Source organism: Osmerus eperlanus, chromosome 13, assembly GCF_963692335.1.
Source record: "Osmerus eperlanus chromosome 13, fOsmEpe2.1, whole genome shotgun sequence".
NCBI lineage: Eukaryota > Metazoa > Chordata > Actinopteri > Osmeriformes > Osmeridae > Osmerus > Osmerus eperlanus.
This window is the reverse complement of record NC_085030.1, coordinates 3,973,172-4,089,103: the sequence shown is the minus strand read 5'-3', so window position 1 is coordinate 4,089,103 and position 115,932 is coordinate 3,973,172. Positions and strand designations below refer to the sequence as shown.

The following is a 115,932-nucleotide window of genomic DNA, read 5'->3' as shown; positions in this document are numbered from 1 at the left end:
AAACACACCTAGACAAAAAAACAGGACCATCTATGTATGAATGATATAGGGAGAGTTGGTCATAAAACAATCAACAGGACTAGGTCATCCAAGTGGACACAGAACTAGATCGGTTTACAAAGAGGATCTCTGTCTACACACACACACACACAGCAGGAATAGGGTTACAGACACCACCACAGTCACACGCATACCCTGAAGACAGAATCTAAAAAGTTTTTTTTCACAGCAGAATATGGTGATCTTCTCCAGGTATTTTTTAAATATGGAGTTTGCTTCCAGAAAAGACAAGAGAAGGGTCATTTAAACAGGTTTTCCTGGGGAGACTGCAAACTACGATGAAAGCAAGAGGACTGCTTCTGACTTCTCGTCTCTCTACCTCTTCCTCCAAGCCAGGCTCCAGTCCCAGCCTCATGCCCAGTTCCAGCCTCAGGCCCAAGTCCCAGCCTCAGGCCCCAGTCCCAGTCCCAGCCTCAGGCCCCAGTCCCAGCCTCAGGCCTCGGTCCCAGCCTCAGGCCCAAGTCCCAGCCTCAGGCCTCGGTCCCAGCCTCAGGCCTCGGTCCCAGCCTCAGGCCCCAGTCCCAGCCTCATGCCCAGTCCCAGCCTCAGGCCCCAGTCCCAGTCTGAGCCTCAGGGATCAGAGCTCAGCGGGGGCAGCTGGAGGGGGAAGGGGAGAGGGGGTCGGGCCTATACGCAGGAACAGCCAACCAGGGATAATACCAGGGAGTTAGTTAGGCTAATACTGTCTTCCCAGCTCTGACGTAACTTCACTCTCCCTCATCCCCTGACCCCACGGGGCACAGAGGCCTCTCACTGTAGCACTGAAAGGGTCCGACTCTAGGCAGACAGCCACACACAGGTCACACATAGGCTAACAGTGTTGAATGTTCTCCACAGGCTGAAAATGAAGAATGATGTCTATATTCACAGTGTAGACTGTTATCTCTTCACAGGGTAGACAGTTATCTATAGTCACAGGGTAGACTGTTCTTTATAGTCTCACACATTAAAAGACTGTAATCAAGGCATATGGTTTAGACTGCGCTCTTCAGCTGCTTACAATTGGATTCATCAGATTAGGCAGCTCTCTGAGATTGACTACACTGCAGGTGGTTCATTAGGACCTGGGTAGAGGTACGGCGAGGAATGAGGTTAGTTCCCTAAAAGGTTGCTCTCAGTAAGCTCATATTGTTGATAGGGTGAAATCAGGTAATCTGGGACATTTTTTGCATGCATTTTCTCATCGGAGCTTCCTGATTAACTAGTGTCCTGACCCTTTCTGTGACACCACACCAATCACGTTTTGTGATTTCAGTCACATAACATCCATACTAAACCTAGAGTCAAAGTTCTGTGGACAAGACATTGTCATAGCAGAGAAGAAAACGCTCTGGAGTTTAGGTGTCCCACATTACCCAATGTCCCAGATTACCCGATTTCACTCGACCTAAAGGCTCAGCATAGGTGTGTTCCTACATGCTTAAGGCAGGCTGTTCCTTATATACTTGTGATGCTCTCTATTGACCTTTGCAGCCCAGTAATGAATGCTGCTCCCAGTGTGTAGGTCGTTCCCTGTAGGTTGGGACTCTCTAGTTTAGAGTCTCTGCCGTTTTCTGCTGCTCTCGGTTAAAATGCTGAGAGCAGCAGAAAACTGTGAGACTGTAACCTAAAGAGCTTCATCAGTATGCAAAACCTCATCACCGTCGGTCACTCAAAGCAGCACTGTTCACATGATTTCAGCACCTAGGCTAGAGCTGCACTCTTGTAGTTGCAACTTAGTGTTGCGCATGAAAAACAACATTGCTTTTTGTTTTACGTTAAAAAATACAACAACCATGAGCTGATCAGCCCCAGGACTAAACCCAGACGGAAGAGAATACGCAGCAGCGTGGATACATTGAACTGAAATTCTATTTTAAATAAACTTTTCTTGTCCCAAAAGCCACTGACAGAATCTCACACCATGTTGACAACCCACAACGTTAGGCTAAAGTATAGCCCAGCCACACAAACACAAACAGACTTATAGCCCTAATAAAGAGCAAGGTGTTAGAAAGTATGCCTGTTCCAAGTATTGACTTTGTCCACTCAGTTTGATAAAGGGGATAGATAGGGATAGATAAGGAAATAAACAGAAGAGGACTTCACACCATTAGGACAACTTAAGCTGTCGACAAAGGTGTCCGTTTGTTCATTATAAATCGTGGCCTTTGCTGCCTTTACCCTTCCTACATCCCTCTGTTTCTTTTTTACCTTCTTGGAGCACTGATAATAAAGAAAACACATGGTATTTATGTGAAGGAAGTTTTTCACCACAATGTAGAATAATTCAAATTGATACAAACAGACATAGACTGAAAGACCATACTATGTAAAAATGTAAAGTACTCGAAATAAATCTGTTTCATATCCCTGAAGTGGATCTTCATCTTTGCAAGGGAGGAATCATAACCTCCATCTTCCTTTCCTCTTCCCCTCGGCCTCAGTCCCTTCCTCAACTGTTCTGACCTCCATGACAGCTGAAGAATCGAATGACTCACTGGAAGAATCTACGACTTCCACCACTTGGTTCACCATAGCCTCGGTGAACCGGTTCACAGTTTCCCTAAACAACTGTGAGGAAGTGGAGGAAACCACTGAGACGCCACAGGAAGTAGAGCTAGAGCTCTCATGGCTGGACACATCCTGATGGGGGGCTTCTGGATCCGGAGCCTGGGACAAACCATGGATGTGGTGGATACCGCGCCCTGCAGCCTACTGCATGCTGAGGTTAGATCAAACCTGCAGCCTACTGCATGCTGAGGTTAGATCAAACCTGCAGCCTACTGCATGCTGAGGTTAGATCAAACCTGCAGCCTACTGCATGCTGAGGTTAGATCAAACCTGCAGCCTACTGCATGCTGAGGTTAGATCAAACCTGCAGCCTACTGCATGCTGAGGTTAGATCAAACCTGCAGCCTACTGCATGCTGAGGTTAGATCAAACCTATTAGAGCTTGCTGCAACACAGCAGGGTCTAGGTGATCGATAATGGTGCAAGTATTATCATCCCTTGATTCTGCTATGGCTATTGGAAAGTCTACTGGGACATCAGTATCAACATCAATAACTGTGCAGAGCACTAACGAGAGAACAGCACTTCATCTGGCAGAGGCAGGGGAGAGAGAACAGACTCAAACTCATTTTTGAGATGTTTGAGGGTGTGGACATTGAAGATGTTTTCCTCCAAGGCTCAAGGGCTCCAAAGTTCTTGGAGCTCTGAGGCACGTGCCCCAGTATAAATCTGCTGTGCCCCAGTAAAATCTCAAGTTTAAATTTACTTTATTAGTTAGTGCATTCGTTTAGATTGATAACGATCATCTTATTTTGAATCAAACATATTAACAACATGATTCCAACGTATTGTATTTCATGAAGCTCAAAAAACTATATTTCCGCTCAAATTATTGAGGAGAAAAAAATGTGCTCCCTCCCTGCCAACGCGGTTATCAAACTTAGGTCCATGAACCGTTCGTATTGTGGGTTAAGCAAGGGAAGTTTGTCATTATGTTGCACACTTCTTGTGCGCAGCAACCTTGGAAGAAAATAAAAGAGTTATGGGTAGGGGCCTGTGCCCCAGTGCCCCAGTATAGCTGTAACGACCGAGCACCACAAAGAAGGTCTCTACACTGGAGCGCAAGAACACCTAGCCTACAACTTTCAGTGTCGCGTGTATTGCTCATTTTGTAGGCCTAATAATAAACTGCGTTGCAACGTTTCATCACGGAGGAACTAAGCTAATAGCCTATCTAACGACTTTTTTCCTGGTCTGGTAGTCTAGGCCTACTTGTAAATGTAGACCTGCACAGTTAACAGATCCCTTTCATATTGCCCTACGACAGATGGCCGGTTGGACTAACCAGACTTTACACACAGTTATATTAATAAATTGGAGACCTTATTAGTGCTTTAAAACAGAGCACTGACTGAGCTACGTGGATTGGCAGTCGGGCTATATGGAATTAGTTGCTTTCACATTTAACCAGACACATATAGGCCTAATCCTGATATTAAAAAATGTAATACTAAAACCTAAGTGCATTTTAGAGTGACATCGATGCGATGCAGGCCAGGTTTGGCAATGTAAAAAAGTTTTGACTAGCAACAAGGTCTCATAGAAGGCCTCGAAGTCTTTCTAGAACCTTTGTTCTGACCAAAGGCATCAGCTGACGTAACGCAAATGATTATTTGCACACTATCAATCAGTTGCTTGGTCACAAACGCGTTTTATCAAGCAGCGTTCAGTGCGTCCCGATGAAGAGACGGGGTAAGGAAAATGAAAACATTGACAAATGTAGATTAATTTACATGTATTCATATTTTGATTATTATAGCATCGTTTTCGCTGGAGATTTTTTTCAGAACATTGTCTGTGGTGTTAAATTGAATATGAACAGCTATTAAGTTACTGTTGTTAGCTACATTCTAACATCCTTGGTTACGGTCACAAATCACTCTTAGGCCATTGAAAGATCTTTAGCTCCACCTAGCTATGAATGTGAGAACTTCACCTGTACACACAAGTACCGGTAACTGGCAGTCAACCTTTGGAATTTGATATGCTTCATAACTATGCTGTAATAGATTATTACAATTGTTCCCGCGTGGAGCTGCAAGGGTAAAAACAGGATGTGGCGATGTGTTTCAGACTGAAGTGCGGGGATGAAGTCTGCTTCCAAGACCACCTGTACACACAGACAGAAGTCCTCACAGGTGCATCACGCCATCAAGTCTCTGTACCCAAATGAGGGAGGGAGACCGACCGCACTTCCAGGTAGTCCACACCAGGGACCTCAGTTATTTATTTTTTATTTTTTTTCTTACTTCGATGACAGTTATGACGTCGGCATTACAGCTGCCAGAATGTGACCTGACCTCAATAACATAGTGTGCCTGTGTGCGTGCCTGCGCACGTAGCCTATATAATACATTTATAAATGTGTGTATGTGTGTGTGTGTGTAGACAGCCCTGCCACCCAGGTGGAGAAGGCTGCCAGTCTCCTAAGGAGGAGAGCAGATGAGGGAGACAGACAGGCCTTCTTCCTTCTGGGACAACTGTACTTTGAGGAGGTGACGCATGTACATCCACACACACACACATACACACAAACACACGCATACAGTACACACACATGCATATAAACTTAATCCAACACAGAAGCGCACACAGAATCTTTACCTTCCTGTGGTCCTGGAAGGGTCTCTATGAAGAGGCCAAGCGAGTGTTTGACAGCCTTAAGGAACACGATCCCAGAGCTATGTTTCAGATGGCCGTCATGAGCTACGATGGCCTGGGAGCCCAGTCCGACCAGGTGTGTTTGAGATCTGAACCCTGGGCCCTACACTAGACACCAGATGGTGTCCAATACTTGAACTACATACCACATTGTCCACTGGGACAAGACACTATGTTCTTTACTGGGGACTGCTCTGGGACCCTAATCTAACCTCAGTCTATGTATGTCCTGGACTAGATTCTATTAGACTTCTGAAAACATGTTTAAAAGATGTCAGGAATGTGTCTGCGATATGTGAACGTATAAATACCACCAGGCAGAGGCAGTGAGCTACATGCGGAGGGTGTGCCAGTGGGAGGGTCCAGAGACAGGCAGCATTAGACAACTGGCCCTCTATAACCTAGGCAGGGCCTACTTGGAGGGCTTTGGGGTTCCTTACTCCATCAGGGAGGCTGAGAGGTGGGTAAAACAGACACGTAAACACACCACCCCCAACCCTCAATTTACACAGCCATAATCCTTCAGGCTGCCTCACATTCACCACCCTGCTCCCCTCCAGGTTGTGGTTACAAGCAGCTGAGGAGGGGAGCCCTGGGGATGGGGCTTCTGCAACCGCCCAGACCAACCTGGCCATGCTGTACTGTCGCCCTGAGAACCTGGACCTCCAAAAGGTATTGTGGCACTGCCATCTTAATGCCAACCCTGACCTCTGACCCTGGCCATCAGAGGGGCAGGCTTCCACCGTCTCTCCCTCATTATCTGCATACAATGTGTCATTCTAGGCCTTCTTCTGGCACTCTGAGGCATGTGGTAACGGCAGCCTGGAGTCCCAGGGTGCTCTGGGAGTCATGTTCCTGTATGGGCGGGGCGTCCGTCAGGACCCCGAGGCAGCCCTGGACTGCCTGAAGGAGGCGTCGGAGCGAGGGAACGTTTACGCGCAGGCACATCTGGTGGCCTACTACTACCACAGGAAACTGTACACGCGTGCTGTCACGCTGGCCAAGAGGTGCCGCTCCTTCCAGCGTTCTGCTCTGATAGGGTCACGCCGTTTCCATGACAACCTTTCGGGTGTGGTCATTCCGCTTCGTTAATCCCTTTAAGCGTGGGCAGCTTGCCCAGGTGTTCACTATGTTCTCTGTTCTCATCTCCAGGATTTGTAGCTATGACAACATCCCTGCCATCGCTACGGCAACGGAATGTCTACCTGAGTATGTTGATAAGGGTGTGGCCATCGCCTTGTTCTACTATGCCCGCTGTCTGCAACTGGGGAGGGGCGTGGCCAAGGACACACAGCAGGCTCAACTCTACTTTATTAAGGTGGGCTGGCTCACACATGTTTACATACAAACACATTCACACACTCCCTGACCACAGTCTTGTCCGTTAAGGCTGCCCAGTTGAATTCTGAAGTTTGCAAGGACCTCCAGACTGACATCATCTTCAACAGGATGTAGCCTGGCCAATAGGACACGCCTCCCACCTGTATGGATGTTTATGTGCCATAGTAAAGCCTTGATTCTCAGTCTCTGAAATTGTGTGTTTGTGAGAAATTGTCTATAGTGTTGCAATTGTTGGTCATAAATGGGATTTTAATCACGCAGGACTGATGGTAACCTTAGAAATCAAACGAATACAGTTTTTTTCCGCAATTTATTGCTTATATAAATGCTCTAAACAATTTCTTGGTAAAAATAAAAATCTATCAATAATCACAAATAAAATTGTCACCATGACTTGACATGACATATTGCACAATGAAGCAGTTTTAGGATGAACAGCGAACAGCAGAGTTGTTCCGGAATGTCTCGGCCTGTGTGCGGCTCCCCCTCTTTTCCTCGTTACATAGAAACTAGTGGCCCCTCAACACGACCACAACCTGCAACACAGCTTGGCAGTTGATCTCATTGGTCGTTCTAACATAGCAACGGAAAGTTGGAGAAAAAGACCCCTGTACAGAGCGTCTCCCTAATTCAGCTCTAGAGCATCAAGTGCATCAGATAACGGTGCTCAGAAAATAAATACAGGAACAGCCAACACACACACACACACACACCTGGATCTATACCAGCTCTGCCGCATTTACATTTCCACCGAGTGTGGGATCATGTGTGTATGTTTGTAAGTGTGTGTGTGTGTGTGCCTGACTGTGTTGGTTAGGAAGTTTGAAGTAGAGTGTGTGTCTATTGGTGGTGTATGTTCAGATCTGTTCTATCTCCATCTCAGGACACATCTCCTTCAGCACCATCTCCATGAGGACCTGAGAGAGGGAGACGAGAGAAAAGAGGGGGAAAGAGGTGTTCAAGGGTTGGTGCAGCACATTGCCGAGAGAGGCATCTTTGAACATGCGATTTTCACTATCGACTTTTCTTTTCTGGATACAAGCTACCCTCACACATTTAAAAGAGATTTAAATATCTCTACCATGCCTGCTCCCAGTCCAAGCATTGTCATTCGCTTGCAACGGTATTTGCATTTAAGACGAGACAAATTGATACAAAGGCAGAGAATGCATAGACAAGAGAGAGGCTGGTATGATTGCACCACCTCTGTTCTGCCTGTATGTGTGTGAGCAGACTTACGTAGAGCAGATGTTTGTTGGCACTGGCCTCCTGGAGAGCGTTGAAGATCTTGATGATGCCGTACCGAGCGTTCTGCTGGCCAACCAGGTTTTGCAGAGCATCTGACATAACACATGACATCCCAAACATTAGACGTGTCCATGTGGCCATTCAGAATGGGGCCTGGAAGCTTGTCTAACCTATCAGAGTGAACCTGAGATGCTGTCAACTCTATTAGGATCTTGATCCTTCCAGTTCATTCTATCAGGATGTATTTAAGAGGTTGACTTGCCTATCAGGATGGACCTGGAATGACGCATAACCTATCAGGATGTACCTGGGATGTTGTCGAGCAACTTCTGTTGGGCCCGCTCCTTGGTCTCGCGACGCTCCGAGTCAGTACGGACTTTGTTGTGAGGCGCCAGCTTCCCATTGGGCCAGAATGTGTCCCGGAATATGTTGATGTAGCTCACCAGCATCTGCTCACTGAAGATCCAGTGTACCGTGTCCCGGATCTGCCTGAGGAGACAGTGCTAGGATGTTAGCATAGCTACTAGTCTGAGAGGAGAGGGCTAAAAGGTTAGCATGGCTACCAGCCTGAGAGGAAAGGGTTAGCATGTTAGCATGACTACAAGCCTGAGGAGAGGGGTAGCATGTTAGCATGACTACAAGCCTGAGAGGAAAGGGCTAGCATGTTAGCATGACTTGTAGTCAGATATGAGAAAAATGAGAGATGCTTACTTGTTAATGGTGCGTCCAAACGTGACTTGAACCAGTGCAATGAGAGTCTTCCTGACCCACTTGAACACTACAGTTTGAGTACAGTGATAAAGAAAGAGATTCCAAGGAATCTGTTCAACCAATACCAGCAGTTAAATCAAATAGACTAACTAAATTACTCAAGCAGTTCAAGGAGCGCGTGTCTCACACACACACACACACACACACACACACACACACACACACACACACACACACACACACACACACGTATAACTACACCCCATCCAGTTCAGTCTTGAAATTTCATGGCTATATTATCTGCCATTAAATCAACAGTAATGACATGCACACACAGACACACAGTATGAGAAGAACGGTTGCACCCACTGCCTCGGAGTTCGAAGATCTCTCCTATGAGCATGAAGCAGGGCTCGGCCAGGGCATCCTTTCTGCCGTCAGCCTCGTCTCCATAGTCAGACAGGTCGCTGTCGTCCTCTGCCTCCTCCTGAAACACACACACACACACACATTGGAGCAGAGGTTAGAGAAAGAGAGCGCTGATGTGTGTAGTGTGCTTCCTGTTGAATGTGGGTTGGGTTAGTTGTGTGTGTGTACCTCCTGGTGAATGTGGATTGGGCCAGGGTGACCTGGGGCAGTGTATCCTGAGTGGGGTGTGTGTGTATCTGTGCATGTGTATATATGTATTTGTGTGTGTGTGTGTGTATATACCTCCTGGTGAGAGAAGAAGTCACCAGGCAGTCTCTCCAGGAAGGAGGCGAGGGAAAAGGATGACTTCTTCTGGATGTCAATGACTTTAAGATGCTCGGGGGAGGGGCTTAGGAAGGCATACAGCGCCTCGCTCTGGCACATTCTCTCGTCCGTCAGCATCCTCTGAACACACACACACGGTTACGATGTTATCTCCTGTCAGCCTGGTGATGACTCACTCCGGGGGGGGGGGGGAGGGATGGGCTATGTGGAAAGGGTCTGGCGCATTACCGTGGGTACGGTGGCACGGAGTGTTGCTGTGGCAACAGCTGCATTACCTGGAGGAAGGTGTTGAGCTGGTTTTTGGACTTCTCCAGGAACTTCTGGTCGATGGATTTGAACGGCAGCTTGCTGAGGGAGGGGAGCTGGACCTTCTTCAACGAGGGGAAGCACTGCCAGAGGAAGGAGAAGAAGAGAGACACAAAGAAGGAAGGACACACGTCAAGCCCGTGTGCTTTCTCCAGGCAAATGCCACGTTTAAATACTAAAAGTTCAACGTGGTGAGTCATTCTGTTGCCCGAGACAAGCCAAACGGGGCGCCATCGTCACGGTACCTCGGTGAGCTTCCTGTGGAGGATCTGGAACTCTGTCAGCTTCCTGTTGACGCTCCAGCGGCTGTTGGGGGCCTCGTCTCCCTCCAGCAGGCTGACCGACACGCAGTAACACGCCAGCGTCTCCCCGCCCTCCTCCGCTGGCTGCAGCCGCATGGACAACACACGCTTAACACACGCTCCAAACACGCTTAACACACGCTCAAAACACGCTTAGCACACGCTCCACACTCACACGTGTGTTTTAATGCATTGGCAACACGCGCTCAGTAGACCCACACTCGGCATGTAGCATGATAATTATATCATGTCCCACTTGCAGACATGCTCGACAAAAACATGCTAAACACGCCCAACACGGTCCGACATACAGTAACATCTCGGTGATTCTCCTCTGGCTCTTGCTGCCTATGACAGGGACAGCACGGGGGTGAAGGCACGCTCGACATGTTACCAGCTGAACGTGTGCGTGCTTGTATACGTGTGTGTGTGTGCGCGTGTTACCTCGGCCCCGGTGATGACGGCTCTCCAGGACCCCAGGTTCTCACACCACCAGTCGGTCCTGGAGATGTGCATCTGCAGGTCGCTGTGCTCCTTCTCCATCGCTCCGATCTCCTCCTTCAGCTTAACCACAATCTGACACACACACACACGAGTAAGGCCGGGGTCCATGGGACCTAGTGTGGCTGCCCTTGCTCCACCAGGTGCATGTTTTTGTCTGTTGCAGATGGGCGGAGCTGAGGTTCAGGTTCATGGAAACACCTGTCCCAGACCATGCTGGATCTATCTGAGCCTATATAGACAGTCCTGGGTCTGTCCCAGGCTAGAGAGACCATCCCGCCTGCTCTCTTCCGCCGCTCTCTTTGGCTTTCGTTGATGGTTGATCCTTGTTTTTACACGTTGAAACACCCTGCATTCATGTAACCCCCTCATCCACTCACTACATCACTGATACCCTGGGGCCCGTTCTCCGTACGTCGCTAACTCAGTTAGCTGGATATGATTGTTGACGATTTGTCATTATCTTGGATTGTTCGGTTCTTCGAAGCTCATTCTGGACTTGCTGTCATAGCAACAAGTCCTTTAGCTTAAGCCTGCTCGGGAGCAGGCTTATTTTATTTAAACAAGATTTGATTGCGACTTTATAAGCAGAAGTGATAGAGGAAGTCTGTTACAGACATGTCTTGTACGTTTTTACGACAGCAACCCTGTTGCGGAAGGTGCAAGAATAATTAGCAGAATTTAACATGAAACCGAATTAATTGGTCATTGCGTGATAGATAGATCCTTAAGCACAGCGCGATATGCTACTCGCCTATACTTTTTGAGATACATTTTTTTTCGTGAGGGTGTCATTTACATCATAAATTTGTTGAAACCACATTATATGATAAACAAAGTATGAAAATACAAAAACATAGGCCTAGCCTACTGTAATAAGCGATAAAACATCTAACGTGGTCACTACTATACATTTAATTTGGTCTGTCAGCCCTCTTTCTTGGATTTTGCAGACTTTGAGGTGTTCCCTGGCGTTCTGATTAAATCTTCAAAATCGGAGTAACCTTCGAGCAAGCTGTTTCTCTGTTGCGGAAAAAACGGGGCGCTCTTTTTGGCCATGGTGAGCAGCCATAGCAGCGTTGCTGATCAAGGTTTCTACTATCGATACATTACCCCTTTTAGACCAACGCATAACTCAATCCAAATTCAAAACCGAATTAGCCAGATCATGATTAGCAAGATGATGTCATCGTGGATGTGTCATTTGATCTCGGATGTAATAAGCGACGTACGGAGAACGGGCCCCTGATCTCCACTCTTCATTCCTTAGTCGTGTTTATATGTTTTTTGTTACTCCGGACTCGAGTCATCTCCCTATTTTTTCCGTGTACATAAGCCTGTGTAGTGGCAAGTAGTCCCAAGAAACACATTGCAAATGCCACAACACACACACTTCCTAGCTACCTTCTTGTCAGGTTTGGGAGCATTCTGGATGGATCCCAGCGCCTGGCGTTTGTACTCCAGTTTGTCGTAGAGCTGCCGTAGTTTGGTGGCAGCGTAGCTGGCCTGCTCATTGATGCCCTTGCTGCCCTCATCTATCAGATCCTCAGCCCCATCCACCTCCTGGCACTGAGGGCAGGAGAGGAGAGAAGAAGAGAGAGAGGTAGAGGAAGAGGTGGGAGAAGGAGGGAGGCAGAGGAGGAGGTGGGAGACAGGATGAGAGGGAAAGGAGGTGACAGACGAGGGGAGAAGAAAGGGTAAGGACAGGAAGTGAGAGAAGGGACAGAAACACACCATTAGAAAAGAACAAAGCACTGGTGAGCTCCGAAACGACGGCCGATATTTGTCGGACGATATTTGGGGAAGACAATTGGAAGCAGATTCAAACCAATCAGTTAGCAAATTGGCGCGTCTTTAGCAAAAACAATCAACTAAATGGATGAGGTGCAACAGCTCTTCACACCGCGCGTGTGTGTGCGTGTGTGTGTGCGCCTCACCCCCTCCTCCTTGCCCTCGGTGCTGGACTGAGAGGAGCTGCGCTGCTCGTCGCGGCGGATCAGCCGGTCGTAGAGGTCGCTGACCAGGAAGGAGGGGTAGAAGCGCTCCTTCATGGTTTCGTACACGTCTCCCTGGAGACGCAGGAACACGTCGGTGCCCTTGTTGCCCACCAGGGTCTGCTGCACCTCCTTGTACAGGACCTTGTCCACGGGGATCTCACGGCTCTCCACAAAGAAGTTCTGGTAGATCTCTCCCACCAGCTGGGGCACCTCGCTCTGAGACAGCAGGGGAACACACACGGATGGAACACCTGGACCTGGGGCGGAGTGTCCTGAGTGGGGGTGTGGGGGAGGTTGTGTGTGTGTGTGTGTGTGTGGTTTCCTACCTTGTTGGCTGATTTGAGTGTCTCCACCAGTTCCCAGAAGCTGATGAGAGCTCTCTTGTCGACACGCTCCATGTATACCCGGAAGTGTTCCCTGTAAACTGGGTTAGACATGATGTCCTCGAACTGCAGAATCTACACACACACACACACACAATGACATAGAGAGTGTTACAGAGACATAAAGAGAGAAGCAAAGTAGGTCTGTCTGTGTGTGTGTGTGTGTGTGTATACAGTCAGGTCCATAAATATTTGGACATTGACACAATTTTCATCATTTTGGCTCTGTATACCACCACAATGGATTTGAAATGAAACAATCAAGATGTGCTTTAAGTGCAGACTTTCAGCTTTAATTTCAGGGTATTTACATCCAAATCAGGTGAACGGTGTAAGAATTACAACACATTTTATATTTGCCCCCCCCCCCCTTTTAAGGGACCAAAAATAATTGGACAAACTAACATAATCATAAATCTAATTGTCACTTTTAATACTTGGTTGCAAATCCTTTGCAGTCAATGACAGCCTGAAGTCTGGAACCCATAGACATCACCAGACGCTGGTTTTCGTCCCTGGTGATGCTCTGCCAGGCCTCTACTGCAACTGTCTTCAGTTCCTGCTTGTTCTTGGGGCATTTTCCCTTCAGTTTTGTCTTTAGCAAGTGAAATGCATGCTCAATTGGATTTAGGTCAGGTGATTGACTTGGCCATTGCAGAACATTCCACTTCTTTGCCTTAAAAAACTCTTTGGTTGCTTTCGCAGTATGCTTCGGGTCATTGTCCATCTGCACTGTGAAGCGCCGTCCTATGAGTTCTGAAGCATTTGGCTGAATCTGAGCAGATAATATTGCCAGAAACACTTCAGAATTCATCCTACTGCTTTTGTCAGCAGTCACATCATCGATAAATACAAGGGAACCAGTTCCATTGGCAGCCATACATGCCCACGCCATAACACTACCTCCACCATGCTTCACTGATGAGGTGGTATGCTTTGGATCATGAGCAGTTCCTTCCCTTCTCCATACTCTTCTCTTCCCATCATTCTGGTACAAGTTGATCTTGGTCTCATCTGTCCATAGGATGTTGTTCCAGAACTGTACAGGCTCTTTTAGATGTTTTTTGGCAAACTCCAATCTGGTCTTCCTGTTTTTGAGACTCACCAATGGTTTACATCTTGTGGTGAACCCTCTGTATTTACTCTGGTGAAGTCTTCTCTTAATTTTTGACTTTGACACAGATACGCCTACCTCCTGGAGAGTGTTCTTGATCTGGCCAACTGTTGTGAAGGGGTTTTTCTTCGCCAGGGAAAGAATTCTTCTGTCATCCACCACAGTTGTTTTCCGTGGTCTTTTGGTGTTGCTGAGCTCACCAGTGCGTTCTTTCTTTTTAAGAATGTACCAAACAGTTGATTTGGCCACACCTAATGTTTTTGCTATCTCTCTGATAGGTTTGTTTTGATTTTTCAGCCTAACGATGGCTTGCTTCACTGATGGTGACAGCTCTTTGGACTTCATATTGAGAGTTGACAGCAACAGATTCCAAACACAAATACCATACTTGAAATGAACTCTAGACCTTTTATCTGCTCCTTGTCAATGAAATAACAAACTCCCATGAGGGAATAACATACACCTGGCCATGGAACAGCTGAGCAGCCAATTGTCCAATTACTTTTGGTCCCTTAAAAAGGGGGGGGCCACATATAAAATGTATTGTAATTCCTACACCGTTCACCTGATTTGGATGTAAATACCCTGAAATTAAAGCTGAAAGTCTGCACTTAAAGCACATCTTGATTGTTTAATTTCAAATCCATTGTGGTGGTATACAGAGCCAAAATGATGAAAATTGTGTCAATGTCCAAATATTTATGGACCTAACTGTATGTGTGTGTGTGTATTTGTGTGTGTGTGTGTCACCTTCTGGCTCTGGGGCCCCTCCCCGTCCTCGGCGGCCCCCTCCTCCTGCTGCTCGTAGTTGGGCCCCCCCAGCAGGCGGATGCGTTTCTCACACTGCTTCTTAGCCACGGTCAGCTGGTTGATGTAGCGCTTCATGTCTCGGGCCCGCAGCAGGTCGGCCTTCATGGCTGCAGTCTCCTTGCCTTTCCTCTCTGCCCGCGCGCACCCACCCCCACACACGCACACACACAATAGGATTAATTAAGGTGATAGAGTCGCTGATGTCTACTGATAGATGGACGTGAGTGAGGCGGGTGAGAAGAAAAGCAGAGAAGAAAAGCGGGCGGAAATAATGGCGAGGTGTGGAGGGAGGGAGGTAATAAAAAGAGAAAGGAGAAGGGAACAAGGTGGACAGTTGAGGAAGGAGAGTCCCGGAGAGAAGGAGGGAGGGGAGACAGGAGAGAGAGAGGCTGAGAGATCTACTGGTTTCCACTTCACCTTTCTGCTTCTTCAGCTGAGGGAGGCTACTGATGGTGGTGGCATGGATTATCTCCACTACGATCTGGTACCTGGATTGAGGGAGGGGGGAGGAAGAGAGATAGAGGGGGAGAGAGAGGGGGAGAGTTAGAGATGGAGATTTTGCCCCTTGAGGTCAAGTGTTGGCTGCTTGCGTGCCTGGTTCAGGGGTCAGGGTAGAGGGGGTCAGGGTTGCTGACCTGAGTTGTTTGAGGAAGTCCACGTCGGAGGAGGAGCTGATGAGCTTGATGAAGTCCTCGTAGGAGGCGGCGTAGGTGTAGGCCTTCTTGTGGTGCTCCGCCTGCTGCTCCCGCTGCTCCAACTGGGACAGCAGCATCCGGTTGATGTAGTCTGGGTCGCTCAGCACCTCCACCAGGGGCTTGAGCACTGAAGAGGGCAAACACACGCGCGCGCACACGCACACACGCGGGCACAGACCCACAAAGCAGCTTTGTTGAAACACTCAGATCTATTCTCAAATTGAGTTACTATGTTTTTAGATCTAATAACAACCAATAAAGACCAGTTAGGCAAAAACCGGGGCCAAAGTCCTGCTGCCTGGTATCAGTTTATAGTTTATTGATGTTTAGCTTGTGCGTACATGTTTGTGCGTGGAGCGTACGTGTATGTCATGCTGACATGCAACAGTGGATTTTGCGTTACGAGTCTTGTGCCTGTGTGTCTGTTGCGGGGTGTGCGTACCTTTGGTAGTGATGACCTCGACCAGCACCACTCGGAGGCTGTGAGAGCGGGCGTCGCGGGCAGGCAGCAGGCACAGCAGCAGCAGACGGGCGCAGCAGCGCAGGAACCTCTGCTCCTCCTCGGGGCTCCGCAGGCAGGGGTGGAGCAGGAACGGCCTGGGCGGGTCCTCCAGTCTGGGGATGAAGAAGCAGGGGTGACGGGGTTTGGTTTGATGCACCGATCTACTGGTGGTGCAGCAGACAGGGACGGAGCAGCCCCCACCCACCCCTCACTCACCCAGGGTAGAGCATGCCTTCTCCTCTACCTCCACCCTACATTTCCCCCCACCCCCCTCGCTCACCCAGGGCAGAGCCTGCCTTCTCCTCTACCTCCACCCTACATACCCCCTTCCTCCCACACACATGTCCTCCCACTCTCTCTCCTTCCCTCCCTCCTCCAGTCCCACATACCTGGAGCTTGCGATCTTCAAGTCGCAGAAGTGCGTGTGGAGGGTTTTGACGGTGTCGTTGCAGACCAGGTTGACCAGGTCCATGTTGGCCAGCCGACCCCGGAGCTGACGGCTCATCTCCCAGAAGTCCTCGGTCAGCATCTGGAACAGCTGGCCCTCGTCTCGGCTCAGAGGGACGTACCACGACAGGATGTAGTCACGGTAACTGTAGTCAAACACTAACACGCACACACGCATAAGACAGGGCTTTAGTTAAGGTTAACCAGTGCTAGTGAACTAGTCAGGGTTAGCTAGTTGTGGTGGTCAAGTCAGGGATAACTTGTAATAGTGATTTGGTCAGGGTCATGGTTACCCAGAGGAATGACTAGTGTTGACCAGAAGACTAGTTCTAACTCAATTCTAAAGCAACACTCCACCCCTGACGCACACACACACAGAGCAAGACAGCACAAGAAGCTGCCAGGTCACAAATGGTAAGGGCAGGAGACTAATCCACCAACACACCAACATAAAATAATGCTGGAGACACAGCCCTTTTCATACACACACACACACACAACTCTGGCATCTCACTGGTTGACTTGTTCCTCCTTAAAGGACACTCACCGACCCTCTCATTCACTCAAGCAGCAGCAAACACGTACAGACACACCATAACCATCACCTGACGGTGTGTTGACATTGATTCATATTTGTTCTTGTTTTTTTATTAGAAGTGACTCTTGAAGCGGCAGAGCTGTGTGACAGGGTGTCTGTAGCAACACAACCTTCTCCCTCTCTCTGTGTATCACTCTACTTTCCATTTCCCTTGTACACTGTCAAAGCTCTTGCGATGAAATATGTACAATAAACGACGTGCATGTGATCGAGTGGTTCATTCCAGCTTTCATGCTGCTGCTGTGAGAGCTGCGTTGGGATGCCAGATAGGAGACTCACTCCCTCAGACAGACAGACAGACAGACAGACAGACAGACACAGACAGACAGACAGACAGGCAGACATGCAAGGAGACTCTGACATACACACAAACACTTAAACAATTATATCAGCGTAGATACAGACCGATAGACAGAGCGAGACCCATTATCAGGCAGACTAATGTGCTGTAGATACAAAAAACGGCCAAACGGATATTTTCAGGCTGAAACATTAAACAGACAGACAGCCCCCTCTGACAATGAGACACCTTAACCCTCGTGCTGTCTTCGGGTCACATGACCCAAAGGTTCATAACGAACCATCGTTGTGTTTACCCAATTTTACCCAATACAAAAACAAATAAAAATAATTTTCTTTTAACCTTCGCAATGTGGGGGGTCTGAGACAGCCCACCGGTTAAAAGAAAATGCTTCACTTTGTTTTTGTATGCGGTAAAGTTGTCGCAATACAACGGTGGGTCACAATGACTGATGGGTCAGAATGACCCGAAGATAACACAAGGGTTAAAAGACACATTTGAATAGATCGACTGGCATGGCACTCACCCTCCTTCAAGGCCTTGTCTACGTTGTGGGACACCACCACCCTCCTGGTTTGTGAGGACTCCATCAGAGGCACAGAGAAACGGCCCTGTCAACACCAACCACAACAACATCCATCAGGTCCATCTCTGCAACACCAAATACACTTCCAATTAATTTGCAGTTTCAAGCAAAGAAGACTACAGGCAGACGGTTTGAAGGGTGTACCATTAGCTTGTTGAACAGCTCCAACAGATAGGTGGACTGTCTCTTGGAGATGTCAAATCTGCTGATTTTGGGGGGGCTTTTTCTCATGAGCGAGACGATGCTCCCGAGCAGAAAGCAGAGCAAGGCGAAGGACACGTAGATGAACAGCTTCAGAAAAAATGAGGTGACGGTCAGCCCCCCATATCCAAATTGGAACAGCAGAGCGAAGATTCCTACGAAGAACGCAGTCAAGATGAGGACAGACGACCCGACAGACACCGCGCTCGACATGGGCGAACCGGTGCTGCTGCTCCTGCCAGCAAAAGGCATGCTGCTGTCAAGGACATGTCCTCAGCAGAGACAAGAGGACAGACTCGGTGTTCCTTGCATCTGAATCCTCATCCACACACCGAGCCTTTTCGAAGTGATAAGGCACTCGGACATGGACATAGGAGATTAGTCCTCAGAACTGCTCGGAAATACACAAGAAAAACATGTCCTAGACGCCGGCAGCCAATAGTCTGTTGTGCAGTGCTGTTGTTTGAACAGACTATGTCCACCGTGTTGTTTCAGGTAAACAAGCAAAAGCTACCTTGCTAGCTAGTCACCTCCGAGCCAATTAAACGGGTCTGAATTCCACAGAACAGGGGAATCAAAGTATAAAGCACAATAAATAACCGGTCTCACATAAAACAAACTATTACTATAGATGCCCTAGATTAATATTACACAGTACACAATATTACACACAAACATCGTTTTTTAGCCGTAGCAGTACTTGTTAGGTAGCCATCAGCTTAACACTCGATAGCAGGCTACAAGGTAGCTAGCTAGCTAATGCCGCTACGCTAGCTCCTTACTGTACAGTACTATCTTAGGATACAATAATAACGGTTCGCCCGCTACCCTTAGCAAAAGATACTACCTCAAGCTTACGCGTTTGTCCTACATTTAATCATTACTTAAATTGGACTCATACAGGAACATTCGAAAAAAAATGCCATCAAAAAAAAGGGAAATTCGTATTCCTAAATATCTATCCAATAGGGTCCACAGACTCAGCTGTGTGATGATGATGCCACACTAGGTCATTCGTTTGTCTACGCTCAACTACGTAAGCGGCGGCGGTGGAACACAGAGGGGCGGTGTTTGATTGGCGTAGGCTTACGTAGTTCATTTCAGTTTGAACAAATGCAATTTCTGACAATATCACAATTTGTTTATCGGTCCGCCCTTAAGCTTCCGCTGCCAAAAAAATCAGATTTGCTTGCGGCGTAAAACCACTTCCATCCAAATCTGTGATGTCGTCAGACAGAGGTCACAAGATCGCTTTGTTGCTCGCTTTTGTTCTCAAATTAAATCACGAAAAGTAGGCCTTTGAACACTTAATAATCATGTAATAATAATAATTTAAGACAGCTCAGGCGGCTTTCCAGTTCTTCAGGTACCGTATGTTACTGTTAAAACGTGGATACTTGTTTCGTTTGAAATGTTTTATTGCCTAAATTACCAGATTAGCCTACCATTAATTACTCACGCCTACATTTATAAAAGATGACACCCTTGCAGAAAAAAAGAACTACCTGCAACCCGTCTACTGGCCCCACGTGATCTTGTGTTCAGATTGCAGTTTTTATGTACTGCAGTAATTTTCTTTTGCCATTTTAGTGAATTACTGACACAGCATGGCAACCCTAAACTAATCTATGGCTCAGGAATAACCAGGATGTTGAGAGGCAATGTCGTGTCAAAATGTAAAAAAACGGTCGTTTATTTATTTATTCAGATTTGCATATCGATGATCCACAGGATTAAGAGTAGCCATGCCTGCTCAGCATAAAAACACACTTACCATGTTAACATGGATCTGGAAACATATAACAATAAAGACACACAGGCATCAAGCTAGTCACATGGTTACATTCAGTAGGTGCCACATAAACAATGACAATGCGAATCACAATGAATTAGCTACTTTAACAATAAAAAAAAACATAATTCATTTTTAGAAGAAACACTCTCCACCTTCAATTAAAATTTCCCTTTTATATAAAAATATATATATGATCGCTAAAAAGGCTTCAAGATAAATTACAAGTGCATTTATCGTTTTCCTCTTTCCTCCCATGGAGCGCCTTTACCCACACACGCACACACACGCACACACGTCAGTGCTCTCCATAAGGTGCAGAAGCAGTTTGACTTTACATATTACTATGTACATGATTACCCAGAGGCAGAGTAGAGTCAGGTTGTCTTGTTAGTCTGTCACTTTGCAAGACTGTCAGGTCTGTCTGTCTGTGGACCAGTCCATCCAATGAGGGGGGCACTCTGGAGAACAGGGTTCAGTGGGCGGGGTCAGCAGGTCTTGACGGAGGGCTGTGATATGTCGGACGTCTTCATGATGACACTGGCCCGTGTCTCTGAGGAGGAGGCCTGCGAGGACGAAGTCGCCGTCAGGGGGAGGGGCTGCGAGTTAGGGGAGGAGTCTGTCCAGGGGGAGGAATGATAGCTGATGAGGGGGGTGGGGTCTCTGGTGCTTGTCACTTTGAAGTTGGTCTTTCCGGCCGTAACAAAGGTGGCCATGCTGGGTAGGGAGCCGGATGGCACCCGGAGCACTGAGCTGTACCCTTTCCGGCTCCACAAGCCTCCAACACACTGTCCAACACATGTAAGCAACCGTTAGATTATCTGTACACCACACACACACGCGAAAGACACCACAAACACACACTAGTCTCACGTCTGGGAGCAGACAGGCTTGGGGTTGGAAGCCAAAGCAGTAGAACTGGCTGGGAGGAACTGACGGCTTCAAGTGAAGACTTGCTTATCATTTTATCGCACTTGGTTAATGATTCAGCTGTGTGAGTCTGTGGCTCTCAGGCAGGCCAAACCTTGCAGCTGAACTCTACTAGAACCTGCTTTTGTTAAGAATGTGTGAGTTTAGTGGAAGTTTGTAGTAGGTCGGTTTAGTCGTTTGTGAGTGAAGTGGGCAGTGCTTGATGAATATATGAACTTGTGGGGAGTCAGATGGCTGAGCGGTTAGGGAATCGGGCTATTAATCAGAAGGTTGCCGGATCAATTCCTGGCCGTGCCAAATGACATTGTGTCCTTGGGCAAGGCACTTCACCCTACTTGTCTCAGGGGGAATGTCCCTGTACTTACTGTAAGTCGCTCTGGATAAGAGTGTCTGCTATATGATTAAAATGTAAATGTAGGTATTTGGGATTCAAGTTTGGACTCAGAGTTTGTGTGTGTGAGAGAAAGAGAGAGAGCATTGGCAGAGGTTGTGTGGGGGCAGAGGAGTATTTTTCTCACCTTTAAGGAGTCATCTTCACTGTGGATGCTATCTGTGTCACTCTCTGCAGAGGATAGGAGAGGGGGAGAAAGGAGAGGAATCAGGGAGATCTGGATTAACAGGTTGGAGAGGAAGGAGGATATAAGGAGGTTGGCCCAAAAAACATGCCTGAAATGTCACTGACAGGTGAGCTGTACGGGAATGTAAACTACACTATGATATACTGCTTTTCTCATATCTAACAAACTCGCAAAGTTGATCTATCAACTGTCAAATCATTCTGTAGCGACAGTATCACGGCCAGAGGTCATAACAAAAGAAGTGCAAGCCATGTTAGCTCTGAAAGACTTTGATCCGTACATGAGTCATAAAGCCTCTCGGAGGTGTGTGGCTTTCCACTTTCTCTGCCTACATGTCTGTCTGTCTGTCTGTCTCTCTAACCTTCCCTGTCTGTCTCTCCCCCTTTCATCCAACATTTTGCTTTCTCTACATTGTCTCTCTAGCCCCGGGCCATACAGTCCAGTATCCTAGCCCAGAGTGCAGACCAGGTCCAAAGGTTGCTATGAGGTCTGTAAATGTAAGCTAGAGTAGAGAGATGGACACGGGAGCATGTGGCATTTAGAGTTTGGTGTGTAGGCTGTTGTCTAACCTCCGTATGAGGACACAGGGGAGATTTGAAGGGGGTAGGGGTGGCTGGAGCTGACAGCCTGCTCTTCGCTCTCCGTGGTAACCTCGATGGTCTGACAGACAAATGGCAGTTGATCGTGTATAATCAGGTGGTCGTCTATAGGACTCCGATCGGCCGGATGGTCATAGACTGTGAAGGAGCATTGAAAGGGGGGGGGGGGGGGGGGGGGGGAGAAGAGGATCGAGGAGACAAGATGCGGGGGGACAGTGAGAGAAATGTAAGGACAGGGAGAGGGAAAACATTTATTGAAAGGATGAAATGGAGACATGGAGAAAATGGATGAGAGCAGTATGGAGATAAGAGAGGAGAGTGGGGAGAGGAGAGGAAAGGCAGAACGCAGGAGGGGTGGTACATAGGGACAAGATAGGAGGGAAAGAGAGATTGAGAGTCGTTGGTTTACTTGACTTTCTCAGGACAAGTGTGGTTGCTATAGCAACATTGTCCGGAACCATCAGTTTACACCTCTGACATACTACAGTGCTGTGTGGTAACCATGGACACAAACGTGAAAGGTGCTACCTGTGAGGGTGGTGCTGTCTGTGACCACTTCCTCTTTCACTTCCTGTTTCACAACTAGCTGTCCGCTGCTATCGTCCGGAGATGAGGATCTAGGAACCTGATGCACACACAGGATGGATCATTCCAGAACCAAAATGGTTTTTAATAAGATAATTAGACACTAATTGCTTGCTGCTCGATTGCTTGATGTGATGTTTATCGACACAATTACCTTCTTCTTTCCCCCCTTTTCACATCTTTTCTTTCCTGGAATTTAAAAAAATAAACAAGACACAATTAGCTACGTCACAGTGATGTACACACACAACCAGTCTGCCTTTCATCATAGTACAATTGACACCACTACCAGGCAACAGACCATCTACACACAAGACTATCTCTGGGGATCAGAACACACAAATGGAACCTCTGCCCCGATTGGTCGACAGTGTGAACTTTGAAATCGTATTTCTCCAACTCTGGTTCTCACCTCTCTTGCCCTGGCGTTCGGAGAGTGACAGCATCTTGTAGACCCTGAAGGCGTTTGTCCCTTTCTTGATGCTCTTGTCCTTCACCTCCTCGATGTCTGGAAGAGAGTTCATGGCACAGCGGAAGTTGGCCTTCCAAGTCTTTGGATCAGGTTTGTCCACACCTGGCTGGTACTTCCCTGAAACATGAACACGCACACAGAGAGCACAAACACAATGCACACATAAAACCATTTAGTAGGTGTGGTCCAACAGTCCTAACCCTAAATTGCATTGAATTGTATTAATAGAATTTCTTTGATTAAACGCTGCAGCATTTATTACAGAATGTTCATTTTTGGTGCAGCGTTTATTGGAGGGCGGCATTTATTGGAGGGCAACGTTTGATTAGTAAGAGAGATTTAGTGAATTGTAGCTGCAGTGCGGCCATCGACAAACAAAGAATAGACAAGGAGGTCAAACACAAAGCCTCAAGTAAAATTGAAGCTGCGCATTTAGTCTAGGTGTGCGTGGGTAGTACTTTAACTGTCTAAAATACAAGTGTTCTACATTGTGTAGAAATCTGAAGCAGCATGGCAAAACATTCTTACACTTTAGCTTTCAAACAGAAAGCACTCACAGCAGCAACAGATTTGTAGCACGCGAACTTCGGGTTGATGAAAGGCAAATTCGCTAGTGGCGAATTCAATTTTATATTGTACACTTGTTATTTACTTGTGTAATAAATACTGTGTTTTAATTTAACCAATTAAATAAAGTTTTTCGGATTTTTTTGGTGCAGCGTTTAATCAGCGTTTATTACACAATGTTCATTTTTGGTGCAGCGTTTATTCGAGGGCCGCGTTTATTTGAGGGTGGCGTTTAATCGAAGAAATACGGTATTGTTTGTTAGAATAGGATAGGAATTAATTGGGTGTGCTCAAGCCTTCGGCGAGAGCACAACCTTTGTTCTCTCACATATATATTATTATTATTATTATTATTATTTTGATTTCTTTTTGCCCCCCTAAAACTCAGTCAATATTTGGCCTACCTAGACAACCTAGGTGTCAAAAGTTTAGTCTTGGTAGCGATTGAGTTGCTTCTATTGGGATTTACGTTCCGTTGCATGGTTTAGGCTGAAGTTAAGTTTTTGTGGCGAAAAGTGAAGCTAACGGTGGCTAATTTGCTAGCCACAGTCACTGACGTTACTAACGTCACTACGTCACGAAAACACGCGTGACTACCTTTGGCAGAACATTCGTTTCGTATCTGTTAACTTGGGGGATAGCTAGGCTAACTATAGCTTTACTGCAAGGCAGCTAATTTGCTAGCCACAGTCACTGACGTTACTAACGTCACGAAAACACGCGTGACTACCTTTGGCAGAACATTCGTTTCGCATCTGTTAAGGGATAGCTAGGCTAACTATAGCTTTACTGCAAGGCAGCTGCAGAAACGCCACAAGCAAAGAGGCCAGGGTGATAACTATTTACTCATTTTACTTTGTGATATGACACACAATTGTGATGTGTAATGTAACTACAATATAAGCTGATATTATTAAGGAAGTACATCTACTTTCGGAAACAGTAGTCTACTATTTCACTGAAGTATTAGCATCATGACATTATAGCCTGTGTTGCCCGGGCAACACATACTACAGTGGTCTATGATGTATCTGTTTTCAATCGTTAAAATACACATTCCTCACATATACATTTTCGTTGTAGGATTTATTCTGACATTAGTAAACGATTTGTTGATGAAATTACCATTACCTGTGGTTTCAAACCAGTGTAGCTAACTGCAACGCTGTAGCTTACGCGAGACACACTACAAAAACATCTACAGTACACAGCTGTTTAGGAAGTCAAACGGCGACAGAACATGTTCGGCACTCTCCTTACTTAAATCAAAAGTCTATCTAACTACTAACCTGAACTTCATTGCCACAGACTAAACGTTGTCAATCTGTTCATGAAAATAATTAATTTCAGCCTAAACCATACAACGGAACGTTAAATCCAATTCAACCAACGCAATCGCTACCAAGACGAACACAGCAGTAGTCTACTAGTACTGTACCGTAGTAGTACAATTTACCGGGGCAGCTTCTCCACACAGGGCTATATCGCATTTTGCGTTGTTACTGACAATGGTCGCTACCAGTGAGCTTTTTATGAATGAGCGATTTTCCACTAAATAAATGTCAAGCTTATTTACGTTTTGGGGGGCATATTTTCAGTTAGCAGATGGTACTGTTTGAATCGCGATTCCATCTTCTACTGCCGGGTAACGTCGTAGAATAATCTTCAAAGGGGGTTCTTTATTAATGAATTAATGCAATGAGTAGGCTACATGCCTGAAAATATCAGGAGAAGGGAAAAACTTAAAATGACATTTAAGTCATAGAGATTAGGTCAATTTTTACACCGGTCTGCCAAATGTATTCGTTTTGATTCAACGATGAGGCTGCCTCTTGCAGGGGAAATGAGAAGACATCTATTTCATTCTACACTTCACTCGTATTTTCAGTTGTAAATGAGCAGCATTTTTGTCTGTTTTTTTTTTATCTATTTAATCTTTATAAATAATAACTATGCATTTTCATATAAAATATACTGAAATCAGTTGTAAAAATGTCATTCAAAAACGGACCCCTGTGCAACCGACGCAAGCAAGCACACCCTACAATTTCCCCAGAAATTGTACCCTCTCTAGTTTATTTTGATTTAAGATTTAGAACTTAGGACATAGGACTTAGGTTTGACTGATTTTGTACCTGTTGCAAATATACTTCATCTTGAACTGGTTTGTATGCACCAGTATGGTTCTGTATGTCACTGTGACATTTGACATTTAGTCATTTAGTCATTTAGCAGACGCTCTTATCCAGAGCGACTTAAAGTAAGTACAGGGACATTCCCCCCGAGGCAAGTAGGGTGAAGTGCCTTGCCCAAAGACACAACGTCATTTTTCACAGCCGGAATCGAACCGGCAACCTTCTGATTACTAGCCCGATTCCCTAACTGCTCAGCCACATAACTCCCTATGTCAGCCACTGTGAGAGTGTCTACCTGTGTGAATGGCCCAGTTCATGAAGAGTGGGGCGTCTTTCTCTAGGTCCCATCCATGACGAGCAGCGTGCATCCAGGGAATCTGGAATATTCTCTTCTCCTGCAGGGAGAAAGCCAAACAGCATGTTTGCTTGTGCTGGTGCGTCTTTGCGTGTGTGTTTGTCTACAGTGCTGTGTTCTCTCACCCTGTTAACCCATTTCAGGCCAGGGATCAAACAGGAGTTGATCTGTTCCTCCAGCCAAGGCCGCATGCGCATCCTCTCCACCGGCATGGTGGCCTGCAGACATGGAAGGAAGGATGGACACAAGACACCACCATCAGTGACATGACCTGACAAGGATGAATACGCTGTCCCTGTCTGATGCTAACTTGTAAGTTACAACCGCAGTTGCCTCCAGAAGTTTCAAAACAGTAGTCTGTTATCGTACCTCTACCGGCGCAGTTTAAAGGCCTGGCCTGGAGATGAATAACCGGCAAGGCCCCCGCCTGTTACAGGTGTGCCGTGTCAGAACATAAAGATCAAAGTCCACCGCCAAATTCGAGCACTTATAAACTACACTTATCAGATACCGTTCAATACTAGCCTATATTACGAAATAATCTTAGTCGGCTACAAGTAATAGTCAAATTAGATAAGTAGGCTACACAATAAGTCATTAACGATATCATTTTGTATTCAACGGTGAAACAAACATGTTTTTGTGGACAGCAGTATACAACTTGATATAGTAGGCTACACTACGTTACACTTCTATGTAGTGAATAACATTGTCACACTTACACATTGCATCATGAATCGCCGCGACACGTTTGAAACGAACAATGTGCAATAACAGCCTGCAAATTCATGTTAGCTCGCTAAATCGTTACAGTAACAATGGTTTCTTGAGCGCCACGGTTGGCCAAAGTTACATTTAGCTCCGTCACTGCGCAGACAACCTGACAACAACAGGACAAAAGCTTGTTCAGCAGACATCTCTACATCAAAAGTGAAAATAAACTTCATTCTACGCTTGGCATTGCTACGATCAACATAATTTTACTTTCGATTACGTGTTGTTACTCTCTCGCTCTTTGCGACCATGTCAGCTTCAAGAACATGCGGAAACGTTACCTATGTGAATAAGTAGCCGAGTTGTATTTCAGCTTGATACAGTCGACCTTCTTGCCACAGTCGCAAAGTTAGAACAGTGTCGCCAATAGCTATGAAATACCTCAACGAAAACCTAACTTCATGTATTTCAGAGTCCAGATCGAAAGCAAAACAAGTAGAGGAAGCGCTGCGTGGAAATCCCCTCCCGATGTTTTCTTCGAGACTGTTGAACCTAGATGGCGTTGCACGGGCTTCTGAAAACCACGGGAAGCCTTCTCATTGGTGGGCGCATCTGCAACCGACCGCTCCATTTCATTTTCACTTCCTCAATCCTCGGTCGTTGAATTCCTCTCGCAGAGCCTTTCCTTTGAGCCTGATCGGTGTGTAGAAACGAAACTAGAATGTGCAGCTACTTGTGAACAACTCCGTGGCTGCAAGGACGAACTTCTCTGCAAACATCGCCAGTTGTATGATGTTACACAGCTAGACTCATACATAACTAGATCGTTTTAAGAGTGACTTTGAGCATCACACAGGTACAGGATGTAAGAACACTAACTTAATTAAGTGTAAAGACGCTTACGTTGTTTTTATTTTATTATAATCAATGTATGGCTGGTGTTCACGCCTTTATTTAAAATAATGCATTTGTAAATGCATTATTATGATGCATCTAAAAACAAACTTTGTAGTCCTTTCCAGACTAGAATAAGGGAGAGTGAGAGAGAAAGGGAGAGAGAGGAGGTGGTGAAATAAGAGGAGGAACAGGGGCAGAATAGTTGCCTAGCAAGGAAGAGACAAAAAAGTACAGAAGGATGGCAGTTGCCTATGGCTAGGGATGGGCGTGTAGTCACTAATCTTATCTAGCCATGACCCGAGGATGGGCTTGTGAAATAAATAGACAATGGCATTTTGATTGGCTGTACTGGCTGAAATGTTAATTTATATTATATATAAACCTAATATATTTTATTGTTATGAATATAAATCTAAATGTGCCACATAAACATGTCGCTTATATAGACATTTGAAAATAGACATATTTGGCACTCATATAATTGTTTAAAACCTGAGAGATCTTTTCATTCTGCTCATGAGGTAACATACCTTGCCAGATCAGTCATTTTAAATCCCTTCTTAATATCCATTTAAAGACTGCATTCCCATGTTAAGCAGGTCCTTTTTAATCCTGAGAAAATTGGAACTCTGCCTATAGTTTAAACAATTACATTTGGTCCAGAGTAATCCACCGACATGCAGATACAAAATCTCAATAAAAACCAGTCACCTTTGAACAATTTACCCCTAACCCAATAAGCCAGCTACTTCAGCTCTCCTGAAGACTGGCTGTCCAGGCCTGATGGTCACTGAGGAAAGTACAGGTCCTTGGTCAGCATAGACACAATGCAAGGAATCTGCTTCTTGGCACTGAAGCCTGGGGTGGAGGAAGCAGACTGGAAGTCCAGCGCCACCTTATGGTTGACTCTGGTCATGATCTGCATGATCTCCAGCACGTGTCCGTGGCGCTGAAGCATCTCACACAGAGACTGCATGAACCAGGAACCATTACTGGTGTTCCTCCATGAGTAGTAGCCTTGGGGGAACAAATACACTGTTACACAATGTCCAAAGGAGCAGGGGACAACAAACACAGTGTTCTGAGGATTCCTGACGTGTGTGTGGGTGTGCGTGTGTGTACCTGGGGCTGTGGAGTAGGCATACAGGAAGTCGGCCTCCACAGGTATCTTCTCAGGAGAATCGTCACTCACGGCGTCAGTCTCAATCCCCCCATCCAGTTCTGAACCGCGACAAGCCTGACACACGCCAGACATTAGGAACACAGAAGAGTCAGTGTCAAAGAGTGTGACTGTCTTTGTGTAGCACCAGTGCAGTACAGTATTGCTGTGTATTGGTGTGTATAGGTGTAGCACCAGTGCAGTATAGTATAGGTGTGTATAGGTGCATCACCAGTGCAGTATGGGTGTGAATAGGTGTATCATCAGTGCAGTATAGCTGTGTATGAGTGTGTATAGGTGTATCATCAGTGCAGTATAGTTGTGTATTGGTGTGTCACCAGTGCAGTATAGTTGTGTATTGGTATGTCACCAGTGCAGTATAGTTGTGTATTGGTATGTCACCAGTGCAGTATAGCTGTGTATACTGTAAGTGTAGCACTTGGGCAGGTGTATTACCTGGATGAAAAACAGTTTGGGCTTGCCAGCCAGGGTCCTGCAGCGGTCTCCTCTGAACATTCCGGTCAGAACCTTCAGCTCCACATGTTTGTCCGTCCCGTAAAACACACCCTCGTCACCGTGGCTGAGCAGCACACACACCAGGGAGGCTGACTGGCTGTGGTCCTCCTTGGAAACTACATTTTTGTGTTTATTAGATAAACGGATGAAACAGAAGACTGTACAGTTTACATTTGTAAAGTATTGAGATGGCCTTTCTTTTCCCCTGTTTTTTGTTATAGACTGTCGTAGGCGAATTACATTGTCATTATCCATATTATCCAATGTTACAAATATTCATACCCTTTATTCAGTACTTTGTAGAAGAACTTTTAGCAGCAATTACAACTTCTTGGGTATTCTTCTACCAGCTTTGCAGACCTGGATCTAGGCAGCTTCTCAAATGTTTTCCCCTTACTGAGTAATAACTAAGTTATGTTCAGAAAGCTCTGAGCATGCTGCTACCTGCCTCAACAGTGGCTTCCGGTGTCAATCCACTCTAACCTAAAGGCTGAAATCAGAGTGCTCCAGAGATGGGTGTCAATCTAGAAGGTTTTATATCTGAATAGGAACTCAGAGATTCTCTTAAGAGTGACCTCTGGATTCATGGATAACTTGACCAAGGTCCATCTTGCCCGGTTACTTATTTGAGCCAGACAGACAGCTCTCTAGAAAAAGATTATAGTAGTTTCAAAGGTCTATATTCCCTGAAGTTTTCAATGCATTAGCAATTATTTTTATTGTAGCAAACCAAGGGAAACGGACAAGCCAATCCGGCACAGGGGGCGGGTTCATAGGCTCAGATTGGGGGAGGTAATAGAGGGAGTCTATTTGCCTGTTCAAGTGCCGCAGCCACTTGGCACATGGCACTGGTCACACCTGCAGCCCATCAGGTGATCAGGGGAAGGTATTAAGGGAGCCAGCCCAGGGCCACAGAGGAGGAACAAAGGACTGGAGAGGCAACACTGCAGGAGGTGTGTTCCTTAACCCTTGTGCTGCCTTCGGGTCACATGACCCAAAGGTTCATAACGAACCATCGTTGTGTTTACCCAATTTTACCCAATACAAAAACAAATAAAAATAATTTTCTTTTAACCTTCGCAATGTGGGGGGTCTGACGCATGCTTACAAAAATACAAAATTGCTTTACTTTGTTTTTGTATGCGGTAAAGTTGTCGCAATACGACGGTGGGTCACAACGACTGATGGGTCAGAATGACCCGAAGATAACACAAGGGTTAAGGAGATTCTGGGGGAAAAATGACCTCTCCCTTTGCTCTCAACCCCCACAGGACAACACTGCCTGAAGGCTGGAGGACCCCGGACGGGAAGAATCTTAAGTTTGTCCCGCTACCCTTTTCCTGACCTACGTTTATTAAAGGACACTATGTTAAGCCTAACTGTCTCTTGAGTCTCATATTTCATTGTGAATCTGGCTTTCAAGTCCCCTGGGTTTCCACATTATGTTTTCTATATTCCATTTTAAATGAGGTCTATAACTAAACTAAATGTGCAGAAAGTGAAGGAGTTTAAATACTTTCCAAGGCACTGTAGAGGTGTAGTTGGGTTAAATCTCACCATTATAGAGAAGCTCCCGGATCTGTTGGACTGTCTGGTCGGTGAACACTTTGACCTTGTAACCCAGGCTGGAGAACACTTTCATAGCGTTGCCTGCATCCACGTCTGTTCCATTTCGGACGTTCATTCCTGCTCACACAGACGGACACACGGGGGGGGGGGGGGGGGGGCGCGGGGGGGCGGTGGTAACAAAGTCTCTCTGAGGCATGAAGGTCAGAGGACAGAATTTCTAGTAGAAAGGGAAAACAGAGATAACGTACAGCCAATAGGTGCTCGTTATTCAATCAGGCGGATACCACACCATAGACTCGTGAGAGTCATCAGAACATAATATAGGTTCAAATAAGAACACATATGAAATAAGACTTATAAGTCATCCACTGATTGTAATTAGCATAAGCGCATGACAAATCCCACATTTTTTTCAGAGAGACAAAGAAGTTCAAGTTGAAAATTGAATCTGGCTGGTACAAGGCAGGCTGAAGAGAGGAAGAGAGAGAGAGATAGAAGACAGGGAAGCTATGCTATGCGTCACCAACTCTGTAGCTACATAAGCAGGAACCCACCTGTGCTTCTGTCAAAATTCTTGTTGTTGATGATTATGCACTGTCCCAGGCTGGGGTAGTCCATCCTGTACCTGTATGTCATGTCCACATGAGGCCAAGAGTCAACCTCACTGGTCCCCTGCTTGGGGGCAATAGGTTTGCTGGGGACACTGTCATAGCAAATAGACGCACACACACAAACACAGACACAAACACACAAGGGAAAAGGGATGTCACTCATTGCACCATCAGCCCAAGTGTCATTCCTGAAGCACTAATGGGGAAGGGCGTCCATAGAAACCAGTTTATCAGGTTAGTACCATATAAAGGATAGCACCACCACACACAAAGACAAACGGCATAACAGGAAATATAATTCATTATTAAGTTTCAGGTCGGGTTAGGTTGTTGTTACCCCTGTCCTGCTATGGCCTTGGCATCCACACAGTCTCCATGACCGTCCACCTGGCTAGACATGGCAGAAACCTAGACAAGACAGACATGTAGCTATTGAAACGTCTCTCCAAATAAAATAAACACGTAGTACAACACGATTATCTAGTCGGACAGGCTGACTTGAGACGTTACTGTCTGCTAGATCCATGTTTGGATCTAGCAGTCTGTTTGTCTACAAAGTAGCCTACAGTTGGGCTCTGTAGCTATACACTGCAGGACCAAACAGGAAAGTATAAATACAAAAGGTGTTAACAATCAATTTGGTATGTGTGTCAATATTCTTCTGCTACTCTCAAGGGTAGGAAAGGTGGGTTAGTAAGTTAGCCACTTTGACTAGCATGTAGGCTATGTGTACTGTATTAGCTACCTTAAAGATCCTGTAAAGCAAATTCCATGATTTTCTTCTCAGTAGGCTACATTATATACGTGTTAAATGAGTTCCTGAAAGCATGTGCAAAGCGCGAAAAACTTTGTCACACTGAAATGTGGAGTTACCGTAGAACAGTTTATCCTCCGTTTTCAGATCAGGTTTTAATGGGCAGAGCCAAAAAATTACCTATCTACGTAATTTTGAACCATCTACGTCAGATCACTGAATGGTTCCTCCTGCTGTACTGTTATTGTAGCCTACATCAGATAGCTCGCTTCAGGATGTCTCCCTCCACCCGCAACTGCATCTTCCCTGGATGCAAAAACTTCAGCTGCGCTGCAAAGCTATTTGATTCCCTGAGGAAAGGAAAAATAGGTGGATTGATTTTGTGAAGGCCCACGCTGATAGAGAGCTTCGGATAAACTCCAACAGCTGCCCCTGCAGTGACCATTTCACGGCGGATAGTTTTAACATGGACCAGAGACAGACGGGGTTCAGGGACACACGGCTTCTCTTGCAGCGCGGAACCGAACCGAGCATCGCCCTCGACCGTTCCTCCTCCGGTCGCACCTGGACCATCCACCGCCGCCAGCAGTTCATCACTCAGTTCTGTTTGCTTGTTATAATTATACTACACAACTTTTCGAGGTATCTATGCTATGAGTTAGTGCAAACCCCTAACTTGATATTAGGCTACTCGGTTTAGAATGATGGTATTTTGGTGAAATGGTAGCTAATGTCCTAGTAGCCTAGTTGTAGAGCTCACTGTCTGCTGTCTCTGGTGTCATTTTTACTCTTGTGTTACAGCTCAGGGGAACATTTCATTTATATGCATCTGTATGTTTCACTCATTGAACAAATACATTCTAATTCTAGTTATACTGTTAAGTTCGGCTTGAAGTAGCGTCCATTATCTGGGTCGTAGGTAGGCAGCGCAGAGTGCTGACTTTCTCATGATTTCAAAGCCTAATTTAACATACTTGTTGGTGTTTTTTTTTCATTCGAATTTGGATGGGTAGTTAATAACACATTCTTTTGTGGTGTGGTGAACTTAAAACTCGTTTTCAATTCCACTTTACAGGATCTTTAATCATTTGTAGCCTCCGCCCTTCGCGACTAGTCAAGATGTCAATACACGCAACATGGTACAAAAAGTGTGTGTCTTGAGAAAGCTTATACAAACTCAGTTATAGCTCTAGCGTGTTAAGAAAACAGACTAAAACTTACCGTGTACTCGGTTCCGATAGGGAAGCGGATAAATAAGTGAAAAGTCAACCTTCCTGTTATCGTACTGTACAGAACATAATACTCCCAACTACTTTGAACCAATCGGACTCCTGGAAAAAATAATTCAGCAGATGTATGCAATGGTACTCGATTTATGAGCGGTGTGTGGCACACCTGCGAATAGCTCCCTCAGGAAAGACACGTAGCCTACCATAAAATGTCAAAAGTAAAAGTGAAACTGGACCACTTCTATCTAGTGGATCGTGCTCTTAACACACGAATAAACTCTACATGCGTTAATGCATTCAGAATACAATAACCCAGTAACATTTCAGATGCTCCAACATGACGTTTATTATGACACAATGAAAGATGTTTCATTCATAATTACAGTAATTTCTGATATTTAGTTCCTGCAGCACACAAAAAACTTCTGGACTGTATCGTGGATGTATTTTTTTCAATGTATGGTCTGTGCACATTGCTGCTTTAATTTGTATTTGTGTGGATGTATAGCTGTGTCAGACCACTTTCTCCAGGGCCTGCTCCAGCCTGCCATTGAGGGTTCTCAGCTGTTCTTCAGCTCCCAGAACCTGCTGTGCTTCCAGCAGTAGAGCAGGGAGGCTGGACACACCGTACTGGGCGGGGAGGTACACATATCAGTTAGCAGATATCAGTTAGTCAGCACTTACGTCAGCTTCAGCCAGAATAGAATGGAGCAATGGCCCAGCTAACACATGACGTTGCGGCAACGTTGCCAGTAAGTGCTCAGTTGGTAACCCGCGACGTTACCTTCTGGCAACGTCGTGGCAACGTCGTAGCTACGTTATAAAGGGAATGTTGCCAGTTGGTCCCATGGACAACGTTGCCACGACGTTGTACCTTGGTCGGCTGGTTACGTTATTTTTAGACCCGTGGGCAACGTTGCCGCGACGTCGTACCTTGGTCGGCTGGTTACGTTATTTGTTAGTCCCCTGGACAACGTTGCAGCGACGTCGTACCTTGGTCGGCTGGTTACGTTATTTTTTGGTCCCCTGGACAATGTTGCAGCGACGTCGTACCTTGGTCGGCTGGTTACGTTATTTTTTGGTCCCCTGGACAACGTTGCCGCGACGTTGTACCTTGGTCGGCTGGTTACGTTATTTTTTGGTCCCCTGGACAACGTTGCCGCGACGTTGTACCTTGGTCGGCTGGTTACGTTATTTTTAGACCCGTGGGCAACGTTGCCGCGACGTCGTACCTTGGTCGGCTGGTTACGTTATTTGTTGGTCCCCTGGACAACGTTGCCGCGACGTCGTACCTTGGTCGGCTGGTTACGTTATTTTTTGGTCCCCTGGACAACGTTGCCGCGACGTTGTACCTTGGTCGGCTGGTTACGTTATTTTTAGACCCGTGGGCAACGTTGCCGCGACGTGGTACCTTGGTCGGCTAATTACTTATTTTTTGGTCCCGTGGACAACGTTGCCGAGACGTTGTACCTTGGTCGGCTGGATACATTAATTTTGGTACCATGGGTTAAGTTGCGGCTAAGTCGCTCTTTGGTCGCAGGACAACGGATCTCGAGTGCATATAGTGGTTTATCCAGAGATGGAGAGATCACACTGGACTGCTCTCAGTTCTGACATTTTTGCAATGTACCCATAGTCTACATGAATTTCAATCACACACAATATTAAATGTTGCACCCAGCACGTATAAATGTAGACAATGCATGTAATTCATGTGCAGCTCAGCCCCAGCATGTCATTGGTCATCAATTTTCTCATATGCAGAAACATAGCTTTAATAAATAAGACTGAATCTGGAATATAATTTAGTCTTTCATTCTTTACTATAAACATGTACAAAAGCAATCAATGTGTGATGTGTAACATGATTAAGCAAACATTCTTTGTATAGCACACCAAAGCTGTATGACACACAATGCAAATTTGTGCTCCAATAATTTTTGTGATACAAAATTGTTAAATGTGACCAAAAGGTAAGCGACTATTAAGAGTTTCATTTCCAAAGACAAGTCATCACAGAATATTACAATTCTTCCTTAGCAAACCTGCCCCTCAGTCTGCCCCTGAGCAACAACTTTGCGCATGCCCATTTCAACGCATCGCTCAAATTGGGGTTTCAGAAGAGATTTTGCAGGGGTTCAACACCGTCTTGTACGCATTGGATTTCAACTGGAAATTAGCTACTTCAAAGGTGAGTTTCTTTACAGAAATATATAAACATATTTTAAGAAATTTAATGGGGCATACTTATACGTATATGTTTTAAATGTAGGCCATTTAGCCTGTTTATGTGCTATCAGATTCACATCGTTTACGTTAGGATTTCGATAGCTACAGTACAGTAGAGGTTAAACCCTCCAGAAAGTTATGTTGAAATACTGAAAATGCATAGGCCTACATGTTTTCAAAGTTTAGCTTCTCACAAATCACCCACAAAAGAATCAGTGAAAATAAACGTTCAGAACTGTTAAAAAACCTTGTCCCAAAATAGTTTATTTAGCCCGGAATTTTCAAAGACTGGAGCTAGCGTGGCTGATCACGTTTTAATCACAGCAATGGCGTCTATAAAAGTATCATGTCACTAATTTTTCAAATTTGTAGAAGACATCTTTTTTTGGATAAGTTTATTCGTTTTAACCTTTTAGATACGTGAGTTTTAAATATTTCCGACGCTTCCATCAGTTATTTTTCCAAAACGGCAGCTAGGTTGTTTTAATTAGCTTCCGTTACCTAGCAACCTAGCATAATACTCGTAGCAATGCTACTACCTGCTAGTGTTACTTGTTAGCCTACTAATTGTAAATTTTGAAGCCATACTATAGCGTTTGTCATATAGTTTTTGTCTATCGGAAAACAGTCGGTTGGAATGTTCAGAATCACACATGTGCGACGCTACGATGTGGGGCCCTGCTTTCGAACGATCACATATGTGCAATGCTACTCCTTTTATATCAATATGCTATAACTATGTACATAAACTACATTCCATTTTCATTTCTGTACAGATTATCCTACCACCGTCACACGGCCTAGCACTGTGTCCCTGGGAAATGATGGTAAAGTAATGAATGACCGTTTAAAACAGTGACAATAATTGTATGAGCCATGGCAACCTAAAGGCTATGTTTTGAAGCAAAAGCATGACTTAAAACTTTTGCATCACCAGATTCCATACCCCTAGATGTCAACTCTGGTCTGGTGGAGGTGAACCAATTGGGGGCCCAGGAAAACAGCTGGCAGCCAGGCAAGTGCAAATATAAGACACTCAAAAAAATATATGCTTTGTATACAACCATTCAAGGTAACATTTGTTATTTACATAAATGTTACAGCTAATCTAGAAGAACCACAGTGTATGCCAATCATGCTAACTCTTGTAAACTTGTTTTACTTGTCTTTAATGACAGACACATTACAGGTTATGCTCCGGAAGATGGAGACATTGGAGGAGAACCAGCGAGAGGCTCTCCTATTCAGGCGACTACAGGGCAGACACACTGCCAGTGCCAGTGATGGACCTACAGGTGGCCCAAACACAGGCTGAACTCCAAGACGCCTTAAGCGAGGAGCGCCTTAAGGTGCTGGAGTTGCGAAAGAGAGTGGTAAGTGTTTGGAGATGCCATGAACTATGGCTTACACGCAGCGTTCAACGTTCACATTGGTGCTGACAATAAGTTCATGACTTCTAATTCCAGACGCTGTGATGAAGTGGAAGACGGGACTGGGAGAGAAAGCTGTGGAGCTCCTCATAGAGGAGACACTCAAACACAACCCGGCAGCCCGTTCAAAACAAGCCAGGTGAATGAATCATGATTGCAGCTTCCATATCCAACCTTTCACATGGCTATGTGACACAAATCTAGAATCACATGTTTTTTTGATGATGTATATTATTTTAGATGTGATTTTTTTATGACTTGTATAGAGCCTTTTTACACGTGCAATTATGTTGATAGAACACTAACTTATTTTGTGCTTCATTGTCAGGGCCAACAGACAGGACCTGTAGCGGGGACTGGCAGAAGATTTTAATTCACTGTTTGGCACTTTGTTTGAAATAAAATGACAATACATGGAAATGCTGCCTTGTTTATGATTAGCTGGAGTTAGGCTAAACATCACACAAACCTCCTAAAGTTGGCTACCATGTAGCCTATTATACAAGAACAAGTAGCATTTTGGGCAAATGCGGTCTGCATATGAACCGCCCCAATATAAGCAGTAGAATTGAGAAATATAGGTTACTTAGTTAACGTTGCAGTCACGGACTGGCAACGTCACAAAATGACGTTGCTAGGAGGTCGCGGTTACGGACTGGCAACGTCGGAAAATGACGTTGCTAGGAGGTCGCGGTTACAGACTGGCAACGTCGGAAAATGACGTTGCTAGGAGGTCGCGGTTACGGACCGGCAACGTCGGAAAATGACGTTGCTAGGAGGTCGCGGTTACAGACTGGCAACGTCGGAAAATTACGTTGCTAGGAGGTCGCGGTTACAGACTGGCAACGTCGGAAAATTACGTTGCTAGGAGGTCGCGGTTACGGACTGGCAATGTCGGAAAATTACGTTGCTAGGAGGTCGCGGTTACAGACTGGCAACGTCGGAAAAATAACGTTGCCACGACGTCGCGGTTACGGACTGGCAACGTCACAAGATTACGTTGCGGTTACGTTCTGGCGTCCCACAGATGCACGGTCCCGCAACGTCGCCAAAGACGTTGCGGCAACGTATGTTTGGTCATCGAGTGACGTTGCGGCAACGTAACTGTGTTAGCTGGGGGACCACAGGTAGGTAAACTGGGTTGGGGTATTAAGGCAGAACAGTGGCGGAGCAGAGCTAACATCTAGATCCGTGTTTCTCAACTGGTGGGTCGCGAGCTGGTGTGGAGTGGGTCGAGGCTTTGGCTCCGTCAAAAAGTCAAACTTTTTTTATAAGTTATCGAACTTCCAATGGTACGCTTTATTTTGAAAGATGAATCCACCTTATTCCTAGCTCCCATGATCCATTTCCTGAATTATGGGCACGACTTCCGGAGCCGGCGATTGTCATGGTAACGCTCATAAACAGTCATTGCGGTAAGCTAATTCTGATGCGAAATAAAACGTGGGAACACAGCCTGTTACACCTGAAACGGGACAATTTGATCATACCTCTGCCTTCTACTATCGAGGGATGGGAGGACGACCTGAAAAAGTGGCCTCAAATAACGTACACTAGCATATTTAGCTACTTTATTAACTCTGTTGCTACGGACGGTGAAGCGATGAATAACCTGAAAAGCTCTGAGTCTTATCAGTACCTCCACAGTGAAAAAATGTGTCGCGTATTAATTAAGGAGGTGGGACACAACCTTGTCTACCTTAAAGCAGACCTAGTCGGAGCCTTAAAGTCCCACATAACCTGTCCTGGGTTTTAGTTTCATCGTCAGAGTGAAATACAAACGGCTGGGTGCTCATGTGTTGCTGGACCAGGGCACTACTAACCCACAAACATTTACTGGCAGTACTGCAACTAGCTAAATCTGTGGAGGTCTTTCGTAGCCCAAACACAAAGTAGGATGCGGATTTCCTCCGTCGGCTTTTTGTCCACAAAATGAAATGAGTACACATACGATACAGTGTTTTGGGTGGTCTCTTCCAGGCTAGGGTTTTCAGCTACATTATTTTGTATTCCTCATCTGTTGGCAGGCGATGGAAACTGTACCATTTGTCACAAGAACAATCCCTTTTTGTTGTGGGTGTGTGTTCAACACACTGTCGTTGAAGCCACAGATTTAGCCTGATTGTTAGTACAGCTGCGAACAGCGCAACAGGTAGCCTACCAGAGCCCCGCAATGACATTTTATAACAATAATAATAACAATATAAATGACAACATATGTTTAAAAACAAACCAGTTTTAGTTAAATTATAGTTTAAATTACTTTAGAAAGAATCACTGTTGACGGCTGGCTGTGACTAACGTATAGCAAACCGCAACTTCCGCTATTTCACCGGAAGTTGCACCCATAATCATTTCTACAGTAGACCATAGATATATATAAACACTAGATGTCTTACGGCGGAGTCTAGAACGTCCGCACATGGCGGCCATCTTGCATCTTGCGATTTTGAAACGGTTTGGTTTGTTATCAACGTCAGAGATGTCGGTATGCCACTGCATACTTATGAATAATTATGTTTTTTTTTTTTTATAGAATAGAAGTATGCAGTGGCATACCGACATCTCTGACGTTGATAACAAACCAAACCGTTTCAAAATCGGTTGAAAATTGACCAAGTTATGGCCATTTAAAAAGTACATGTAGCATCAACACAATGTTATGGGTGAGCGAGTTGACTGTAGCAAGATGGCCGCCATGTGCGGACGTTCGACTCCGTTGTCCGGCAACGCGGACGAGACATCTAGTGTTTATATATATCTATGCAGTAGACCCCCTGAGAATAAGATGGATAGGCTCACACCTTGCTGACCGCATTCTAGAACACACATGTCAAAGTGTCAATCAAAACTGCAGCGCTGTTTGTTTCCTGTTTTCAGGGGCGTTTCTTGCCAATCTCGCATCCTAGGCGAGATCACTAAAGGTAATGTGTTATCTGTAGTATTTTTACAATAATTAAAACCAGAGCAGCCAGTGTAGATCGGTTAAAGCCTGCAAATCGCTAGCTTTTCGTTGGTGTAGCTGGTAGTAGTCGCTTCCGAAATGCTAGAGGCGTTGGGTTCAATTCCTGATGTGCCAAGTGTACCTCCGATGGGGGCAAAACCACGTCTGGAACAACTACATACGCTACAGATTAAAAAAGAAAAGACGGTGCACCCAATCGGTGCCCCCCTGCAGTCTTGGGGGTTGTCTATGCCGGAAAACGCCCTTGCATGTTTTGAACAGTACATAGACATTGTGGATTGCTGTACAAATTGTTTTGTGAAATAAATTATAATGTTTGGAATGTAAATTATTTTTGGGTTATGACAAGGACAAATGTGGGTCCTGAGGTTAGACCAGTTGAGAACCACAACTCTAGATTACAGGGAACCTAGCTCACCTGCTGGGGCTGGTCCAGGTGGACATGCTGCCGGTAGTTTCTGTGCAGGTTTGCCAGCCCTGAGAGGAGGCCAGAGCCTTTTCGGAGGTCCTCCAGGCGCTGCTGCAGTCTGGCCTTTTCTCTCTGCAGCCCCCGAACTTCCTTCTCTTTCCTGTGGAGGGACGCCAACTATTTATTAACCTGGGATTGCCTAACCCCAACACGCCCCAATGAACCCCGATCATAATCCCTGGAGAAGCAACTGTACCAATTCCATCAACGTAGGCTATTGTATGAGACCAGTCACACAAAATCTCCCACCTGATGGCCTCGTTCTTGGCCTCCAGCAGCCTCTCTCTCTTCTTGTTGATGGCACTTGTCACCTAGGAAATCACAGATGCCATCAGTATGAACTCTGATTCCTATATTGAATTACCCTTTTATAACTGTCTATACACCCATCTCTGCTGCTAGTGCTACTATAATGTTATTATTGCTATTTGTGTCACCGCTATCGTATTTTCCTATTACCGGTAATGTTGCTGTTTTTGTACTTTTTTCTAATATTCTAATCAAATTTGCTTTTGTTGCTTTTTTTATGTTTATGCCTATTATGCGGCTGTTGCCTTGTAAGAAATGTATGAACCAGAATGTCATGTGTTATACTGTGCATGTCAAATAAATTATTTGACCTCTTTAGGACCTCAAGTGATTGACTGCCCCATAGGTCCGTAGACGGTCTTACCTTCCTTGTGTCTCTCCGTAGGCAGTCCAGCTCCTTAGCTGCAGCAATCTGGACGGACAAATGATCATGTCCATGCCATACACATTAGAGTAGGTAACACAACACACACAGCCAACCAGCTGTTGGCAAACATAAGCCCTCCCCCTGACTTGACCTACCTTTTCAGACAGCTGTTCCTGGACGGAGTGAGAGAGGGCGTCTATCGCCTGACACACTGCCTTTGACCCCACGGCCTCGCTGAGGAAATAGCGCCAGACATCACCAGGACAACATCAGATCCAGAGATCTCACTTCCTCTCGGTACAATCGGAATGTTCCTCTGATTGACTCAGAAACTGCGATTATTCAAACACGTGAGGACCTTTCCTAGATAGGTCAGATTAGACAGCTCTCCTCTCAGATCCACAGAGGTTGTACCTCTCCCAAGAACTCCTATTGCAGGAGGTACCGTACACCCTGGTTAACGTCACCCACCTGCACCACACCCACAGCCACAGAGGTGCTACTGAGACTGACCTGTAGAGGGAGGTGAACTCCAGGAAAGAGTCTAGGACCACATCAAGCTCACCAGGGTTCCTCACCCTCTGGAGCAGGTCCACTTTGCGTACGGCACCTGTCGTGTCTGGGAGGGGTGAGAGACGAGAGGACAGCCAATGAGGACAGGAGAGAGGCAAGGAAGTGGAACCCATAGTAGTGGCAGAGAGTAAGGATGTGCGTGAAGGTTACCGACTTACCAGTTTACCGAATTCTATCAGAACTGCTCCAACACTATATGTTTTTTTTATTATCTGTTGTTTCATGTCTTTTGGGATATAAGTATATTTACTGGAAAGTTTTATTGTATTTGAGGGTTCTGCAAACACATTGTACAGCACATTAGTCAACTGTTGTTGTTTTTAAATTGTGCTCTATAAATAAAATCGATTGATTGAAGGTCTGAATCTGAGCTCCAGGATTGGAGGGCTCTTGAAGTCTCTATAGGAGGGTCCGACCAATAGGATCCCAGTAGAAATTACCTGAAGTTCCTGATGATGACTTCCTCTTCTTGTCTTGGAGGCTCTTCCTTTCAGCAGACGATTTCCTGTTGTTCCGCCTGTTGCCAGGGGACTTCCTGTTGCTCACCTTCTCACTCGCGGACTTCCTGGACTTGGCCCTCTTCTGGCCATTGTTCTGGGGGTGAGACAAACCGGAAGGTCAGTCCAAATCTGTCTCCAAATGGTCACTCACAAAGGTGTTCCTCTTGGATGGTCCTTACCCAGTTGGGGTCCTCGTTGTCAGAAAGGTCCTCGGAGGACAGAGAAGGTCTCTGTCTCTTCTTGGTCGGGCTAGGAGAGCTGGGGGAGACTGTGGAGACGGCCTGGGGCTGAGACACCGTAGCCGGGTCTGCTGCTCTTTTCAGCCTCTTCTTCACAGGCCTGCCCAGCACAGAAGAGAACGGATTAACCACAACATTATAAAGCTGCCTGGTTGACCCTGCCAGTCTCCATCACATGACTGGTCACCAGCCAAGCACATCACTTAAGCCAGCCTACCTTTCCTTAAGTCCCTGGCTCTTCCTCTCTGTCCTCCCAGGAACAGAGGCCTTGGCTGGGGACGACTGGCCACTTCTGTCCTTGGTCTGGGCCTTTCCTCGGCCAGTCCGGGGGGCTTTTTTAGGGGCCACTACAGTGCTGCTCTGGTGTGGCTGTCGCTGTCCCTCCCTCGCTTGAGCCCCTTCTTTCTGCTCCACCACATGACTCAGATCCTCCTCCAAGGCAGTGCTGTGCATGGGGTTTCCTAGGTCAACAGGTGGAGGAGGGACTAGTTAGTCTAGTTGCTCACCAGCAAGTTAGCTAGCCACCACAGGTATTCAGTAGCCCTATAGCCTCACCATAGTTGTGGTACTCGTGCAATGAGCTGTCTTTCTCAATGGAAGACACGTTCAGGTAGGATGGTCTGCTTTCAGGCTGAGCCATCTTAAAGGGACAACAGGAAGAAAATGGTAAAAGGAAGACAATGATCAACTGGATCCATCCAGTAGTAATAGAAATGTCAAAAGAGTCACAATTCACAAACCTTGTCCTTTTGGGGGGCGACTTTTGGCATCTTCGCTCTTATCTTTCTAGAGCTGTGAGGAGAACATGTTAGGCATAATGCTATTCACTTTCATTTTACTTCCATAAGTTAAGTGGGATAGTATGTGGGTTATGCGTCTGCAAGTTCAGGTTTTTCGTTCTACCGACTATAGAGCTGATCGTGCTCTAGTAGCATGAACCTTTCTAACATGCAAAGCTCGAGGTTAGCTAACCAGCTAGTGCTAGCTATATCAAAACAAGACTAGAGCTACATTTGTCTACTTGAAATATGTGTCGTGATCGTGAGCAATTGAATGGTTTAGCTACCTCATGACACTGGCAGGTGATCACCACATTATTGTCGCAAATATTGTAATATTATCTGTATCCGACGAGGTGATAGATAGATATGCTGTCAGAACAAAATATAAACACACGCTAATCTCAGCTCTTTTCTCCCGCAAAAATATTCGAGCCCTCAACGGACCGCCCTATTATCCAAAAAAAAGGGGTAGGCGTACTGTAACTGGTAATGTCTACTTTATGAAAAACTGTGTATCTGGTGCATCACTGTGTGTTGACGCTTTAAATAATAAAGTATATATTTTTTTATTCTGACGTACGTTTAGCAACAAAGAGCACTAGTGTCCTATACAACACTGAAAACTGACCCCTTCAAATACTATTAGTACGACTAGTACGGAAAGCAAAACAATCCAATCCTCGCTCATTAACCCAAACTGTGTATTTGTAAAATAAGAACATTAAAAAGCCGTTACAGAGTTTGTATTTATTTTAAGCCCACATGTCCCCGATAGAGTAAGAGAATAATCGCAAGTTATAAAACAAATTCACATTACCACATTTTAGCATTTTATTTATTGCAAAACTGTGCTGAAATTGTTCATTGACATTTTGTAATGTCGATTTTCTGCACTACTATACTATATGATATTCAAACTTCAGCTATCCTTCATTAGAACCGTGACAAATAAATTAGGCTACCTAACATTAACATATAGGCTACCTATTGTTAAAATCTCCAATTACAAGTGATCAGGCTGGCATCTGTCTGTCCTTGGCCTGGTTCCCATTCTTTAAAACAGCACCTTTCCCTCCCTCCCTCCCTCCCTCCCTCCCTCCCTCCCTCCCTCCCTCCCTCCCTCCCTCCCACATGGATAACCCCATTAATTCTGTTGATGCCTCAACATGCATAAGTTCCAGAGATGATTATAATTCCAGTATGTGCCTACTGTAAGCTGCATCACATACTGTTTAGCCTCAAGCAGACTTCCCTGAACACATTGATTCACAGTTGGGTCGTGATACATGGCCTCCTGGCTAAGCTCAGTGTTAAGACCTAATAACTTTCTGGGTTTGGACCCCAGGACCACACCTTAACACACAACTCCAGCTGCTCTTCCCATCTAAACTTCCATTAAACCCGATGAGGGAGACACTGGCTAAGGTGTCACAGTAAGACTGAGTTATCATGGCTTAGGAATGTCGCAGTAAGACAAGCTTAAGACAACCCTAAGGGCAATGTGCATTTGGAGACGTTCCTGAGACCAGCGGCCATGTTTATAATTCAGTTTATAAATCATTGACCCCCATGTTGGTAGTTCTGTATTGGAGAACAAGGAAGGCATGGTATTGTCAAATGATCAGTCCTTAGTTACAGCACAATTCCACAGTTCATCTTCCCTTTATATATCCCTTTTGTTTTCTCCTCCTCCTTTTCTTCCTGCTTCCTTTCCCCCCCCTCTTTCTCCTCTACTTCCACTTCCTCCTCCTGCTCCTCTTCGCACACCTCCCCCAGGTCACATCTTGTTAGACGAATACAGCAGGTCGATCTGCTCTCGGAAGCAGTTCCTTAGCTCCGTTCTCTTGGACTTCAGGGTGGGGGTGAGGAGGCCGTTCTGGACGGAGAACATCTCTGTATGTATTGCAATGTCCTTCACCTGGAACACACACCCACAAAGACTCAAGCACACTTCGATAACGCATTGTATCAAACACACGTACAAGTAACATTGAACACATGTAGTGTTTATTACAGGGTGGTCAATGATCCCTGGCAGTGTTGTATGATCCTACCTGTTCAAACGACTTTAGACCTCCTTCTTTGCCCAGTTTCAACATGTCTTGCAAGATGGCCGCCTTCACTTCCTGTGGAAAACGGCGGCAGTGAGGAAGAGCAGAGCAGGAAGAAAGAAAGACAAACACTGTGATGTGAGGACGAAATACCCCATATGTTAGGGATTATGGTTTAGGGTTCCTGTAAGCAAGGTTCAAGGGTCAGAGGTCAGGTTTAGTACCTTGCGGCTGCAGAGACCCAGGTATCCCTCTCCCTCCAGGCCCTTCTTCTTGGCCCAGCCAGGCAGGAAGTCAGGATCGGGCACCACAATGGCGACCAAAAAGGCCTGCAGGCTGTCTCCATGGACAAACACCTGGGCGAGCGTGTCAGACTGGACATACACATTCTCTATTTTCTCCGGAGCAATGTATTCCCCCTGAGCAAGCTTAAAGATGTGCTTTTTTCTGTCCACTATCTTCAACGTGCCATTCTACACACACACACACACACACACACAGACACACACACGGATATGTCAGATTTGTGTTTAACAGTGTGGTGGTGTGTTTCTGATGGTGGTGTGTCAGAAAGCAGGACTGACCGGTTGCCATTTCCCAATGTCTCCAGTGTGGACCCAGCCGTCTGCGTCAATAGTCTCTTCAGTCTTCTCTGGGTCTTTAAGATAACCCAGGAACACATTGGGCCCTTTCACACACACCTGGACACACACACACACTCAACTGTTACAACATCACAGATAGGATGCTGACAATGTACTGTTGTATCAGCCAAGGAAAACTTTATTGCAGTATGCCAGACTGACAGTAAACCAGGCTGTCAGTGACCCAGGCTGCTACTAAACCAGCCTGCCAGTGAACCAACCTGTCAGTGAACAAGCATATCAGTGAACCAGACTGCCAGTGAACCAGCCTGCCAGTGAACCAGCTTGCCAGTGAACCAGCCTGCCAGTGAACCAGCCTGCCAACGTGTGCCTCACCTCTCCTTCCCCGTTAGCAGCCAGGTAGTTCATCTCTGCCACATCTACCAGCTTGATAGAGTTACAAGGAAGAGGAGCACCGACATGTCCTGGAGACACACACACATATTAGGCAACAGTGTGTATGTTTGTGTGTGTGTGTGCCTTTGTGTGTGTGTGTTACCTGCTGTCCAGTCTCCAGGCATGGTCAGTGTGCAGCCAGCAGTACACTCCGTCTGACCGTATCCTTCATAGAACTGTGGGGAGAGAACAGGGTGTCAGGATCAGTCAGAGCAGGCCAGATGTACGTATCCCAGCATGCTTAGTGTTGTCTGACCTGGCAGCCGAGCACAGCGCGGAGGAAGGTGAGGACGGTGGGGGAGACAGGGGCAGCACCAGTGATCATCATGCGCACGCGGCCACCAAGGGTCGCCTGCAGGGGGAGACAGATAGACAGCAGGCTGTAGAACTGGGAGAACACACCGGTTTTAGTAATACTGTCACTAGGGGAGTCGGAAGCTATTGGCGTTGACAGGAAGGGCTCACCTGGACCTTACTGAAGATGAGGCAATCCCATAGGCTGTCTTTTCGGACAATGCCCCGCTTTAGCTCCGCCTCCTTCCTCCGGTAGGCGAAACCCAACAGCCAGCGCTTCAGAGATGTGTTGGCTTGACCATATATCTATACACACACACACACACAACAGGCAGAGCAGATACTGTTGATAACCTGTGTCTACAAATCAAAAATAGCGTAGTCACCAATGTAGGGTCAGGCTTCAAGGGTCTGGGGTCAGGGTGAGGTCACCTTGTCAACCATCCGGTTGAGGAGCCGGGGCACCACAGGGAAGATGGTGGGCCGGAGGGTGGTCATGTCATCCATCAGACCCCGGATGTCGCCTTGGAAGAAGCCGATCCTCGCCCCGTGGACCAGCATTACGCCCTGAAGAGGGGAAGGAGGGGAGGGGGGGGGCAGTAGGATGAACAGCAGGGTGGTAAAAGCAGAGGGGGGTAACAGCAGGGAGGTATCAGCAGAGGGTAACCAGTGTAAGCAGAAGTAGGGTAGGAGCAGGTGGATCAGAAACGTACCTGGACTACTCTCTCAAACATGTGGGCCAGGGGCAGGTAGGAGATGTGAACATCAGTGTGGTCTATTATGCAGATAGCCTAGAGAAGCGGCAACAGAACAAACACACACAACACACAACACGAAACCCCACGGAACACATGACAGGAGACACACAGGGGAGAGGGGGGATAATGTTATTGTGTGTGTGTACTGTGGTGGAAATTTTGGAATACAGTTATAATGTGTGTGTTTTATATATGAGGAATGTGTTTAAAAGTTGGTTAAGAAGTTTGATACAGTGAATGTTGAATCAACATTTGGTAGAGATGCCATTTGCAGTTTATGACACCTGGGGAGGATGAGACAGCTGGTCTGGAGACAATGTGGATTCAACTGTATTGTTATTGTGATCTGAGGGAGCAGTTTAAGACAGATGAACTGATCAAGCTGCTCTGACCCTTCCTGTTGCATGGGTGGGGTTAATTAAATACTTGTTTGAAGTTGCCCACACAAAGGACAGTTGACCATTTGACTGGTGAACTCCTGTGGTTTTACTATCTACTGGTTTGGGGAGAGATGCCACATCAAAGAACTGTGGGACACTTGGTATGGAGTCAAACTGTCACTGAGCAGTGCTGACCAATCACAGAGTTCGTTCCATTGATGGATTGACCATCAGAAGAACCATTTGATCTAAAGTTTATATAAGGCAGGGTTTTAGGGTTGTTCTTCATCACTCTGGCGAACGACCTGTGGCTAGCACCTCCTTCGTTAGACTGATCACAAAGTACTTTGTTAATTGGGTGTGCTCAAGCCTTCGGCGAGAGCACAACCTTTGTTCTCTCACATATATATTTATTGTGAGAATGCTGTTAAGCATTCTCACTATTGTTTTTCAACTTCTTAGTTCTTCCGCCGTTTTTTGGCCTTTAACCTGTTTACGCTCCTGTTTCGCCCGCGAGACAAAAATGCTGCCTCCCCCTTCCTCAGTTACGACGCACTAAATTCTAAAAAATATATTTTTTAGACGCTACACATGTTATACATCGTTGGAAAGCTACGATTCTTGTGCTTCCATTGAAATAAACCAATTCAAGATCAAGTCGCAATAGCAAGCAAAGTCAACGTCTTTTTCCGGTGAACATTCCTTCAACAATGCCAAAGAAAAAAGTTGTACTCACCCTAAGTTGTTCAAATAGGTCCAGGTGTGCAAATCATGCCATCAAAACTTGATCTGCGTAAGTCCCAAGGGTTCAAAGTATCTAACCATGTAAAGTAATTCGTCCAAATACAATGTTTTACGTTCATGAATAGCCATTATCCTTTGTTTCATTATGCAAGTTAGCCGACGGAAGAAACAACTTGTTCACATAAAAGTGTTATTTTCTCCGATTTATCAACGGAGTATTTACAAAATGAAGGTCTCAAAATGTCCGTTGAACCCTCCCCTTTTGATTGACACCTTGTTCGACCCAATAGGAGCTTCCATGCCCCGTTGACAGCCCTCTAAAGCCAACTAGGTCTGTGCGTCCTGCCCCCCCCCGCCCCCCCCCCCCCACACTCGTTCTAAACAAATTTCTCGAACTGGCTTCGACTGGCTCTGAAATTAGCTCGTTAGCCTTGTAGCTGACAGCTAGCTGAAAATGCCAATACCTCATTTGTATGCGTCTGTGGAGCCTTCAAAATAACAGTCGATTGCGCAATATGGTTGACAGAATCAGTGTTCTTTGTGCGCCAATCCTTGGAATCAGATAAAGCACTCCAATGTGTTCATGCTTCAGTTTTTGTGTTTCAGTATTACTAATTAGGGATTTAGCTATTATATATGATATTTCTAAGTACCAGAGATGGGCCAGAGATAACAATTATGAAAAATAATACCTTTTTATTTGACCTTGACCTTGGTTACAAAGGGTCATTTTGGAGTCTCCAAAAGACCCTTTTAGAAAATTCCTGGATGTACTCTTATAAAAACATGTGTCAAATATGAATATATTGTGGTATTATGTTTGACTTTTGATTTGAATTGGGTAAGGCTTCAACCTGTGGTCCAATTTAGTCTTCCAGATAATACCTACCACCTCTAGGCCTCTTCAGGCCTCTGTTTTCAAAACAAAATCTAGGCGGAAATAGAAATTTTCACTTTCCTTGTGTTCAAGCTTCTATTACTCAACACTAGAAGGACTGACAGGGGTCCTGACAACAGGGGACATAACTTCAGAGTGTCAGCTTTCAAAAGAGATCATTTACATGCATGTACTCCAAATGGTTCAAGAACAGCTTCCAATTTACTTTGGGTATGCTGTTTAGGCGTTTTCAGGCAAATTTAACAGGAACATGAAAAGGTTAACTAGTTCTGCATACTTTAACCGATTCCTACAATTTATGTATCAAAACGTTCAGCTCCTTCAGGAGATGTTGGCTATGACTTCTGGTATTTCTCACTTTTATACTTTTTAAGACATTAAGGTTTTTGTGCAAATTATTCTCCCATTAAAAGTAATGGTAAATCCTTTCAAATCATTAAAAAGCTTCCTCCTCTTTCAAACGTAACTACTTCAGCTTACTTTCAGCTAGAGACACCATTCAACCTTTAAAATGTTCACAAGACATTCAGCTATTCCCAAATGATTCAGCTTTTTCAAATGTTCAGCCAATTTTGAATTATGACAGTTTGAAATACATTAAAATGTTTGCTCCTTCTTGATTTTTATGAATGAGCAGCAAGCAGAGTGTGCCACTCTGCTTGCTGCTCTTTTTCTGATATTCAACTAATTTGTCAAACAAATTCCTCTAACGTTCATATAGTTTAATTTACAGAAACAAGTTATACCTTAAAATGTAGGAAAAAGTGTCCTCTTTCAGCCAATGTAACTACTAAAGAGCTCACATTTACAGATTTTCAGCTATGAGCCTTGAAGCGAGAGCAGCCTTTCAAATTCTCTCACTAACTTCAATGGAGAGGTGAGTAAAATCAGTCAGAGAAAGCAAGAAGGAACAAGATTTTGAAACTGCCGATAGAGTCGTATTTCTGACCGCACAGACATATAAAGGACATCTCTGGTTTCGGCAGAGTCTTGGGTCTCGGAAAATATCCTTACATTTTGGATTGGACGTATAGTTTTGCGTCTAGGTCAACTTGTTTGAGGTGTGGATGCTAGGTAAATGTTAGTTTTTCTCTCTGCCTAGCTCGTTAGCCATCACAGCTGCGCCATCACCGTGGCAACCAAACAAACAAGCACCAGGAAAGCAAAAGGAACACGTTTTTGAAACTGCAGGTAGAGCCGTATTTCTGACTGCACAGACATATAAAGAATATCTCTGGTTTCGGCAGAGTCTTGGGTCTCGGAAAATATCCTTATATTTTGGATTGGACGTACAGTTTAGCGTCTAGGTTATCTTGTTTGAGGTGTGGATTCTAGCTACATTTCTCTTATTCTCTGCCCTCAGCGCGTTAGCAATCATAGCTGCACCATCACCGTAACTACAGACACGCACCACTCAGTCTCTCACACAGGTGATTGGTACGTTTACTTGACCATGAGAAACACGATTACTAGCAATTGTCGGTTTATGCCAATAATACGATTACTCCGTTTACATGTGTAATTAGTTATGCGATTACTCAATAAACGCGTCTACATGATTCTTTTTTATTAATCGTTGTATGCTCCACGGACAAAACTTGCACCATCATCCTTCTGCAACAAAGTGTCGCCGTGTCTTCCTGTATCGGCTCTACTGCTGTATGTTTCATTCCATCAACACATTGAATCCTACTAAGAAAGCCGAGTAAACGCACTCAATGGTAGGCTACATCTGCTACTGCTATTACTATCCCAACTATAATTTCAGCTGTTAAAACGATAATATTCTTGTTCCGACTAGCTAGCCTACTTCTTCTGTTTAACAGTTCAGCTTTCAGCTTCTCCCGCATTGTAGGCTATTTTAGCTCTTAGCTTTGTTAAGATGATGCAGATGATGCAGTTCAGCTTCCACACTGCCTCTTTTGTGTCACTCACACATTTTTGAAATTCATTTCAGCTTGCGGGTATTTTCTCATTTCTCACTTTTATACTTTTTAAAATATAAAGGTTTTTGTGCAAATTATTCTCCCTTTAAAAGTAATGGTAAATCCTTTCAAATCATTGTTGGAATGCTGCTCCAGCCCCTTTCAAAAATACCTTTCGGTTGCTTTGAAGCTTCAGCTTATAACTTTCTACTAAATTTTCACTATTTTCAGCTTTTTTAGCATGGTCAGCTATCCCCATTCAGGTTTTCAGCATTCTCACTGCTGTTTCGCAGGAACAGCCTTTTCTAGTTATTGTTTATTTTCGCCCCCCTAAAACTCAGTCAATATTTGGCCTACATAGACAATCTAGGTGTCAAAAGTTTCGTCTTGGTAGCGATTGAGTTGCTTCTATTGGAATTTACGTTCCGTTGCATGGTTTAGGCTGAAGTTAAGTTTTTGTGGCGAAAAGTGAAGCTAACAGTGGCTAATTTGCTAGCCACAGTCACTGACGTTACTAACGTCACTACGTCACTAACGTCACGAAAACACGCGTGACTACCTTTGGCAGAACATTCGTTTCGCATCTGTTAACTTGGGGGATAGCTAGGCCAACTATAGCTTTACTGCAAGGCAGCTGCAGAAACGCCACAAGCAAAGAGGCCAGGGTGATAACTATTTACTCCTTTTACTTTGTGATATGACACACAATTGTCATGTGTAATGTACAGTATAAGATGATATTATTAAGGAAGTACATCTACTTTCGGAAACAGTAGTCTACTATTTCACTGAAGTATTAGCATCATGGCATTAGCCTGTGTTGCCCGGGCAACACATACTACAGTGGTCTATGATGTAGCGTTATCTGTTTTCAATCGTTAAAATAAACATTCCTCACATATACATTTTCGTTGTAGGATTTATTCTGACATTAGTAAACGATTTGTTGGTGAAATTACCATTACCTGTGGTTTCAAACCAGTGTTGCTCACTGCAACGCTGTAGCCTACGCGAGACACTACAAAAACATCTACACAGCTGTAGGAAGTCAAACGGCGACAGAACATGTTCGGCACTCCCCTTACTTAAATCAAAAGTCTATCTAACTACTAACCTGAACTTCATTGCCACAGCCTAAACGTTGTCAATCTGTTCATGAAAATAATTAATTTCAGTTTAAACCGTACAACGGAACGTTAAATCCAATTCAACCAACGCAATCGCTACCAAGACGAACACAGCAGTAGTCTAGTACTGTGCCGTAGTAGTACAATTTACCGGGGCAGCTTCTCCACACAGGGCTATATCGCATTTTGCGTTGTTACTGACAATGATCGCTACCAGTGAGCTTTTTATGAATGAGCGATTTTCCACTAAATAAATGTCAAGCTTATTTACGTTTTGGGGGGCATATTTTCCGTTAGCAGATGGTACTGTTTGAATCGCGATTCCATCTTCTACTGCCGGGTAACGTCGTAGAATAATCTTCAAAGGGGGTTCTTTATTAATGAATGAATGCAATGAGTAGGCTAAATGCCTGAAAATATCATGAGAAGGGAAAAACTTAAAATGACGTTTAAGTCATAGAGATTAGGTCAAATTTTACACCGGTCTGCCCAATTTATTCGTTTTGTTTCAACGATGAGGCTGCCTCTTGCAGGGGAAATGAGAAGACATCTATTTCATTCTACACTTCACTCGTATTTTCAGTTGTAAATGAGCAGCAAAAAAAAAATGCTTTTAAATCTATGTCATCTTTATAAATAATAAGTATGCATTTTTATATAAAATATACAGAAATATCAGTTGTAAAAATGTCATTCAAAAACGGACCCCTGTGCAACCGACGCAAGCAAGCACACCCTACAATTTCCCCAGAAATTGTACCCTCTCTAGTTCTTAATTTGTACAAGCAAAATAAATTTATTGAAACCGCCATCTCTTGACTATTCAAATCTACACAGTGCCACTAGAATTCTTCCATTACAGTACCTCCACAACCCTCTCAAACATGTGGGCTAGAGGCAGGTAAGACAACAGCACATACTCATGGCTGGTTTGGAGGGTAGACTGGAGGAGAAGGAAAAGGAAAAGAAAGGGTGGGAAAAGAGAAGGATAGATAGTGTTAGGCAGTGGTGTTAGAGGAGAAATTGTGAGCAGAGAGAGAAAACCACAGCTTGGTGTTTCCTGATGAGAGTAGGAGCCAGCCAGCCAGCCAGCCGGCCAGAAATCCCTAGCAGCTGACATGGGTGTTGATACTGCCAACATCCTTATCTGCATATAAACACATACCTGAGTGATCTTGATGAAGGCCGAGCAGTTGGCAACAACATTTCCATGAGTCAGCATAGCTCCCTTTGGGTTTCCTAAAGAAGATACATAAACATATTGCAGGTCAGAAGTCTAGACACAGACACAGCTCTCTCTGACACACACATACACACACACACACACCTGTGGTTCCGCTGGTGAAACAGATTACTGCCATGTCCTCAGGTCTGGGGGGCTGGGGGTCAGAGACACAAGGAGCAGGGTTTAAACAAATCACAAGCCAACGTCATCCAATCAGGATTGAGGGGTTTGTTTACCGACCCGTGGCTGTTGGTGGTGGGCCCTGCCAATCACCTAGAAGAAAAAAACAGAGGAGGATGTAACAGATCACAGGAAGAACCAGCAACTGGTCCTGCCCATTGTGTACCCTCTACCACAGCCTTCTACCCCAGTCTCAGATACCTTCCCTGGCCCTGGCCCCAGCACCAGCACCACCCCCAGCCCCAGTCCCAGCCCCAGCTCCTCACCTCCATGTCTGCCAGGCTGAGGATCTGTATATCAGCCTCAAGGCCTCGGGCAACCAGCTCTGGGTCCAGTCTGTCCACCAGGACGATGGTTCTGATGCTGTGCTCTCTTCCTCTCATACACTCCAACACAAGAGAGACTTTCTCTGGCACGTCACACACAATAGTAGAGATGGAGGCTGCATGCACACACATACATTCACACACATACACCCCCCCCCCCCACACACACACACACACACACACACATGCACAGACATACACACACACACACATATGTCCAGTTGAATAGGAATTCACTAAATAATTAATTTACAGAAAGATGAGTTCAAAGCATGTGGTCGTGGTGATGGTGACCTACCCTTGTCGATGATGTAGGCGATGGCCTCAGTGCCCAGAGTGTCATAGAGAGGAACAGACACCAGAGAGTAGGTGTAGCAGGCCAGCTCTGAGATGGTCCACTGACAAAACACACAAACACGTAAGTTTACTAATCATACTGGCAACACTTGTTTCAGTATTCAATCTTCATATAAACACGTTTGTATGTGTGCCTTCTTGTTTATGAGGTGTTTTCTTTATTTATGTATGTATTTTTAGTCATGTCTGTATAGCACTTTGGTCAACGTGGGTTGTTTTTAAATGTGATTTATAACATTTGTTGTTGTTTGTTGTTGTTGTATCTGTATGTGTGTATTTGTGTGTGTGTGTGTGTGTTTGTGTGTGTGTGTGTATATATAAAATGACCTCCGGTCTGTTCTGGGAGAAGATGCCAATGTAATGGTCAGAGGAGGCAGAGTGACCCCTGTGGAGCAGCGCTGACCCCAACGCCTCGGCACGTGCCGCCACCTCGCCGTACGACAGCCAATCATACGGCTGCTTGTGCTTCCTGGAGCCCAGACACGGCCCGTTGTCTGGTAGACAAAAACACACAGAGACACAGTGAAAATAATACAACACGATACATACACACAGGGCCAATATACACAAAACCACAAAGATGTTCAAAGGTCTCCAAACGGTTCTAGCAAAGATAGTTTGGTTTTGATGATGGTTCTGATGGTTCTACAGGTTTGGATACTCACTAGATACCCGCGCTCCTCTTAGGAAGAACTCGTACATGGTCTTGGCGTCCTCGTAATAATAAGTCATGGGACTGTTCACCAACACTGACTGCCGGGCAAACTCTTCGCCCTGATTGGATAAAACCAATGTCACTCAGACTGCCTGCAGCCCAGCTTCCTGTCAGGTATCTTATGGTGTCTGTCAAGGCATTTGTTGGCCTTTTTCTTGCCTTTATTTGACAAAGACAGTTGAGACTGACAGAACATGTAGGGAAGAGAGAAAGGGGAAGACGTGCAGAAATGACCCCGAGCCGGATTTGAACCCAAGAACTGCCCCCCCCCCGCCCCTGACAGACATCCTCAGCAGAGAGAAACACACACAGGGTTAAAACATGACAAGCGCAACACACCTGGACCAGGGAAGACTGCATGTTGAGGTCGCATGGAGGTTTGAGTGGGCGGGGCCTGGTGGCCAGCCAATAGGTGGTGAGGGCTGCCACGCCAGCCACGCCCACCAGAGTCCTGGTGGAGAGGCTCTTCAGGAAGCTGTGAACCTCCTCCAGCTCTGGCACACGCATCTGGCGGCCCAGCTCTAGGCTCAGCATCCTGGCTCTGTGGAGTGGGGGGCGGGAGCAGGGGGGCTGGGGAACCGACTGGGTCACAGGTGTGTGTGTGTGTGTGTGTGTGGGGAGGCGCAGGACACAAGAGCTAAACACCGTCTCGGGAGAGGCTGTGGAGAAGGGAGAGAGGGTAAAAATTTGACATCAGCACTTGACACACTGCGTGCGGACAGGGTTAGTTAACCTTAAGTCTAACCCCGGACACACAAAAACACACCGCTGTCACTGTCATTTTGACAATATTTCTTTCTGAGAAAAAGAGAGAGAGAAAAAAGACAGAGAGGTAAGCAATCTGTGGTTGCCATGACTCCTGTACTGATAACGTACCGGCTAAGAGTAAAATAATCTCAGGGTCAGAGAGAGCTGATCCAGGGTCACAGTGATCCAGGCTATCTCTGCTGGAGAAACCAGCTTTCGTGTCCGGGCTGAATCACATTACACTGCATTTAACAGATTAACGCTAGACACAGCCACATAGCAAAACCTGTATTTCTGTCTCCGTTAATAACAGGGGTGACAAAGGAACAATTCTATACTCTGCATTCTCAGGTCCGTTAGAATTTCTTTGTGTTTGTTTATCTAGCAGGTGGCGTACACAGCTTTTACCGTTGTCATGTCAACTCAGATCCAGATGCTGCAACTTCTCTGGCCAGGATCCCTACTTGAAAGTCCTACCCACCCTGAGAGCCAGACAACAGGACATTTCTCCATCCTCAAACCTTGACCTGGAAACCAGAATTGTCTTCGCACCCTCACAGCACCCTTCTGTCCCTGACCTACCTGGTGCAGCTCACCTGGAGAGGGACTGGGGACAGGTTTCCTAGAAACTGAACCAGGAGACCGTTCTAGAACCCTATCACTGACTGTCGACTCATCATCTTGCTAAATCAATGGTCAGGGGACGTGATTGCATCAGAACCATTTCTTTATCTTGAAACCCCCCTCCACTCCTTTATTACACTTTTACAAATTTACCCCGAACCTCCATTCCTTTCCCTAACCACTCATCCAACCTCCCTTCTCACCCGCCTCAGAGCCCCAGCAGTGGGTTGCTTCCTTCTGCCTGCAGATCTGAGGAGGAAGACTGGATCACATGATGCTGGCCCAGAACACACTCACCCTAACCTACACACCAACTTGAACCACCTTCTGTGCACACCATAACACAAAGCCTGAACCAAGTCAAATCAGCTGAGAAGGAAGATTAGAGGAATGCTCTCCATCTCCTTAACCCTCGTGCTGCCTTCGGGTCACATGACCCAAAGGTTCATAACGAACCATCGTTGTGTTTACCCAATTTTACCCAATACAAAAACAAATAAAAATAATTTTCTTTTAACCTTCGCAATGTGGGGGGTCTGAGACAGCCCAACGGTTAAAAGAAAATGCTTCACTTTGTTTTTGTATGCGGTAAAGTTGTCGCAATACGACGGTGGGTCACAATGACTGATGGGTCAGAACGACCCGAAGATAACACAAGGGTTAATGACAGTTCACTGTCTAGGAGCCCAGAGAGAATAGACAGCTAACGTCTCTCTAATTCAACGTTACATTGTTGAACCAGTAAACATCTGACTCCCTTCAGTCTACAAACTACACACATGCAGTCCAACACAAAACATAAACGCACAACTGTGAAGTACCACAAATACAGTAGACGAAAACAAAAGTAGTTACCCAATCCAAACCACTGTGAGCCAGAAGTCCTCCTAGACATATGTGTGTTTGAGTGTTTGTATCAATGGTCACAGACAGAGAAGCAACAGGACATTTGGATCCAGCAGACCTGCCTGATGTGCAACCTCCGCATCCAATCAAAGGTCGCACGGAACCACCCATGCGGAGCACACGTCTGTCATTGGTCAGCAGGCTGCGGTGTAAATGTGCAGTCAACTGCTGAGTGGAAGATGTCAGTAGGCAGGTGGGGGGGGGGGGGGGGTATTGACAAATAGGCTGATCAATCAGCCTGAAGTTGCTTAACTTGGGAGGTGATTACATTAGTTTCTGCGATTCAATCACCGCTATGTACATTGGTAGGAGGAGAGCTATACTCCCACACTGCCATTACAGCCATGACATATCTTAGCTTGCACTGAAGTGTGTGCATGTGCATGTGTGTGTTATAACAGACAGGGAGACGGTTTAATCTACAACCTGTTTTCATGCTGATGTTTTTGACCACTCATTTACCTGCTCTGCATGACTGCGTGGCCCTCTACACCTCCTATCCTCCCAGCCCTCTCTCCGTCCACATCTACACCTTCCTCTCCCTCCCCCAGGACACAGGAGCCTGGTGTAGTGTGTGAGGTCACAAAACACCATGCAACAAGCGCTTTCATACACATGTGTGTTAATGTGTGCCTGCTTGTATACATGTGTGCTTCTCTGGGTAAGTGTGTTGAGTCTGTTGGTGTCACAGAAGACAGGATTAGAGGGAAGTTAAAGAGAAAGCTGGGTGGGGCCATGTTTCAGCATCCAATCAGAGAATTTCACCTTTCACCTCAAAACCTGCAGCCAGAAGGGGCAGAAGCCCCCTTCTGCTGGGGGCTTTAGAGATAATACCTCCAGGGTTGCAAGCGTCACTGACACACGATAAACTTTTACAATGTATTGACTGTGCATATTAGTATAGCCTAAAGATTGCAGGCTATAGCCTGGATATATCCATCTCTTACTGAAACTCTCGCAAATGAAAATTCACAACGCTGAGGTACAACTTGCCGCGACGTGGCTCAGTTGCTGGACGTTAAGCAATTTACAGGGATACACACAGTTACACAAACATAATGACGACACACAAACAAATATATAACTGTTATTCCGATAAGTAATAACTAATTATTAATGCAATACAGTTTTGCATGAAAGCTCGTGCCGTTTCATTCACACCAATCACACTAGTGACACCAGTGCAACATGGAGCAGTTCACTGAACATATTATTAGGATATATCTCCATAAAGTTAGAAGTAGTAAACATAACATATTCAATATAAACTGAAAGCAGAATATAAGCTACAATGTATACGGTTGGACATTTCCAAAATTCCCACCAACCTGTGCCGTGTGCAAGGGTTATAGACCATGCGTTATGCGTAGAACTGAGGGTAGACTCTACACCTGAGTTGTACACCCGACTTGTTGAATGAGGTTTTTGGACTAATCAGAAAGGGAGTTACGTGTAACTGGCTCAAACCCTTTTGTAAAGGCACTTCCTATTGGTAGACGTAACCAGAGTATTATTTCTGGTTGCATATTATACGATGTACATAGTGTACTGTCCGCACTGAACTTCGACCGACCAGGATCGCAATTATTATTTCCGAGGTCTGCTATTTAGGCCTATATCTCGGATTTGTTTATCATCGGGTTACACACCAACATTTTGTTACCTGTACTTGTAATACCTAGGCGATATAAAATGTATCTGTGAGTCTCGGGGAGGTATTCCACTTTCTTTTTTTTAAACCTTTGTAGCAATAGGAGAAACTTTTGAAAAAAGCTTCCATTCACTGCAGTTCAGAAACAGAAATCGTTTTATCTCAATTGAGTATGTCTATGAACCGTGAGGACCTGTACAAATGTTTATGGAGAGTATATATATTCCAAAACTATAAATTATAAGGTTAAAGCCCTGTGTGAGAGCAGGGCTTTAAACTAAACACTTGGCTAGGCAGGACAGCACACTTGTTAACACAAATGTATGTTGGTATTGGCTACAGTAGCCTACTGTAAACTGAGAACGCCAGAGTTGTAGACCATTGTAGACATTTATCTAACGATGACAGTTTTTTGTACACTCATTTGTGTCAATATCGCCAATGGAGTGTGTTCTTTTCTAATTCAAATGTATAACATGAAGCCTGGTCCATGCTGCCATATCAACAACAGTAAAATAAAACATTCTAATCAGTAATGTATTTGCTTATAAAACCATAGTTTCGGGTCAGGTTGAGTCGAGCCTGTAACTCCATTCTAGTCTCGCTCAAGGTGTTTGGCACAGAGAACTTTATTAAATAACATAACATAACCCCGCCCCCGGTCCACTGCGCCCGGGACCCATGCCTCCTACGTATCATTCATTACCGTTAGATGAGAGAAACCCAGAGGATCGCACCAGTCGTCATGTCCAGATCAAACCACCAGTGCACAGTTGCGGTCCTCGTTCTGTTCTTCTCGGGACCCTGTCTAGCAAGCCACAAACTCCTGGTGTTCCTGATAGACGGATTCCGTTATGACTACATGGACAACCTGCACAATTTGCCTGGATTCCGAGAGATAGTGGAGAACGGGGTGAAGGTGGATTACATGACCCCGGACTTTCCCAGTTTATCGTACCCCAACTACTATACTCTGATGACAGGTGCGTATTCCGCCGCGCATGTTGCCACATCAGTGAACAACGGCAATGTTGCCGCTTTACATCGATTAGGCAACACTCTGTAAACTTTCCAAACACATCTTTCAAAAAAACGTAGACTACAGTTGTTGTCGGAGGCATTGTGAAGTTGTCCAGGTGAGAGCAGTCATACAGACATTTACATTTAGTCATTTAGCAGACGCTCTTATCCAGAGCGACTTACAGTAAGTACAGGGACATTCCCCCGAAGCAAGTAGGGTGAAGTGCCTTGCCCAAGGACACAGAGTCATTTTACGCGGCCAGGAATCGAACCAACAACCTTCTGATTAATAGCCCGATTCCCTAACCGCTCAGCCATCTGACCCCCACAGACAAACGGTGCTTGATCTGTCGTGTAAACGGCAATGAGTCGTTTCTCTCAGATGGCAGTAAAAGCTTGCCTACTAACTGCCAGGTTGACAGGGTTGGTTGAGAGAAAAAGTGCAGAGTGAGAGAAAGGGAGAGAGAGAGAAAGAGAGAGACAGCCATGCAGAGACATGGATTTCAGAGGGAGAGGAAGGCAGAGAGACCTAGACATTTCAGAGGGAGAGGGATGCAGAGAGAGAGAGAGAGAGAGAGAGAGAGAGAGAGAGAGAGAGAGAGAGAGAGAGGGTGGGTGGGCAGGAAGATTTCAGGGAGATTGATGTAGAAAGAGGTACAGTATTGACTAAGGCTGAATAAGACCATTGACAGACAGGAGCCTGGCACTGAGCTTGCCAGAGAAAGGACTGCAGCAGATCCTCTTTACTGGCTCTGCACATTGTACTTTCCCTCCCCTCCCCGCCCCCCCCCCCCCCCCTCTCTCTCTCTTTCTCCTCTCTCTCTCACACACACACACAAACCATACACACATCAAAACGGATGGTGTTGGCACCCACACTGGCTTTATTGTTACTGAGACTGTTGTGTTGCCTCTGTCAACTGTCGCCCAATCAGAGCCCAAAAAGGGAGCATGACTGTGATGGAGGGGTCATCGACGGTTAGGGAAGCGGGCTAGTAATCTGAAGGTTGCCAGTTCGATTCCCGTCCGTGCCACATGACGTTGTGTCCTTGGGCAAGGCACTTCACCCTACTTGCCTCGGGGGAATGTCCCTGTACTTACTGTAAGTCGCTCTGGATAAGAGCGTCTGCTAAATGACTAAATGTAACAGGGAGAGGCCTGGGGGGATGACTAGGAAGCTTGGGAGTTGCTTGGTTTCTGGAGTGGGGTGGGGTGGGGTAGATTGGGTGACTGTTACAGATAGAGTGGTTGATGCAGGGGGTGTAGCAAGGGTAGGGAAGGTGGGGTAGGCAAGATATTTGGGTTTGCTGTAGTAGCGACCATGTGGGGCTATTGATGTAGGTCAGTAGCGGGGAACAGATGACATGAGGGTAGGATAGTTGAGCGTGGTGGGGTGGGGTAGTTGGCTGGGGTTGTCTAAGCTAGGTGGGATGTACTGAACACCTTGCCTTGACTCAGGGAGCAGGAGGGCGAGTGAGATAGGCAGGAGGGCAGGAGAGCGACCACATCATCATCCGTAAGCCCCAAACACAACAGCTCCAGTTGCACCCTGGGCCGGGCCGGGCGGCAAGCAACAGTACAGAGCTGATCTGCTGATGGAGGGTGTTTTTCTGGAACAATCTCCTCAACAAAGCCGGGCTCAGGCTACAACCCAAACAATGGCCCCCGTCACTCCCTGCTATGGCCGTGGCCAGATTGTAGTCATGCAGAAACTGACACATCGAGGCTGATCACAACTTCAGTGGGTGAATGAATGCTTGAGGACAGGAGAGATTAGGAGAGGTTGGATACCATGGTCTCATTTGTCCTTTATGGCGTGACTCCCTCTCTCAATCCTGTGTAAATCTCTTTTTTTCCCATAGAGAGCACACATAACCTGATCCAGCTGTGTGTGGGGGGGGTGACTCTTCCCCATGCCTGCCCCTGCCCTGCACACCGAAGGAATATAAATTTAGTGGACCACAGTAAAAACCAAGCCCTAGGTACTGCCCCCTGTAAGGGAACATTAGTTAAAGGACACCTGTTGTTTTAGAGTTGTAGATCCAAGACTCCGTGCTTTGTTCGAAGGTATTTTCTATGTACGCCAGCCAAAAATGGGATCTAGCCAGCTGTAATGAGCAAAATGAGTTTTGGGTGGTGTGTTGAAAAACGTATCCTATTTCAGGAAAACACAGTATGAAACATGGAGAGAAATGTGTCTCCTACAAAAACCTCCAGTCCCAGTGAACTTGCAGTTCACCCCTAGACTGCTGAGGTCACGTATACTGTTTATGTATATATTCTCTGTGAAATTCCAGGAGGATACAAATGGCTAATTGAAGCTTTAACAGACACCTGTGGGTATTGGTTTGGCAACCGGGCTGGCGGCTTCCTTGGGCAGCATTCCTGCTCTAACTAGCTGTGTTTTACAGCACATGCATAAACAACACACAATATAACTCATATAACTCCGAGCAACACAAAGCGCATTGTGTTGCCTTCTGGTATGAAATGCGCTATATAAATAAATACTGTTTAAGTTTAGTTTCATTTGTGAGACAGCAGGGTACTGTAGCTAAGGTCTATGTCTCTGAGACCACCTCAACAACTTGAGACCGATAGGCTGAGAAGTTCACAGTGATTTACAACCGCACCCCAGCAGTACACCATGTCTAACTGTCACCCCCCACCTTTCAGGAGGAATGGTGTTTAGTTTCAATGTGTACAGCTGTACATGATTGAAATGACAATAAAAGCCACTTGAACTTCCAGCCCCCACCTCCTTTCAACCAGGGTAGTCCACAGTCTACAGCCTTCACACGATTCCCCTCCAAACATAAACCAGGGCTGCCGTGTTCTTCTAAATCAAACTTAACTCTGTTTGTGTGTGTGTGTGTGTGTGGGGGGGGTTGTAGGGGGTTACATATTGGCCAAACAACCAAAACGAATTCCCCTATGGTTTAAAGGAAGATGGGAAACTGTGTATTAGCATGAACCAAATAATGCCAATACCAATAGAATTACAGTTATTTGACTCTATGGGTTAAATCTGAGCAAGAGTGGTCAAATAAGGTTAAAATGAAATACGCGTTTAATAACATAGCAAATTAATGAAATCAATTACAAGGCAAACATTTGACAAAATGAAGGTTAACTCCTACCCACGCTACCATGATTATTGTAAACCAGAGAGACAGCAAGATGTGAGGAAGGAGAAGGAGTACAAGGACAAGCCAGAGCTGAGGAGAAGCCCTCAGGAGATCAAGAATCCACAGAACAATGCTTCACCATTCCCTTTATACACAAGGACAACCAATCAGACCAAACCTCGGCCCTTACTTATCAACATATGACTAGCAATGCACAGTAAGTTACACAAAGAGGTGTGAGAGCCATCAAGAAGCGACCCCGTCCAGCAACTTTATGTGTGGGTGTGTTTATGTGTGTGTCTTTGTGTATGTTTGTATATGTGTGCATGTGTATCTGTGTGTGTGCGTGTGTGTGTGCACGCAGGGCGGTACTGTGAGGCACACCAGATGACCGGTAACTACATGTGGGACAAGGCGTCGCATAAGGAGTTCCTGATCGGCACCAACCCAGACAGCCGGCTGCCCCTGTGGTGGGACGGGTCCGAGCCCCTCTGGGTCACCATGCAGAAGCTACGCAAGAGGGCCTACATGTACTTTTGGCCTGGTAGGTCTCCAAGATAGCTGAGAAGGATGATTACTTTCATGAATTTGTAAATATATAGGGTGTCAGGTGGCTAAGCGGTTAGAGAATGGGGCTAGTAATCACAAGGTTGCTGGTTTGATTCTCGGCCGTGTCAAATGACGTTGTGCCCTTGGGCAAGGCACTTCACCCTACTTGCCTCGGGGGAATGTCCCTGTACTTACTTTAAGTCGCTCTGGATAAGAGCGTCTGTTAAATGACTAAATGTAAATATTAAAAGGGATCAAGTGAATAATCTTTCCTTTAGAAGTACTACTCCCATAGCCCGGCCCGGACCTTCTCAAGCCGGTAGCCTTTGGCTCTCGGTTGGGACAGTTGTCGTCTGGTTGTAAAAGCCTCATCTGTCATATGGCTGTATAACTGCAGTACTCTGTCTGTTGCCAGGTTTGAACTAACCGTGCCTGACTGAGGTCGGACTGTGGTACTGACTTCCCTCTGTTCTGCCTGGTTATCAGGTTGTGAGGTGGAGATTCTCGGGGTGCGGTCGTCACACTGTGAAGAGTATGTCTACAACCCTTCCGAGAAGAACCTGACGGACTCCATGGAGAACGCCCTTAATGCTCTACAGTAAGACCCTTTGAGTACTCCCTCAGTTCTCTAATAGAACCTATAAAATTCCCACACCGTTCTGTGGGATTATATTTTGTTTACAGAAGAGGGCAGGCAGACATGGCTGCCATTTACTATGAGAAGATTGACGTGGAGGGGCATCACTACGGGCCAACTTCGAACGAGGTGAAGACAGCTGTTGGGAGACTAGACTCAGCCTTCCAGATTCTCAACCAGAAGATAAAGGTAACGCATCAGACTTTCAACAAACCTCTACAACCCCTAACCTTCACCCCTCAACCTGAACTCTGAATTTGAAGCCTACCTGTAAGGAGAAAAAAGAAAGAAGGCTCCTGTTCACAGAAACGTTCATACAAGTCAACAAAGTAGGTCAGATTAAGGAGGGAAAGTAGGACTGTGAACTACCAGGCAGTAGCTGCATGTGTGTACTGGGGCGAACAAATAGCATGTGGTGACTGCAGTGTTCTGACGTGTTCCAGGAGAAGAACATGCGTGACCTCCTGAACGTGGTCATGTTCTCGGACCACGGTATGACAGACATCAAGTGGATGGAGAAGGTGATCGAGTTGGACAGCTACATCAACATGACAGATGTGGTCAAGATGATGGATCGTGGCCCTGTGGTCAGCCTATGGCCCAAACCCAGCCGCTTTGATATGGTGAGGCCAAGTGTCACTAGCCAGCCAGTCAGTTGTCATGTAGCTCAGCATGTCGTTTATTCCTAAATCTACTGACTGCTGTCAGATTTACCGTGCTTTGAGGGGAGTAGCCAACATGAAGGTGTACCAGAAGGAGGAGATTCCAGATCGGTTTCACTACCAGGGAGGAAAGTTTGTCTCCACTCTGACTCTGGTGGCTGATCCAGGCTGGTTCATCACTGAGGTGAGAAAGGACAGGTCAGCTTATTATTAACATAACTTTGTCAAGGAGACATTGGGTCAAATCCGGTTTGCGAATACTGTCCGATATTGCTATGTCATTGATCTTTGACTCAGGTGTGGTTCTAACCCATGTCTCCATGTTACTAGAATAAGGCCAAACTCCCTTTCTGGCAAAACAGCACTTCTGGGGAGGCAGAGGGATGGCAGCATGGTTGGCATGGTTACGACAATGAGTTTGTGGATATGAGGGGCTTCTTTCTGGCACAGGGGCCAGGTAATTACAAGTTTATCAAAAGTAGGAGTTTAACTAAATATAGTTAAACATTGACTTTGTTTATACCATTTTGTACATCAGTAACTGAACACGAGAAACTTTATAATCAGTCTGTGTAGTAAACCAATCTCAGTCCTGTCCTTCACTAATCCCCCCAGGATAGTAAACTGGAAGTTATTCATCTACAAACGATCATTTGAATGACTGCCCCATTGTGTGGGTATGTGTGTGTGTCCGTGTGTTCCATCAGATTTCAAACGGAACGTGAAAGCAGCTCCCATCAGAGCGGTGGATGTGTACCAGCTGCTGTGTCGGACCCTGGGCATCCCGCCTCAGCCCAACAACGGGTCCTGGTACCGGGTGGAGTACCTGCTGAGCGGGGCTGCCAGAACCACAACCCTCTGGAGGTGGGCGCTGCTCCTCCTGGGCCTTCTGCTGTCCACACAGCGCTAGAATCTAGAACGCCCTCACTTGGACCCGGGTTAAAACCACAGGCTTGGACTTGCTTTCTCTTCAAGCTCCATCGATTCCTTTATTTATTGTGTTGAATCCTCGCTCTCTGCACCAGCCCGATGAGGCCGTTCTCCTCTGTAGATAGAGTGCCTCACCTGGATGTTTGGATCAACATAATGACTTTCTAGTGATGATGATGTTGGCCTCTCGGTTTTGACCTCCTATTCTGCCTCTTCTTCTGTGATGATGCTGATACAATGAAATGTAAGTTTGTTTTGTACTCGATCATCGTGGCCTTTTGACTTGGATAAAGACATGCTGTCTGTTAAGTTTGTACTCATTTGATTTGTCAATAAAATGTTTTCAAATCTTAATTCTGGCCGAGAACAATGAATGTGTGAAGCTGATAGGAGCCAGCAGGCTGTTTCTCCTGATCTTTCAGGTTGGGTCACTTCCTCTTTCAGTTTCCCCCCAGGTCCCCATACCGCCCAGGTTACAATCACCACTCAACTCTAATAGAGGGTGATTTCTGGGATCCCATCAACAGTAGAGGGTGATCTCTGAGTCTGGGAAAACAAGCAGGCAGAGCTGTAGTTCTTGCCTTTAAGATAGGGAATCTACAAATGTCATTACAGAGTGAAGGACCTGATAGATCTGGTTTTTATCAAGGTTTACAACAGATCTTGGAGACACACTTCCCTCTAGTGGCAACTGATGAGTACAGCAACACAGGCACACAATACCACAATACCAGTGGATTCACTTTGTGCCCTAAAGGGACATTCTCTTGCTATTTTATTGATCTACTGTTAGTCCTATCAGAATCGATATTCCCTGGATCTAATGTCAGTGTTTCAGATAACAGAACTAGCGATCTAGACTAGCATTCTAGTACAACTAGTGGCGTTCGTAGGAGCTGCCATTAACCATGGCAGTACAGACAGACAGCAGACGTGTAACCAAACATGTTATTTTATTATCTTAAAAAGTACACCACCCATGGAGGGCATATCACATCCACTACAACAACAGGAAACACCAGTACTACACAAGTAGGGACCCTTAGATATTATGGACATAAAAAATCCCTCTTATTGTTTACATTATTTTACTAGGCATGACAGATAAACATCATTTACAGTATGACATACCGTCACAATTAGAAACAATGTTATTGAACTCCATTATAAATCCGCAGTGTTTAGGGAAGACATATCATGGACTGTCAGCATCTCATATGAAATATGTTCAATATAAACAGGCTCCTACTGCCACCAGAGACCAGGCTTCTGTCTGGGGGACGACCCCACACTCTAAGGGAAAAAGGGCCTCCCCAGAGCCATAAACTGTGGTCTCTGTGGGAGAACCCTCTGGAGAACACTTCAGGAACCCCTTTATGGTTCCGGGTAGAGCTTTTAATTATTATTATTTTTTATCTAACCGAGGTTCTAGCTAGAACTATTTCACCAAAAAGAGGGCTCTACTGGGAACCAAAAGTTGTTTCTCTCTCCAAGGGTTCTCCCTCAGACACAACAGAAGATGTATTTTTCCTAAGAGTGTTGAATGGCCCAGGAGAAGGCTTCTGTCTGTCAGTGCAAACGGGAGGAGAGGAGGGGAATGAGAGATCCACCTGGTGGAACACGGGGCCGGATTCTATAGTGGCTCTACCGGCCACGGCCCGGCTAGTGGTAGCAGTCCTACTGTAGTGGTTGTCGTGGTAACAGGAGTACACAAGAGAGAGAGAGAGAGAGAGCTGTGGGGCGCCGATGTATGATGTACCGTGAAAACATGCTGTGCTGTGATTGGTCGTCTACGGACCTGCAATATTAGTACCCATTAGAACGGAGGAGGAGGAGGAGAAGGAATAGACGGATTCAAGGCCTGGCTCTTAGAGACAGTGGTCAGCCACCTGCCACAGGCCTGATTCATCAGCATGGCCCCCCCGTCTTGAGCGAGCTTGGCCTGGGCTCAGACACCCCAGCCCTCTAACACTGACCTGGGACCTGTGTCTGAGAACCTGGTCGCTGCAGTAGCACACAAGTAACCTCCTCTGGACTCCAGCACTTTGACGTGGTGTGTGTGTGTGTGTAAGAGAGAGAGAGAGGGATAGATAGAAAAAAAGAGGCTTTTGAGCATTTAGTATGTGTGTGTGTTTGTGTGTGAGCGAGTGTGTTTACATTGACATTCACAGGAAAGAGGCTGATGACAGTGTACTAGTTAGAGGACATAGCTAGTGTTTTTGCTGCTGTGGAGGTAGTTTCGAAGAGACTATGAGACCACACAGGGTTAATATGGATATCCAGGCCAGGGGCTTGTCTTTCCCTGCCTGTCTGTCTGTGTGTGTGGGAGTTTGTGTGTTTCAGGTCAGGGGAAGAGAGGGGGGGGGGTGTAGTTCCAGGTCCAACCCTGCTCTGGATGACAGGAATGTAAGAGGTGGGATAGCACCAGGTCTGACTAACCCTAACCCTAACTCGGACTGCCTGCCTGCCTGCCCGCTCGCCTGCCTGTCTCACGGCTGAGCTACTATACACTCTTTATTTACAACCCAACAGCACCCCTCCCCCTCCCCTCTCGTGCTCACACCTGCCCCCAATGTAAACATCTGTCTTCCTTCAGGGCCCAGGTCTGCTGTGGTCAGTGGTCCATCCCCGGTCCTGTCAAAAGTCATCACCTGATCCCAGCAGTGGCGTGGCCTCCTGGCCGCCAGCTGCAGTGTGTCATGCCTGCTACACGCCAAGCTAGAGCGGCGTCACAGCGCCCAACCAGAAGAGGGCGCCGCAGGGACGCCGCCAGACCAAGGAGGAGGGGCAACGGAGCAGCGCGTGACCTGAGAGTATCACATGATCAATCTGACACGGATAAAACTACCAGCGGAGAGGACTTAGTAGGACGGTCCCAGGTGAGGCGGTGAAACCTGGGGAGGCTGGGGGCGGGAGGGGGCTGGAGGGGGGGGAGGCGTGGCTGACGGGCCAGGCAGGAACGGGGCTGGATGGAGTGGGGTCTCTGGAACACGTGGAGCCAGTCAGCTGGAACAGTCCTATCCCTCCCCTGACCCTGACCCTGGCCCCGCCCCGGGTCACACGCTGGTGATGGAGGCCAGGCAGTTGGGGGGCTTCTGGAGTTTCTCCGGCTGGGAGCTGGGGGGCTCCGGAATGGTCCGGAAGGTAAATGGGGGGCCGTTGCCCGTGGCGATGCCCAGGTGCCCAGGGCTCAGGGCTAGGTTCTGGCGGCGGTTGCTCTCCACAATGCTGGAAGTGTTGGACGCGAGACTCTCCCTTGTTCTGCACAGAGGAATAAAGGAGAGAAGGGAAAGAGAGAGGGACACAAAGTTTTAGACTGATGCAGAGATTACACATACATTCTCAAATCCAACACAGACCCACCAGACAGTCGGTGTCGGCGGTAAAAAGTACGGTTAAGTTAGACCGTCCTCAGTCGATTTGGTCTGACTTACGTTTTGGTCAATACAACACATAGACTTAGGCTGGCGGTCAAAATTAAAGTGGATTATACGTCAGTGAGCACAGGTCCTAACTAGTTGAAACGGTCATTTATTTTGTGCACCAAAATGGTTTATAGTACAAACTGCCCTAGTTTCCTCGGGAAATAACATGAGTAACTCCACATCTGGGGAGTGTTAATGTATCCAGTGGCAGCAGGCTAGACAGACATGTGATTTTAATAAAGGACTTCCAGTCCTACACAGATACACTCACTGCTCTATACCTGTGACACACATCCTACGCACAAACTTCCCCGTGAACAAAAAAACACCCACTACCCGACAACGAATATGGACACACACAGCGTTCACACAGTTAAACACACGCTCACCGCGGGGAGTTGAAACCGCTGTCCACCGTGACACTGCTGCTGTCCATGCTGTCCAGGCGGGCCGAGTGAGCCGACTGCTGGCTCTGCCCGGGGTCGTTCTCTTTGGGGCAGGGGAAGGTCAGGTTCCTCTCGAACCTCCTCTGGAGGTCTCGCTCCTTCTCTCTCTCCAGAAGCCACTGCATGGTGCCGCCTCCCCCGCCCCCTCCTCCGCCCCCGCCCCCGCCCCCCTCCGCCGCCTTCTCCTCGGGCCCCACCCTCTTGGCGGCGGCATCCTCCAGCTCGTCGTCGTCCGACACGTTGTAGTAGTCGAAGGAGGCCTCGGCGCCGCCGGGGGCCCCCGGCTCCAGGCCTGGGGGCCCGGAGGAAGGGGGACCGGACAGGGCCAGCAGGGGTCCTGGGGGGTCGAAGCCCTCCTGGCTGTCCAGCACCTCTGCGGAGGACAGGACCGGGGTGCTCCTCAGGGGGCCTGGCTTGGAGGAGTAGCTAGCCTCCCCGTAGCCCCCAGGAAGGGCGTTTGGGGGCGGCTTGAACAGCGTGTCTTTACTAAAGATCTCCTTCCTCTTGTCGATGCTCCCCGAGCCGGAGGCGTGGTGCGGGGGGCCACGCCCATTGGATAGAGGCTCCGCCCCCGGGCCGGCCAGCACCCCCAGCCCGCCGTTCTGACCCTTAACCTCCTCCTTGTACTCCGGGGGGTGTGGCGTCTGTCTGTCGGCCCCCCCCAGCTTCCCCCCTCCCAGGCTGTCGTGGCCGGGCTTTCCCAGGGTGCCTAGCGGGCTGGGCACAGTCAGCACGGCCTCGCTGGAGGCGGAGCAGTGGAAGTAATCGTCCTGTGAGGCGGCGGCGGAGGAGGAGGCGGGTGGGGGTTTGGGGGAGTACGCCTTCATCTCGCCGTACGCAGGGAGGCTGTCCCGGCTCTTGCTCTTCTCCAGGCTCCGCCCCCCCCCGTCCTCGCCGGCCAGCTTGGCGGCGGGGGGCGTGGCCCGGGCATAGTGGGCGGTCTGGGCGGAGGCTCGCAGCGTGCCGTCGTCCGTGTAGTAGCGGCTGCGTTCCTCCAGGCTGCGCTCGTAGTAATCCGGGGGCCCCATCAACCCCTGGCCCAGAGGCCCTTTGGAGTTGTCCATGGAGCGCGAGCGTTCCTTGGCCTTGCTGTCCGAGCGCTCGGTGCGAGACTTCCTCTCCTGGGTGTGGGAGTGGCTGCGGTGCACCTTGGAGTGGGAGGGCCCGTGCGAGGGCTCGGGGAAGGGCATCTCCGTCCGCCGCTTGGCCAGCTCCCCCGACACGTCCCACTCGGGCGTGACGGGCAGGTGTGCCGCGTCCAGGATATTGGGGTTGCTGTGCGCCAGGTGGTGGCGATGCCGGCTGCGCTCCATGGAGAAGGCGTGTTCGCGCGGCGAACGCGCCAGCGAGGAGCTGTAGTGGCGGTAGTCCCTCTCGGCCAGGTCCAGGTTGGAGCCCTCGGAGGGCTCGCCACGGGAGGCGCGGGTCTTGCTGTGGGAGCGCGACGGCTTGGCCTGGGGCTTCCGGTGGCCGCGGCTCCGCCGGCTGCGGGCGCTGTGCTGGGCCGAGCTGGCCTTGCTCCGCTGGACGCGCTCCTCCTCCAGGCGCTTCATGACGGCCGTGTGGCGAGCCACGTTCTCCACCGTCAGGTCCGGGTTGATGCGCCGGATGATCTCCATCTCCACGTCTCGCGGCACCGTGCTGGGGGTGTCCTCGTCGCGCAGTGGCCACTCTTCCGGGGGGAACTGGGCGGAGAAGGTGGCCAGCTGCTTGGTTTTGTCCTTCTTGAAGCTGAGGCGGAACAGCTTGAGGCCGAACTTCCGGGCCTGCTTGGCGTCGCCGCCTCCGCCGCCTCCGCCCTCGCGGTCCCGGTGCTTGGTGAGCGTGTCGCTCTTGAAGGGGAAGCTGAGGGTGCTCCGGCTCTTCTCCGTGGGGACGGCGGGGGCCGGGGGCTGGGTCGGGGGCGAGTGCGGGGAGTGGGGGGAGGGGTAGGCCTCGCGGTGGTCCTTGGGCGAACGGCGCTGCAGCGTGGTGTGGTGGCTGGGGGGGTCGTCGCGGTAACTGTTGTACGAGTCCCCGTGGGCTTTGGGGTGTGGCCTGTCTCGGACCCCGCCCGAAGTGGAGGGGGTGATGGTGCCGGATAGCGGCGACGTACACTGAGTCTGCTGCTGCTGGTGCTGCTGTTGTTGCTGTTGTTGTTGCGTCTGTCGTTCGGCGCCCCGCTCGTCCAAGTGGTACCACTTGCTGCTGGTCCTGATGAGCGAGGGCGTGATGAAGTAGGTCTGCGGCGTCACAATGAAGTATCCCTCCGCCGTCGGGTAGATCTTCCTCTCACGGACCAGCATGCTCAGCGTGTGGTGCAGCACCTCCGCCGTCGGCGTGGGAACGCCTGCAGGGGGACGGAAACAGACCGGGGAGTTAGAGACACGGACGACATCTGAGAGGCATCGCCAGGAGCTTGGAGAGACCACGACGCCTCCGGGAGAGACCAGACACCAGAACATCACACAAGGAGACCCTTAGTCATCACAAACCAGCCCAACAGGATCTTACTGCAAATCATTCAAAGTTACTTTTAGCGTTGGACGTCCATGATAGGACGTTTTTACTGCCTTTATTTCTAAATGAACCCCAGGTATTGGTGTCCTGATAATGTCAGATGAAGCCAGGGGTCTTCAGACCAGGATGAAGCAGGGCAGGTCAACCTCAGCAGCTCTCCTTGCCTGGAGCTCTCTCTGTAGGGACCACAGCCCAGTTCCAGCCCTGGTCTGAGGCCAGTGTGTCCTTATTATTAGGGAATACAAATATCACTGGTCTGGACATCATTCACCGTAATTCAACTCTATATGGCTTTTCAATACATCAAAAGAATCAAAGAACGGCTAAAACAGAATTCACCATTTGGTGATTCATTGTCACACCGATGAATATACACATTTTGCTCGATACTGGGAAAGGCCCCTGTTCGGTGCATCTACATGGCAATAAATGGGGGGAGGGGGACTTTTGGGTTAGTGACTAATACAGGAGCCATTCTCTCTCGTACCAAACCCAACCTGGCAGCTGGCCTCTGCTGATGCTTCCCAAGTCGGACAATATTACACAACACACACGACCCGCTGTGAGTCAGTACCTGCTGTGCTGCTCTTACACACACATGCTGCACAGAGCTAGTCCCCAAGCTAAATCACACTGTTTTGTTATCAACCAGTACAGAGTTATAGTCGTAATTCCAGTATCTGACAGACATGACAACGTCGTTTCCGTGCATCAATCTTGGCTAATAACTATACGGTGTCCTGGGTATCGTGTCATACTATAGTGGTTAGCTCTAACTGGTGAGCTTTGAGAAGAATGTGATCACCATGGTAGACAGGAAGATCAATGCCGAAACGTGTGCGCACATACACACACACAAGCAGAAACACACACACACGCAGAAACACACACAAGCGGACTCACACACAGACACTCAGAAACACACGCACACACACGCTCTCTAAACCCCCTCCCTGCCAGTCAGAGTGCTGGTGGTATTACTGAGCGTTACATCATGGTGCCCTCTCAGCCTGGCCGGCATGATGCAATTCTGCCAGACTAAAACACACACACACACACAAACACACACACACAGACACACCAGATGCTCATATGTTCCTCTTGTCCACACTATACACTTCATACTCCATGCAGCGTATTACACACTAAATAACCCAGGAGTCTCCCCTCCCCCTGTCACTGTGGCCCCAGCAGGACCCCCCCCCCCCCCCCGTCATCCCAGAGTGACTCTCAGGGAGGGGACAGCGCTGTCACAGAACAGGCCAGACAAACACAACCCACCGCTCAGTACGATCCCACCGACGGCCATTCAGATCGGCAGGCAGGCAGGCGAGACACAAGCCATTCCGGTGAGTGTCGAAGACAGTGAGGAAGCCTGACTGTCTGGGCTTGCCTGCCATTACATCATATGGTTCAGGGAGCCGCGCAGACATGATGCAAGTCACCTCGACGACGACTGAAGACCAGAGGAGAAGGGGGAAGCCCTGCCTCGGTAGCCCTGTCTGACGAAGAACCTGTCTCCGTCTGGGTGTCGTGACAACATCCACTCGGATCGTCCCTTCCCCCTGGCGCGGGGAGGAGAGGGTGACCTCTCTGAGGGCTGTGTCTGGGGGAAAAGCTGTCTACTCAGCACTGAGCCGGGGAGAGGACCTGATTGGACAGCCGGGAAGGGGAGAAATTGGATTGGACGATGGAGGAGGAGGCAGATGGGGTGCGTTTCTGTTTATCTAATAAAGGGGTAGGTCATCTGAAATACAAACACTGTTCTGTTTTTTCCCCCTCTCCTGACTAGCAAAAGACTAGGCTCTCTGGAACATGAAGACCTTACGCTGGGACCAAGGAATGGAAAAAAGATTGGAGGGGGGAGAGAGGAGGGAGTAAGGAGAGTCAAGGTGGGGAGGGAGGGAGTAAGGAGAGGGAGGGTGGGGAGGGAGGGATAGAGGTTGCAAGATGGAGAGGTGAAACAGACAGAGATAAAGAGAAGAGACGCACAGCGAAGGACACAAAGAGGGGAGAGAGGAGAGGTGGGGAGGAGACGGATGAGGAAAAATAGAGGGAAGAGGAGGAGGAGAGGGATGAGGAGGAGAAAAGGGATGAGGAGGAGAACAGGGGTGAAAGGGAGGAGAGGTATGGTGGGTAGGAGAGGCAGATAGGACAAAAAGAGAGGAAAGGGAGGGAGGAGTCGCAGTTTGGGGAGGCGAGGAGGGAAAGAAAAGAGGTGAGGTAAGCAAGAGACAGAGAAAATAGGAAGAAAAGGGGAAAGAGAGAGAGGGAGAGAAAGACAGAGAGGCTGGAAAACAGAGAAAAAGGGAGGAAAAGAAAGGAAGAAAGAGAGAGACAGAGAGAGAGAGAGAGAGAGGGGGGGGGGACAGAGATGAAGAGGAATATAGAGAGCGATGGAGGGAGCGATAGATTGAGGGAGAGTGGTTCGTTGCACAGTCAGGAACAACCAGGAAGAGAAGGCCCTCTGTCACTCCGAGACAAGCTGCCATGTGCAGAAACTTAACAAAGGAAATCTAATCAAGTGTTGCTGTGTTGTCACATGCTGACCACTAGCACACCGTCCAGAACAGACCCCCACTTTCAATGCCATAGCAACTCCTGCAGACCAGCTGACCTGTGTGATATTACTCCAGCTACTCTACTGGAACTTCCAGCCTCAGCACTTTCTACACAACGGACAGATAGGCAAACTACAGGGCACATGCGATCAATACTTAATACACTATACCAAAATAGATAGACAGATAGATAGATGGAGAGAGAGACAAAAGAGAAAGAGAGAAAAAGAGAGAACAATAAAAAGAAATGAGAGAGAGCCAGAGAGACACGCAGAGAGAGAGAGATATTCAGACTCAGCAGTGTCATGGTGAGTTTTGGTTACCTGGGAAACATGTTGCCAGGTGCTCTGTGAGGGCCTCCTGTGTGACAGGCTTGTGGGCGGAGTTCATGGCGGAGATGGCCAAACACAGGACCTCCCCCAGAGGGATGAACTGGGATTGGCTGATGGGCGACATGCTGATAGGAGACACATCACCTGGAGCAGGGAGACAAACACAGCAGGGTTAGACAGCAGGCTTTGTCGGGCTATGTAAACATTACACTGTATTGTATTGGAATAACAGAGCCAAGCCAGGCAAGACCAGATCAAATTGCTACTTTGTCCAAAACCAGTTTTTCACCATAGGCTCCCAACCTCAAATCTATCCAGCTATGAAGAAACAGCCAGCTCACAGTAAAACAACTGGGCTTGTTTGAAAAGATTTCTTCGAAAATTGTATCTAGCCACTAACTCCTAACTAGCTTCATGGAGCTTGAAGCTGTACTCTTGTCTTCAAAGTCAAAGATCTGCCCCTCGGTTGCCTCACGGGGCGCCACCAGAAGCAAGCTTCCTCAACGAAACCTCAAAGAGCACCTGCTGCACACGCCGAAAAAGCCGCCGGCCAGCTCAGTGATGTTCACGGCAGACCCTTGTGGTTCTGTGTCCGGCTAGCACATGGTGAGGTCTGGTTCTCATGCGCCCTGGACCCTACAGACTAAGACAGCACATTATCTGTGAGAGTGAACCCACTGTCCTGTCAGGGTGAGGATAAGCTGATTAACCTGACCAGAACCATGGCAAAGGTAAATACACACACACACGCGCACACACTACCCTGCCCTGTATCCATGGGGATAGAAGAACGCTAAACGAGCTAAGCCTGTATCCAGGTGCTGCAATAGTTAGGAGCAGGAGGGCAACTCCCCCATGACATCATCATCCTGATCATCACATGGCTGGTGGCCTGGTGGTGTTAGAGACACCTCTTCCTCCTTTCCCCCCAGCCTCCTCCTCTACCTCCTTCTCTCTCTCCTCCTCACCTCCTCCTTTCTCTGGGGATGCCCTCACAATTTTTTCCATTCTAGTATAATACAGGTTATATAGTATATCCTCTCTCCCTTCCTCCTCCTCCTCCTCCTCCAACACCTGCTAGGCTAACAGGTGTGCTCCCACATTGAGCTCCACACCACACATTCTCTGGCAGGACCAGCCTGCTGACCATCCGAAGACCACGGTCCAGACAGCTGCCGAGGGACACTGCTCCTGTCTCTCTCGCTCGCGTTCTCTCCCTACCTACCTCACACACACACACACACACAATCTACAAATACAGCACACCGCTACAAATATCCTTGACGTCATTTTTAGCTTCCACCGAATTATGGAGCACTGGCCGATTAAGACTCTTTAACCTCCTACAACCGACTGTTTTCATGTTAGTTTAACTTGTTCCATTTCCACACTTACACATTATTCACAATCCTATTGACTGACACCAGCACCACACACAAACACACAAAACACAATTCTGTAACACAATGGACCAAAAGTCTGGATACAGACTGGCAGACAGGGTTTGCAGACAGACCAACATCCAGACTGACTGGCTGCTGGACAGAAAGCAAGCTAGACCAGACCTGCTAGAAAACAGACCGACAGCATAGCAGACAGACGAGAGAGAGAGGATCTGAGCAGAGTTTGACTGCTGCTTCAGAGAACCCGGCCTCCATCTTCTCCATCTTGCTAAGCGGGAGGGGGAGGAGGAAGTGACCTCATTCCCATTTACCCAGATGAGCAAGCGAGTGAGCATGCAGGCGAAGGAAGAGGAGGAGGAGGAGGGAGAGTACGATGTGATGCTAGTGCGCTCAAGCTGAGCTGTAAAAACAGTGGTGTAGCTCCGGAGCTAGCAGACAGCAGACATGTTGAGATGAGTGGAGAAACGCGGAGAGGCCTCTGACACACACAAGGCCAGGACTGGTCAGGGAGAGAGAGATAGAGAGAAAGAGAAAGAGAGGGGGGGAGAGAGAAACGCGAACACAGCTGCAGGGGCCTTGTGGGAACAGTTGCAGCCAACCCCCCCCCCCCCCCCCCCCATTCGACACACACACACACACTCTCACACACCTCCACCGACAACTGTGCAGCACTCCCATGGAGAGGGTGACCATGGAGTGAACTTAATACCCCCCTAGCCCCCCTAACACACACAGTGCCAGGCAGCATGCCTTTATGAAAGAGAAGCCCTGGTAAAAATCAAGTGTGACTAAACCGAGAAAAGAGAAAGCTTTCAGACGTCAGCTCGGACACACGGAGAGAGAGAGAGAGAGAGAGAGAGAGAGAGAGAGAGAGAGAGAGAGAGAGAGAGAGAGAGAGAGAGAGAGAGAGAGAGAGAGAGAGAGAGAGAGAGAGAGAGAGAGAGAGAGAGAGAGAGAGAGAGAGAGAGAGAGAGAGAGAGAGACAGAGAGAGGGAGTTAGAGGGAGTTAGAAGGCAGTACACTGAAAGGCACTGTAAAGTCCTGACCTTTTGTTTATGCTGTTGATTCATAAATCCTTTTAACAACAAACTATTGGTCAGACATTTTACTGTTCAGCTTAAGAGACAGTCTGAGAGGATGTGATCTGTCTGGTGTGGAACAGTCTGGAAGTCCTGCTTCACTAGCCATACTACAGAGCACAGCAAAGACCAGAGCCATTTTGTAGTGCAGATGCTTTGAGCCTGCTAGCTAGGACTGCTATGAGACAGCTAGCTGAGGCAGTTAGCTGAGAAGGCAAAGAAGATGTTAGTTGAGGCAGTTAGCTGAGGCTACTACAAAGCAGTTAGCTGAGGCTACTATGAGGCAGTTAGCTGAAGCTACTATGAGGCAGCTAGCTGAAGCTTCTTTCCCTCCATTACTGTGCAGGCTGTCCATAGGGAGGGACAGAGACAGACAGGCAGAAAGAGACAGACAGGCAGAGAGAGAGGGAGGGGGAGAGAGAGAGGGAGAGTAGAGAATAAAGAGAGACGTGCTCCTGCCTGCCTGCCTGCTACTGCAGTGGTAGTAAACAATCTTGCTGCCACCGTCCTTTGTCCATGCACCTCCCGCTTAACCCCACCCCCTTCTTTTGTCATTCCCTCCGCAAAGCTACGCAGCTTCAGTCAGACCAGCCGCACTCGTCCTCCGAGCACGGAGAGAAAGGGAGAGGAGGAGAGCGGGAGCGACGGAGAAGAGATAGACGAGGAAGATTGGCAGTACCTTAGCTGATTTGGTCGGCTCCTAGGCTTAATCCAGGCAGATCCCGAGGCAGCTCTTTTAGCTGCAGCCGTGAGCCCTCCCTCCCTCCCTCTCACACACACACACAAACACGCGCGCGCTCCTCTCTTGCTCTCTCTCTCACACACAAATGAGCATTCACTCAAGGGCCTTCCCAGCATGCTCCACTCCACACAAAGACAAGGGGGTGTGACCAATCACGTCCTGCTTCACTATGCACTCGTTTTTTTCCCCCCCTCTCCCTCCCATTCTCTCTCTCCCTCTCTCTCTCTGTAATGCCCACTGACATACAAGCTTGTGGGCGGCCTGCCGAAAGCGTTGTTATGGCAACGCATCCCCAGTTGCACCTAACGCCTGTTCTGCAAGCTTTCTCTCCCTCCCCCCTCTTCAATGCTCTCTCTCCCCCCCCCTCTCTCTCTCTCTCTACCTACCCTACATGTCTGCTTGTCCTCTCCAGCAGTAGGTGTAGCAGCATCAGTGTACGAGGGATGGAAGGATTGAGGAGGGAGGGAAAGAGGGAGGGAGGTTGCAGCATAGCGTCCAGCTGGTCAGAGCCCGGTCTGTTCTGGTTCCGATGACCCACTTAGAGCTTGTCTAAAGCAGACAGAAATGACTGCTCCTCATATACAGACAGACAGAACTGTTCCTAATCAGACAGACAGACAGACAAACAGACAGAACTGTTCCTCAGCAGACTAACAGACAGAACTGAGATCCAGCTACTGACTGGGACACTAGATTGACTAGTTTTATGCTGCAAGGTATTAGCATGTCAAAGAGGAAGGACAATGTGTGTGTGTGTGTGTTCTCCTGTGTGTGTGTGTGTGTGTGTGTGTGTGTGTGAACTAGCTGTGTAGAAAAGGGGGACAGAGGCCTCATCAGACTGACAAAGGTGAAGGAGGCTGTGGAACAGAGCAGGGGGAGTTCTGATCATGTAACAAGTGGGTGCCAGGGGGGGAGGGGGCAGCTTGTGGTGGGGGAGGGGTGCTTCATCTCTACTGACAGCAGAACAAGTTGAGTGAGGAAACTTGGACCTGGGAGAATGCTGAAGAACAGGTCCGAGACCTGAAAGTCAAAGATGTTGGTGCGTGGTGGTCCTGGAGAAAAGGACAACAGTCGGCTCATCTACATAACGCTCGTAGAGACACACGCAGACAGGTGGGGCACTTGAATAAAGTTCAACTCAGCAAGTGTAAACATTCCAGACTCCACCTCTCCCAACCTCTCTCGCACCTGGCGAGGGCCATTCTGTTAGTGTGTGTTAATGTGTGTGTGTGTGTGTGAGTGGATGTGTGCGTTACTACGTGCTCTGACACTAGATGGAGCTAGAGAGTGGCTGCAGTTGAAGACTCGCACTGCAAATCAGGAAACGCACAGCTCTGTTTGGTATTGTTTGGTCTCTTTCACAGTGCCAACTGTTCTAACTAATCAAAAGACTTCTATGTACCTGTCTATCAGCTTCTCCTCTGGTGTGTTCTGACCTCATCAACAGCTACATGAGAGCTGAATGGACGAGGGGTTTGGTGGGGTTAATAAGACATGCTTCTATGGTTTACACTCTGCTCCTTCTCTCTGGCGTTTGGATTATCAATTCCTCTAATCCAGGCTGCTAATGCTTGCTGCTCTACATAGCCTATGCTCCGAGGGGCCTGTCAGGGAGCAGGAAGTCCAGGACATGGACAGCATTGCTGGTAGAGGACAAAGACAGACACAGCAGTGTTGGGTAGAGACAAAGACAGCACTGCTGGGTAGAGACGGAGACAGAGACAGCACTGCTGGGTTGAGACAGAGACAGCAGTGCTGGGTGGAGACAGAGACAGTGCTGCTGGGTAGAGGACAGACACAGAGACAGCAGTGCTGGGTGGAGACAGAGACAGTGCTGCTGGGTAGAGGACAGACACAGAGACAGCAGTGCTGGGTGGAGACAGAGACAGTGCTGCTGGGTAGAGGACAGACACAGAGACAGCAGTGCTGGGTAGAGACAGACAGTGCTGCTGGGTAGAGATGGAGACAAAGACAGAGACAGCAGTGCTGGGTAGAGGACAGAGACAGCAGTGCTGGGTAGAGGACAGAGACAGCAGTGCTGGGTAGAGACGGAGACAAAGACAGCAGTGCTGGGTAGAGACAGAGACAAAGCCAGAGACAGCAGTGCTGGGTTGAGACAAAGACAGAGACAGCACTGCTGGGTAGAGACAGAGACAAAGACAGCAGTGCTGGGTGGAGACAGAGACAGCACTGCTGGGTAGAGACAGAGACAGCAGTGCTGGGTGGAGACAGAGACAGCAGTGCTGGGTGGAGGACAGATACAGAGACAGCAGTGCTGGGTGGAGACAGAGACAGTGCTGCTGGGTAGAGGACAGACACAGAGACAGCAGTGCTGGGTAGAGACAGACAGTGCTGCTGGGTAGAGATGGAGACAAAGACAGAGACAGCAGTGCTGGGTAGAGACAGAGACAAAGATAGAGACAGCAGTGCTGGGTAGAGACAGAGACAGCGACAGCAGTGCTGGGTAGAGACAGAGACAGCAGTGCTGGGTAGAGACGGAGACAGAGACAGCAGTGCTGGGTAGAGACAGAGACAAAGCCAGAGACAGCAGTGCTGGGTTGAGACAAAGACAGAGACAGCACTGCTGGGTAAAACAGAGACAAAGACAGCAGTGCTGGGTGGAGACAGAGACAGCACTGCTTGGTAGAGACAGAGACAGCAGTGCTGGGTGGAGACAGAGACACCAGTGCTGGGTGGAGACAGAGACAGCAGTGCTGGGTTGAGACAAAGACAGAGACAGCAGTGCTGGGTAGAGACGGAGACAAAGACAAAGACAGCACTGCTGGGTAGAGACAGAGACAGAACTGCTGGGTAGACACAAAGACAGAGACAGCACTGCTGGGTAGAGACGGAGACAGCGACATCAGTGCTGGGTTGAGACAGAGACAGCAGTGTTGGGTAGAGACAGAGACATCAGTGCTGGGTAGAGACAAAGACAGAGACAGCCCTACTGGGTAGAGACGGAGACAAAGACAGCAGTGCTGGGTAGAGACAGAGACAAAGCCAGAGACAGCAGTGCTGGGTAGAGACAGAGACAGAAAAAGCAGTGCTGGGTAGAGACAGAGACAAAGACAGCAGCGCTGAGTAGAAACAGAGACAGCACTGCTTGGTTGAGACAGAGACAGCACTTCTTGGTTGAGACAGAGACAAAGACAGCAGTGCTGGGTAGAAACAGAGACAGCACTGCTTGGTTGAGACAGAGACAAAGATAGAGACAGCAGTGCTGGGTAGAAACAGAGACAGCACTGCTTGGTTGAGACGGACACAAAGACAGCACTGCTGGGTTGAGACAGAGACAGCAGTGCTGGGTAGAAACAGCGACAGCAGCACTGGGTAGAGGACAGAGACAGCACTGCTGGAATAGAAGATTGGGATGAATACTAAAGTTCTCCACGAAGATGATCCACTTTCTAACCAGAGAAACCAACGATTTGACTTTAATGTTACTAAGCTGCAGTAGTACTCTGTGTTCCTCACGTGTTATGCAGTACACACACAAACACACACGCATACAGTGTACACACATACACTGGCCAGCTGCTAAGGATTTTCCTGCATCATTAAGGGAGCGTGCCACAGTGTGTAGGGGAACAGAAATAGCCTGAGCTGCTGCAAGCAAAACGCCTGGGAGAGAAGGGGGAGGGGCCTTAGTAAACCAGGCCAGGGCTCCCAGAGGCTGATTGGTGGAGAGACTGTGAGAGGGGAGCGTGTGTGTGAGTGAGTGAGCATTGAGTGTTGTAGCTAGAGCAGCCATGAGGCTGCGGGAGGAGAGTGTGAGTGTACTGTGCATGCATGCATGCGTGCGTGCGATGTGCCGGCGAGTGAGCGTGTGTGTGTGGAGTAGAGAGGAACACGGGGCCGTGAGTGGGTGGGTATCCCAGGGCTCAGCACACAGAGAGGGGGGAGGAGCTTCAGTGACAGCTTTTGCAGGAAGGGGGCGGGGCGTTGCGTCAGCATCTGCAACGCCGTGAGAGGCACAGGGTTAACAAGTTCCACATCCCAGCATGCATCGCTGCTACACTGCTTTGGCTGCATCGGAGAAAAAGAAAGGGAGAGGACAAACAATGGGGAGGAGAGGAGAGGAAGAGAGGATGAAAGGAGAGGAAAGAAAGAAAGAAAGAAAGAAAGAGGGGAGAGAAGAGAGAGGGGAGAGGAGGGGAGAGGATAATTCAGCTTTTATAACAGTAACATCGACCAAGTCTGCAACCTCAACCAGAATCAGGTCAGATAAACCTGTCCACATTTAGACCTCCCCCCTTCTGCAGAAAAACACTGGAGGAGAGAGGAGGGTAATGACAGAGGGGGGGGGGGGGGGAGAGAGGAAAGGAGAGAGAACAACAGAGGTATGCCACCTCACCTCAGAGTCCCAGCCCCAGGCTCAGGCAGTTAGATACATCCTACTTACCAAGGTGTTTAGGCTAACATCATGCCAGGACTTGAATCAGTCACTCATTACTGCAGCTAATACGGCTTCTAAGCTCAACATATTCAATCACTCATTACTGCACTGTCACCTCTTAGCTTCATGCATGAACCAGTCAGGCGATGTGGGCTGGTCTAACTTTTTAAGGACCTCTGTTGAACCTGTAAGCTAGATGATATACTGGCCTTTTACTGTGTTGGGAGTTTGGGATAGTGAGCAGAGAGGAGGAGCAGAGAGAGGGTTAAAGATGGAATAGGAAATAAGAAAGAGGAAGAGAGAGCAGTGAAAGGTGAGACACAGAGCAGGTACAGAGGTTTCAAGGGAGATGACAGAGAGAAAGAAGAGGATGGAAGATGGAGACGAGGGAAGAGAGAGGGCCGCTAGTAGTCATCTGGGACTCTAGAAGTTGACATTCTATTTAAGGCTGCAGCTGAATCTGTGTTAATTGGACAAGATTAGATGTGCGTGTGGTGCTGAGAGCTGTGTGTGTGTGTGTGTGGTGGGGGAACATGTACAGACTATTCTTCATTCATCATCGCTCCCAAGGCAGACCAAATAACTTGGTAGTGTACACCTCCTCCACCTCCTGATACCTCCTCATCCACCCCCTCATCCATCTCCTGATACCTTCTCCTCAGTCTCCTCCACCTCCTGATACCTCCTCATCCACCCCCTCATCCATCTCCTGATACCTTCTCCTCAGTCTCCTCCACCTCCTGATACCTCCTCATCCACCCCCTCATCCATCTCCTGATACCTTCTCCTCCGTCTCCTCCACCTCCTGATACCTCCTCATCCACCCCCTCATCCATCTCCTGATACCTTCTCCTCCGTCTCCTCCACCTCCTGATACCTCCTCATCCACCTTCTGATACCTCCTCATCCATCGCCTCATCCACTTCCTGATACCTCTTTCTCCACCTCCTCCTCCTGATACCACCTCCTCCTCCACCTCCTCATCCTCCTCCTGATACCTCTTTATCCACCTCCTGATACCTCTTTATCCACCTCCACCACCTGATACCTTCTCATGTACCTCCTGTCATCTCCTCATCCACCACCTGATACCTTCTCATGTACCTCCTGTCATCTCCTCATCCACTTCCTCAACTATCATTACATTACATTTACATGTAGTCATTTAGCAGATGCTCTTATCCCAGGCATGCAAACAGGTCAGGGGTATAAATGGTGAGAACGAGACGGCGAACCCCCGACCCTCTAGGGGGGCCGGGGGCATGCTCCACCGGAAGAACATTTCTTAAATGTTAAAGTTAAACGCATCAATCTGGTGCACTTTGAGAGCAAAATTAAGAGGCTAGATCAATGTAGAAAACCTGTCCCCACTCTGCCCCTTATTGGCTGTGAGGTTTAAGAATTAGGAGTGACGATTGGTTCCATAGCCAGTTGTAAAGTTGCAAAGCACGGGTAAAATGCTGTGTTGGCCAAGGCCACGACCCCCCCCCTTTTCTCATCGGATCTGCACAAATCACATAGGTGACCAATTTTGGTTTCAGAAAGGTGAGTCTCACCTAAAGGTGAGGAGTTTGCATGCCTGTTATCCAGAGCGACTTACAGTAAGTACAGGGACATTCCCGCAAGTAGGGTTAGGTGCCTTGCCCAAGGACACAACGTCATTTTGCACGGCCAGGAATCGAACCGGCAACCTTCTGATTAACAGCCCGATTCCCTAACCGCTCAGCCATCTGACCGCCCGCCTTCATCTTTACTTAAATTTGATTAAGATTTACTTAGATTGTAAATCTAGCAAGTTCAAATGTTGTCAAGCCATAAAAGGTTCTCGGCTAAACTGGCTAATCGTATGGGACAACCTCCAACACTGTCCATGAAGTCGACTGATGTCGAGGTGCGCTTTCACTACTACACTTCTTCAAAATGCCACGCTGTTGTGCTGAGGCCTGTGAGAAACCTCCAGAGGAGAGCAGAGTAGGGCTATCAGAACAGAGATGGTGGCTGCCTTATCTGGAAGGGGAGAAAAAAAAGGGAGAGAAGAGCAGGCAAGACAGACAGAAGAGAGAGCAAGCCTACCAGGACTGCTCGAGAGGGTCTCTCTGAGAGGGCAGCTCACAGCAACAGTCCTGAGGAGAGAACAACCAGTCTTTTCCTCTGCTGGTTAAGTCTGCACACAGGGCCCAGCTTAGTGGTTTCAAGCTCTGCTCTGCACTTGCTAAAGCTGCCCTCTTTATCTCTTAACAATACAGCCAATTGTGAGACGGCCCCAAAGCAGAGAGGGTCCCCAGCATAACCAATATCCCTGTCAGCTGCCTCACTGCTAGGAGGGGTGTGTGACAGTGTTTCTGACTGAGAAACTATGGTAGTTATCTATCAACCCAACTTCTGTCTATCTCTCCCCCCCTCCCCCGCTCCCCCCCTCTCCCCCTCTCTCCCTCTCTCTCTCTCTCTCTCTCTCTCTCTGTCTCTCTCCTCATTCACACTTTTCTTGAACAATGGCCATGTCAGCTAGCCTCTGACCCGCTGTGTTGCTAGGAGACGTGAAGGAGCTTTGAGAGCATGTGGGCTTGTTGGACCTGGCTCCTCCTCCATTCACTCTCCTCATTCAGACCCTCTGTATGGGCTTCCTGTATGGTACACACACACACACACACACACACACACACACACTCTTTCTCTATATGCCTGCAGTCTTCTCTCTCTTCTTCCCTCCTCTCTCTCGGCCTTTCCAGACAGTTTGACCTCAGAATCTGACTAGCTCCAGGAGTTTGTCAGCAAAGACCTGTTAAATCACAACGATGCTCCACACACTTCTGTAGTGACGTCACCTAACACAACATCCTGGTTCTGAAGCCAGAGAGGCATTCTGGGATTTGCAGTTCATTCAGTTGTTGCTCGAGCCAGCACTCACTGTCATCAGCCACATACAGTAGGGTACAAAAGTCTGAGACTGAACTGAACTGTTCATATCAGCTTAACAATTTGAGGGAGATTTCATAATAACACATATGAATAAAGTAGCAAAGTAATGTAAAGAATTTCTTCCCCCAATGATAAAACTGTAGCCTAAGAAGGCGATGTCTCGCTATGAAAATAAAACACATCAGCGTGCCCTTCCGTTAGCGACGTTTTGGTTTTCCTCTTGGGATTTCAGCACTACCAACCTGAACACTGGATTTTTCCTATTAATGGGGTGTCATTTTAATTCCTTTTAATTCCTGTTCCTGTTCCTGTCTAGGTATTTTGGATCAGGTCAGTGTGTCCAAGCTTGTAATGTCCTAGTTCTACATTACATTCCCAAAACAGCCCAGACACTGCTATTATAGAGACAACAATAATTCCTAATTCCTGGACTTTGAAATTATAACTACATTATATCCTCACTTGCCAGTACGTAGTCTACCGACACATACACACACACACTCAAAGGCACAATCAGCATAGTATCTGTAGTCCACTTACACAAGCACACACAGAAACACACAGTAGTACAAGAATAGTACCTGCAGTCTACCTAGACACATACACACACTGCCAGCATAGTCTGTAGTCCACCTAGACACACACAACCACAGTAGTGAGAACATAGTATCTGTAGTCCACCTGCTACACACACACACACTGCCAGCATAATATCTAGTCCACCTAGACACACACAGCATAGTATATGTAGTATACCTAGACACAAACACACACTGCCAGAATAGTATCTGTAGTCCACCTTGACACACACACATACACGTACGCAGTAGTGCGAGTGTAGTATCTCCAGCGTGACAGTGTGACCCACCTGGAGTGATGTAGCCAGGCGGGGACTGGCACAGGTACTGGGGGGGGTAGTGTTTGTGTTTGTGGAGCCGGTAGTCCTTCTCGCTGCGGGAGCGCGTCCGCTCCGAGGCCCGGTCGGAGAAGTCAGAACTGGGCCAGGCGCGCCGCAGGGTGGTGCTGCGAGTCTTCTTCATGCTGGCTCCGTCCCGGGCAGCGGGCAGGGCTGGGTGGACCTGCGGGGGGTTACCTCCACCTCCACATCCAGGCTCTCTTCCAGATACACCTCCACCCGGTCACACCAGACACATGGCCCAGCGCCCCGCCACTGACGTCCCTTTAACGCTCGCTGTCTCTGCCTGCTACAAGCATACTCTCTCTGGAACACACTCGCTCTCGCTCTCACACACACATACACACGCGCGCGCACAGACGGGGCGGACGAGCAGAGCTCAGCTTGGTGCCGTCCGCTGGGGTTCCTTTCGTGATCCCGGGGGGTGGGAGATGTGTAGTCCGAGCCAGCGTCAGCCCACGCCTGCCATTAATCCAGGCTTAGCATCGGCAGCTTCACGTGTAAACCCAGCCAGCACTGGGCCCTGAACCAGGCAGCCAGGCAGCCGCGCGGGAAGGAGGCAGGCGATGGAGATGAGGGAGAAGGGGGGGGGGGCAGCGTGGTCTGGAGAAGGTTCGGGGGTTGGGTGGGCACTGTGAGAGAGCCCCCCGGATCCAGACAATAGCTGTGTTGAAGGCGGGCGGGAGAGAGGGGAGGGCTGGGCTAAGGGAGAGCCGTTAACACAAAAGACACCAGGCTGCAAGCGCAGGCAGCGGCCATGGAGGGAGGGAGGAGGGAGGGAGGAGGGAGGGAGGGAGAGCACACGGCTCTGGAGCCAGCGCTAACGGCTACCTCTCTTCTCTTTCGATCGGCATCCGATCGCCGTCGTCGATCCGTCCGTCCGCGGGCGACGGCGCTCCTCCGTCAGGCGTACACATCCACGGCCGCCGTTCCGCTGGAAAGGGTGGGTGTGTGTGCGTGTGTGTGTGAGCGTAAGAGACCGTCTCTACCGTGCCTGTGTGGAGGGATGATGGAGGATGGGAGCCCGATACACACAGCGAGATGAGGAGAAGAACCCGCACATAACCCCAAAATAAACAAGAACCCCCCCCAAAATATGAATCCGGAGCGTCAGGCAGAAAGGCGTGTTTCTCGCTGTCTTTGTGTTGTCGGCTATCCTCCGGTCGTGTCTCTCTTTTTTCTCTCTCTCTCGCAGTCTCTCTACCGCCTGCCTCTCTCTTCGCTCGCTCGCTCTCTTGTTGTCCTGATCCTCCTCTGCCGCTGCGCCGCGCTGGAGGAGGAGGGGAGGGGGAGAGAGGGAGGGAGGGGAGAGGGAGGAGGGGGGGCCAGGAAGCCCGTCAGTCAGCCAGGGGAGGGGGAGGAGCTCTGCTGAGCTGCGCTACTATGATCCTGTCACTCTGGACCACCTCATTCACTACTACGCTGCAACACAGAGAGAGAGAGAGAGAGAGAGAGAGAGAGAGAGAGAGAGAGAGAGAGAGAGAGAGAGAGAGAGAGAGAGAGAGAGAGAGAGAGAGAGAGAGACAGAGAGAGACAGAGAGAGACAGAGAGAGACAGAGAGAGACAGGGCTGCAATGTTGTCCTTCCACTTTGTCTAGAGGACAGGAAAAAGTCTGGCTGCAATGCTAGTCTGTAACCTCCGCTCCTTTCTTCTTCTCTTGCTCTCTGCTTTCTCTTTTCTTTGAGTTTCATTCGGCTCCCCATTTCTCTCCCCCCCTCCCCCCTCCCTCCCTCCCTCCCTCCCGCCCCCCCCTGCAGGGTCAGCAGCAGGATCCTCTGAGTTTCCTCTCTCTCCTCTCTGTTCTCACAGCTGCGGCGGCGGCCTCCCCTCAGGAATGCAGCCAGAGACCCCCGGCAGGAGAGAGACCGGAGGACAGACCGTGGAGCAAATCCAACCTGGGGGGAAGACCGGAGCGAAGAGACCGGCCAATCAAATGAGAGAGAAAGACGAGCAAATCAGGCTGAAAGAGGCAGATAAACTACAGGATATAGTTCGAGTTGCTTGTTGACAGCATCCGCTATAGTAGCAGAGCTGGCCAGAGTCGGACATCTGTGTACATGAAAGAGTTTAGACGTGAAGAATCCCCCCCCCCGAGCCAATCATTAATCATGGTGGGCGGGCCCAGGCGGTTTCTCCGGCTTCAGGAGGTGATGTCAGAGAGAAATGCAGCTCCTGTCAGGCCCGGATCAGGGGTCACCATTCTTCTCCACACACCTTCCTCCTCCTCATCCCTCTTGTCCCCCTCTCCTCTGCGGTGCCTTCATACAGCACAGGAGCAGATATTCCCCGGGATTTGAAGATTGTAAGGGATGTAGTTGGATTGTAAGGAATGTGGGGTAGCGTTAGGGAGTAGGGGCTTTTGGGTTGGAGAGGAAGGGAGAAAGTTAGGGGTTCAGGGTAGAGCTGGGGGTTAGGGGTATAATTGATGTCATCATGACTAGGTTGACCGAGACAGCAACATATTCAACCCTTTTTGACAAGACCTGCCATTTTGAACGTTTTTTGTTCATTTCTGGGCCATTTCAACATTAGGTCGACAACAAATACGCCATCACCACCCTTTTTGTCTGTCTATGGTAAAACAGACAATGCAAACAAGGACGCTAAGCTAAAGAACGGAACTAGCTAGCTGCACGTTACTTCCAACAATGTCAACCCCCATAGTGTTGAACTAGTACCAGCACAGCGCTGCGCCACATTGAAGAGGCATTGTGGAATCCATGCACTGCTGTAAATGCCCAGTGAGAAGGTACGTGTCTTTAAAAAAAACTACATTTGAAATTTGACTTTTGCACACTTATCGCCCAGTGTGCCAATGACTACACACATGCATGTCTCAGGGTGCTGACCCCTGGGTTAGAGTAGGGGGCAAAGTTAGGGGTGAAGGGTAAATCTCGAGGTGTATTCTTGGGGTAGAATTGTAGGTCAGACTGGGTAAATAAAGACAGCAACATATTTACCATCCTAATATGCTACACTACTGACATTTATGCAGCCTCCATTGTAGAAAGGTTGTAAAACTACTCAGGTAGCCATGTTGGTAGCTCCTCCAGCTCTGTGTGTGTATGCGTGCGTGTGGGTGTGTCTGTCAGGGCTGAGGCTAACCAGACCCCGTTTTGTATTACACCTCCCTGTAATCACACACTACGGAGGCCCTTAGGGACCAAACCTGGTGAAGGTCAATGTCACTCATCCTTCACTTCCTCGGCACAGCAAAACTCCCACCCAATCAGAAATCAGGATGGATTCTGGGACTTTGGCATTATCTCACAGCAGGAAAACAACTTAACAGTCAGACCCTGCAACAACAACAGGCTAGCAAACAACTATAAAAAAACACACACACACACACAGGGTGGGCTGGACTGAGATGGTGGCTTTGGGTCCAGAGATCTGATGGACCTCTGGTGTTCGTTATGGCTTGTGTTACAGCCCCTGTTATGTCAGGCCTCTTCGTGATGACAAGCATGCAGAGACACACGCCCACACAAACTTTCCCCCTCACAGACATTCTGCCATGTGACCTCACCAAGGACCATGTGACCCCCCACCACCACCACCACCAACCATTCTGCTGTAACACGCTCTGTTACCTAGCACCTCTCCTCAAAGCTCAGCCAAACATGGTCTGAATTATCAGAGCACCCCCCCACACTATAGCCCCCTCCTCCCTTCTATTCTCCCCCCCTCCCTCCCTCCCTCCCTCCCTCCCTCCCTCCCTCCCTCCCTCTCTCTCTCTCTCTCTCTCTCTCCCTCTCTCTCTCTTTCCCTCTCTCCCTCTTTCTCACACACGTATGTAAACATCCTAACCCTCCCCATCATCTGGAAGTCCCCCAGCGGCCCCTAAACCATCGCTCTGAAACACAAATATGTTCCCTCGCTGCTCATACACATCCTTGTCATATTTAAGACTCCCTGATTGGCTGTAGGTCTCCCAGACAGCAGGAAGCAAGCGTCTTACTGGCCAGAGCAGTCTGAGGTTTGGAGAGTTCTGGTCTCGGGCCTTCACCGAGCAGTCAGCCAGGATTTAAAACAACATGACACCGTTTTGTGGAAATGCCGTTTTGAAACATGTGCGAGAGATTAAAAATCCAGATTTATCCACTCGCTAACGAGGCCTGTGTCTGGCAATGAGGCATGATAAAAGAATCCATGGCTGATTAAGAAACTGGAGTGATGGAATGTTTGCTTCTCTCCTTAGAGCAGAACACCACGGCCGTATGAAGCTGTCCAACATGCACAGGGACCTGCTCCAAACATCCAATCCCCTGACGGCAAACCGGCACCACCAAGGCCCGACTCTGCAGAGCCGCAAAATCGCTCTCCAATCAGCAAGGAAAACACTCCTCCATCTACATGAGCCCCACACACATTACACACCTCAGAAAAAACACCATCACATTGACAAAAGACAGAGCCTGAAATAGGCTTAGAGGACACACAGGTCCTGCCAGAGTACATTAGGCATTAGAGAGAAGCTCATCTCTAAAACAGTGAGTCTTCAGTGACATACAGACAGTTACCCCGACAGAAGCTTCAAGGCTCAACGTTAACATTTTTTTTAAACTTACTGGCCCCAAAACAATTTTTACTGGCCCCCCCTCCAAAAGTTGAAATGTATCATTGTTACAACAAAACCAAAGACTTATAAATTATATTATTCTGTTAACATGTTTAACCATTTATTAAACACATCCTGGATATAAAAAGAACAAAAATGAAATCACATTTCTAGTGATAAAAAATAAAAAGGTAAGTCAGCGAAACAATTGACTTTTACCCTCAAACATGACGTGCTCTCTTCCCTGCTGACAGCCATCTCTCTGCACAACTCTTTCTGACTGAAACTGAAACCTCTCCCTCAATGCTAATATATAAAAGCTTCCATAGCATTTCATCAGTATGATACTAAGTACCCAAGTCGACACCATTCTTCTGCTGCAGTTCAATAGCCCGGGGGAACGAGGCGAACGCCTGTCCCGTCTTAATTACGTGATATGCCGTTGTTATAAGTCGTGCAATAACACGATGGGCATCTGCATTTAAATTCCTGACCAGCATGGTCAACGGCCTGGAAGATGGATTGTCAACCATCCGCTTAGCGGTCACGCAAACCAGGTGCTGTCTGCTAGCAGTGGCGGTTCTACATTGAATTACACCCAGGGCGAGACGCCCTTCGTGCATTTAGCAGATAGCAAAACATATGAAGGATGTTAACTTTTACAATGCGATTTTTTTTTTTTTAATCAATAATATGCAGTGGCCCGATCGGGCCAGTGAGTTGCTAGTTTAACTGTCCCGACGTTACTTTTTACTGGCCCCGGGCCATCGGGCCATCGTTATTGTCGTTATTGTCGATTCGGGCTGCACAACTTTCTCTGAAGTGTGTGTGTGTGTGTGTGTGTGTGTGTGTGTGTGTATGTTGGCATGTGTTTGTGTGTGTGTGGTTGACTGGTCAAGGGGTTCCTGTGTGTGTAGCCATTCACTATGCAGCTCCCATGGTTGTGTCCAGTGTGAGAGCCAAGACTCACGATGGGTCGGAAATTAAGGCCCAGCAAACACAGCAGATATCTGCGTGAGTGAGAGTGTGTGTGTCTTTTAGTGTCTGTCTGTGTGTGTGTGTGCCTTTTAGTGTTTATGTATTTGTCTTTTTGCATTTGTCTGTGTCTGTGTGTATACATATATACATATGTGTGTGCGTGTATGTGTGTATGTGTGCTGGGTCCGAGCAGTAGTAATGTGTGTGCCCCTGGCAGGCTGCAGGTTGACTCACTGGGACATGACCGGACCAGTCCTGGTCTGTGTGTTACATGTGAGTCAGACAGCAGATGAGCTTAGCTGGATAACCAGGCAGCGCGGGATAGGAAGGCAGCATGGCGTCTGTGGAACCATTTACTACTGACAGGAACTAGATCCCCTGGTCCCATTGTTCAGCTTATCATTTATTGTAACCTCTCACAATGTAATGAAAATACTGACAAGGACCCACACACATAGACAGACACACGAGGAATACGACTGCCTCACACAACACTCTCTGCAACAGCTACTCGTCCACCCCTGCTCTCTTTTCCAAAGTGGTTAGCTCCAAGTCACACACACAGACACACACTCAGCCCAGCCGAATGGTTCAGTCCAGGCTGGATACTACATTTTCCAGTGACAGTTTTTAGGAACTGGGTCACACTTGTGGATATAGATTCCTTTTAGCTTTGAACCAATACTGAGGATTACTGGACACTGAAGTGAAGATTAGAGAACAAATCTTTATCAGAGAGAGAAAGAGAGAGATAGAAAGCTGTCGTTGGAAGGCCAGATAATGCTCTTGCCTACACAACTACTGAAGACAATGTCAAAGATAGACAACTAGATTGTGGGTGTGTCATTTCAGCTGTGTGTGAAACTCAGAGTGACCAGACGACCACCTGGCAGACAGACAGACAGACAGACTGCCGTACAGACTGACTGACAGACATACACACACTGACAGACAGACAGACAGACAGACAGACAGGGAACAAAGGCAGGACGACGAGTCAGGCAGTCCAACCCAGTGCTGAACCAGCACTAGTCACATCTCCTGTCTCTTAACACTTTCTGCATCAGACTCCATTAATGAGCACCATGGATTGTCCCGAGCAGCCAAGAGGGCTGCAGGAGACACATGATGGAGGCACATGCAACTGGGACACCTAGTGGACACACGCAGACTAGCAGGTTCAATGTGACTTCCTCTAATACTGACACAACTCTCGAATACCGACTGGCTCTCCTTCCATACAATGGTCAATTGAAGATAGTTTGTAAGCAACTATTTTTCAATTAGTAGAAAGTAATGGGATGGAATGAGTAGAACGTGCACATTACGATTGTCCTCTCGGTCAGGATCATTTAAAATTCCAATACAGGAAACCCACGTTCAATATTGACACTGTGCTCGACAACATGAGATAACCTTGGAAGAACTCAGTATGACCTTCCGATGGATGATAGTGGAGCTAGGCGTAATGTTCCAGAAGAGGCGGGATTCACGAGTCAGGTGTAGTTTTGAGCCAAGTGCAGGTGTTAGACTGAGAGGGTTTCAACCACCAGCAGGGGGCTTCCACACAGCAGCAGGCCAGCCCTGAACAGCCTTAGTGGGGATGATCCTAAGTGGCTTTCAGCGTGTTCCCTCCTGGAAATACCTCCCATATCAGAGGCCAGCTACCTGGATGCCACCTGCCTGCCTCGACCGCCACTAGCTACACGTGAGACACACACACACACACAGGGCGTGCTCACACACGTCAGTCGTGTTCGGCTCCTCCGGGGACAGGCGTCATCCAGTGTCTAGACCCTATTCCATCCTGACTGTAGCCCCAAACCTCCTCACGTTCATACAGTAGCTTTACCGAGTCTGTGAATGCCCGCCCACTGGCTCTTTATTGTGGTTTTAAATAAGGAGTTCCTGACAGAATCCTACCTCTAGGAGGCAGCACTACACCAAGGGATAACCTACTTGGGCAATCAACAGCTCCTGACAATACCACAGAGTCTGAGAGAAGGGGGTGCACGGAGTCAGGTAGGGACATGAAGAGAGAAGGAGACTTACACAAGGAGAGAGAAGAGGGAGGGAGGGAGAGAGAGAGCTGTGTTGGAAGACCAGAAGGGTGAGACTTAGACAAGGAGGGGAGAGAGAGAGAGAGAGAGAGAGAGAGAGAGAGAGAGAGAGAGAGAGAGAGAGAGAGAGAGAGAGAGAGAGAGAGAGAGAGAGAGAGAGAGAGAGAGAGAGAGAGAGAGAGAATTGCCTGGAGGTAGGAAGCCAGCTGGCAGGTATACAGGCTGAGATGAGAGGAGGAGAGATTTATGAAGAGCTGGGACACGCAGGCCCCTCCTCCTGTCTGCAGAGAAAACACACACACACTCGCACACACATGCACACACCACAGCAGCAACCTCCTGTGTTAGGCTGGGGGGTGGGCTGTTTCTGATGAAAGACTACTTCTCTTCTATCTTTTACCAGTTGAACTGTAATTATGTAGAGAATAGGCGTGGGTATAAGTGTAGGTGTGTGTGTATGTATGTATGTATGTATGTGTGTGTGTGTGCGTGCGTTGAACTTTTGTGCACATCAGAAAGAGCAAGGAGGGGGTGAATAATATGATAGTTTATGTAATTTGATACTGTGACAAATTACAACTACAAAGGCTGCAGACATTCCACAGCTCCTCCAGTTACCATCAGACTGAGGAGAGGTTAAAGTCGGTTGTATCTGGAAGGAGGTGATCCAGACCCTAGTTGTTTACTGCCCTTTAGCCAACCAGGATTAGAGGAACAGAAAGATTTAGGGGTTCTTGAAATAATAAACTACAACAGACTACACAGCAGAGAAACAAACACATGACAAGCAGGAGACCTCGAGAACCAGATACTACTACTGCCTTGTTGCAGGCGGGGGCACTCTGTGTCTATATCCATGCCCTTAACCCTCCTGCAACATGGGAGTTTCTGTTACGCTCTGGGACACAAACACAATCCACAGCTTGTCAATGGGAACCAGCAGGACTACCTCTCCTCTTGGAACCCCTTATCTTTCCCCACTGTGCACACACACACACATGCACGTGCACACACACATGCACTCTTACCCCACAAATCCAAATTTCATCCTCTTATAACTTAGCTCACAGATGAACAGCGCACGGCGCATTACAGCAAACACACACTTCATTATGCGTTGGCTGCGGGGCAGCTGGGTGGAGGGGATGGAGGGCCTGGTTGGGACCAGTGCAGTGAGGCTTGGAGTGTGGACAGACAGGGACTAGGAGGAGACACAACTTGCCCTGTGGCCTGTGGGCTGTGGAATAAGACGGAGTGTGTTGCTTGTTTCTGCTCTGATTGAGGAGAAGAAAAGAGGAATGCTCAGAGAGAATAAAGCTCTTTTTTTTCGACCCGGCAGCACTGACAACACTAGTTTGTGACGTGAAAAGAAGACTTCTAAAACGACCAACAGTGCTGCTTCACGGTAGCTCGAATGTGTCAAAGACCAAATGACAATTATGAATGATAAAAGTGATCCACAACCGTTATAACAACTGAAACTTGAGAAACACCCATCTGAACACTTATAAAAAAAAAATGAAATACAAGTCGTCCACTTCCATGCGTGTGTATCTCTGTGTATTCAAGAGTGTGTTTATCTCTGACTTTTGGCAGAAGTATCAATTAACAGTTATAATGATCTAACATACAGTACTGACATTGAAGACAATAGGACATTACTGAATCTAAACACTGCTTAGGCACCAGCCAGGCCATGTATCCCAGACCTCTGTCTACAGTGTCTCCACAAACACTGGTTCAGGGGGTTGTGAGGCCAGGGTTACAGCTGACTGATCCTGGGACCACACAACAGGCCAACCCTTCTTGGTTCCATTCAACATCTCTCAACTGTTTCCTGGTGACTAGAAACGTTGTCAATAGACCTTACACTATGTCCTGACCCTACAGGACTTGTGTTTATATAATGAGGTAGTACATGAATTCCACTTTTCTTGTAGATACTGAGTGCACCCTGCCTTAAAATGGGCAAGTGGGTACTGTGTGCATGGGTGAATAACGTTAGATGCACAGCATCAATAAGCATATGATGGCACAACATTGCCATTGAGACGGTGTGTCGTGACATCATGGTGGCATACAGTGCTTCAGTCCAGCTTACCCAGGTATTTGATGTGAAACCCTCGAGGTGGGTTCAGGGACCTCCGCATCCATCCCTCTCGTAACACCTCCAGATGGTCCTCTTTCCCTTGAATCAACAGCACGTGTTCGTCTATCCAGCCCAGGAAAAACGTCTCTGACACCGCATCTGAGACCCGCTGGTTCCACAGGTGCTGCGTATTCTCGGCTTTAAAATCAGCAAAGATCTCGTAGCCGGTGTGATGCCGTGGGAGCTCATCGCTTTCCGACACTCCGGTAGTATTTGCCGTGCCCACCCGAGTCAGTACGATGGCCAATGAGTGGGGGGCTATCTGCAGGAAAGACTCCATTCTCGACTATCGTATTCACCCTCTCAAGTTGTGAACTTGGGAGTCATGAACTGTATCAAACATGGCAACACTCAGGCACATACAAATCCCCATGCATTCCATACATAGGTGACGGAAAGCTTGCAAGCTAGCTAGCTAGCTAGCCTGCTAAGCTACCTTGTTCCACAAGTACCGCATAGCTTTTCAGAAGCACTGTACGTTCCACAGCTAGCAGTCACATCCAGCTGTGCAGCGAAGCCAGCTCTGTCTGCAGTCAAATTTACCTGAGACAATATGCCACCTCGGCAAAGGTAATATTTCATAGAGGTTTCGTGTCCAACGTTATCCTGACGGACCTCGAAGTGCCATCTCTGTCGTGGTCATCACCGGTAAACCGTTCTAGGCTAGTCGGTTGGTAACTCATCAAATCACCCAGGCAACGGTTTTGAGGCTGCGGTAAGCTACCGAGTTACTGTTTCTCTGGGGACACCTGTTATTTTCACCTGTGTTTTCCCCTATTGGCGTTAAACCTGTCGCCTCTCGCCTTGAGAGCATAAGACGTTCGATCTCTCGGTACCGGTGGTATGTCTCCGACAGGTACGGTCAGACTAAAGCTGATCCTCCCGTGGTCTCTGTGCCAGGAAAGCTGTTGTTGTGTTACTGCACCACCTGCAGGCAGACGAGGTTATGTGTCTGATCCATCTGACCACCTATCTGACCATTCTACATTCAGTTAGCACAACACTGTCCTGTCCAGAATTGCTGTAACTTAGGATAATATGGACGAAAGGACCTGATTATCTTTATTCTTCTCATTCTTCTCTGAGGGCTTGTTGATGACAGGGTCTGCAGTTGTGGTTGAGATGCTACTGTACAACTTGTGTGTGCACACTGCACACGAGTGCCTGCATATGGTTGGTTGGAGGACTGGTATGAGAGAATAAGGGTGTTAGAATGGCGTTGTCTCAACTTGAGTCTTCCCCATTTTTAACTCAAGGGTATGGTGACTCACTCTAATAACTCACTCAACACACACAATGCACACATATCATGGCATCTTCACCCATAATTTATTATAACCATCTGGTCTTAATGAAGATCACATTATAACTAACCTGAATCTGACCTACTCTTGGTATGTGCTAAATGTCAGAGACAAGGACAGAAGCTCCATTGTGCTTACATACACCAATACATTAATGATGAGGGGAAATGTGTGGCCTTTGCACCACTAGAGGGAACTGTGGTACAGGTCATAGAAACCCAGCATGCAAGCTCACCGGTTATTTGAATGCCTTTATTGTACACAATTTAAAAACGTTTGGTTCACTCTAATACATTAGGAAACATATGTCATACACAACTGCAACATCACATACATTAAAGATCTCTCAATACATAGGGAGACTTCATAAGGTGTTTCAATCAAGACTGTACCAAACAAGGAGGTCTAAGCAGAAAACTATTCCTAGTAGATTTTATTTTAGCTTACGTCTCTGAATAAATCTGTGTATTTTTGTAGCAACCATAAGGACCGCTTCTTAACACTTTCAAATTGGCGGGAAGGAAAACAACACGTTGGTAAATTCCTTTTCTAATCCTGTAGGTTGTAGCTTAGTCAGTTGAAGGACTGCTTCTCACCAGACCACTTCAGAACCTCGTCAGAGCTCTGCGGTTTGAGGACCAGCTAAGAAATCCATTATTTACCAACCCTGTTCCTCCTGCTCACAGACTGGTCTTTTCACAGTAAAAGTCATCTGACATGACGTATAGTCATGGATCAGGGTTCGGAGTCTTCAGATCTCCACAGAGGTTGTCCCCTTCTTCCGGTCATGTGTACTCCCTCTACCCTGTTGCCATAAACACACCCTAGATACACAACACAAAGTCAGACCCAACTGTACATCCCAGAATACTCCACCACAACCCTAACCATGGTAACGTACCTTTGAAGCGGTTTCACCTGATGGATGAATTCTGGAAGTTCTTCACCTTTGGTTTCAGGTAGCCACAAGCTCAGCAACCCAATCATGACCGTGGCTCCACCCATCAAGATAAAAGGTAGGAACTTGTTGTATGTACCTGAAATCAGACAGCATTGACAAACAGATCTAGACAGACATATATGCTTACATACTCTTTAATGGAGACACACACAAACACTGACCCATGAAGGCGATGTATGGGGAGACGGTGCTGCCCACACGTGATGCCATGGAGGTGGCTCCCAGGGCCATGTTTCTCACCACGGTGGGGAAGAGCTCTGTCATGTACAGGTACAGGAAGCCAAACGCCCCCGTCACACCCGTCTTCCCCACCATCACCAGGGTTAGGGTCAGGCCGCTCAGTTCTACACACACACAAACACACACACACACACACACACACACAGTTTATGGTTTTCTAGATTTGGGTAGTCTGAGAGTACATATGCCGGTACGTCTGAGAGTACATATGCCGGTACGTGTGTTCCATGAGTTTGTACCCTCTTAGATGTGTGTACGTTTGTGTACATGGGAATCCTTATGAGTATGTGCCATTTTGTAAGTGTCTGTGGTGTGTGTGTGTGTGTGTGTAGCAGCAGTACTGCTCCGGTGGGCCTCGTACCATCAGGTATGAGCTTGATGAAGAGCAGCAGGCCTCCAGACAGCAGCAGGGTGAAGGGGAGGGTGAAGCGTCGGGGGGTGTAGCGGATCAAGAACCAGACGCTGCCGTAAGCCAGGAACTCTGTGGCCGCCGCAACCAAGCAGTTGAAGTAGGGGTCTCCGTCCATATTGGGCGTGTTCAGGGACATCCCATAATATGTCATGGAGATGATGATCCTGAGGTGGTGGACGGAGAAGTTGTGACGTACGCAAGTATGCACTAGCGTGTGGTCAACTGTGTGTAGTATGTAGTCATCATGCAGTGTGCAGTGTTTATTTATCCTACTGTGTAGGATATATTTTGCAGCAGTGTAGTGTAGTATGTAGTGTGTATTATAGTGTGAAGCAGCAGTATGCGGTTCTTATGTGTGTTGTGCACAGTGCATGCTATACTGTGTAGGGTATATTTTGCAACAGTGTGGTGTAGTGTGTATTAAAGTGTGTGGTGCGTAACAAGCATATAGTGTGTGGTGTCTAAATGTGGTGTGCACAGTGTGTTATACTGCGTAAGGTATACTTTTCAGCAGTGTATGGCTAGGACGTATCAGAGTACCAGATGAGGATGTTAATGATGGTGAGGTTGCGTATGTTTCTGGTTCTGACCAGGTCCAACCAGGTGTACAGGCGTGGGCTCTCCTTGGTTCTGTTTTCCTGCAGATAGTAAACATGTTGAAGTATATTGGGAATGTGTGTCCGTTAGTGTGTGTGTGAGTGTGTGTGTGTGTGTGGGCATTAAAACACCATGATTTCAGCAGTGACATCTTCGGTGAAGATGACATCAGGAGCCGTAAGACCATTCATCTTGGCAGCAGCTTTGATGATAGACTCCGCCTCCTTCAGTCTGCCCTCTGTCTCCCTACTGTTCCAAGTTCAAGCCACTCTACTGGTCCCAAAAGAGAAATAGAAACATTCATGTACTGCCAGGTGGCATTGGTACTCACCACCAGAGAGGGATGTAGAGGAAGCCAGGGATGGCGAGGACAACCAGGAGGAGCCTCCAGCTCCTGAAACAGTAGGCCGCCAGGGGCAGCACGGTGTAGCCCAAGGCATAGCTGAAACTTACCCCCAGGGCACCAAAGTTGACGCGGACTGATTTAGTTAGGAGCTCAGAGCCTAAGGTCAACAGAATCACACAGACAAGATCAGACCAGAGCTAGACAAATGAAGAAATGCAATGAAGATATTACTCTGTTATCTGATCTAGTTATCTCTTTGTCCAGACTGACCCAGTATGAAGGCAGCACAGTAGTTGGCTATCTGGCCCAGCCCCACAATGAAATAGAAAAAGCAGAACATTTCCCAGCTGGTAGAGGCTGCTTAGAGGAGGGTGAACACTGTCTGCATTGCCAAGGTGCCAAAGAGGACCAACCTGCGCCCAAACCTATGGAACATACAATTTCATCCTGGAAATGCATAAGGGTAAAAACTCCAAACATGGCCTTGAACTACACCTGAACAAAATACTGTTTATAGACTACAGGTGGTTCCCAACCTTTTTTTTGTCTGAGACCCCCTTTTTCCCAAGAAAATATTTTAGGGCACCCTTTACAAGTTATGATATTATCGCTCTCCTAAGCTTGTATGCTTTCAAACAATGTTTATTACTATAACTAGGTAGGTTTATGCACAAATAACCTCTAATATTTAAAATGCAATAACAAAAATGTCCGTATTTACACTGGTTTGTAGAAGAAAAAAAAATGAATAGCCTATTACAAAATGTACTAATAATTTGGTCAATGCGTGGAGGGCCAACAAGACATTTGCAGACAACTCATCCCCAATACCGCAACAAGCCCAGGGAAATATTTGAGCGCAAGGCCAGGGGCGCCGTATAGGGGGGAAAAGTTAGGACGATTCTAAGGGCCCCTGACTGACAGGGGCCCCAAAAAATAGGCAAAAAGTAATATAAAATGATATTATATAAACCATCATCGAGTATATAATACATTTAAAATATAATAATACAATGAATGATCTCTTTGTTTTTACTTGTGTTTGGCAATAAAGGTTAAATATCCCTATTGACCAAAAAGTAAACATCCATATTGACCGACCATCCCCCTATATCTGCATGAAATGGTTTGATCCTGCCTTAGCGCACTTATCGGTGACGGCGTTTAGTTGCAGTCAGTAGTGATGGGAAGTTTGGATCATTTTACTGATTCGGTTCTTTCTATCTGGTTCAGTAAAATGAACAAATCTTTTTTCGAGTCATTCGTTCATTTCAACGGGGAGGGCTATCCGTCCACTGCAAACACGTATCATATTCTCATGTAGGTTAGTGCATGACGTGCACCAGCAGATACTATTTTAAAAGAAATTCCTGCATTAAAATAATGTATCATGACAGTTTGTATGATTTGGTCATTTATTATCACACTAGCATTTAATTATCACGGCAAACAATTACACTGCACTAAACTGAAAGTGTAAATGTAAAGTGAAAATAAGAAAACCAGTCAGTATGATGACTTGAGCGAATATCATTCACGTCTTACTAAAACAGCGGCCACACGAAGGGGAATGAGGAAACTGTTTCCTCTACTAAAAAATACAATGCGGGTCACGTGAAAAAAGGATCTAAAGACTCGTAGAAAGACCGAGTCGGGAAATGAACGAATCATTTGTTTCTTCTAGCTACCAGTATAGAGCCTATGCAGGTCACGTGAAAATGATCCAAAGACTCGTAGAAAGACCGAGTCGGGAAATGAACGAATCGTTTGTTTCCTCTAGCTACCAGTACAGAGCCTATGCAGGTCACGTGAAAAAGGATCCAAAGACTCGTAGAAAGACCGAGTCGGGAAATGAACGAATCGTTTGTTTCCTCTAGCTACCAGTACAGAGCCTATGCAGGTCACGTGAAAAAGGATCCAAAGACTCGTAGAAAGACAGAGTCGGGAAATGAACGAATCGTTTGTTTCCTCTAGCTACCAGTACAGAGCCTATGCAGGTCATGTTAAAATAAATTATCCAAAAACTCGTACCCGAAGACCGAGTCGGGAAATGAACTAATCATTTCTGTTTACTTGGACGAGCCTATGCAACAGTCCCGATGCGCGGCCAAGAGAAAATGAACGAATCACTCTTTGAGAGGACTCGTTACTCCCGAGTCCTTGTAAGGATTCGTTCAAAATGAGCGAATCGTTCACGAACGACACATCACTAGCAGTCAGTAGATGCGCTAGTCGCTAGAATGTCGGCCCGTAAACACAAACAGGGTTTCTGAAAAGATCTGAGAAAAAAGACAGAGAGGATAGACAAAAGAGAGGGTTTCAATCAGTAACCCAGTTTTTTTACCAAGAAAGGTGGGTAGCCAATCTGTGAGTGGTATTAACCTGTTGGTTTAATGTCCATATAAGCTATCTAGCTACCCAGCTAACAAGGGACGTCCTGGGGACGTCATTTTGTTAGCTGGGTACAGTGTTAGCCTACATTTCATCAACATTCAATCAGTGCAGGGAAACAATTAGCAAGAAATTCAGATTAAATCATTGTCCCGACTGTGACCCTTTTAACAGACTTAACAACAGATGAGTCAGCAGCACCCCAGTCTCCCCATTACTATCGAACTCCAAGAAGCAATCCATTAATTAACCCTCCCGCACTACCAGCAAAGGGCGCCAACCGCGACACGTCATATTTGCGATTTGCGCCACGGGGGTGGGGGTGGGGGGGGGGCCCACTTTGAATTTTTGCCATGGGGCCCGAAATTCCTGGCGGCGCCCCTGCGCAAGGCCAAAGAATTGACACTCCCAAAATGAGATAAGAGAAGTCACTGCTACTGACAGAAACTTAAAATAACATATACAGTTGCTGACAAAATCGCCAAAGCAAAGAAAGGGCATACAATTGCAGAAACTTTGATTTTGCCATGCGCAACAGAGATCGTAAAGGAATTACTTGGAGAGGACATGTCAAAGCGAACATACCATTATCAAATAATACAATCAAACGTCGCGTCGCAACAATGTCAGAAGACGTGAATAATTCATAATTAATGGATAAAAAACTAGCTAATGTAATATCGTTCGTCTTAATGCTCATGGCTAAATACTGATGTTACTGGAGTCGGAACGTGCTTCGGAGAACCATTACCTGTCTGAGACGATCCCTGACAGGAAGGATCCGCAGAGAACACCTACAAAGAAGATGGTGGCGGTGAAGGGAGCCTTCCAGTCATCGTCACACACCAGGTCCCACTACCGGAACGCAAACACACCCAACAAGACAGTTAGACAGTTCAAAGGGTCTTCCCATCCATAAATTCCAGGCAGTGTTCCCAGTAGGTAGTGTAGCTTCACCTCAGTCACGATGGTGGAGGTGTATCTCTCTGTGTTGAACTCCCAGCCGTCCAGACATCCCTCGGTCTCGTTGCCGTTGGGACCCGGAGGGTCTCGGTACCTCAGGCAGCGACTGAGGACCACCTCCCCCCTCACCTCCTCCAGGGGGAACGACAGGTTGAGGTCCAAGCTGAAGCTGCTGCTGTTCAGCCCTGGGACCCAGCAGCGGTGGGGGGGGATGTCCACGAGGAACACCATCGCCATGCCAACGTAGCCGTTGGGTATGCTGCTGAGGCTGAGGAGGAAGAAGACCATCTTCTGGAAGGTTCCCCACTCGCCAAGGAACGCTGTCCTCTCCTCGTAATCCAGCATCCTCACGGCCTCAACCGCCCACAAATTTGCTCCGAACCCCTGACCTTTCTCTGAGGGGTAATGGTGATAAAGTTACCCTTGGTATCTCTAAAGTTTTTGAAGACGTACACCTCTGTCTATTCTTGACTACAGTGCTGCTCGTTCTCACAGAGCCCCCTGACCTGGACCTCTTACCTTTCTTTTATTGCCTTCAACTCTCCAGGTAACAAACCACCACACAAGGAACTTTCCAGAAGGCTGATATCCTGGATGATCCACAGCCAGTTGCAAGCAGAGAGTAGACTAGTTGGTCAAAGAGCCTGTGTGTGGAACTGTCTGTCTTCCTTCTGTTAAACCTGCATCTTTGCCTGTAGTCAGTGTTTGGATTAAAGATACACCATGGCCAAATGGGTTTGGAAAACATTGCCCAGCGCTTTTTAGAACAGAGAACAAAAGTCAACAGAGCATAACAAACTTTCAAATAGTTTATTCAATGGTTAGAAGTTTACAATCCTTTAATGCTAGACAGCCTAAACCCTTCCTCAGCATTACTTAGTCACATATGCAATAGATGCACACACACACGCGAACACACATCTAAGCATCCCTACATTTGATACTGATGAGAACTTCTTTAGTGAGGAATTTTCTTTACAACAATGTGGAGGCCAACTTGTAGAGAACCACACTTTTGTAATGACCAGATGATTTAAGAGGTTATCAGTGGAGACATCAGTCACACAACCAGCCAGACTATATTTCTAGTATGAAGTCTTCCATAAAGTGGTGCGAACCAGAACTACACATGCTGTCATGTGGGACTAAGCTGGCAGAGCTGGTAAGTTGTCGTTCTCAAGCAGCCTGCAGTAATGGGATTTGAAGCTACTTCATACTTAAAGTACTGTACTAAAATCAAAGTGGATTTAGCAATGGATTGCACAATGTTAACAAACGTAAAGATACACATAACCTTGAGTGTTTTATTTTTAGCACTGACTATTGTTGCTTCTTTCATTTTGAAATGTTATTTTACATAGTCCAAAAAGTTAACCAACAAAGTTTCTTTACTGACAGCAAGCTAAGAATATCTTTAAATATTCAAGCTTGATAACCTGCAACCTGTGTAGTCTACCGGTCTGCCTTGAGGCTGAAACACAACCAACAACTGATCAACAAGTAGCTTTGACACACAACACCAGCAGTGCTACCTTATACTCCCTACAGAAAATACTAATCATGATGCCATGTTTTTGTGGGTTAAAAAACAAGCTTGCCCAAATTAAGGTTTTACAACAACAACAAAAAAGAGATTTGTACAGTATAGTGTCTATGTACTTGTGCTATGTACTAGTACTTGTGTGTGCCATAGGTGAAAAGGGTTAACTAGCATCTTCACAATCTGTTTCCAACAGGATTGTTCAGAGGTGGAAGTTCAGGTTCGGTCAGTAGAAGACACTTGTTTCCAATCACCTAGATCTCCAAACTTTATTGTTCAGGAGACTCCCCCCCCCCCCCCCCCTTTGGAAAAAAGTGATTTGTGACTTCCATTTACTGACAGCGTTCATGCACAGCAAAGAGATACAGTGAACAAATGCAATGCATTTCTTGAGTCCCTTGTGTCCAACGCAAATGCAACGTGTGCTGAGGGGGAGGGGTGTGTGTCACCTACCTTGACAAATCAGAGGAAACGTGTCTCCTTTCCTGTTACCCCCCCCTCCTCTTTTCACTCATTTTCTTTCCCTCACCTCATTCTCTCTCTCTGCCCTGCTCTCCTTTCCTCTTGGTTGAGGGGCTGAGGAGAGAGTTTGGGTCACCTGCTTGAGTCCAGAGAACATGAAGGCGTCGCTGGGTTCCACGGTTATCTCCACGTCCTGCACCAGCCCCGTTCGGTTCTCAATGTGGTATCTCACTGGGAGGGACTCCCGCACGTGGCCAAACAACGGTAGGTCTGGAACCACACACATGCACTCTTACCCCACAAATCCAAATTTCATCCTCTTATAACTTAGCTCACAGATGAACAGCGCACGGCGCATTACAGCAAACACACACTTCATTATGCGTTGGCTGCGGGGCAGCTGGGTGGAGGGGATGGAGGGCCTGGTTGGGACCAGTGCAGTGAGGCTTGGAGTGTGGACAGACAGGGACTAGGAGGAGACACAACTTGCCCAGTGGCCTGTGGAATAAGACAGTGTGTTGCTTGTTTCTGCACTGATTGAGGAAAAGAAAAGAGGAATGCTCAGAGAGAATAAAGCTCTTTTTTTTCGACCCGGCAGCACTGACACTGTGACGGAAAAAGAACACTTCTAAAACGACCAACAGTGCTGCTTCACGGTAGCTCCGAATGTGTCAAAGACCAAATGACAATTATGAATGATAAAAGTGATCCACAACCGTTATAACAACTGAAACTTGAGAAACACCCATCTGAACACTTCATGAAATACAAGTTGTCCACTTCCAAGCGTGTGTATCTCTGTGTATTCAAGAGTGTGTTTATCTCTGACTTTTGGCAGAAGGATCAATTAACAGTTATAATGATCTAACATACAGTACTGACATTGAAGACAATAGGACATTACTGAATCTAAACACTGCTTAGCACCAGCCAGGCCATGTATCCCAGACCTATGTCTACAGAGTGCGAATTATAGAATGACAATCGGGGGGGTCAACTTCTTCTCCAGGGCGTGTATCGACTCCCCGACCTGTTGTTTTTACCTCTTTTAGGGGGGTCCAAGTCTTAATTAGACCCCCCGTAATTAGCACCCTGTAACAAACACTGGTTCAGGGGGTTGTGAGGCCAGGGTTACAGCTGACTGATCCTGGGACCACACAACAGGCCCACCCTTCTGGGTTCCATTAAACATCTCTCAACTGTTTCCTGGTGACTAGAAACATTGTCAATAGGCCTTACACTATGTCCTGGCCCTACAGGACTTTTGTTTATATAATGAGGTAGTACATTAATTCCACTTTTCTTGTAGATACTGAGTGCACCCTGCCTTAAAATGGGCAAGTGGGTACTGTGTGCATGGGTAAATAACGTTAAATGCACAGCATCAATAAGCATACGATGGCAATCACAACATTGGCATTGAGATGGTGTGTCGTGACATGGTGGCATACAGTGCTTCAGTCCAGCTTACCCAGGTATTTGATGTGGAACCCTCGAGGTGGGTTCAGGGACCTCCGCATCCATCCCTCTCGTAACACCTCCAGATGGTCCTCTTTTCCTTGAATCAACAGCATGTGTTTGTCTATCCAACCCAGGAAAAACGTCTCTGACACCACATCTGAGACCCGCTGGTTCCACAGGTGCTGCGTGTTCCCGGCTTTAAAATCAGCAAAGATCTCGTAGCCAGTGTGATGACGTGGGATCTCATCGCTTTCCGACACTCCTGTAGTATTCGCCGTGCCCACCCGAGTCAGTACGATGGCCAATTAGTGGGGGGCTATCTGCAGGAAAGACTCCATTCCAGACATCCCAACCTGCAGAGACTCATTTCAGGGAGGTGGCTTCTCCCACCCCCCACCCCCCCCCGGCACGCAATCAGGACGCGCGATATGCACCTGTCTCTATTCAAAATGGCCATTGGACAGTCTCTCGCTTGCTCTAAAGACATTGTATGGGATTTGCGGGCATCAGGGAGCCGCTATTGAAATGTGGGAGACTCCCGGAACTTCCGGGAGACTTGGGATGTCTGCCATTCTTGAATATCGTACTTACCCTCTCAAGTGGTGAACTTGGGAGTCATGAACTGTATCAAACATGGAAACACTCAGGCACATACAAATCCCCATGCATTCCATACATAGGTGACAGAAAGCTTGCAAGCTAGCTAGTATTAGCTAGCTAGCCTGCTAAGCTACCTTGTTCCACAAGTACCGCATAGTTTTTCAGAAGCACTGTATGTTCCACAGCTGGCAGTCACATCCAGCTGTGCAGCGAACCCAGCTCTGTCTGCAGTCTAATGTTACCTGAGACAATATGCCACCTTGGTAAAGGTAATATTTATTCACATTTGATTCGCGATTCAAGTGTTTATATATATATATATATATATATATATATATACATACTATATTAAAAAAAAATGTTTTGATTAAAAATCGCAATAAATCGTGAATCGATTTTTAATCGATCGTGACCCCAAGAATCGATTTGAATCGAATCATGAGGTACCAAAATATTCCCACCCCTAGTAATATTTCATAGAGGTTTTGTGTCCAACGTTATCCTGACGGACCTCGAAGTGCCATCTCTGTCGTGGTCATCACCAGTAAACCGTTATAGGCTATTCGGTTGGTAGCTCATCAAATCACTCAGGCAACGGTTTTGAGGCTGCGGTAAGCTACTGTGTCTCTGGGGATACCTGTTCTTTCCGCCGGGCCCGGGGCCTCTTGGGCCTGTGTTTTCCCCTATTGGCGTTAAACCTGTCGCCTCTCGCCTTGAGAACATAAGGCGTTCTATCTCTCGGTACCGGTGGTATGTCTCAGACAGGTACGGTCAGACTAAAGCTGATCCTCCCGTGGTCTCTGTGCCAGGAAGGCTGTTGTGGTGTTACTGCACCACCTTCAGGCAGACGAGAGGTTATGTGTCTGACCCATCTGACCACCCATCTGACCATCCTACATGGGCTTGTTGATGACAGGGTCTGCAGTTGTGGTTGAGATGCTACTGTACAACTTGTGTGTGCACGCAAGTGCCTGCATATGGTTGGTTGGAGGACTGGTATGAAAGAATAAGGGTGTTAAAATGGCGTTGTCTCAACTTGAGTCTTCCCACTTCTTAACTCAAGGGTATGGTGACTCACTGTAAAAACTCACTCAACACAAATAATGCACACATATCATGGCATCTTCACCAATAATTTACTATAACCATCTGGTCTTAATGAAGATCACATTATAACATTATAAACCACTGAAAGACTACAGCTCATTCAAAACTCTGCAGCTAGATAACCAAAACTAAAAGGAGAGAACACATTAGTCCTGTCCTAGCTACTTTACACTGGCTCCCTGTTACCTTCAGAATTGACTTTAAGGTCCTTTTCCTCACAGCTCTAAACGGACAAAAACCTAGCTACATTGCTAATTCTCTTACTAACTACACACCAGCTAGAACACTGTGATCATCAAATGCAGGCCTATTAGAGGTCACCAGAAGCAATCATAACAAGATTGGTGATGCAGCCTTTGTCAATTATGCCAAAACTATGGAACACATAGGGAAGCAAACACGCTAGACATTTTCAAAAGACAGTTTAAAGCCTCTCTTTACACCAAAGTATTTAACAAATTTGATCTCAGAAGGGTTTTATTACTTGTATTAGTTGTATTATTGCGGCATGTGTTTGACTTGGATTATTGTTTTTATTGATTGTGTTTTGGCTGTCTTGATTCCCGCTGTTGTAGCCATTTCTACATAATTTGATTGGTTGTTTGTCGTCCCTGCAAAACAGGCTGAAGCTATTGGACCTTGAAGCACCACAGTCTTTTGACCTACACTTAACTTGTTAGAAATACTATCCTGAGCTTGTTATATCGTTTCTTTTAAGTTAATAAGTAAACAAACAACAATATACATTTTTGGATGATGGACTTTTCTGTGTTGAGTACGAAAGACCTTTGAGGTCCTAGGCGAGTGAGTCAGCTCGGCTGCACCCACACCCGCAAAGATTGCGCCTGTGTTTTGTTACATTTCATTTATATTGGGATACCACAAAGACTGTGGCTCGAGATACCGCAAAGACTGCGGCTCGTAATCAAAAGGCTTGAGCAACATAGGTTATGGACTGCTCTGAAAAAGGTCTGAGATTGTTCTGGATTACGGCAAAGACTGCGGCCTGTAATCAAAAGGCTTGAGCAACATAGGTTCTGGACTGCTCTGCAAAAGGTCTGAGATTGTTCTGGATTACGGCAAAGACTGCGGCCTGTGTTCAGAGAGGTTTAATTACTTATATTGTTTTTGTTGATTTTATGTAACACATGTAGCACCCCCTAGCATGTTCTCTCTTAGTTAGGAGTGCGCTCTCCGAGTTCTTCCTTTAGTCTAGTATGATAACCCCTAATATTACCTGTGTAAAACCCGAATCAGAATTCGGTTTATTCGCCATGTATGTTATACAAACACGGAATTTACTGTGGCAGGGAGGTGCAAAACACTAAACATATACAGATCTTAAATTAAGTAAAAGTACAAACTATTTCTATGAACTAAACAATCTAAGAATCTAACAATTTAAAAATAAAATAAAATATATATAAAAATTATAGAATGAGCAGCGTGAATGGTCAACATAGTGCAATCGGATACTGAGATAAAGTGGCTTATGCATACTGAATTTCCATTAGATGGACTTATACTAGTTAAATAAGTGAATTAATGTCAATGGGAGTCCTTGGCCTTGTTGAAGAGGCCAGTAGCAGATGGAAAGAAACTGTTCTTATGGCGTGAGGTTTTGGTCCTGATGGACCGCAGCCTGACCAGGGTGGGTGGGGTCGGCCACAATCTTCCTCGCACGCCAATGCTTAAACAATGATCAAAAAGAAACACGTTTTATATATTTACCGAAAATATAAATCCACATGAAATACAAAATATACACTCAATTGAACAAATCTTTACACTCCTCAATTTCGGTAAACTAAACTAAGCCAGCATACCTTAACTAGTCCACTAAATGGAAAGACATGCGATCAAATTAACCCACCATGTTGAAGGCCCGTTGCATGACTTATCCAAAAAATACTGTTGCTGTGTTTGATGTCCTCCTCGCCGTTGCAGCACTTTCCTGGTGGTGCTGGTGAGGTAAACGTCTAACCTCTGACGCCTGGGACACACTGGCTGCGAAGCGCCTGGACGCGCCGCGCCGCGCCACGATCGGCTACGATAGGCTACGACTGAGCAAAAGCTGTTCACACCAGACGCGCATTTCTCCGCGCCGGTCACCAAGCCTTTCAGCTACTCTGAGCTTTCCTTTACGCTGACATGGTACATAAACATGGCATTGGCTATATCCCAGCATTGATCCTTATCTACGTTGTCCTTGTAAAATTGTTGCTGACATACAACAACTCCCTGTGCTTTTCAACTTCGAGAATTCATTTGATGCTGATTTTAGAAATCGACTTGGGGGTTCTCTCTCGGTAGGCTATGTCTGCGTGTGTGTTGTGTGCAACGCCTGACAAATCGTTTCTCTCAAACAAACAAAACAACTATGGGAATGCTAGCTCAACGGATCAATCCGTTTATTTTCATTAGTTTTCATCAGGGTAAACACATGTAAAGGACGTTCGTTACCAACATTGTGTAATTATAAAGTCTACAACTTTACAAATGTTCACCGTAGTCTACAATTAATGGAGTAAAATCTTAACGTGTTTTTTTCTTCAAATATATCAACTAGTATGGTGTATTTCATCATCCTGCAGCCGATTTCGCAAGCGTCTTGCGAAAAAATTAGACCAGCTGCCGAAACGATCGCTGCAGATCGCAGGCGATCGCAGGCAATCGCGGCGCTTCGCAGCCAGTGTGGTCGGTCCCATTTGTTAACATGGGCGCCGAAAGAAAAAAGGAGGCGCTTCCAGGCGCGTCGCAGCAGATCGCAGCCGATCGCAGGCAGTGTGTCCCAGGCGTGATGCTCCTGGAGATTTGCACTCTCGAAACTGTGCCCAAGACAACCGAGCAGGCGACTCGCAGGCCACAGTTCGTTGAAGCTTCTAGCTAAATCGAGCTGATTAGCTAGCTCTCTCTAATGCAGACCCGGCGCTATGGGCGGGCCTTGGGGTGCCGGGCCCGCCCTGGGACTCGGTTGGGCCCGCCCTTGACGAACGAGCCAGTCAGTCACTTATCACACGTAAAAAAAAAAAATCAAATTCAAAAAAATTCTCCTCCCCTTAAAGTAGCTAGCGCTATGGCTGGATACTCCTCTCGATAACTAAAAAACGTTGGAGTTTCTTCCACAATCGACCGAATTGGCCAAACAAGGCATGTACATTTATCTTACAGTGTACATAATCTAGCTAGTTAATGTTGTTTTTCCAAGTTTTTTAGAAATCTGCTCAAATCGAGGCTAAACAGTGCTACTACCGTCATGCCTGTCACAAACAAATTCTTTGTAAGTAAAAAGTTTAGACTTTTAATTGACAATATTGACAACACATATTAAGAAACTTGTCTTTACTCATAATATCGTCTCCGATTTCAATTCGAAGCTGTAAATCTAACACAGTTGACAATCTCCCATGGTATCCGCCTCGGAAAACAATCTGCAGTTGCTGACGATACATTTATTTCCCCCTCCCAGTAACCCCTTAACCAATGATATGTGCTTTGAGCTTAAGTTGTCGTGAGTATCTGGCAGTTTTCAGAAATAAAATAAGTGATTGGACGGCAAAGATATTAAGGCGGGAACCATGGGCATTTTAATGCCCATATTTAAATGGTCCGGAAGCAAAGGGTTTAAGTGAAAACGATAGAGATAAAGAAATAGAGATAAAGAGATATAAATAGAGATGAAGAGATAGAAATAGAGATAAAGAAATAAAAGATGGATATAAGACGTTTCTTTAATAAACCACGGAGTGTCTCTGAGGACGGGGACAGAGAGTGTGAAAGCGAAGGACAGACGTCTGAGGAGATTGACAGCTCCAGAGAAGTAGGCCTAAACGTTAGCCGCTCCAGAGAAACCGTTAGCCACCCCATCGATATAGCATGCAGCATGCAGCATCCAAAGAACATATGCTTTGTGAAATTATGTGGAAAGACAAGGGAATGAGGATTGCTACAGGAAGAGAGGTGTCGACTTTGGTTAACGCTGAACAGTTGCAGCGCAACAGATACTACCTGTCATCAATAGTAGATGTAATTGAGTTTCTCGCCGTCAGCCACTTGCCTTTCAGAGGTGATAATGACTCTTATGCAAGTATGTCTGATGATGGCTGTGGTTTGTTCTTGTCTATGTTTGAGTATACTCTACGGAAAGATCCTGTATTGGCCACTATTGCCCAGTCCATTCCACACAATGCCAGATACACCAGCCATGAGATCCAGAATGAGTTGCTGGACATCATATCCACCATGGTCACAGAGCACATCGTGACAGAGGTCGGGGAGTCGTTTTACATGATAAAAGTGGATGGTACTCGAGACCCAACAGGAACAGAAAACATCTCAATAGTTGTGCGCTTTATTAATGAGTTGTATGAGCCAACCGAACGTCTTCTGACAATTGCCACAGCTGACCAAGGGGATGCGGCTACACTGACTGACACGATCGTGGAGGAATTGTCTAAAGCTGGACTGAGTCCGAAGCGAATAATTAGCCAAGTGTATGACGGCGCTTCTCTGATGTCCGGTAAGCACGGGGGGGTGCAGAAACGGTTGCAAGAGAAACTGCAGCGAGACATTCCTTATGTCCATTGTTTCAACCACCAATTGCATCTCGTGGTCTTGCATGCCCTGGCAGCAGAAAAGGCTGTGTTGGATTTTTTCAGCACCTGCAATATCCTCTACAAATTCTGCAGGAGACCAACAGTAGCCCTCCTGTACAAGGGAGAGAGGTTGAAACGCCTCTTGGAGCAACGCTGGACGGGTCACTTTGGCACTGTCTCTGTTGTTTTAAGATCATTTGATGACCTGGTCACCCTCCTCAAAGAGATCGACAGCCAGAGGACCTATGGCGCAGATGTGCGCGTTGAAGCGGCAGGTCTGCTTCGGACCATGTCTGAGCCCAGCTTCAGGTTCATCGCCGAGATGGTTCACTCTATCCTGTCATACCTCGACCCCCCTAATACCATGCTACAGTCAGAGGACATGGATCTTTTGACAGGTATGCAACTTGTCAATTCTGCGTGTGTGTGTCTTGAGAACATGCGCTCTGAAGTGAAAAGTCATGGCTCTCTTGGAGCGCTGCCGGAGTGCAGAGCCGCCCATGGAAAAGAGAAGGCGCACCATCAACCCAGCCTTTGACATCCACATTGTTGAGGAGAGAATCGCAAAGGAGGACCCCAACAACGAGCTGGAACTGCGGAGGCTATATTTCAGCTGCATTGATTCAGTGTGTGGGGAAATCAAGGAGCGCTTCGGAGAGCGCAACTGCGCGGTTATGGGTGCATTGAATGCGCTGGACCCGGAGGACGCCGATTTCCTCAACGCATCTAAGGTCACCCCACTACTGAAGCTCAGCAACACGTTTGTGGTGGATAGGGAGTACACGGTTGCTCACCAGCTCCTACGTGCACGAATGTATGACACATCCCCACCTGACGGGGGTAGATGGACTATGGCAAAAGTTCTGAAATACCTTCACCAGCCTCTTGAGGCAATGCCAAGCATCATAACTGCTCTGAAACATGCACTAACTTTTGGGGCAAGCACGGCCGTCTGTGAGAATTCCTTCTCCACTTTAAAGAATGTTTTCTCAGATCACAGACAGTCGATGCTCCACAAACGAAAGGCCAACCTGATATTGCTAGCTTTCGAGAAGGACTTGACAAAGAAGTTCAGGAGTGAATGGAGGGACACTGTCCTACGCACATTTCACTCGGTGGCCAATCGTCGTCTCCCGCTCTACTAATGATGAGTTATCTGGTTTTATCCAGCCTGCCGGCCTTATATAGACTAGGCTAAATTGTTGGTTGTAGGCCTATGTGTTTGTTGTTTCTTGGAAAAACAAACATGTAATGCAAAGCAATGTTTTCTGAAATTCTGTTGTAGGCCAGCATGTGACCGACGGGCTGGCTGGTGTTTTGCTCATCGTTTTACCAGCGGCCCACCAGTGGCAGCCAACTTTTTACCGACAGACGTCCGCTACTGGCCCCGCTGGCTGCGGCTTGCTGAAGGCCCACCATCGGGCTATCGCTCAGATCTATAAATTCTCAACAAATACCGAAGGCTACTACACCATAATCTGAATAAACACTTTACAAATTGATTTTGAAACAGATGACTTTGTACATGTTAGGACCTTCAATATGGATATACAAAACAATAAATTATATTCTAACTATATTCTGATACGGCACTATTATACTAATACTACTACTGCTGTGTTGCGCTCCGTTTCGGTCATCAGTTTTTGTTTGAAAATGAAGACAATTAAATAAATCAAATTATATGTAGCCGGGTGGGTAAAAAAAATACATTGTATATATTTTGTTATGAACCTGGAAGGTATTTTGATTTATTTCGGCCACTAGGTGGCGATGTGACAAGTCAAGTGTTAACGCGGACGGTGCATCTTGGTCGTTCACTCTTTTTCTTTTCTGCCCGAGCATGAAAGCAGCACCTCCGTGAATGCCGGAGTAAACCTTGTTAAGATATAGGTACATATTGTAATTCTGTTTTAAAAACATGTTAGAATGTTTGAATTACACCTGTTAAGTCTTTTGACTGGATGATGTTTTGTGTTTATTATTGATTTTTGGATGGATGTCTATGGTTTCGTAGCCTATGTGTTTCCGTGACTGTATATTTATATTGTTTTGCATTGTTTTGTATTATTTTGTTTTAAGTCCTTTCGTGGGGTGGCCTTTCTACGAAAGTAACAGTTAATAAATGAACCAGGAAAAGTAATTGTGTCCTGTGTGGGTCTCAGTTCGGCAGGCTACATATAAAATTATTGTCGCTGTATTATTCGTTGGGTA

The 115,932-nt window shown here is 47.2% G+C and overlaps 8 protein-coding genes, 1 long non-coding RNA gene and 1 pseudogene across 19 annotated transcripts; 3 read left to right on the top strand and 7 right to left on the bottom strand.

Moving 5' to 3' along the window:
• Positions 1 to 4,093: 4,093 nt before the first annotated feature.
• lrp2bp (LRP2 binding protein) lies at positions 4,094 to 7,206 on the top strand. The gene is made up of 9 exons (XM_062476840.1): positions 4,094 to 4,305; positions 4,687 to 4,812; positions 5,002 to 5,108; positions 5,237 to 5,350; positions 5,592 to 5,734; positions 5,835 to 5,946; positions 6,058 to 6,281; positions 6,427 to 6,592; positions 6,664 to 7,206. The coding sequence occupies exons 2-9, from the start codon at positions 4,701 to 4,703 to the stop codon at positions 6,727 to 6,729; spliced, it is 1,044 nt and encodes a 347-aa protein (XP_062332824.1). The 5' UTR covers positions 4,094 to 4,305; positions 4,687 to 4,700; the 3' UTR covers positions 6,730 to 7,206.
• Positions 7,013 to 19,084, bottom strand: snx25 (sorting nexin 25). Of its 2 annotated transcripts, XR_009932054.1 has the most exons (20): positions 18,014 to 19,084; positions 17,810 to 17,894; positions 16,327 to 16,543; positions 15,878 to 16,050; positions 15,376 to 15,562; positions 15,158 to 15,228; positions 14,681 to 14,871; positions 12,760 to 12,891; positions 12,374 to 12,649; positions 11,841 to 12,005; positions 10,380 to 10,511; positions 9,879 to 10,019; positions 9,603 to 9,716; positions 9,286 to 9,447; positions 8,944 to 9,061; positions 8,575 to 8,641; positions 8,171 to 8,352; positions 7,855 to 7,955; positions 7,329 to 7,532; positions 7,013 to 7,151 (listed from the first exon to the last, which is right to left on the bottom strand). XR_009932054.1 is itself a non-coding variant. In XM_062476838.1 (19 exons), exons 1-19 carry the CDS (start codon positions 18,320 to 18,322, stop codon positions 7,473 to 7,475), a joined length of 2,883 nt encoding a protein of 960 aa, XP_062332822.1. In that variant the 5' UTR covers positions 18,323 to 19,084; the 3' UTR covers positions 7,171 to 7,472. The 2 variants fall into 2 exon arrangements, 1 of the variants encoding a protein (XP_062332822.1); XM_062476838.1 differs by lacking the exon at positions 7,013 to 7,151 and having other exon boundaries at positions 7,171 to 7,532.
• A 676-nt stretch (positions 19,085 to 19,760) lies between these two features.
• irf2b (interferon regulatory factor 2b) lies at positions 19,761 to 27,396 on the bottom strand. 5 transcript variants are annotated; one of them, XM_062476843.1, is made up of 9 exons: positions 27,239 to 27,396; positions 26,209 to 26,301; positions 26,024 to 26,123; positions 22,967 to 23,143; positions 22,709 to 22,743; positions 22,498 to 22,594; positions 21,940 to 22,107; positions 21,311 to 21,354; positions 19,761 to 20,650 (listed from the first exon to the last, which is right to left on the bottom strand). In XM_062476843.1, the coding sequence occupies exons 2-9, from the start codon at positions 26,293 to 26,295 to the stop codon at positions 20,351 to 20,353; spliced, it is 1,008 nt and encodes a 335-aa protein (XP_062332827.1). In that variant the 5' UTR covers positions 26,296 to 26,301; positions 27,239 to 27,396; the 3' UTR covers positions 19,761 to 20,350. The 5 variants fall into 5 exon arrangements, with proteins under 5 accessions (XP_062332827.1, XP_062332826.1, XP_062332825.1 ...); XM_062476842.1 differs by having other exon boundaries at positions 27,139 to 27,380; XM_062476841.1 differs by lacking the exon at positions 27,239 to 27,396 and adding an exon at positions 26,806 to 27,087.
• Positions 27,397 to 27,722: 326 nt separating this feature from the next.
• casp3b (caspase 3, apoptosis-related cysteine peptidase b) lies at positions 27,723 to 33,674 on the bottom strand. Its single transcript, XM_062476846.1, has 7 exons — positions 33,525 to 33,674; positions 31,887 to 31,957; positions 31,493 to 31,641; positions 30,927 to 31,055; positions 29,310 to 29,485; positions 28,817 to 28,931; positions 27,723 to 28,711 (listed from the first exon to the last, which is right to left on the bottom strand). Exons 2-7 carry the CDS (start codon positions 31,946 to 31,948, stop codon positions 28,482 to 28,484), a joined length of 861 nt encoding a protein of 286 aa, XP_062332830.1. The 5' UTR covers positions 31,949 to 31,957; positions 33,525 to 33,674; the 3' UTR covers positions 27,723 to 28,481.
• A 179-nt stretch (positions 33,675 to 33,853) lies between these two features.
• cenpu (centromere protein U) lies at positions 33,854 to 43,969 on the bottom strand. The gene is made up of 12 exons (XM_062476839.1): positions 43,680 to 43,969; positions 43,354 to 43,405; positions 43,169 to 43,244; positions 42,831 to 43,074; positions 42,554 to 42,713; positions 42,315 to 42,468; positions 41,815 to 41,920; positions 41,457 to 41,535; positions 41,299 to 41,346; positions 40,875 to 40,936; positions 40,575 to 40,725; positions 33,854 to 34,162 (listed from the first exon to the last, which is right to left on the bottom strand). Exons 1-12 carry the CDS (start codon positions 43,682 to 43,684, stop codon positions 34,046 to 34,048), a joined length of 1,254 nt encoding a protein of 417 aa, XP_062332823.1. The 5' UTR covers positions 43,685 to 43,969; the 3' UTR covers positions 33,854 to 34,045.
• Positions 35,615 to 36,741, top strand: LOC134033030 (uncharacterized). The gene is made up of 3 exons (XR_009932067.1): positions 35,615 to 35,723; positions 36,538 to 36,588; positions 36,699 to 36,741. It is a non-coding gene; the product is annotated as an uncharacterized LOC134033030 (long non-coding RNA).
• A 571-nt stretch (positions 43,970 to 44,540) lies between the features above and the next one.
• On the bottom strand, positions 44,541 to 59,093 carry LOC134032477 (long-chain-fatty-acid--CoA ligase 1-like). 2 transcript variants are annotated; one of them, XM_062476453.1, is made up of 19 exons: positions 59,021 to 59,093; positions 55,755 to 56,074; positions 55,366 to 55,474; positions 55,028 to 55,194; positions 54,642 to 54,741; positions 54,284 to 54,459; positions 54,078 to 54,110; positions 53,940 to 53,991; positions 53,778 to 53,851; positions 47,494 to 47,571; positions 47,213 to 47,347; positions 46,952 to 47,086; positions 46,743 to 46,838; positions 46,590 to 46,662; positions 46,427 to 46,515; positions 46,031 to 46,147; positions 45,671 to 45,919; positions 45,450 to 45,521; positions 44,541 to 45,313 (listed from the first exon to the last, which is right to left on the bottom strand). In XM_062476453.1, exons 2-19 carry the CDS (start codon positions 55,947 to 55,949, stop codon positions 45,173 to 45,175), a joined length of 2,091 nt encoding a protein of 696 aa, XP_062332437.1. In that variant the 5' UTR covers positions 55,950 to 56,074; positions 59,021 to 59,093; the 3' UTR covers positions 44,541 to 45,172. The 2 variants fall into 2 exon arrangements, with proteins under 2 accessions (XP_062332437.1, XP_062332438.1); XM_062476454.1 differs by lacking the exons at positions 47,494 to 47,571; positions 59,021 to 59,093 and adding an exon at positions 53,478 to 53,555 and having other exon boundaries at positions 55,755 to 56,048.
• A 969-nt stretch (positions 59,094 to 60,062) lies between these two features.
• Positions 60,063 to 66,855, top strand: enpp6 (ectonucleotide pyrophosphatase/phosphodiesterase 6). The gene is made up of 8 exons (XM_062476455.1): positions 60,063 to 60,326; positions 63,856 to 64,035; positions 64,527 to 64,638; positions 64,725 to 64,866; positions 65,121 to 65,300; positions 65,386 to 65,523; positions 65,670 to 65,796; positions 66,047 to 66,855. The coding sequence occupies exons 1-8, from the start codon at positions 60,089 to 60,091 to the stop codon at positions 66,247 to 66,249; spliced, it is 1,320 nt and encodes a 439-aa protein (XP_062332439.1). The 5' UTR covers positions 60,063 to 60,088; the 3' UTR covers positions 66,250 to 66,855.
• Positions 66,856 to 67,205: 350 nt separating this feature from the next.
• On the bottom strand, positions 67,206 to 108,804 carry LOC134032992 (storkhead-box protein 2-like). 5 transcript variants are annotated; one of them, XM_062477084.1, is made up of 5 exons: positions 108,654 to 108,804; positions 96,692 to 97,488; positions 75,524 to 75,676; positions 70,084 to 72,469; positions 67,206 to 69,530 (listed from the first exon to the last, which is right to left on the bottom strand). In XM_062477084.1, the coding sequence occupies exons 2-5, from the start codon at positions 97,017 to 97,019 to the stop codon at positions 69,326 to 69,328; spliced, it is 3,072 nt and encodes a 1,023-aa protein (XP_062333068.1). In that variant the 5' UTR covers positions 97,020 to 97,488; positions 108,654 to 108,804; the 3' UTR covers positions 67,206 to 69,325. The 5 variants fall into 5 exon arrangements, with proteins under 5 accessions (XP_062333068.1, XP_062333069.1, XP_062333071.1 ...); XM_062477085.1 differs by lacking the exon at positions 108,654 to 108,804 and adding an exon at positions 108,050 to 108,219 and having other exon boundaries at positions 96,692 to 97,069; XM_062477087.1 differs by lacking the exons at positions 96,692 to 97,488; positions 108,654 to 108,804 and adding an exon at positions 107,427 to 107,725.
• On the bottom strand, positions 98,320 to 104,333 carry LOC134032400 (organic cation/carnitine transporter 2-like; annotated as a pseudogene).
• Positions 108,805 to 115,932: the final 7,128 nt, after the last annotated feature.

What these genes read in the sequence shown, in the direction of transcription:
- casp3b (XM_062476846.1), bottom strand. Translation starts at nt 31,948, where the DNA reads ATGTCTAGCCAGGTGGACGGTCATGGAGACTGTGTGGATGCCAAGGCC. An exon ending in AAGGCCATAGCAGGACAGGG is followed by an intron (nt 31,642 to 31,886) that starts GTAACAACAACC and finishes TTGCTATGACAG; the next exon opens with TGTCCCCAGCAAACCTATTG. An exon ending in TGCCTACTCCACAGCCCCAG is followed by an intron (nt 28,712 to 28,816) that starts GTACACACACGC and finishes TGTTCCCCCAAG; the next exon opens with GCTACTACTCATGGAGGAAC.
- enpp6 (XM_062476455.1), top strand. Translation starts at nt 60,089, where the DNA reads ATGTCCAGATCAAACCACCAGTGCACAGTTGCGGTCCTCGTTCTGTTC. An exon ending in TTCTCAACCAGAAGATAAAG is followed by an intron (nt 64,867 to 65,120) that starts GTAACGCATCAG and finishes GACGTGTTCCAG; the next exon opens with GAGAAGAACATGCGTGACCT. An exon ending in AACCCAGCCGCTTTGATATG is followed by an intron (nt 65,301 to 65,385) that starts GTGAGGCCAAGT and finishes GACTGCTGTCAG; the next exon opens with ATTTACCGTGCTTTGAGGGG.
- cenpu (XM_062476839.1), bottom strand. An exon ending in GCACGAGTACCACAACTATG is followed by an intron (nt 43,075 to 43,168) that starts GTGAGGCTATAG and finishes CTGTTGACCTAG; the next exon opens with GAAACCCCATGCACAGCACT. An exon ending in AGCCAGGGACTTAAGGAAAG is followed by an intron (nt 42,714 to 42,830) that starts GTAGGCTGGCTT and finishes TGTGCTGGGCAG; the next exon opens with GCCTGTGAAGAAGAGGCTGA.
- irf2b (XM_062476841.1), bottom strand. An exon ending in GCCTGAAATGGGTTAACAGG is followed by an intron (nt 26,124 to 26,208) that starts GTGAGAGAACAC and finishes TTCTCCCTGCAG; the next exon opens with GAGAAGAGAATATTCCAGAT. An exon ending in GTGAAGATGACTCCTTAAAG is followed by an intron (nt 20,651 to 21,310) that starts GTGAGAAAAATA and finishes TGTGTTGGACAG; the next exon opens with TGTGTTGGAGGCTTGTGGAG.
- LOC134032992 (XM_062477084.1), bottom strand. Translation starts at nt 97,019, where the DNA reads ATGGAGTCTTTCCTGCAGATAGCCCCCCACTCATTGGCCATCGTACTG. An exon ending in GTTTCACATCAAATACCTGG is followed by an intron (nt 75,677 to 96,691) that starts GTAAGCTGGACT and finishes TCCCTGCTCCAG; the next exon opens with GTGATGTGTCTCCTATCAGC. An exon ending in AGCGGTTTCAACTCCCCGCG is followed by an intron (nt 69,531 to 70,083) that starts GTGAGCGTGTGT and finishes TCCTCTGTGCAG; the next exon opens with AACAAGGGAGAGTCTCGCGT.
- lrp2bp (XM_062476840.1), top strand. Translation starts at nt 4,701, where the DNA reads ATGAAGTCTGCTTCCAAGACCACCTGTACACACAGACAGAAGTCCTCA. An exon ending in GAGACCGACCGCACTTCCAG is followed by an intron (nt 4,813 to 5,001) that starts GTAGTCCACACC and finishes GTGTGTGTGTAG; the next exon opens with ACAGCCCTGCCACCCAGGTG. An exon ending in AGAACCTGGACCTCCAAAAG is followed by an intron (nt 5,947 to 6,057) that starts GTATTGTGGCAC and finishes GTGTCATTCTAG; the next exon opens with GCCTTCTTCTGGCACTCTGA.
- snx25 (XM_062476838.1), bottom strand. Translation starts at nt 18,322, where the DNA reads ATGCCTTTTGCTGGCAGGAGCAGCAGCACCGGTTCGCCCATGTCGAGC. An exon ending in ACTTCTTCTCTCACCAGGAG is followed by an intron (nt 9,062 to 9,285) that starts GTATATACACAC and finishes TGTGTGTTTCAG; the next exon opens with GAGGAGGCAGAGGACGACAG. An exon ending in GTTGCTCGACAACATCCCAG is followed by an intron (nt 7,956 to 8,170) that starts GTACATCCTGAT and finishes GTGTTATGTCAG; the next exon opens with ATGCTCTGCAAAACCTGGTT.
- LOC134032477 (XM_062476453.1), bottom strand. Translation starts at nt 55,949, where the DNA reads ATGCTGAGCCTAGAGCTGGGCCGCCAGATGCGTGTGCCAGAGCTGGAG. An exon ending in AAGAGGAGCGCGGGTATCTA is followed by an intron (nt 55,195 to 55,365) that starts GTGAGTATCCAA and finishes TTTGTCTACCAG; the next exon opens with ACAACGGGCCGTGTCTGGGC. An exon ending in TGGGTCTCTGCAGCCGCAAG is followed by an intron (nt 45,522 to 45,670) that starts GTACTAAACCTG and finishes CGTTTTCCACAG; the next exon opens with GAAGTGAAGGCGGCCATCTT.